This window comes from Sebastes umbrosus, chromosome 9 (genome assembly GCF_015220745.1).
Source record: "Sebastes umbrosus isolate fSebUmb1 chromosome 9, fSebUmb1.pri, whole genome shotgun sequence".
NCBI classification, from domain to species: Eukaryota; Metazoa; Chordata; class Actinopteri; order Perciformes; family Sebastidae; genus Sebastes; species Sebastes umbrosus.
Genome location: NC_051277.1, coordinates 23,282,494 through 23,411,033, shown reverse-complemented (window position 1 = coordinate 23,411,033; position 128,540 = coordinate 23,282,494). Strand labels below are relative to the sequence as shown.

General features: G+C 39.5%; 8 protein-coding genes across 14 annotated transcripts; 3 read left to right on the top strand and 5 right to left on the bottom strand.

The window, feature by feature from the left end:
- Positions 1-13,111: 13,111 nt before the first annotated feature.
- drd1a (dopamine receptor D1a) lies at positions 13,112-16,776 on the bottom strand. Its single transcript, XM_037780872.1, has 2 exons — positions 16,149-16,776; positions 13,112-15,839 (listed from the first exon to the last, which is right to left on the bottom strand). The coding sequence occupies exon 2, from the start codon at positions 15,477-15,479 to the stop codon at positions 14,370-14,372; it is 1,110 nt and encodes a 369-aa protein (XP_037636800.1). The 5' UTR covers positions 15,480-15,839; positions 16,149-16,776; the 3' UTR covers positions 13,112-14,369.
- A 16,698-nt stretch (positions 16,777-33,474) lies between these two features.
- nek12 (NIMA-related kinase 12) lies at positions 33,475-37,240 on the bottom strand. Its single transcript, XM_037780871.1, has 2 exons — positions 36,027-37,240; positions 33,475-33,760 (listed from the first exon to the last, which is right to left on the bottom strand). Exons 1-2 carry the CDS (start codon positions 37,114-37,116, stop codon positions 33,570-33,572), a joined length of 1,281 nt encoding a protein of 426 aa, XP_037636799.1. The 5' UTR covers positions 37,117-37,240; the 3' UTR covers positions 33,475-33,569.
- A 1,638-nt stretch (positions 37,241-38,878) lies between these two features.
- On the top strand, positions 38,879-41,930 carry pin4 (protein (peptidylprolyl cis/trans isomerase) NIMA-interacting, 4 (parvulin)). Its single transcript, XM_037781258.1, has 4 exons — positions 38,879-39,043; positions 39,245-39,315; positions 40,548-40,667; positions 41,438-41,930. The coding sequence occupies exons 1-4, from the start codon at positions 39,007-39,009 to the stop codon at positions 41,594-41,596; spliced, it is 387 nt and encodes a 128-aa protein (XP_037637186.1). The 5' UTR covers positions 38,879-39,006; the 3' UTR covers positions 41,597-41,930.
- A 1,445-nt stretch (positions 41,931-43,375) lies between these two features.
- On the top strand, positions 43,376-57,831 carry faf2 (Fas associated factor family member 2). The gene is made up of 11 exons (XM_037780536.1): positions 43,376-43,528; positions 45,633-45,701; positions 45,872-46,006; positions 47,149-47,225; positions 47,308-47,446; positions 47,556-47,641; positions 50,507-50,598; positions 51,723-51,900; positions 54,148-54,319; positions 56,149-56,292; positions 56,572-57,831. The coding sequence occupies exons 1-11, from the start codon at positions 43,466-43,468 to the stop codon at positions 56,752-56,754; spliced, it is 1,338 nt and encodes a 445-aa protein (XP_037636464.1). The 5' UTR covers positions 43,376-43,465; the 3' UTR covers positions 56,755-57,831.
- Positions 57,832-63,469: 5,638 nt separating this feature from the next.
- rnf44 (ring finger protein 44) lies at positions 63,470-79,063 on the bottom strand. 6 transcript variants are annotated; one of them, XR_005208231.1, is made up of 12 exons: positions 78,700-79,063; positions 73,816-74,008; positions 72,467-72,689; positions 72,076-72,243; positions 71,417-71,590; positions 71,109-71,270; positions 70,110-70,225; positions 69,678-69,765; positions 68,584-68,705; positions 68,386-68,485; positions 67,294-67,446; positions 63,470-66,648 (listed from the first exon to the last, which is right to left on the bottom strand). XR_005208231.1 is itself a non-coding variant. In XM_037780471.1 (12 exons), exons 3-12 carry the CDS (start codon positions 73,920-73,922, stop codon positions 67,384-67,386), a joined length of 1,323 nt encoding a protein of 440 aa, XP_037636399.1. In that variant the 5' UTR covers positions 73,923-74,008; positions 78,700-78,826; positions 78,913-79,060; the 3' UTR covers positions 63,470-67,383. The 6 variants fall into 6 exon arrangements, 4 of the variants coding, with proteins under 4 accessions (XP_037636399.1, XP_037636397.1, XP_037636400.1 ...); XR_005208232.1 differs by having other exon boundaries at positions 63,470-63,887; positions 66,176-67,446; positions 78,700-79,062; XM_037780471.1 differs by having other exon boundaries at positions 63,470-67,446; positions 78,700-78,826; positions 78,913-79,060.
- A 3,329-nt stretch (positions 79,064-82,392) lies between these two features.
- Positions 82,393-103,025, top strand: cdhr2 (cadherin related family member 2). Its single transcript, XM_037780551.1, has 31 exons — positions 82,393-82,707; positions 85,248-85,304; positions 85,883-85,942; positions 86,085-86,224; positions 86,323-86,373; positions 86,458-86,547; positions 86,729-86,818; positions 86,912-87,034; positions 89,286-89,432; positions 89,743-89,818; positions 89,904-90,013; positions 91,608-91,829; positions 91,936-92,085; positions 92,220-92,381; positions 92,483-92,544; positions 92,653-92,896; positions 95,004-95,243; positions 95,345-95,414; positions 95,498-96,085; positions 96,225-96,296; positions 96,550-96,599; positions 96,696-96,847; positions 97,846-97,942; positions 98,047-98,135; positions 98,259-98,327; positions 98,615-98,750; positions 99,659-99,780; positions 100,773-100,886; positions 100,977-101,060; positions 101,393-101,453; positions 101,533-103,025. The coding sequence occupies exons 1-31, from the start codon at positions 82,698-82,700 to the stop codon at positions 101,695-101,697; spliced, it is 3,903 nt and encodes a 1,300-aa protein (XP_037636479.1). The 5' UTR covers positions 82,393-82,697; the 3' UTR covers positions 101,698-103,025.
- LOC119494576 (G protein-regulated inducer of neurite outgrowth 1) lies at positions 102,617-106,855 on the bottom strand. 2 transcript variants are annotated; one of them, XM_037780553.1, is made up of 2 exons: positions 106,497-106,855; positions 102,617-106,042 (listed from the first exon to the last, which is right to left on the bottom strand). In XM_037780553.1, the coding sequence occupies exon 2, from the start codon at positions 105,980-105,982 to the stop codon at positions 103,850-103,852; it is 2,133 nt and encodes a 710-aa protein (XP_037636481.1). In that variant the 5' UTR covers positions 105,983-106,042; positions 106,497-106,855; the 3' UTR covers positions 102,617-103,849. The 2 variants fall into 2 exon arrangements, with proteins under 2 accessions (XP_037636481.1, XP_037636480.1); XM_037780552.1 differs by having other exon boundaries at positions 102,617-106,013; positions 106,497-106,854.
- A 2,882-nt stretch (positions 106,856-109,737) lies between these two features.
- sncb (synuclein, beta) lies at positions 109,738-123,886 on the bottom strand. The gene is made up of 6 exons (XM_037780554.1): positions 123,729-123,886; positions 122,561-122,694; positions 118,273-118,302; positions 117,899-117,984; positions 112,625-112,708; positions 109,738-110,557 (listed from the first exon to the last, which is right to left on the bottom strand). The coding sequence occupies exons 2-6, from the start codon at positions 122,679-122,681 to the stop codon at positions 110,528-110,530; spliced, it is 351 nt and encodes a 116-aa protein (XP_037636482.1). The 5' UTR covers positions 122,682-122,694; positions 123,729-123,886; the 3' UTR covers positions 109,738-110,527.
- Between the last annotated feature and the right edge of the window lie 4,654 nt (positions 123,887-128,540).

Genomic DNA, 128,540 nt, shown 5'->3' with positions numbered 1-128,540 from the left:
CAAAAAGTTGCGCTCGAATACACCTCAAAGACTTCAGCCGACGGCCAACTACCACATACGTTCTGCACCTGCGTAAGATGAAATAACTCTCCCTACCTGCAAGTGGCTGTAGTCTGTATTCATCATTCAAAAAGGGAAACCGTAAGTTATGTTGTTATGATACATACATGAAACAAAACCGCGTTTACCAACCATTTTCACACCACTCTCACTCACTACTTAGCTTCATTCCGGATGGCCATGTCGTTGTGAAAATATCTGTTTATTGGAATGATCAGATGAGATGTAGATGAAAAATCAGAAGAGCTGTCTGTGTGTGCCCTCTTGAATTTACTCCTTGGCTCGCTTTCCTTACTTCCATTTCTCTTCTCATGCACTGATTCGTTTAAGCTGAATCAGAGTGATTTCTCTTCAAAAAACTTCCAACATGAGCAGACTAGAGCCGACGGTGCGGGAAACACCGCAAAAACTAGGCCGACAGACGCTCACCGTTGGCCCCAAGTTGTCCGACGGCCGACCGTCGGCTCGGTGTGTCAGGGCCTTAAAACTGACAGTAGTTTGTCAATCTACTCAACCAGTTTTTAAGGCAGCACTCATTTTTCAGCCTGTTTGCACGAAAAGGCATATGAATAATAATACGCAAGGCATTTAGCGTGCAATAAGAACGCCTTTCTTGCTTTTGGCGTGTCATTTGTACGCCATCTAGTCTGTACTGACTGCAATGTAGATCAGATCTTCCACGTAAAAATGGTACGCACAGAGCTAGTGACGTAGAATAAAAATTGAGAAATGCCGCTTATGGCGGGCACTAGGGGATGTGGATGGGTCCAACAAACACATGACTTTTAACCAGGAGACCGTTTTTTTTTTTGTAAGTTACATTAGTGACGTTTGTGACTTGTTTTCCGTACTTATGTTACATAGTTTCCGTACGTATTTTACTCAGTTTACGTACTTAACTAAGTGTTTTTTCTGCCTCAACCTAACTGCGGCCGTTACCGTATTTTTTGTTGCCTGACGTGAAAAATTAAACGTGAAAAGTGGCGTAAAAATGACACTCGAAAAGGGAAAATGTGTCCTCATGACACACTAAATGTCTTTGTAATGTTGTGCTATTTATACGCCTTCCCGTAAGACCTGGTTGCATTTTTTTTTACCTTTTAAAAGAATGAAAATTGCAATTATGTATCATTGATGTTAATCTTTGCCTAAAGAAAATTAATCAAATTGGTATTTACAAATTCCAACCAAATGGTAAAATTACTCTGCAATCCACAGCCCTAATTGTTGTTATTTTAATTCAAACTTCAATTTTAAGCCTGACTGATCCTCCACTTAAAGTTAAAGAAAGAGCAGAATTTTAACATGATCTCTCCCCTCTATCTAGGCTATCTCTCGTACTTCTCTCATACTTATAGAGACAGCACAACAACAGCCCAAGTTTCAGTGTCTTTCTGAGTCTTAGTTCCTTCGAGTAGAGAGTGGACCGTAACTGCTTTAAAGCTGTTTTCTTATCGTGTTTTCTTGTCACATTCTGGTCACAGTTTCTTCCTAAACTCTCAAGCGGTCTCTCTATCCCGCTGTCCTTATCTCCCTCCCCTCTCGTCCTTCCTGCTCTTTCTGTCTCTCTGTTGGGGATGTTTGTGCAGCTTGTCACCGTGCCATCACTCGAGTGGGATGTCTGTCGCTGAGTGTTCTTCTGTACTACCCTCCCGCTCTGTTAATCCCCCCTCCCCCTCTTCAGATGCAAAGAGCAGAACCTAAAAAAATATGCCTGGCTTTTATATTCTCCTGAGAGTCGCTGCATGAATCTAGATGGTGTTTACACCACTCTGTCCTGTCTGTTTTTCTGTTCCTGACAGACATTTTACTATCAGTGATTTACTGTATCATTACAAAATATAAAAAAAAAAATCCACAACCCATGAGCAATAAATTAGTCTAATGTTTGTATACATTTACTTTAAGCAGAGAAAGACTGTGCCTGAATTATCTCCTTCAATTCCCTTTGTGCAATGCATTGTGGGAGTGTAGTGTCTACCAGCAGCACACTTAAAAGACAAGCATATTTAGTATGCATATTGACCATAGACTACATATAAGAAGTGGAAATAGTCTCCGTGACGTCACCCATTGGTTTGTGGACTGCCGTTTTGAAGCCTTTAGTTCGGCGTTTTGGTCGTCGCCGTCTTGGATTTTTGCAACCAGATGTAACACGAGAGGATGGAGCTAAGTACAACCGAACGCTGAATAAGACATTTTTACGACCACAATGTTACAATTAACTTTCATGAACTGAAAACACACTGTGAGAGGGTTAAAGTTTTAAGACGAAAACACGGACAACACCAACACCGGACAACGCTGTGGTAGCGACCTGCCAATCACAAGGTAGACACGCCTTAAAGCGTACCCTGCTTTATGGTCTAATTGACTCTAAATGGGACCATAATTTACCAAATGAACATCATGCTGTATTGAAGAAGACTTGAAACTAGCAAATGAGACCATAAACTCATGTTTACAATGTTTACTGAGGTAATATATCAAGTGAGAAGTAGGCTCATTATCTCATAGACTTCTATACAATCAGACTTCTTTTTGCAACCAGAGGAATCGCCCCCTGCTGGCTGTTAGAAAGAATACAATTTTAAGGCACTTCAGCATTGGCTTCACTTTTCAGACCCCGGAGGTAGCCCACTGATATGACATCTTTGAATTTACATAATTTACATAACTTTTCCAGTGTTAACACACTACATACTCAATGAATATGTAGTTTGGAATTGAGCCAAAACTCTGAGAAATGTAAAAGTTGGTTACAAATGGGCAGAGACACAGTGGGCTGTCATCGTGACTTCAAACTAATAAAAAATTGTACGGGAGATCTTGTTTTTACCTTAACAGAAAACTAAGCAAGAGTTGGCTACCAGATGTTTTCAAACTTTGTCAGAGATGGAGGTGCGTTGGCCATGTGACATTACAGGAACTTCAGCCAGCGAAAGATTTTGACACATTTTTATGAAATTGCATGAATCACCACCTCATGTGAGCGTTCCACTGAAAACAGAAACTGTGCAAGAGTAACACATTACCATTCCTATCTACGGTGCAAGTTGTCTCTCTAATGATGCATAGTGTTTCCTAAGCAGCCTTTGGCAAAGACGCATCATTTGTCACATGCTTTGTTTGTAATTTTGTGTTAAAAACCCAGCCATAGATTTAGAACTATAACATCTAACAATTCAGAGTGCCGCATTAACAATGGCACACATCATGGTATGGCGTCAGTTCCGATCTTCTCACGGACAGCACTGTTTACTACCATACTCAGGCCAGACAGACAGGCATCACCTATCTTAAGCCCAGGTGGAATCTTTCCCTGCATAGTTAGTAATCACCCTGTTGTTCTGTCTCTGTCACTTCCTGCTGCTGATGTTGTGCTCTTAAAGAGATAAGACACATCTGCTCTCCCCCACAAGCTAGCTGATTAGCATTTGCATCGTCACAATTCACCCATAGGGCATCCTACCAGCGTGAGCATTAACATTGGCTTCATTAATAGCATGGTCTCCACTCAGAGCTGCCTCCGCCAGACAGCACCTCTCTCCAGCTAAGCTGCGGAGTGTGGCTGGAGTGGACATCGCCTCCGTTGAACACATCAGCCAGCCTCATTTGCACCCGGCTTATTATTCGTTGTATAATTGGATCTGCTTTCACTGACTTGGCTTAGTACTTATTTAACATGCTTCAGTGATGGTTTCTACTCTGCCGCACTGACACTCTGGGATAGGCCAGAGATGAGGGTGATATGAGCAATTATGCGGCCAATACATCAAATATTTCTCTGGATTTGATCAGGGCTGAATTTAGCAAAAGACCCAGGTCAACTCATCTCCATTTCCGGCCGATCTCCAGTAGAGGTCACTCCATGACACAGTATGGAAACTGTATCCGTTTATGAGGGATTATATTCTCTAATATTTAGTTCAGATGATTTAGGCAGCAATACAAGTACTCTGGGGTTTGTGAGGGGAACAAAACCCCACAAACATAACAAAAAAACAGATGAAAGATGTAGCCAGATAAGTGAGGATGTTTTCTGAGCAGTTGCTATGTTCTTCTCATAAGGAAAGCCTGTTGCTTCGATTGTACCTCTACGTGCAACTAGCAGCTTCGTTTCTTGCTCTCACTCACTCTCACTTCCTGCCACTTACAGATGGGTGACAAATTAAAGGAAGAACCTGATTAAAATAGGTGAAGCAACATAATGGATGCAGATGCATCCATACGGAAAACACGAAGGGTCGCTGGATGATTAGATGAGGAGGAGAATGATGTGAATCATATGATCTGATCACAATCACAAGCACGAGTTAACCCCTATAGAACCTTTTTGTGTCGATGTCGTGATGACGTCACGGTGTTAGCTGGAGGCAAAACAAAGGAAAGACTGGAGGCTAACACTAGCAGTGGGCTTCATCGAAATGTCGCAATGTCATCTTGCTGTGTTGTTGAGTGCCAGAATCAATATTGCATACATTTGAGATGACAAACTGTGATTGAAGGCTCTAGCGAGCAACAATATCTGCGAAACTTTTCAGGGATGAGAGAAGATCTTGTTAATAGTTAGCCTACTGCTAATGCAACCGTGAGCCATTTGCTGCGGTTAGCAGAAGGCTAAACTATTAGCAACCCTTTCTCTCCGTCTCTGAAACACTTCGCCAATATTGTAGGTCTCTTTTTTTGACTGTCTTTGACTGTCTTTACTGAAGGATAGTTAACAACACAGAAAATGAGCCGAAGAAAGTGGCGATAGCACTGTGCTTTCCTACACTGTGACAAGAGTGTGTGGGTTAAGCATTAAGTTGGTAAATTTTAGTCATTTAGCATGTTTAGTAACAGAAAATAGGGATGCACTGATACCGCTACTTGATCGGGCCGATACTGACTCAAATAGCTGGATCAGGTATCGGTGACAACGGGGCCGATCTATTCGATTTAATTCTATGTTTATATACCAAATACATTATATACTGGAATTTTAATCCTGCTGCATTAACAAAGTTTACACTTGAATTTTAATTCCTGTTAATTTTGAAGATTTCTTACAAAGTTACTGGTATACGATTTATTTTAATAATAAATAACAATTTAGTAAATTTATATCTATGTATTTATTTCTTACGTTTTGTTTTGAAAAGTTAGGAAAGCAATGTTTACGTCAAGCCTGATGTTGACTTACACGTAAAGGAATGATCCCAGTCACTTCCACACAGTGAGGCATACGAATTATTAATTTAACACTAGTATTGGATTGGTACTCGGTATCGGCCGATACCCAAAAGCTCAAGTATGGCTATCGGTATCGGGACTGAAAAAGTCGGATCGGTGCATCCCTAACAGAAAAGAGGTCTATGGGAGATTTTGAAGCGTCATGAAAACACCACATATATTTTGGAGAATGGTGTTCAACCCTTCAGTAGAGTTTCAGAGACTTGCAGGGTGTGTTGGTTTTTCCTTTTATCTGCCGTGCATCTGTATATTCAAATGTATGTTTCGACTCATGGAAGAAGTGCTGAAAAGTCAGGAAGTCCCCGTTTGTTGCTCCCTTTCTCTCCGTTCCCTGTAATAATTCCTTTTCCCTCTGTGATTCTCCCCCTCCCCTCGTTCCCTTGCTCCTTTCCCAGTGGTGGGGTCAGAGGGCCTGTCCTCTCCACTGGAGCCAGTTGGAGTGACGAATGGCAACACGGCACTGCCAGCGGCCCGAAGCGCAAACAGTAAACAGAGCGAGGGTGGAGGAAGAGAGCGGAGGGGTGTTATAAGAAAGATAAATGAAGAGCAGGAGTAAACTAGGAAGAGAAATGGAAGGGGCTTGCCGCAAAGGACGAACACTAAAGGTCATAAGACGTGCAGGGCGATCTCATATCTATTTTTGTGTTGTGTTTACATACTTTTTAAATTTAGGCTATTCCGCGGTTTACAAAGATTAACTGATTTCCCCTAGATGAGCGAGTGTGTGTTGCAGTAGTGACCCGATGTGTGCTTGTTGATCTCTCCCTTCTCTACCAGTTAAAAATGAATGTTTGCCTCAAAGAAGAGACCAGATGTGGACAAACAGGGCGACAGCATTTTTCAACATGCAAAGTGCATCCATGTCTGTCAGCGTGTTACTGCGTTGACGCACTTTGGAAGGAGTCACCAACACGCTCGCTCTCAATTATGCTTATCTTGGTGTCGTGTGAGGTATTAAAAATGCATTAGGCTCCAGCGCAATTATGATAGCTCTTCCAGTTGTGAATAATACATATTTAATGGAGAGTAATGCAGATCATTGCAAACTGTTTAATTGCATTTTAATTCCGCGAGATCCCGAACTGAAGAGAGAGGGTGACGAGGAAATCACTTAAAAAATCCACTTTCACGTGGCACAGGTGTATAAGCAAACAGCTTGTGACCCCAGAGGATGCTTCATTATGGATGTGACAGCAGTCTGACTTTGGTGATACTTGTGGGTTATGTGATATTTACAGAGCATCCTTTGAGTCTCCTTTTTTTAAGTAGCCATTGCTTGATACTTACATAAGACTCTCTCTCTTTGCCCCTTCCTTTCTCTCTCCCTGTCTCAGTAAATCATTTCCCCAGGGCCAGTCATTAGCATCATCTGAAGTTGCCACGTCTAACATCGCTTCTCCGACGTGCCAATCTAACAAGACAGTACATCGCTTTGAGAATCTCCCGAGCTCCGCTGCAACAAAAGGATAGCGAAAGCAAACAAATTCTCTGTTGTTTGCAGAGTGCGGTTGACATTGCAGGGACTCCGGGTTGGGCGCTGGAGCAGGTGATAGCAGCTCCACACACATAGACACACATGGACACACACACACTGTCTTGTCGCCACCTCAGCCATCACTCTGAATGATGTCAGTCAAATTAATTGCTGCTCCCTTCCCGTGGCACGCTTGAGGAGGTTTCACAGAGGCAAGGACAGTCCGAGGCCCAGAGAAAGTGGGCTTTAAAGGACAACTGTATGTGTGTTTGTGTGCGAGACGGGGAATGAGTTATCATCACATTACACTTTTTCAGATTTCTAATGAGCACAAACTTAATTTGATTAAAAAATCTGTCCTCTAAATCTTTTGAGACTTGCTGTTTAATGAAAGCGGTTCATGACTCTGTGATCACTTTATTAAAGACGTAGCGAGACGCAGCGACTGTTTTACACTTAAATTCATCTCATTCAGAGTTTTATGATTATTGAAGACCGGTTACATCTACAGAGATATTCATTAGCTTCAGTAAACAAAAGCGTAATTCCAAATTGACTTCGATTTTTTTATTTAATTCATCATTTAAGAAATAGCAGATCTGGGAGGGAATGTTCAGCTGTTTGTCGCAAAAATAAAATCCATCACAAGACGTTGCTGCTCTGCTCTCCCTCCACACTTCATCTCCCTCTCACTCCCCTTCAAGCATCTGAATAAATTATAGCGTGTGACAGGTGCATCCTTGATAGCTACTGAAATTTACAATCACCTCTCCTCGTTTCAGATGTGACCTAAAATGTATATTTGGTTGTTAGGTATTGTTGCAAGATTTCATTCAATCATTTGAGGGTGAAAAAAGACTTAAGTGCAATGAATAATTGAAACAAAGCCAAAAGTTGGGATAAAGAAGTGCCAAAGTGGTTACTGCTTCATTATTCCAGGCTATTCACGACTCCAGATTGGGCCTTTCACTTTACTAATGACGGCGATACATCACCAGGTCGAACAGACACATGAACTCGGGTGAATTTTTGGATGCGAGACACAGCTGGTCCTGTTACGTTTTACCCTTTAGACTCTGGTGTGAAATACGCTTCAGGAGGTTTGATCTGTGGAGGTCAACGCTGTACAGACAATCACATACACACACCACACAGTGGATTTCACTGAAACTTTATTTAAGCTGTGCGTTGAGATATTTCCACATGGCTGAAGCAGACACTTCACAACTGTTTTTTTCTGATGGGTTATACTGATATGAATGTAACATAACAACATGTATTCATTCGTCAGACCTCCGAAACAACTGCGTATTCTTTTTTTAGCCGTTTTTAGCCAAGTAAAAACACCTGCAGCTTTTGTTTGTGTCATGAATGCTCACTGTAGCTAACTGATGGAGCAAGTTAGCACATAACAAAAATAAATACAGATCACCAGAATGGATGTAGCTGTAGATGATGGCAATGCATCCTTTTCATAGTCCACCAGGCAGTGCTTCAATTTATAGGACAATTCCTGGGTCTTGCTATAGATTTTGGCCATAATATGTAGCTGTCGTGATAATATTTTACTCACTGAGTTAAAGGATTGGTTTGACATTTTGGGAAATACACTTCTGTGCTTATTGGAGAATATCGATGCCACTGTCTCGTCATATCTGTCCGTTAAAGTGGCAATCCTTAAAATTTCAGTCCCGGTTGATTTTGATTCAGTTAAGTCGTGAGAACCCCGATGCTGAGCAACGTTACTGTCGGCGTCTAGAAGCCACAGAGACAATAACAATTTAGCAAGCTAGCAAGTGGGTAACATAATGGAGGAAATGCAAAGGCATAATGACAGAGGAAAAAATGGGAATATCAACAATTTCCTCAGACATGTATTATAAAATTACAAAGAAAAACAATATACGACTAAAATTGCAATATATTAACTTATTATGCGCCGAAAAATGAACTTTCATGGCCTTCGCCATTTCTGACAACGTCAACAAACACGTCACAAGTTGTGAACTCTGAGCTTTCAGAAACTTTCCAGTTACGAGGTTGTGCATACCACAAGAGGGGGGCGTTCATATGGACTCTTCTCGTGAACATGGTAAACACAACCCCATTTGAAGGCACCATATTTCCATGAGCTTCAAGTTTTCAGAGTTGTGTGCATAGTTCCATTTCTTGTGTGTATACAACAGCATTTTTTCCGGGAACGTCGCTACTGACTCCCATTGATAATACTGCAAATATATAAATATTGCAATAATTTCATCAGTGGGCCGTAGGCTCAATCACCAATGTGTTACCTCATTTGGCGATAGATAGTGAATTAACAGACATTTATTTAAATGAAAATCTTCGAGATTGCCACTTTAAATATGAAACTACTGCCAAGAGGTGGTTAGCTTAGCTCATCATAAAGACTGGATGTCTCTGTTCAAAGGTAAAACATAAAAAGTGCAATAGGTGTATTTCCCAAATTACTACTAGAACTATTTCTTTAAAGTGAAAATTCGCCTCCTTTTTATGTGGATGTCCAATCAGTGTTGATGGTAAATGTAGTCAATTGAAGCAATGAATTCCTCAGCGCGTGCTATATTGACAAGAAAGCTGAGCTCTCCTGCTCGCGGAGCCGTGCCGGCAGTGCCTACATTTACCAGGATGCATTTTTGCGTACAAGCTTCTGACACCCAGGGTCCCTGCCGGCCACATCCTCTTGTACGGTTAATGCAGTCGGAGCCTCAGCCTCTCTCCACTGCTTTTCTTCAGCCGTACACTCTGGCTCGAATAAATACAGCTGAATATCAGAGACAGCCAAAACACTGTCAAATGTATCCTCATCCATAATTACACTCATATTTTGGGATTCGTTGTTGGAAATGTAGCCAGTTTGCAATACAAGTGAAGAGAACAAGCAATTTCCTTTTTTGGCCTGGCCTGGCTACCCAGATACAAGCTGAAATAGCAGCCTGTAGTTCTTCCTCGCATCCAACTATGTGACGTCAAATACCTCCGCTGGATGCAGGAAGAACAACAGATTTTGCAGCTGCAAACTCGGCTTTCTCTCTCAAAATAGCACTCACTGATACGGAATGAAAGCTTACAATATGTTCATACTTGTTATATAAAGGCCAAACATTGCCTGATACAGTTTAGAGTGCTGCACAGGTTATACTATTATCTAAACTGAATAAAATAATCCCTAATGTTTCTCCTCTCTGAGACAAATGTCAGTTCCCAGAAGCCACTTTAACCCACAGTTTTGTACTCTACACCAAAATAGAAAAGATTTAGACCGAAATATTCAGCATCTTCTCCAGTGTACTGATAATCCCACTGATAATACTGGAATATCAGAGCCAGTTAGTAAATTAACTGCTTCTCAACAACACTTTGTCTCCTATTGGATTTATCCAATTAAACTGAAGCAATTTTTAAAAACATGGTCACCATTTATTTCTTTTCTCAAACACCACAAATTGAGCACAAACTCAAATCACAAGTAGTGATGGGTGGGTGGTTATTCCCCCTTTTTCCTTTCGCTCTCTGTCTTTTCTATGTTATTTAGTAAATAATGTAAAAATTGAAGCAGTTCTCTATTTTGCCAAAAGTTTTGCACAAATGCTTTCAATAAAAATATTTGAAACGAATATAGCACGCACTGAGGAATTTTCTTTGCTTAATCAACTACATTTACCATGAACACTGATCGGACATCCACATAAAAGGTGGTGAATTTTCCCTTTAATTTCTGAGATTTGAGAACACAGTGACATCCCTAAAAAGATGTCGGACGAGACAAGAGATACAGGCAGTCAGATGATCAGATCACAGGTTTCAAACAAACCCTCAGCTCAGTTTACAGACTGACTGTACATAATTAAGTTGTGTGGAAAAGCAACATGACCTCATTGCTACTCGTCATATATTGCTGCTTGGGCAGAAGCCCCCTTTAATGACACGGGGCAGCCTTATGTGTAGTATCTTGACGCTGAAGGTCACAGTTAACACATGACGTTAGCCTTGTGAAATGGTCGCGGTTAGGCAACAAAACCACTTAGTTAGAGTTAGAAAAATCACCACGGCTTTGGCATTAAAAAACTAATCATAAGGGCTCCCCGGTAGCTCACCTGGTAAAGAGGGCGCCCCATGTACCAAGGCTCAGTCCTTAACACAGCGGCCCAGGGTACGAATCCGACCTGCGGCCCGTTGCTGCATGTCATACCCTCTCTCTCGCCCTTTCACAACTCTCACTCTAACTATCTAACAAAGGCAAAATGGCCAAAAAATTATCTTTAAAAAACCCCCCAAAAAAACAATAATAATAACGTAAGCTATGGACGTAACGTCATGTGACTCTGTGTTGTAGCGTCACGTGACATAACGTTTTCCGTAAAATCAGTCAACTTTTAGTTTTTACACGGGACACGAACGCTGGCCCCCTTAGTAAAAGTCGGTTGTGTCTACAAGGTACCCCTCAAATTTCAAAAACTTGCAAAAAGCTCTCGCAAGATTGGTGCCCCACAACCTATCCTACCCTCAACCATTTGAGGTCAATGCTTAACCTTCACTATTCAAGGTCAATGCCTAACCTTCACTTTTAGAGGGCAATGCCTAACTTTAACTATTCAAGGTCAATGCCTAACTTTAACTATTCGAGGTCAATGCCTAACCTTAACCATCTTGTGAGAGTTTCGCAATTTGCTTGTTACCCTCTAGACATGACTGTAAAAGTCCTGTGTTTGTTCGTCCCATCCACCACCACTCTCACCCACCCTTAGAGGATTTCTCGCTATTAATACTGCGCCCGTTGCTTTGAGCGACTAATAATGACATGGATGGGTTTACATTGGTGGCAGTTGAAAGTCCAGTGCATCTCACACAGACACTAAGGGGTGCCTTGTGCGTCGGTACCAAGATGCTGAGGGCCACTGCCCAAGCGTCAGTATTTGACGGCCTGGGAGTGAGAGCAGGCTATGACTAGGGCTGACACTTTTTTTTTTTAATTCTAACTATCATCAAAAAATGGGAAATTATCAAAAATGTGATCTATAATTATTTGTTTGAAATCAAACAGTGTGTAAGTGCAACAGGCAGTACCTTGTCCTCCAATGGTGGGCTTTCATAAAATGCATGTCTGTCCAATCCATTGCAGGTCCTGTTGCCCTCAGTAAACACGGCTATGGCTAAAACATTTTGGATTTAAAAAAATCATGGATATGGGTAAAGCTGTTTTCTGATTTTGTAAAATGCAAATGCATTACAGTAGCGTTAGCTTGACGCTCAAGTGAGGCAGCAGAGGCATCGAATGAACGTAACATTTATTCTACAACATAGTTGAAGGGACTGTTTGTAAATTCTTACACGTATAAATCAATCCGGGTCGGTGTCTCATGCGCGCTCGCGTGTGGCTACGCTGTTCAGACACGACTCCAACACAAACAACACGGAAGCACCAAAACCGCAAAGTTATATCTGGTGAAGCCCGTCTGTTAAACAGTGTTGGCCGCGGTCGGAGGACGCGGGGGAGACCGTAGCTTTGGTCTCCAGGGCCGGAGTCTCTGCTTTACTCTGCTCCACTGCCTGCCTGCCTGCTTGCCTTCACTCACACGCCACGCTCGTTCTCGCTATTTCGCTCCACTCTCACGTTTATGTGCGCACACTACACACTGCAGAAGAGTTAGTTTAGCTCTGAGAATATCTAGTGAATGTTCAGTGGATGTTTGTGCAGAAATAAATGCTGCAGCTCCTCCAGACCAACAGAGGTTTCCCGTATCTTGTGAAGTGACGGGGCTCCGCAGCGAGAAACATTATCGTCTCCGACCAAAACTCCGGTGTCTCCCCTGTTCCTTCTGACCGCGGTCGGGAGGCTGAGGCAGGAAAAGCCAACACTAGGATCAGCATTGATTCATGGAGAGACCTTCGTCTGGTCAGCTAACATTACTGCCAAGCAGGTGAAATATAGAGTGATATTGTGGTTTTAGCTGACGTGTGTCGCCTCACTGTTTTAAACAATGCTCGTTCATGTCTATGTAGAGCGAGCACAAGCGCGAGCCCGGCGCTGACTTTCGTTGACTTAACAGCCACATGTGTCAATGTTAACAATCATTTCTGATTCTTACAAACAGTCCCTTTAAAGATTAGGTTGTGTTTTCGAATAAATTAAAACGAATTACATGTTAGTTCTAATTCTTTCCAACTTCATTTTTTTTTAAAGAGTGACAGACCTAGTGTGCGACATGACACAGTTTTCTTGCACTATTAAGGATTTTAGTGACATTTTATTCCGTGTGCTCACTTTGGGTTTTGTCTCCAAATGTATAGTGGCTTCAATAATCTGGTTAAACTGTGGGCTGATCGTCTGGCTGCTCCTGTTTCACTGATATCAGTGTTCCCAGATGTCAGCAATTACTTCAGTGAGTAAAATGTTATCAAACCGATAGGAATGACAGCCAAACCTATAAAATAAGACCCGTGTTGTTATAATCCGAGATTATCCTTTAATAATTCACTTTAATTAAAACGTATTTATCCAAACATAATTCAGTCAATTGCAGTTCTTTATCAGCTCCTAAATAAGCACAATAGTCAAAGACACCACAAGTCAAGCAACACCTTTGTTTAGGACTTCGCCATCTCCTTAAAAGAGGCCATCAGCTGTTGTTCATGAAAAATACAGAACACACAAAGTAATACGAGACACTCATCCATAAAACACTTTCAAGCAGTGAAACAAATAATTTATGAGGTTTCCGTTGAGTACATTTGGTTTAAAGTTATAATGATTTGATGTTTGGATGAGATATAAATTGTGAACCAGTTTGACAAGCTGCATTTTTCACGTCTGTCTACATTCACTTCCAAAAGAAATTCAGATCACATTGTGTCGACTCCTCCGAACTTTCTTTTAAAATCACAACATGAATGGATTAAGCCGGATGTAAAATCAAATCTGCTTTCATTCTTCTTGCTTCAATATTAAGTCACATGTGGATGTACTTTACCTACATGCTCATCTGTGTAGAAAACATGATTCGGTTTGATGCTCTACCGCTGGACTCCTTGCAGAGCACAGGATGTTAACGTAATGAGTAACAGTATTCCTGTGTGCTGTCATGTAATGTGTCGTAGAGTGCATGCTGGGTGCTGCATTTACACTGAATTCGGAGGAGCATGTTTTGACAGTGTTTGTGTTTGCGTACGCATGTGTGATGGTATTGAAGAGAGCAGTGTCTGACAGCATTAGGGTGTGTGCTGCCCAGTCATGGGATTATCTATCCCAGGGGGCGTGTCAGCACCGCTGCGCTCCCAGCTCCCTGGCACAACAGCGGAGGGTCTTAATTTCAATCCCCCAAATCCTCCTCTCCTCTTTCAGGAGCGTCTTTCGACGGTGCAGCGACCACGGCGAGCACGGCAAGCTCGCTCTGACAGTCTGCACGCGGACGGGCCTAATGCAAACACAGGAACATGTAGGGTCACCGTATCCTTCAGTCACACTAAGAGTCAGCACAGAGAGCAGCGTCCTCGTTTGAAGTCGATCAGACCGGCCTCTACAGGAAACGCTAGGACTCTTAGCATTAAGGATGAGTCAGTGCTGTGAGAGAGTCGTGAGTCATTTCTTGTTTAGACTGACCGTCTCTATGTTGTGGCCTCCTGGATACAGTCTGTGGCAGCCCAGCAGGATGGAGAAGGCCTTGCGGAAATCTGCGTTGAAGGCATAGATGATGGGGTTGAGGGAGGAATTAGCCCAGCCGAACCACACGAACACGTCAAACGTGGTGGGGCTGATGCAGGGGAAAGCCTGCCCTCCACTCGACTGCTCGCAGAAGGGCACCATGCAGTTGAGGATGAAGAACGGGAGCCAGCAGCACACAAACACCCCCATGATCACCGACAGCGTCTTCAGCACCTTGGTCTCCCTCTTGAACGTCATCCTGAAGGAGCTCTCGGACTCCGCGATGCTGGAGCCTCCGGTGATGCTGTCGTGCCTGTTCTTGGCGCTTTCGGCCGCTCGCTCCAGGGCGGAGATCCTCCTGATTTGTCGGTGGGCAATGCGGTATATCTGGGTGTAGGTGGCCACCATGATTGCCACGGGGATGTAAAAGCTTATGAGAGAGGTGGAGATGGCGTAGGTCCTGTTCAGGCTCGAGTCACAGTTCTCTGTGCTGCGGTAAGATGTAACATTGAGACGCGAAGAGCCAGTGAGAGGGGTGTAGGATTTAGTTTGGGCCTTGTGCCAGTTGAGCTGCACCGGGATGAAGGAAATCAGCACAGACAACGTCCAGGCCACGCTGATCATCACGTAGGCCACTCTGGGTGTCATCTTCCTCTCGTAACGAAAGGGGCTAGAGATGGCCCAGTAGCGGTCCAGGCTGATCACGCAAAGGTTCAAAATGGACGCAGTGGAGCACATGATGTCAAAAGCCACCCAGGTGTCACAGAAGGAGCCGAACGGCCAGAACCCGGCGATCTCCGTCACCGCCTTCCACGGCATCACCAAGATGGCGACCAAGAGGTCGGACACGGCCAGCGAGATCACGAAGAAGTTTGTCACTTTGGAGCGCAGGTGTCGAAACTTGGTGACGGCGGCGCAGACGAGCGTGTTCCCCAGCAGGGTGGTGAGGATGAGCAGCGAGAGGAAGCAGCCGGTCAGGACGCGGCTCGACGGAGCCTCGTCCATAAACCCACTGTCGATGACAGTCGTGATGTTCACGGGATCCATCCCTGAACATGTGCAGGTTCGGGGAGAGTTTGTTTTTAAGTCATGCTGAGGAAAGTCGTGCTACATTATATCCTTCAGAATCTAGGAGGCTCCTGTGCTTCGGCTTTGCAAGCGATCTCCATCATTGTGTCTTCTGATGGATGCTGAGGGGTGAGGTGTTTGAGGCAAACCCTCTCTGGGCACGACATTTGCCCCCTGACTTTGTCAAATAGATTTGACATCATTTGAGCTGAAGCGGCAGCGGTAACTTTATATTCCTCGGTGCGATGACGTGGTCATGAGCTCTTCTGTTCCAGTTTGTAGGTCACAAACTGCTGTAACGTTAGGAATCCTCTCTGCTTACTAAAGTCATCAGCAGTCCTGTGGATTAAAGACATGAATTATAGGCTACAACATTGGATTTAACTGTATAATTCCTGTCATAAAAAAATGCAAAATTAAAATACTTTATTTTGTTTTTCTTGTTTATGTAAGCTCTGATTATACATGTGTGACGCATAAAAAGCCATTATTTTGTGTGATGCCATGCTAAAATGATCCGATTTTATTTCCCATGAGCACAATATTATTATTATTATTATTAAAGCATGACTAATAATCAAGAATCACACACCTATTCCTACATGCATACCAAAAGAAAACTATTTTAATCCTAATAGTCATTCTCACCTCTTACTCACAGAGCAGCTGTGGCTTGATTTGATATTTCAAAATAAACGTCCCATCGCTTCCAATAAGAACTTAAGCTGCGTAAAGTCAATCCAAAAAGAGCACCCAGTCTCCATCCATGTCAGACAAAAAACAAAACCAGTCCCATTAGATCCTCGACGAGGCTCCACGTCGCTGACTGTTAAATAAATAACACACACACACACACACAACAGTACTCAAATGTCACTCAGCCGTCACCGCTCGTGCTGCGTCCTCGTGCAGCCTCTGCTCGCGTCTGCGGCCAAAATCCATCCCGAGGAGAGCGTGCGCTGCGCTCGTGCTCCTCATCCTCACACCGGCGCTCTGACGTTGTCCCATTCAAGAGAAAGTGAATGAGAGCATGTGATTTTGGCCCTTTGGCGACCAATCCAGCTCTACTGCCTATATAATATAATATAATATAATATAATATACAGCAACCATACAACACCTGAAACTTTTGAAAACACATTCTTTTATTCCTATAAGTAGAAGGGTATAAATATATGTATGTACACATCCGTTTCTGGACGCATGTGTACATTTATACACATTTATGTATATATACTGTATATTTGAACTGGTGCCATTATAGTGCATTGCATTAATCCACATCCTATTATACTGTAAGTGTAATGTCAAATAGTTTACAATAATATGGACTATTATGGACAATAATATGGACTCTAGGTGCAACTATTATGTCTCATTTGCCAACATTTAGTAAATAAAATAATGCTAGAACAAACTTTTTATTTGATCCTACTTTTGTCCTACCATTTGACCACTTGTATTATTATTTATATGTTCTGTGATGTTCTGTTTTAGCAGTTACCATGTTTGATTTACTCTATCTGCTTTTATTGTCTGATGTTCTGTTTTAACAGTTACCATATCTTTTACTTTATTTATCTGATTTAATTGTCTTGTGAAGCACTTTGTAACATCTGTTTTGAGAAGTGCTATATAAATAAATGTATTATTATTATTATTATTATTATTATTATTGTAATGAGTGGCCTCTTGTGAGAGGTTTTATAAAGCATCATAGTGCACGAGCAAAATCCACCTGTTATCAGCTGTGCTTTCTCTTAATTTGACCCAGTTGAATCTGCCCTGTGGTGGAGTTTAATTAGATGAAGATGCAGGTTATAAAACTGAATGAGGACAAAGGGGCCAAACGTGCATGGCCAAGTGGGTTGCTGAGGCCACCTAATGGAGAGGGACAACAATTGCGTCTGTAATCAAGCTGCAGGGACATAAACCCCCTCTGTGACAGATTTGACTTCTGTTGCAGGATTATAATGAGTGAAAAGGATTTTTTTTTTTATTAAAGACTTTAGATTTATGTCCAGACAGGAGATTAGATCAGAAACTCTCATTCTTCTTCGTTGCAGAGTTTTCATGTGCAGAGACCAATGTCACCTTCAGCAGCAGTCATCATTTTTCTCTCATGCTCTGACCGATAAATCGTGCACTGCTTGTAAAAAAAAAAAAAAAAGAAAGAATCCTGGCAATGTCCTGTCAGCATGCCCATAGTTGTTTTATTCAGCTCAAGCTGGTATCTTGCATGCAGAGCATCATGGGATGCAGAGACAATCGTGACATGCCAGCTGTCACCTTACAGTGATGTAAGTAGTTCTGACAGGAGGAAAAGAAACAGCTTTTACCCTTTTTCCTTCACCAGCACCCACAGTATGAGACGTTTAATAGAAGGGTTCAAGCCATAGGACTCGAGGAATGATAATAAAATAAGAAAGAACATATAGGCTACTGTATTTTGCCCAAAAATAATTTTCCTTTTGCCATTTCACTTATCATATCTCAATCTGTTCTGTAATCCTTAATCCAAATTGTACAGCAATAAATAACTCTGACTGTAAAGTCTACATTTGTAATATGATGATATGGATTTTTTAAATTAAATTATGACAAAGAACTAATGCCTAAATGTTTTTTATTCAATATTTAAGATGTAAATTGAGCTTTTCATTGATCCCAAAGAAATAGAGGACACAATTTGTCGATTATGTCAAATTAATCTTTTTGTAAACCACATGTTATTGATTTAACTATAATAAAAAAAACTTTAGTAAAAGATATACATTGGAAATTATCAAAAAAATTACATAATTCAAAACAAAACATAAATTGAAAATGTTTTGAATAATAATGTTATGTAATATACAATGTAATATATATATATATATATATATATACTGTTTATATATATATATAAAATAATGATAAATAAATAATTATAAATAAATAAAATAAAAACAATAAAAAATATATTATTTTTAATCAATAACAATTTTGACAATCAGCTGATATTTGATCAATAAGGGATTTTTGTCATTTGTGATAGTAAACTGAATATCTTTGCATCTTAGTGTGACATCACCATGGTTTCTTATGAATTATATTGTACATCTCGTATTATTTTTGACCTTTCATAGACGAAACAATGAATTGATATATCCAGAAAAGTCGATGACAATATCATTTAATGCTTTTTCCTGAAAAAAAGTGTATTGAGCAGAACAGTAAAAACTGAGCAGAAGACCGAACCCCTCGAGCATTAACAGGAAAGACGGGGACAGATGGGTAGTCTGCTGAGAGAGCCACAGACAGGAAACCTTTACAGGAATAGCTCGACATTTTAGGAAATGCACTTTCTTGCCAAGAGTTACATGAAGCAGATTGATACCACTTTCCATATTTGTCCATTCAGTTTGAGGCTACAGCCAGATAGCTTAACTTAGCACAGCACTAAGGCTGGAAACAGAGGGAAAACAGTTAGTCTGGCTTTGTCTAAAGCCCACAAATTAACACATTATTTCTTCAGAATAATTTCACATATCAGTAAGAAGAACAATTTGTGTTTTTAAGAGGGTTCATGTGCCAGTCAGACTATTTCTTGGCCATCATTTTTTTGGACTCACTTGATTAGTGAGCTTTAGAGGTGCTGGTAGGTGGATGTTGTCACCTTCGGACAGAGCCAGGCTAGTTGTTTCCCCACGTTTTCAGTCTTTATGCTAAGCTGAGCTAACAGGCTGCTGCCTGTAGCCTTGCATTGCACAGAGGAACATCGCGAGTGGTATCAATCTTCTCATCTAATTCTCGGCAAGAAAGCGAACAAACACATTTCCCAACATGTTGTCACAAAGTGCTGCTTGCTCTGAGGACATCAAAAGCACTGCAGTTGGACAGGGTTGAGGGTTCAAAGGTCAGAGATGAGACCAGGTATAGACAGGCAAGCTGAGGTGCATTGTGGGGCCTACTTCAGAGCATCTCTCTCCAACTGACTTCTGCTCTGCTTCTTCTCTGTGTTCAAAGGTGCAGCTGCTGCTCCTCTAACATGTGTCATGTGCAGTTCAAAGGCTCTCATGCCCACAGAGGCTGCTGCTGTGTATACTGTGAGTTAAGGTTTTTCAAACAATGCAGTGAGCCACAGAGTAATCTGCTCACTTCCGACAGTAAGATTTGACTAAGAAGACTTATTTGTTAATAAAAGTGTAAAATGTAGTGAAATTGACTAAACACTTTTAATCCAACAATATCCGGGACCAATTGTTTATTTATAATATAATAAATAGTAATTAATGAAAATAGAAATCTTAATTTTTGTCTTAAAAACATTGTGATGCTTGATGTGTGTTGCAGTTTATGGGGCTAGGGTTAGGGTTCTCGGGGGTAGAACCCTAGAGGGGGCCCCAAATCCAAATTTCGCCTAGGGCACCAAAAGGGCTTGAGCCGGCCCTGCGGAGAGGCAATTGTTTGTTTCATTGCAACATCAGCGCCCAGCCGCAAAGCTCCACTTTCGCCATTTTTGACTGAAAGCGACTACCAGTAAAATGTCCGCTAAAAAAGTGCTATACAAAAGTAAAGCACAATTATTTCTATTCTATTTAGATATTCTAACAAAATGGCCTGTGTTGAACAATACAATATTATAAATATAATAAGCGTTTTCAGTCCAAATTGGCGGCAGCGGCTGTTTGTTTTGACTTCATGCATCACTCAGCAACTCTTATAGGAATGAATGGGGGGCCTGCTTGTGCATCTTTAAGATCTCCCGTGCAGCCGTTCAAGTCATGACAAAACTCCTGAGTGTTTTTTGTCTGATGTGGGATGACAGGTAACCAGCCACCCGCGAGACACACACGAGCTATGAGTAAGACAGCTGAGAGCAAAACGGGCTGTTTTAGGAACCAAAATATTAGAAAACCTCAGCCCTCTCTCTACTGCTGCGTGTTTGTGCGTGCATGTGTGAGTACATAACCCTGCATATTTATCAGTCATGCATATCTCTGCAGGTTCATGTGAGTCCATGTGTGTTTTTGTGTGCGGGCGTGCAAACGTGTCAAATCTTACTGCTTTCCAGATGGGGAGAATAGATAAAAGAGACAGTGATTCACTTTAGCTCTCTTTATTGCGTAAGAATTTATACTGGGTGAATTAAATCTTACTGGCTTTGCCTTTTTTTCTTTTGGCATCCAAATAGTGTAACATTGGCTCTTTAAACAGCAGTGACGGATTTACAAATACTCCGTGAGAATGAATTATGAAATATTTAATTTATTTGACAACAGCAGCACAATATTTCTGAACTGAAATAAGGTTTTTCACATTGTGAATATTACATTGCCTCATCCAAATGGCTGAATACATCAAGTCTGAGGGAATCAATCGTTGTATGTAAATAAATAAATAGATAAATAAATACATTTTGAAATAAATAGACATAAATAATACTGATAAATACATAAATACCATTTTTTTTTAAATTCTGAATTTGAAACTGCATAAAAAATTATATCTAATACATTCATGTAAAATAGCCCTTATCAGTAACAACTATAGCAGCCCTCTCATGAAACAGACAGCCGTAGTCTTCATCTTTTCTTTGAGTTGTTTAGTTTCATGAGGAAATTCACGTAGGAGTTAAAAGGCTTAAGACTCTTTGTGCCTTGCATCATTCGGCATTTGTGGTCAATCTGGAAGAGAAACAGAGAGGTTTCGGGATTACCACTACTGTTGCAGCAGTCACAAAATGGACAGTAAAAACATCATATTTTTGTTGGTTCAACCTTTTGATCCAGGTCCAGAACCTGCAGGTTTGCCTGAAGTTCTTGAAGAATGTGCTCGCTTGCTTCGGGTACCGTCACATTGTCGAGAAGGTGCTTCAACTCCCTGACAAAGACACTCACGCAGGGAGACTGCAATGGAAAAAAGACTAGTTAGGGAAACACGTCAAATAAAAGGTGCATTGCATTGTGAACTGAGCTCAACGTAACAAGAAGAGCAACGAAGCTTGCTCTAGACCAGTGAGTGACTCACAAAGACTGGGTCGGGACCCACTGGTGGGTCGCAGGAGATTTTATTACGGTTGCGTAATAAATTTGCAGAATTTCAGCGAACAGACACACGGCTTTCATCCAAGAGACCGCTGTTACAATCAGCTGTTTGTTTGTGTCCCCTGTTCACAACATTCAGTCTCATTTTCACTGTACAAACATAGCAGTTTTAAACCCAACCATGTTGTTTTTTCCTAAACCTAACTATAGTGGTTTTATTGCCTGACCCTAAGCAAGTGTTTTTGTTCACTTCACAACATTAAACACGTGTTTACTGCGACCGAAAAGTGACGCCAAGGGGTCCTAGAAAGCGTCAGTATATAACGAGTTAGGATGAGAACACGATGAGAATTTCTTCCATAGTCTTTTAAGATTAATATCTGCTGTACACCTTTGAACCACATGAGGGAGCCTAAATATTGATATTGTTCTGATAATTGATGCCTGCTTATTTGGTCTCATTTATAAAGTATTTAACATTCATAAAACAAAGTTGTGATTTATCAAATGTATATCTCTTCAAAATGGCTGGTTTACCTATTGGAGATAATATAAGGTGATGCAGAATGAAATGGCAGTAGAAATGGTCAGGAATGTTTATTTACGCACAAATTTGCTCTAGGTCTATTGAGAATTGGGTCACAATAGTTTGCCATTTTTAAAAAGTGGGTCCCCAGAAAAATAGTTGGGGAAAAACTGGTCTAGACCAATCAGAGTGCAGTCTTGAAAAGAAGCAATACTTACCCGATGTTTGATCATTTCCTGCGTTGGCACACGTATCGGGTATGGCTATAAGGAGAGAAAATGAATGTAATAAGCACTGGATGAGTATGACATTAATAGTCATTGAGAGACATGAGAGCAATGCCACTAAGCTACATGTTTGATAATATATAACGCATTATACTTACTATTGTGATATTGGCTTTGTTGATTTCGTTGAGTGTCCTCAGTCTTTGCATGATCTCCTTGTTCAAAGTTATGTTCAGTTTATAACTGTAGCAGAGGTGCAACAGGACAACAAGTGCAAACACGAACTTCATCATACTGCAGCGCTTTCTCTCTCTCTTCCTCAACAGCTTCTCTTCGTTGTCTGAAGTGTGACTTCTGATGTGATCGGTATCTGCCCATTCTTGTTATATACAGAGGTCAGAGAGGAAAAGGAAGTCGCTGATGTCATCGTACACACCAACCTGGAAATTTCTTTTTTTCTTCTTCTCTATAACGTAATGTGCAAGCTGCACATTTTAAACATTAACACAAATTGGGCCAAAAGAAAAAATAAACAAATTCTAATCTTATGGCAAAAGATTAACGAACCACTGCTGACTGTCTTCAACCAGAACAAGAAGAATCCTTTCCTCACCTCTGTTATGAGTGAGTGGCAACAATCTGGTTTCACTGCATTCTGTAAGAAGACAATCTTGTTGAGATAATAAGACTCTAGATTAAGTACTTAGTTACCTTGCATTACCTTGCAAACTTCTTTGCTCGTCTAAAGAGCACACTATTTAGGAACGGTGTGTACCAATCTTAAAGTGGCAGTAGGCAACAATATGTTGGCATAATTTGGCAAAAATTCCATAATAACCTTTCAGCATATTGTAATTCAAGTAATCTGAGAGAAAACTACACCTCTGCACCTCCTCATGGCTCTGTTTACAGGCTTTAGAAAATCTAGCCCGTGACGGCAGACTTTGACCAATCACAGGGCATTTCAGAGAGAGCATTCCTATTGGCTGTTCCACAAAAGGAGATGCGCGTTCACGTCTGGTCTCTGCAGATAGTGAAAGCCTCGGTCAATGGCGGAACAACCTACTGGAAAGCTTGCTATTCCAGCATTGGCAGCAACTGCCTACACCTCAAAACAACCCAAAAAAAGAAAGACAGACTTTCAAAAAGACAGTCCAAACTGTTGATGTCGTTAGAAGGTAATGTGTTGCTCGCTGCGGTAGCCTCCTCAGATGTAGCGAGCACGTATGAAGCGCGTGCATATGCCCGTTCTCGTGTGGGGGGAGGGGCTTCGGACAGAGAGGGGAGAGCGGAGAGAGGAGAGAGAGGAGAGAGCAGCTCGAGGGGATGCAGGATTTTGCGTTTTCCGGATTTCTACGCACTGCAGCTTTAAACTGTGTATAAGAAGTGGACGTAGTCACCATGACATCCCCTATTGGTTTGTGGATCGCGTTTTGAAGCCTCGAGTTCGGCATTTTGGTCGTCACCAACTTGTTTTTTGGCTGTTGCCATGTTGCTTTTCTGCGTCTCTCCGTTTCTCGACTGAAACAGAAATAGGCCTTAAGGGCAATGAGTGTCACAGGTCATGACCTTAGTAATGTGCAGCATGTTTGTATTTTTCCAACACAAAGGGTTAAAGTTGTAAGAAAAGAAAACACGGACAACACCCAGATCGGACAGCGCCGTGTTAGCGACCTGTCAATCACAATGAAGCCATGCCCTAAAGCATACTCTGCTTTATGGTCTATTTGACTCTAAATGGGACCATAATTTACTAAATGAACATCATGCTGTATTGAAGAAGACTTGAAACTAGCGATTAAGAACATAAACTTATATTTACAATGTTTACTGAGGTAATAAATCAAGTGAGAAGTAGCGTAATTTTCTCATAGACTTCTATACAGTCTGACTTCTTTTTGCAACCAGAGGAGTCGCCCCCTGCTGGCTATTAGAAAGAATGCAAATTTAAGGAACTTCTGCATTAGCTTCACTTTTCAGACCCGGGGGTAATTTTTTTACAAATGCGAATAGAAGAGGCCTCCAATATTCTGTTATGAGATATTCAATTCAAATGTAGGATACAATAGCCACAGATTTTGAAGCTTACAATATTTAATTGTGAGGTTAGGTTTAGCAGTACCCTACTGTGTTATATTGTATGGTACATTGAATTCCTGTGAATATATAAAACACAATATAACATGGTTCCCTTTGTTGCATTATTCTGTAAGAAAGTCCTGTCATTTTGGTCAATGTACAACTTTGTCCTCACAGCACCCCTGTAGTTTATGAGGGTCCAAAAGTGATGCAGTTTATCTATTAATATTCAACAATAGGTTGCACTCTTTGTTGTCAGCTGGAATCCCCCAGTCAGGCTCAAGGAATGGTGAGTGACCTCATTAGTCAAATGGCTGCTATACTCCAAACATCCTTTCTCTCATTTAGTGCTGGAGGTGATACAGATCTTATGGATAATATCTACACAGTGAGCAGAAACTGATCGTGAATGGTTCCTGCCCCCTACTACAACTGTTAGAAATGTACTCGGGTGAACTGGTGCGTCTTTGACCAGAGGAAGCGCGATCAAGACCAAAATATAGCACATTCTTAGAGTAAAAGGAAGTATGCTCTTGAGGAGTAAACTGACAACCCTCTGCTTTTTTTGTCTCAACTACTCACACATCAGTTTCTGTTTAGAAAAAATATTGCTACTAATGTTTCACACTACCATGTAATTATGAACAATGGGTGATTTCATAGTTTCTGTTGTTCGTCCCTCATGACCAGTGGATTAGCAACGCTGATGACTCATGCCAGCAAGTGGAGCTTTCTTGCTTATCTTTACAATATCTCTGTTAAAGAAGGGGTGGGCGAGGGTGTAGGGTGGGGACTTCCCCGCACCGAGTGTCACTGATGATATGTACAATGTTGTTGTACATATCATGTTAATGTTAGTTTCACTGGGAAATGACTATGACACTCTATTCTTCACTATATGTGATCAGTATTAAGTATATAAAGTTAATATATTTATGAAGATTAATTTGCTTTTCAACATGTGTAAACACGTCTGGTGTTCGTAAATATGTCAATGTGAGCATATACAGTATAGTATAAATTTGCAGATCTCGTGCATAATCACAGATAAGCATCCAGATAAATGTAGGGGTGAAAAAGATAACTGTAATATTTAATATACTGTACAGTTCTGGTAAATAGACTTGCATTTAAATAGCGCCTTTCTAGTCTTCCAACCACTCAAAACACTTTACACTACATGACAGCATTCACCCACACATTCATACACTGATGCCAGAAGCTACCATACAAGGTGTCAACCCGTTCTTATTCCCACGATGTAAAATACAGACGTTGTGTCATGCCCCTGGCATGTGATTCCGACACACAAGGCACCCTTTAGCGCCTGTATGAGATGCAGCAATATTAAACGCTCAGAGAAAGTGGTCAGGAAGTGTGGTGATGTAGATCAAAGAGCGAAAAAAAAACCCACATAGGGTGGGTGAGAGTGGTGGTGGATGGGTCCAACAAACACCGGGCTTTCATCCAGGTGACCGCTGTTCATATCCTGCGCGTCAAGTTTCACTTTTAAGTCAAACCATGATGTTTTTTCCTAAACCTAACTAAGTGGTTTTATTTGAATTCACAACGTTACCCACGTGTTTACTGCGACAGTAAAGTGACGCCAAGGGGTCTGACAAAGCGCCAGTATGTGACGAGTTGGGATGAGAATGTGTTTCTCTCATCGGGATGTATAAACTAATGCTCACACACACACACACACACACACAGATAGCACAGCCTTTGAGAGCAATTTGGGGTTCAGTATCTTGCCCAAGGACACTTCGACATGCAGACTGGAGGCCACTGGAGGAGCCACAGTATATGCAGTGTACAGTATGTACTTTCACAGCGCATAGTACTGATATTTTGTTATGTCTAGAGTAATCAACGCCAAACCATGAGACTATACCAGCTACTCACAGTTCTACTCGCTATCTAAAACGACTTACAATTCAACCATGTGGGTACAACCCCAAAAATTGCAAGAATCATGCAAGTACTTCAACTTCATCAAATATGCTGATCTACTTCAAGAGCTACATTTACAATAAGCAATAGAGAAGGTTTTTTTTTTATTATTGTTTTTTAAATTGTTATTATTTTATTTTGTGGACCAAGGTGTGGTGTGAACAGGTGAGTTTTCAGTCTGCGAGTGAAGATGAGTAGAGTCATGACTTCTTTGAGCGGTAACCGGGCCCCTTACGTTGTGTTTTATGGAAGTTATCATAGACATCCTGAAACAGTATGGGGTAATCATCAATCTAATCACATATACTGTATCCGGCCTCTGGCCTTCCTGCAAACAATCAAGATTTGCTGCTCTAGCTTGAGTATTGCACTGCAATATCTGAGATAGAACACCCAAAATCAACATACTGCAAACCAGTTTATAAAAAAAAAGAAATGACAACCATGTGACCGTGATAGTATAATATTCCATAGAATATCAGTCTTTCTATGTTTATATATATTTTGTATCAGGCTGAATTGTAACATCTTTGGTTCCCATCATCAGGTTAAATTTTTTTTATTTTATGTGTTTTATGACTAAATACTAGCTAATGACATTCCCATCAACATCAGCTGTACTTTGCTAACCTAAGATGCTGAACATGGTAAACATTAGGCTATACTTGCTAAACGGCAGGATGTTCGTATTGTCATTGTGAGCATGTTAGTATATTGATGTTAGAATTAGTTTAAAGCTCCACTGTGCTTAAGTTTGGTGGCAAGTTTTGTTGTCACCATGTCACAGTTTACACAGGTGTTGCAATGTTGCATATGGTCCTAATAGAGTGGTGCAGGGATGACGTATTTTTGTAGGCCAACCCAGAAGTAAGAATTGTACAGGATTTTTCCATTGAGTTTTGGATTATTGCAGAAAATAAGGTCTGTTAAAACAAATATTTATGATACTTAAACGTTTTGTTCATCAAGACAATCTTCACGAATGACCACCACTTTTATGATTTTTGGCAGAAGTAAAAATCTAACATTAGTTTATAAACAAACTACACAATGATCGCATGACTTCATGTCACCACCACTAAGCTAAAGTTGGACTAGTGTTCGGCATGATGATGTATAGTAGTCTCATTTAACCACTTGTTTGCAACCGCCTTTTTGAAGAAACGTAAAGGCTTCCAAATTCATGAGTGTGGTATTTGTTGATGTATTTTATGTCATAGAAGAAAACTTTAAAATCTGTTCAGCTTGTGTTAACCACAGACCTTATTACAGGCATCTAAAAAAAAACATTGACTTACAGTCTAGGGAACCAGAACTGTTAAGATGCTAACTCATTTCTGGGTTTAAGACTCATTCCTGTACATTCTATTACTGTATATTGTTAGAAACAAGGCTAAACAAGTTCTAGCTTATAAAGAGAAACAAAATAAAATGTTGGCACTGGTGAGAGATACATTTATCAACCTGAATAATTTGTCATTGACAGGTGAAAGACAATTTTAGCAATTTTAATAGTTTACATTTTCACAAATTAGGGTCCAGACCCTCAAGAAAACATTCCACAATTTACCCAGAAGAATGGATATTTGTTTACCTTAGTATTTATTTATTTATATGAGGATGACTGAAACTTAAGGAACACTTGTCTAAGGGAAAGTCCAAAGGTCAATCTCTGAGTCACACTCAGCTATACAGTCATTTACAAACTTCCAAAGTGCTGTAAACTGACCACAGTTTGGTCTCACTTAGTTTGAACTACTTACCATTCTGCTCTCTTTTTTTAGAGGGGTATTGGTGAGGGACAGCTCAGCCCCAAGCTATTCTAGTCATAAATAAGAAATAAAAATGAATTAATAAATTACTTAATTAATTTGAATAAATTGTCAAAGTGTATAAGGGTTAAGAACATTATAATAGAAGTATATGATGGTCATCCCCATGCTCTACTATGTCTCATAAGTTGTTGCATAATTTTTTGGGTTGATACCATTTGTTACACAGATTTGGTGCTAAATTAAACCCTTTTTTTTTACCCCTTGAAAATTGATAAAAATGATCAATAATCCCTCCAAAATACCACATTAAGACACCAAGACCTTGAGGAACACCATAGAAAAGGCCATGCTGTGATCTGGTATCAAAAACTTTTGACAATTGGAGATTTTTGCAAGAATTCCATTTTTTGGCAATTGGATGGCGAGCACTTCTGTTCTGGAAACTACTCAGAAACTCCCTTACTGTCAATCTACCTAGGAAAGCCATCCATCCTCTGAATGCCCTAGGTCTCTAGTTTGTGGTTTCAGTTTCATGAGGCTGTGATTATCCTAGAGGTCACCACAGGTGACCACTACAATGAAATGGCTACTATGGGGACCAACATCATTACACGTAAATACAATTGGGCTCATTGGATCCTCAGCTTTACAGTGATACCCAACGTATTCCAAGACTAGTTAGGAACCCCAGTACGCAGAAATATTCAAATACACCATTTTAAAATAGGCATAAATAACACATTTATACTGCATTCAAAAAACTGCATGTTTTTTGCCTCAAACTGCATGTGATTATCATATAGTGGGCATGTCTGTAAAGGTGAGACTCGTGGGTACCCATAGAACCCATTTTCATTCACATATCTGGAGGTCAGAGGTCAAGGGACCCCTTTGAAAAATCGCCATGCCAGTTTTTCCTCGCCAAAATTTAGCATAACTTTGTAGCGTTATTTAGCGTTCTTCCCAACAACCTAGCATGACATGGTACCAATAGTTTCTTTAGGCTTTCTAGTTTTATATGATATCAGTACCTTCACTCTAGCTTGAAAACAGCCTGTGATAACCTCTGAAAGACAGAATAGCGGCCGGGCCTGCCGGCGGGCCGTCAGAGTGGGTTAAACAAGTCTTTATGGGTGAATAGTATTTCACTTGACTGAAAATGAAGTCAGTTTATTTGAGTGCTGCTGTGGGGAACATAATGATAATGCAAGATATGAAAATGTCAAAGGTGTAACCTGTAGTGCCTATTTTGATCTGTGTGGTGCTGCCACTTCATGACTCATACTGTGTCTAATGTGGGGATGCTGTTGCAATGTTTTGCAGCTGTCATCATGCAAGTTAGTTGTGGTGCTTTTGTCTTTGACACCATCAGTAGATGAACACACAGATAAGTGTGCAGGTGTCAATCTCAGGAGGATTGAGGGGAACATCAGTGTTCTTCCACGCACGAGAAGGGAATCTTTGCTCAGAGGGAAAGTAGTGACAAAAAATGACAGAAAAGACCTACAGTCACAATTCCCAGAACAATTTCCACAACTTATTCTTAAATTAAACCGTGAACATCTAAATGCTGTTTGCTTTGATGGTGATTTTGAGTTTACAAGTGTTGATTAGAGGGTTGTTAGTCCACTCACAGACCTGATAAAGCTTGGAGCAGGCTGCTCAAGCAGGATGTTATGAGGTAATGGGTCCCTGGGCACCGATGCCTCATAGGCCCCCTCTTGGGCCTGTTCAGTCATCCACTGATGGCTGTGGACGGATGCTTGCACAGTGTTTGTTATAACACTGACCAGTGACCTCACCATCACAAACGTATCACTGGGGATGCACATGGTTGGACTTTCTGCTCATATGGGAAATATTTCACCCAGTTTGCCCCTGTGAGTGGGAGATATTTACAAAGGAAGAGTTAGTTACCTTTGCAGTGATGTGTGCAGTCATGGAAAGATTTGTTTTCTAAGAGTGGGACTTGCAGATTGCTTTGTAAATGTAAGTGGGTGAACATGAGACTGCTGACTACGAGCGCGGAAAAACTTTGGTCAACTCATGAGAGATCGTGTGTAGATAAAATGTGATTTGAACATTTCCGTTGAGACAACATTTTGCCTTGAGCTTGGCACGTTCAAAGCTGAAATTGTCCCCATCGTTACTTTTAAAGATTTAACAGATAGGTACTTGAAAGCGTAGGTCTGTAAACGTGTTAATGGAACATGATTCTTATGAAGTCGGCTTCACACCTTACCTGTCTGCTGTGTCACAGTGTCTATGCGAGTAAGCTTATACTTGCTGGCAATGACGAGCGACAACCTGAGTGTGTGCACATGTACGCCGTCAGCGAGTACTTTAAAAATGAGCTTTAAAGCCTAATATTTGTATTCATTATAATGTCACTACAAGGTCATTTTAAGGATAAGAACGTTAAAGGATACCTTTGATACTGAAGGGAAGGAAGTCTTGATACACAGCGAGGTGCAAAAGGAGGTTGGAAGCTGCGTGGCTTTTCAGCTGATAAGTTATTTTTTTCTATGACAAGACACCTTGGGGTGTATTATTGCACTAACATGATTGCCCCCTGACATATAGACTAAAGCTGCGATCAAATGAACCATTATCTAAAGGTTGCGTGTTTGTTTGTTCAGTAGTTTCACTATTGAAAGTCATGGTAGCCTGAATGAAAGCTACTTAAAGGAACAGTGTGTAACATTTCAGGGGATCCATTGGCAGAGATGGAATATAATATTCATTACTATATTTTCATCAATGTATGAAACAAGGGATGCACCGATCCAACTTTTTCAGTTCCGATATACCGATACCTGGGCTTTGGGTATCGGCTGATACCGACTACCGATCTGATACCAGTGTTTGATTAATAAGCTGTATGCCTCTCTGTGTGGAAGTCATTCTTTATGTGTAAGGCAACATCAGACTTGACTTAAACATTACTTTCCTGACAACTAAATACATAGATATGAATTTATTGAATTGTTATTTATTATTAAAATAATAAATCGCAGACCAGCAACTTGGTAAAAAAATCTTCAAAATGAACAGGAATTACAGCTTAAGTGTAAAACTTTTTAATGCAGTAACAACTTGGTCAAAACTTAAATGGGAATTCAAATTCCAGTCTATAATGTATATAATATATATAGAATTGAATTGAATAGAATGGCCCCATTGCCACCGATACCTGATCAAGATATTTGAGTCAGTATCGGCCCGATATCGGATCTGGTATCGGTGCATCCCTACAAGAAACTAAGAATTGTTGTGCTTTCATTAGCTTAGAATGAGCCCTTCATATCTACATAGTCCATGTTTCTACAGTAGCCCAGAACGGACAAACCAAACACTGGCTCTAGAGAGAACCTTTTGCATTTTTATATTACCTGAAGGCCACGTAGTTCTCTTAACACGCTTGTGAAACTGTGGTAACGTGAACCGCAGAGTGCAAAATCGTGGCAATATTGCTTCTAAAGTAGTGTTATTGTGGTAAGGATGGCGAGGCGAACTGGGACAAAAAAAAAATAGGTAAATGAAACAAACAAACATAAAAGAAACCCCTTTGTGTTACTGATGCTCATAGAACGGAGGCTAGCTGGGAAACAAGGCACAATATTAGTTAGTTACATCTCTATAACTTATTTTGATGAAACACTTCCAAGTTGTTTCTTTGAGTCAACAAATAGCTCCAGTAAATACATACAGGTTACACATTAAACCTTAATAAATGGAGAAACATAACTAATGCCAGTGCTTCTATACAGAGCAGAAGGGGTCACTGAATGGTGTCATACGATTTTGTGAATCAGTCACCAGATCTCAGGAGCATCTAAGCTGTTCTGGCGGCTCATACTAAGACACTTTATGTTGTTTTTTCCTTTAATTTGTCACTCATTTGTATTTCCAGACAACAGGACTGAGGCATTCACGTCATTACAGGGAGAGACAGGAGCATCGGGTACCTGGTTTGATCACAGTGTGTCCCAATATCTAAATGCACAAAATAGATATGAAAATGTGGCGTTTCATATTCATTTTATTTTGTTCATTGTAGACAAACCTGTGTTAGGCTGGGCTCAGACTTCAGGGGAAATCCGGTCCGGGACGTTGGTTGGTACTGATGTTCGGCCCGGATAATCTGGTAATGTGAGGGGTTTACAGATCCAGTCTGAAGGTAGGTGTATTTTTAATTTAGAGTCCAATATATTTGTATTTCAATTTCTAAATATGTTTCTTATTCGTTGTTTTTATCTTAATATTAGTTGTATTTCAGATGTTATCGTAACATCTTTGTGGCAAGCTGCACATTCATACTTCCTTTGAAGGCATTGCTGCATGCAAAATTTAGCGTTTATCTCATTTTGAGGTAAAGATAAACCCTGGGGGTTAATTTTTATTTCAGATGTTGTGTAATAACATAACACAGAACACTGAAAGATAAAGATGAAAGAATATGATACACACAGTATGAAGCATTGGGATATGTAAAATATATGTCAACTGTCTTAGACATAGGTCTTAGACCTCCTACTGGTGCTTTGATATGTTTTTGATGAAGTCATGTTGTGATATGTTATATCTAGTTTACAATAGAGGTCGACCAATAGTGGAATTTTAAAGGCCGATATAATAACAATAGTTTGGAGCAGGAAAGAGACGATGCATCAGACAATATCGTCCTTACTTCTGCAGCAGCCTCGTCGGCTACTTTTGCATCGCCTTTTTTAATAAATCAGGTTGTCATTCAGAATTTAATCATTTGTAAGAGAATATCCTGATGTGTAATTTGGTGGATTACATTGTTGAAATATGTTCTATTTATGTACAATAGGCGATGCACTGTTCTGTTGCTTACAGTAAAGTATACTGTAACACTTCAGTGTAAAGAAACATCAGGCTTGACTTCAATATCGCTTTCCTAACTTTGTAAAACAAAATGTAACAAATAAGTACATGAATATAAATGTATTGAATGGTTATTTATTATTAAAATAATAAATCGTAGACCAGCAACTTGGTAAAAAACCTTCAAAATTAACAGGAAATTGGTTGAAAACTTAAACAGGAATTAAAATTCCAGTAAATAAAGAAAGAAATTCCTATTTTGAGAAAAATCCAGTCGCTTCATTCATTCATCGTTACTACCACTCCATACGACGCTAATCAGAAACATCATTCAGGAATATTCACCGTCACTGAACAGCCGCATTACAGCACACACTGAGCAGGACTTCATTCATTCTCTCTAGCTCCACCAAGTGTTTTCATCTAGCCGTAAAACTACATCTTATTTCAGCCCTGTGGTGTCTCTCAAACATAGAAGGCCTGGTGTCCTTTTTAACAGCAATTGCATAAAACACTTAACGAACAAGGCACTTGTCACTTGTCAGATATTTCACTGTTCCAGCTGCTATGGTCCCTTTATTTCACATTGCTGTCCATTGCAATGCAATGTATGTTTTTTCTTGTCGTTTTTAGCCCTTTTCCTTCAATGCTTTCAGTGTGATGGTCAGTCCTCCTGCATCACAGAGCTGAACCTCCACTGCATCATCATGTAGCTGCTGAGGAGCAGCGGTGAAGGAAGCTTCATCCTCATATTCTTCTTCAACCTCTGCTTCCTCAAAGTCATCTGGATACTCAACTTGCTCTGAGACATCTGGAGCCTCTGTAAGAGAGAAAGAGGGGTTGAAGGCTTTTGTTTTGATAATTCCTGTGTATATACATCATAAAACAACTTAAGAACATTGATTTCTCTCTATATAGTCATATAGTTTTGGAGGTTGTAGGAAATGTGGAATCTCAGATTCGCAATTGTGAGCACGATATTGGCAAGTGTATTGAAATTTGGCAATTAAGTGTGTCTGTCAATTGAATAAAATGTTTGATCGCGAGATTTGTCAAGTATTTAATACTCACATCAACATGGGAGTGGGCAAATATGCCTGCTTTATGCAAATGTATGTATATATTTGTTATTGGAAATCAATTAACAACACAAAACAATGACAAATTTTGTCCAGAAACCCTCACAGGTACTACATTTAGTATAAAAATATGCTCAAATCATAATATGGCAAACTCAAGCCCAACAGGCAACAACAGCTGCCAGTGTGTCAGTGTGCTGACATGACTATGACTTGCCCCAAACTGCATGTGATTATCATAAAGTGGGCATGTCTGTAAAGGGAAGACTCGTGGGTACCCACAGAACCCATTTTCATTCACATACCTTGAGGTCAGAGGTCAAGGGACCCGTTTGAAATTGGCCATGCCAGTTTTTCCTCACCAACATCTAGCTTCAGTTTGGACATGGTTGGTACCAATAGATATCTTAGGTTTCTCTAGTTTCATATGATGCCAGCATCTTCACTCTAGCTTTAAAACAGAGCCTGCAATGTTGCGTTAATGTATTAAAGAAATTAGTGGCGTTAAAACGAATTTGCGTTAACACTAATTATGGTGTCAACTTTGACAGCCCTACTAAAAAGCAAAAATTACTTTCTAGGTAAAACAGTTTGAGGCATCCAATATTTGAATTCTGCAAGGCCATTTTTCAGAGTATCACAGCCAGCTGTTTTTCATCAGCAATGACCTGAAATAATCTCTGAGAAAGAGTTGTATATAGCGACTAAATCGTTTAAAGATATATTGTAAAATGTACAGTGTCGGTAGTTAAGACTAGCTCCATCTCGACCTGTTACAACAGTAAAATGATGCTTATGCATTGATGCATTAGTCATCAATAATAATGTAAAAGGCTTTATAATAAAATAACACGCTATTGTTCTGCAGAATGAGTCATTTATACACTGATAATACTTTTACTTAAGTAGGATTTTGAATGCAGGACTTAAGTATTTTTACACTACATTATGATTATTAGGGATGCACCGATTAGACTTTTTCAGTCCCGAAACAGATACTGATACCTGGGATTTGGCCAAATCCGAGTACCAATCCGATACCAGTGTTTAATTAATAAGATGTAGGCCTCACTGTGTGGAAGTGACTGGGATCATTCTTTTATGTGTAAGGCAACATCAGACTTTATTTCAATATTGCTGTAAACAAAATGTGACAAATATAATTTTACTGAATTGTTATTTATCATTAAAATAATAAATCATACACTAGCTACTTGATAAAAAATCTTCTAAATTAACAGGAATTATAATTGAAGTGTAAACCTTTTTAATGCAGCAAAAAATTGGTCAAAGCTTGAACAGGAATAAAGGATAAAATTTCAGTATATAATGTATATATAAACATAGAATTGAATTGAATAGATCGGCCTCATTGTCACCGATACCCGATGCAGCTATCTGTGCATCTTACTAATGAGTATTTCATGTAAGTTAAAGATCTGAGTGCTTCTTCCATCAAGGTGTAAGGTGTTTCACTTAAAGGTTCCATATCATGCTCATTTTCAGGTTCATACTTGTATTTTGTGTTTCTACTAGAACACGTTTACATGCTTTAATGTTCAAAAAAACCTTTAATTTCCTCATGCAGTCTGTCACTATATACCTGTATTTACCCTCTGCCTGAAACCCTCCGTTTTAGTGCATTTCAACGGATTGCAACGTAATTGCGTTGCTAGCCAACGGTGTGGGTCCATGTTTACTTCCTGTCAGCTGCTGTTATTTACATACGCTGCAACAGGAAATAAACTGGGACACATTTATAATGTTTACTTTTATAACCGTGTAATGGTCTAAATATTGTAGATTTGTGACATCACAAATGGACAGAAATCCTAACGGCTTGTTTCAAACGCACAGTTTCTGAATAGGGACTGTGTGTATTTCTCCATATATTGAGCGTTTTGATAGTTTAACAGTATTTTTATAGCACTTAAACCTGCTTTATAACATAAAAGACCTGAAAATCTCACTTTTTACAATATGGGATCTTTAAAATTTCTACATTACCAATAGGCTCAGCAAAGTCACTCCTCATTGGGGACCCCGAGTGCTCGCTGCACTCCTCAAGAGAGGACGAACTTTCATCTTCATCAAAGTCCTCAGGATAGTGGTAGTCACAGTGGTTTTGTCCTCCAACACACAAAGCATCATGATGTTCCTCCTCCACATCACTGGAGCCAGCCTCCACCTTGTGCTCTTTTTCTCCCCGTGGGTGGGACTGACTGAGAACATCTGGCTGTAGTGTGTTGTTTATGCAGCTCTTCACAGGAACACAGCTGGTCTCTGTGTGTTTGATAGACTCTAGGTGGTGTTGCACATAGGCACTGCTGAGTACGCAGGCAGCAGTTGGCCTGTTTTCTGGGTTGAGGCTGAGCATCATCTGGATCAATGAGGAGATGTTGTCAGAGTACATTTTGGGCACAGGATCATACTCTCCTTTGGTGATCTTGTAGAACAGACTCAGGAGGTTTGTGGCTGCAAACGGAGGTCTGAGAGCACAGATCTCATACAGCAGGCAGCCAAGAGCCCAGATGTCAGACTTGGAGCTGTACGGGACGTCCCGGCACAGCTCAGGACTAAGGTAGCTCGGTGTCCCAACACATGTGGAGGCCATGTCAGCCGTGTTGGTCATCACTTTGGATATCCCAAAGTCCCCTAACTTCACCATGCCTTGCTTTGTCAGCAGCACATTGGATGTTTTGATATCCCTGTGTAGTATTTTAGCCGTGTGTATGTAATGTAAAGCCACAGAGACCTGCACAAACCAGCCCATCACAGTAGCTTCAGTGAAAAACTCCTCTGGTTTCCTCTCTTTCACTCTGTCATCCAACGTGCCACCATCACAGTAGTTCATCACGATGTAGATGAATCCATCAGAGGTCACAAAGGCATCCGTGCATGTCACTACGTGAGGGTGCTCCAGCCTCCTGATGATCTCAGCCTCCTGGAGGATTGCTCTCTGTGTCTTTGCTGCTCTGGTGTCCTCTACTTTTATCCTCTTCACAGCGTGCAGGCTCTTTTGCTCAACGTGCCTCATCAGGAACACGTCCGCAGCTCCTCCTCTTCCCAAACACAACACCTTCTCGTACTTCTCCATGTTTCTAATGTTAAATCATTAGAAAACGTGCGTCGAGGTTGGGAGTACTCGACAACAAGACAGCTGTCAACACATACGTCACGGAGTGGTTTGTGTGCAGTCTCGTTGCCGTGGTAACCACCTCGCTGTGACGTCGTGAAATTGGAGAAGGAAGGAAATAATATGAGTTCCATTCTTTTCTCTTAAATATGTTTTATTGTTTATTTCTTTATTAGGGTTACTATAACATTTGCATTAAATAACATGTTCCTGTTAAATAAGTCAATAAATAAATACAATTAATGCCATGAAAAAAGATAGTAAATGTTCAATACTTTTCTCTTACTATTCTTTCCTTTTATTATTATTATTATTATAAGTATTATTATTATTATTATTATTATTATTATTATTATTATTATTATTATTATTTATTTTCTTAATAATATTTTAATTTTGAATGTTGAAGTTGTTTTCTCTAGTATACTTAATGAGTTTGTCTATAAGCTCATCTACTTTTGAAAATTGGTTTATAAGCTATTGTAGTTACGAACTGTAAATTGCATATATGAAAACAACCTTGAAACAAGGGAAAAATAAAGTATATAAAAAAATCAATACTTTTCTCTTAAATATTTTTTTATTGTTTATTTCAATAACAGTTTTAATTTGACTTTCTTTATTAGGGTTACTATAACATTTGTCCAGGAACTACAGATAAAAAAAAATACATTTATTTAACCGGCGTATTTACAGCAATACTTATAACATGTTATAGCTGCTAAATAAATAACATGTTCCTGTTAAATAAGTCAATAAATAAATACAATTAATGCCATGAAAAAAAGATAGTAAATGCCTAGAATATATGTTATAGAATAATTATAGACTATACCAGGGGTCAGCAACCTGCAGCTCAGGAGCCACATGTGGCTCTTTAGCTCCTCTCCAGTGGCTCCCCATGGATATTTAAAAAATTAGAGGAAATGAATAACTGTTTTTTTGTTTACATTTTCATTTGTATTTATCTTTGTTGTAGGTCTAATGTACAACTGTACGACGGAGTATTAGGGCCACATTGAGAAAAAAAAAATCGGAGATTTCGAGAATAAAGTCATAATATTACGAGAAAAAAGTAGTAGTATTATGAGAATAAAGTCATAATATTATAAATAATAATTTTACGTGTTATTTAGTTTTTTCTCGTAAAGTTATGACTTTATTCTCGTAATATTACGACTTTTTTCTCGTAATATTATGACTTTATTCTCTTAATATTACACATTTTTTCTCATAAAGTTATGACTTTATTTCCTCAATGTGGCCCTAATACTCCGTAGTACAATTTGCTCTTTGGCCCTCACTGCATTAGACTTTTATACTATATACTTAAGATTATAAACTGTGTTACCTTCATCACAATGCTCAAATGTTTTGCGGCTCCAGACGGATTTTTCTTTTTTTTTTTTTTTTGCCTAAAGTGGCTCTTTTGATAGTAAAGGTTGCTGACCCCTGGACTAGACCTTAGATTTAATTTAAAAATGCCAGTAAAAGGAACAAAAGCGAAAATTAAAAAAAAAAAAAATCTAAAAATAAAAATGTATATGATAAAAGTAAAGGCCCATTTTTCCTTCTGTAAAAAACAAACATATTTAGATTAAGATACATACCCTGTTTTATGAACTGCGGTGCTGTATCAGAGACTGCCCTCTCTGGTACATTGCACTAGGGGGCGGTAGTGACGTCAAGCGGCTGCAATCTGCCAATAATTACTTAGAGAAGAAGAAACACTTTGCTGTCTGCGCAGTAAGTCACTGCGCATGTTCACCACAACACAGCATGAGCATAGCATGCTATTGCTCATTTGATCTTCTTCACTATTAACTGAATTTCAGTAAACTTTGATCTAAAATGCCACCAAAGGGAAAAGGTGGTAAGGGTGGTAAAGGTTAGTGGTTCATTAGCTATCTATATAGTTTGTTATGAAGTTACAGCTTAAAGTCAGCCACATTAACTGTTAGCATGTAGCAAAACAACTGTAATACACACTCCCATGTGATGATGTAGCCAGTTCACTAGATTTAACATAATGCCATTGTATGTTGTGGTTATTAATTGGTTTGTTGTCTTGAACCTGGTTACTGTGTAGGAGCAGCTTCAGGAAGTGCAGGGGAAGCTGACAAGAAAGATAAAGCACCAAAGGGAGGAACTGCTGTGAAGGTGAATTTAATCACACTTTTTTTATACAAAGCTGCAGAAGTCGGATGTGACATAACAGGGGGATTTTTACAAAATGATGACTATCTTCTTCTCTTCCTCCTACTACAAAGCCACTTTTGTATGAGTAGGCTGTAAGGAAATGAGTGGATCAGATTATGCACTTATAGGCATCATTGATGAGAAGTAAAACATGGGGTGAATCAATGACGACCATGTACAACTCGCTGCGTTCTGCAATAGACAATATACAACCTGTTGTCATCTTTGAAGTGATTTAATGTTAGAGATTTTCCATCTTTGGCACTTGATACCTTTAACAGTTGTTGCCTTTTTTCTTTTTGATGGTCAGCAACCTTTACTATCAAAAGAGACATTTTAGGCAAAAGAACAAAACAAAAATCTGTCTGGAGCCACAAAACATTTGAGTGATGTGATGAAGGTAACACAATTTATAATCTTAAGTATGTAATATATAAGTCTAATGCAGTGAGGGCCAAAGTGCAAATGTACTACGGAGTATTAGGGCCACGTTGAGGGGGAAAAATCTGATATTTCCAGAATAAAGTCATAATATTACGAGAAAAAAGTCATAACATTACGAGAATAAAGTCATAACATTACGAGAATAAAGTCATGACTTTACGAGAAAATATTTCCTAATATTACGAGAATAAAGTCATAACTTAACGAGAAAAAAATAATAATTTACGAGAATAAAGTCATAACTTAACGAGAAAAAAAATTGGCATATTACTCCGTCGTACCATAGACCTACAACCATGATAAATAAAAATTAAAATGGAAACAAAAAACAGTTATTCATTTCCATTTTTAAAAATCCACAGGGAGCCACTGGAGAGGGGCTAAAGAGCCACATGTGGCTCCGGAGCCGCAGGTTGCAGACCCCTGGTCTAACGTTAGTCCTGGCATGAATATTTCAGCTGGCAATATGGGAATAAGTAAAATATGAATTTTGTCAAATTCAGAACTACAGATTGTTCTAAGGAAATATTTCAAGCATCTTGTTTTCTCTCTAGACAATTACTGGAAAAATGAGCATTATGGCTGAGTGCTAGTGCCTGAAAGCTGCATACATAATACCACTGGGATGCTTTATCTATGTTTGCTAATCACAATGTCTACGGTGATTTAAAGTAGTTATAGGTTGCCTCCCAACCACTGTTTATTCCTTGACGTTTAACTGTGCCTTTATGATCTGTGTTTTTCCCCAGGTTCGACACATCCTCTGTGAAAAACATGGAAAATGCATGGAGGCAATGGAGAAACTGAAGGCTGGAGTCCGTTTCAGTGAAGTAGCATCACAATACAGTGAAGACAAAGCGAGACAAGGAGTAAGAACATGCACTCATAATCAGTTGTGCAGTTTTGGTCCCTTTTTTAACTGACTGCTTTTATAGCTTGATTCAAATTATCCATTAATATTTACTGTAACTGCGATGGTCTTCTTTATTGCTTCCTGTCTGTTTATGGCTGCGCAGCACATTATTATGACTGCATTGTGTTTAGTAGGTAAAATCCGCATCCAAATTCAGACACTGTCTTCTTTGAAGTGTGCTTTTCTAGACTGAATACATCCTTACTGATGGTGATGAATATGGAAGATTATAAATATAATAAACAGACCTTAACCTCATTATGAGTTTTCATGGGTGATGACGTTCAGGCTGGTGATTAGTCATTATTTACTCTTCCATTACTCGTTACAGAAATTAGGCTGAGCACATGTTATTTTTCACCACTCTGTACATCTTTTCCTGCTTATTCACACCTGCACCCCACCAGAACACCTACACTGGTTTACTCCGAGATACGGGGAAATTTCAGTGGAGACGAGGCTGTTACTCAGGGACACCATGTACATATTTGATTTGTTGGAATCATCACTGTACAACAAGGCTTTGATCTCACTTCCTTATCTGTGACCTAATTGTGCCTGGTAACTGAAGTCATAACAATAAGTGTTTCAATTTCCTGCATTGCTCAGAGTTGTAAAAATCTCCCTTTGCCTTTGTTGCGCATGTTCACTCACTTCTGTCCTGGCTTGGTACTCATATTAGGTGCATACTATGTGTTTTCTTCATGATTGCTCTGTTCATGACAGGGTGATCTGGGGTGGATGACGCGAGGATCAATGGTTGGACCTTTCCAGGAAGCAGCATTCGCCCAACCTGTCAGTTCCATGGATAAACCAGTCTACACAGACCCTCCTATCAAGACAAAGTTTGGGTACCACATCATTATGGTAGAGGGGAAAAAGTGACATGGGACGGCTCAGCGCTTGAAATTCAGACACAAATTCTACAGTGTGCTATATTGTGAAATTGGTTTTCCTGATCTTACCGTTACAATACGTTGCAATATTTGCTTTGTATTTTACAGAGTGTTTAAGAATAAGAAAATTAAGTGATCCTTGGGTGTCAGCTTTTGACTTTGTCAAATGTACACTACCTTATTCCCTCATTCAACCTGAGGGAATATTCTTACTATCTTAACTTTTACATTCACATAATTTACTGGATTTTTTTTCAGTTTGATAAAGTTGATGGAAATCAAGCCACAAATGGTCAAATAAATGCATTTTCACTCAAGTAGTACAAAATGCGTGAGGTTCGTTTGTGTGTGTGTGTGTATGTATATGAGACAGTGACAGAGAGAGATGTGATAGAAGAATTGTCAGAGGGAGGAGGTGCCCTTTCAGTGATATTTTGTTTTGTTTCTTCTAATTCTAAAATATAAAACATTTCTGATCAGCAAAACCAAAACTGGTGTAAATATTAATTAAATCGGTGGTAACTTCTGGAGATAAGTTACAGTCAGCTGTTGGTGCTAACTAAAGAAGTAGAAAGTTTTATAGTTGGTAAATATTAGATAAAACACAAATAATATGGAAAAACACTTGCGTTTACCAAAGAAAGTAACAATTGTTACAATATCTGAGTAGGGCTGCTGCAAAACTATAATTTTCATTATCAATTAATCTGCTGATTGTTTTCTCAATTAATTGTTTGGTTTATTAAATGTCATAGCCCAAGGTGATGTCATAAAATTGCTTGTTTGACCAGTTCATTGACCGGTTGATCAGTTAATTTTATTTATAGTCAGATTGTACAAAATCTCCTGATACAGACTTCACTAATCTGGATCAATGTTGTGTTCACATCCCTTATTACAGTTACTGATTAAGGACGATCCAAGCAAGTATTCCGGTTCAAAGTCTTTTTATTGGTATTCTGTACAAAATCCAATAAATCACAGAAATAATTGTATAAACAAATTATACCCCCTCACCCATCCCTATAACAATATTACTGCACCATTAAATAAGCAGAACATAAACAATTACATTTATACATATAAATTAATTAAATCCCATAGAAACATAAACGAAACATATACAGAAAAAGGAAAGGACCAAAAAAAATAATAATAAAAAAGGAAAGAACCAAAAATAAAGGAAAGGACCAAAAAAAAATAAAACAAGGAAAGGACCAAAAAATAAAAAAGGAAAGGACCAAAAAGAAAATAATAATAAAAAAGGGAAGAACCAAAAAAAAAGGAAAAGACCAAAAAAAAAAAAATTAAAAAAAGGAAAGGACCAAAAAAAAGAATAAAAAAAGGAAAGAACCAAAAAAAAGGAAAGTACCAAAAAAAAGGAAAGGACCAAAAAAAAAATAAAAAATAAAAAAAAGGGAAGGACCAAAAAAAAATAAATAAAAAATATAAAAAGGAAAGGACCAAAAACTAAAAAAATAAATTAAAAAAAGGAAAGGACCAAAAAAAAGAATAAAAAAGGAAAGAACCAAGAAAAAGGGAAAGGACCAAAAAAAAGGAGAGGACCAAAAAAAAGAATAAAAAAAGGAAAGAACCAGAAAAAAAAAAATGTGCTAACTTACTTAATTTAATTTACTTATCTTTTTGTGTTTTTTTTGGTCCAAGCAAGTATTCCGATCACTTGGATCGATTATCAGTATTGTTATAGAGCCCAGAGCGGTGGGGTGATCCTATACTGGTTACATCCGGGCCACTAGGCGGCAGCAGCACGCAGAGGTTACGCAGAGCGCCGCACAGCATCACAAAAAGACCGTTGACGTCGTTACGCAGCTCGCTGGTAGATGATTGGCGAGGTAAGATGGCGGCGCCAGAGGAGCCAGAGTTATCTCAGGCGCAGACTGAGAAACTGCTTCAATTTCAGGTAAAACAGAATAAATACACCTCCAACACGTGTCCACTAGAAACCTCACATGTTAACACGCTATCGTCGGCACCGAGGCACTGCAAACCGGCGGAACAGTGCGTGTTTAAAGGCTTTTTACACAGTCAACTAGCTACCCGTCAACATGAGCCAGAGCTAACGTTAGCATGGAGCTAGCTAGCATTAGCTAAGCTAGTTAGCAGACTTTAAGGGCCATGAGGACTTAAAACAGCTTAATGTGTGTTATATTTTACTCACAGACTTATACCAAATCACACTTTGTTAGCTAACATCACTTGTGTTGCGTTTTTAATGTGATTCATGTGACTTTATGTTAACTTGTGCTAACAGTAGCTGATCACTGACGCTGAGTTATCATTAGCTCAGCAGCAGTCATGGTGGAGCTGTCACTTCACTGAGCTGTTACTCACCCAGATCACTGTTTTAGGTATTAATTAGTTTAGATAGCTGCCCAGCTTAAAGAGTAGTTAATCATCTGTATTAATCATTTCATTTTAAGTCTTGGACAATCCAATCAGTTTAGTTTTGGATGATTAATTGATGATGAATGATATTAATTACTGATATCAGTACTTAACAGAGCTGTAACTCACCCAGATCACTGTTTTAGGTGTGCCTCATGACATTTGTGGGTTTGTAATAATAGGAGTGATGCAATTTAACTTCCCCCCTTTTAATCTGTAGCCTGTTCTAGCTATCTTTTGTCTACATTGGTGTTAAAAACACTTTTATTTTGGAGAGCTAGTTAACCTCTAACATCATCCTGCTTGGGTTAAACCATTATTTTCACAGTGCATGTTTAGATAGCTGCCCAGCTTAAGAAGTAGTTAATCATCTGTATTAATCATTTCATTTTAAATATTGGACAATCCAATCAGTTTAGTTTTTGATGATTAATTGATGATGAATGATATTACTTACTGATATCAGTACTTAACAGAGCTGTAACTCACCCAGATAACTGTTTTAGTGATGCTTCATGACATGTGTGGGTTTGTGAATAGAATAGAATAGAAAGCTTTATTGTCATTGTCATACAACGAGATTCACAGTTGCCACTTCTGGTCAGTGCTTTAAAACAAATACTTAACAAGACTAAACGAGGCAGATAATATCCCCATATAAGAACTTTAAACATGCACTATCTGCAACCATCTTGGACTCTAACCACTGGCACACTTTACACTATACATCCTATATACCACTGTATAGACAGCCCATATGTACATATTACATTTATTTATTGCACATACTACATTTATTTATTGACGAACTGTACACACTATGTTCACCCATTCACTCTGTATCTTTTATATCTCTATTATTGTTTTTATAATTTTTGTATACCTTTACCTCTACTGTGTTTCACTCTGTTTGCTGATGTTTGCTGCTTTGACACCTGAATTTCCCTCCAGGGATTAATAAAGGTTCATCTTATCTTATCTTAAAAAACATATAACAGGTAAAACACACACATAGTTATAAAGCAAATAAAACAGGTAAAGTAGATGTAATAAATAAATATAAACATAAGTGTTACACTAGAAGTATAAAATATAAAAATAGATGTAATGTAAACAGAGGTAATTGCACTTGTAAAATAGGTAGGGTAGATGTAATAAATAAGATGTAAACAAAGGTAGTTGCACTTGAGGTGTATATTGCATCAAGGATATACACAATAGGAGTGATGCATCTTTCCTCCCCCCTTTTAATCTGTAGCCTGTTTTTGTCTACATTGGTAAGATTGCCGTAAAAAAAACACTTTATTTTGGAGAGCTAGTTAACCTCTAACGTCATCCTGCTTGGATTAAACGATTATTTTTCTCAGTGCATGTTGACGTTAATTTCGAGTTTAGATAGCTGTCCAGCTTAAGAGTAGTTAATCATCTGTATTAATCATTTCATTTTAAGCCTTGGACAACTGAATCAGTTTAGTTTTGGATGATTCTTGCTCACTTTTTAATGAGGACACAGCAAACCAGTAGCCTACAAGCTACTGATGGAAGCCCTGTCTATAGACAAATGTGCTTTTCTGAGCAACTTGAGGCCTTCACACTGACTATCTTTTCATGTCTAACAGGACCTAACTGGGTTGGAATCAATGGACCAATGTCGTCGAACATTAGAGCAGCATAATTGGAACATAGAGGTAAGTCACATGGAAAAAAGACTGGATTTCCATGGCTCTGTATACATTTTTATTCCTATACAGATTATGCAAACTGTGCTGGCTTGCTTTGATTAATCTGCCTTTTCTTTTCTTTTGGTTTATTGAAGGCCTTGACTCTAATATGATGGGCTTAACTGTATGTGTTTCAGGCTGCAGTACAAGACAGACTTAACGAGCAGGAAGGAGTGCCCAGTGTGTTTAACCCTCCACCATCCAGACCATTACAGGTCAATACAGCAGACCATAGAGTATATAGTTACATCGTCTCAAGGCCACAACCCAGGGTATGTCTGCACGTTCTGATGTTACATATTTTCACACAAAAGATACTGGATTTCTCTTTATCAATATTATGAAATACTATTGTTAATGCTTGACACACACAGCCACATTCTAGCATGACTGCATGTTAATTTTAAACCAATCATTTAAGATCGTTCAATCTAAGTAGTTCATATCTTTCAAAGTGATTTCGCAGTAGTGCTGAGATCGAAAAGTGGCTGATGGTGTGCCACTGTGGTTCAGCAGCATAAGCCAGTCCCTGGAGTGGGATGCAGCTGGTGTTCACCGGTATATACCGTTTGCTTGGGTCTTCAGGAGTTGTAGCATTTATTCACCGACACTGCTACTGCTAAGTTCACACACTGCTACTGCTATGTACAGCTATAACGCCACCGACAACCCCCCACTCGCCGCCGCCACACAGACACGGTCTGTCGGACACTCGCTAATATTACGCCGGGTTGACAAGAGTACCCCGTCGTCACACACACACACACGTTCTGTCTCTCGACCGGACACTAGCTAAAGTTACGCCGTGCTCACTGAGTACGCCAGGCAGACAAACAGCTAACAACCTCGCAGCTAAACTAAATGATGCGGTGGAGACTTACTGGGGCAATACACGCAGCGTCATGGCTGCCACAGTAACTCTGTCAGGTGAACTGGGGACTCAATTGTCTTTTTTGCGCATACACTGCAGCTGGCAATAAATTATGGATTTGTGCATTGGCTTTTCGTTGCAGCAGGGTGGCTTGTTAGGCACTAAAAATAGCACAGTTGCATGAAATGCACTAAGCTTGTCGGTTAACGGTTAATAATCGGTTAATGAGGGTTGGTTATCAGTTAAAAAAAAATTCAAAATTAGCATCCCTAGTACTGATACTTATGAAGACATGCTATTGTATATTCTTTCTGGCATGTGTAGGCCTATTGCAACTGTAGGCCGCATGGGCTTATGCCGCTGAACCACAGTCGCACACCATCAGTCACTTTTCGATCTCGCTGTCACTCTGGTTTTGATATGTCCAATTGTATTTTAATGGCACAAAACATAGAAAAGCCCTCATATCTTGGAATTTTTTTTTTTTTTAAAACTATTTTCTACTGTTTAAATGTAATAGACTGCTTTGGTTCCTTTTTTCAGGGTTTACTAGGATGGAGTTACTACTTGATAATGCTACCTTTCAGATTTACATATTACACACTTCTGGACATATTCAGGTAATTCAAGCACATTGATGTAAACTTGGAGCTGCTGGATAGAGGGAGGTAATTGATCATCACAATGTGCTCTTTGTTCTAGGTTTGCCCTGCGGTTCGTCAGGCCAGATCCTCGTGGTCGTGTGACAGACCCTGTTGGAGATGTTGTGTCCTTCATTCATAGTTTTGAGGAGAAGTATGGTCGGTCACACCCTGTATTTTACCAGGGAACATACAGCCAGGTGAGTTCAGAGAGCACCTGCACAATAACAAACACAATTTTTGCTCTCAATCAATTTCAGTTGGTTGACGAGGTGAAATTTTAATATGTTGTCACCCTGAAACATGTAGGCACTGAATGATGCCAAACGGGAGCTCCGCTACTTATTAGTGTACCTTCACGGGGAGGATCATCAAGACACTGACGAGTTTTGCCGGTATGATACTTATTACCTTACTTACCTACACCAGCCATCAGAATTTGTTACATAGCGCATGTTGCTGCTCGGGACTCTCTAAAAAGTTGGTATTTCACCCGCTTGGGCGTGGTTTTGCAGGACGTAGCAGTGCACACTTTGGCAAGCTCTGTGACCGTCTCAGCCCATGCTCTGAGTGCACACTAATGAGAAGTTGGACTGAGTTGCAAAGTATGGGCTAGTTTTATTTCTAAAGCTTGGAAAATTAGGCAAACTAGCTGAATAGGCAAACAAGCATACAATCTCAAATCAGTTTATTTGTTGAAAAACATACAGAATATACTAGGGGTGGGACAAAATATGGATACGGGAATATATTGTGTATATATATATATATTGTATTACCCCCCCGAAAAACAGTCTTCTCTGATTGGTCAGCTTGGCCCTCGGTTTCACAAAAAAACAAAATAACACACTAAAGGAACGGGTAAAAGCACAAAAGCATAATAGGTCCTCTTTAAAACATGTACTGTAGGTGCTCTAAACGGCCGTGTTGGGACGTATGAAAAGAAACTAGTTGGCTATGCTAGCGTCTTAAACACTTAAGTCGAGTGGCTGCTCCAAGCCACAAACCTCATGGTTTGAGGAGAATCGGACTCTAAGTCCCATAAACAGCGCATTACTACCATTTGTAGTTTCGCAGTGACGGTCCTCCAGCTTTCAACCGGGCAAATGTTTTATCACAGTGACAGTCACTGTGAAGTTCACTCGCAGTGCTCTCAAGAGAGATTCATTCAAAAGCTTACCTAGTGAAACTGACTGAATTTAATATAAATTGACGCTGCCTACCATTTGTTTTATCACAGTGACGGTCTTTTGGCTCTTTAAATGGACGGTGAAAGTCACACGTTGCTCTAAAACCATTATTTTAACGTTACTTCCAGTGGGTATATCTAACCTGTCGTGTGTTTATTAATGCCGATCTTCCGGCTTTGAGCGGACGATAAAGGGGAGCGTGGGTATTGCTCTCACTAGATCTACAGACATTCAGACTGATTTCTAACTCTACATGGTAACCATAGCAACCGCTCACCACTTCCTCTAATCAAAGTCCTACACAAACAAACCTCTTGCCTTGCCATTTATTACTTGATCAAAATTAATTTGTGTGTATAAAAACATCTGGTTTGTCTTCGGGTCTCACACCAAAGCATTTTGTAACAAAGCAGAAAAAAAGCCACGCACATTGTTGTTTTCACTTTGAAGACTTTATGAAGAAAAGGCCAATTTAGATTAGAACGATTTTAGTGAGGCATAGTTGTATCCTTCCTTTAAATAATTTAAGCCGAGAACTTTTATGCTTTCTGGCAGTTCGACCTTTTGCCAGTTTATGGTTATTTTACATTAGAATGATGGCACAAATGGACAAGTTACAGTTAGTGTGTGCGTGTATTAAAGAGGCACTAAGCTAAGACTCTAATCACGTTGTTGCATATTGTTTCATCTCAATTGTCAAATTCTGCGAAACTGACACTGCAATGCAATAAATAAATACACAATTCCTGCTTTTTGCATTTTTAGGGGTATTTTACTTCTTCGGCTACACAGATATCGTAATGTATCGCTGTATGCTGATACCATCATTATCATGATCGTATCATATATCGAGTTACTCTGATTCCCACCCCTAGAATATACTTTTTTTTTTAAATAATATTTTTATTGAAAATAGAATATACTTTTCATTTTTTCTTAAAATAAGTGGTAAATGGTCTCTCACACCTGTGTATATGGAAATTGATGGTCTGCCGTGTAAGCCCTTTTGTGCTGGGCATCTGTTGATGCAAGATACTACAACACTGATATCGAATACAGACCCCCCAGTTAGATTAGAGCATTTAGAGAGATACGAGTACATTTTTGTTGTTGGACATAATTTAGTCCATCTAAATGTCAATATATTTTAGCACTATTTAGTTATTCATACTTTCCAGTATAATGTTATGATAGTCAGATAAAAGTCATTTAAAAATCTGCAGGGAATTGTGTTGTTGCGGTTGTAGTGTGAGTGTATCTTCATTAATCGATACGAAAAAACTGTTTTTGCTGTGCCCCTTTTCTATACACATGTGCTAGCTTGGTTTTTGACTCGGCCCGTCAGCCCAACACGGCAGGAATTTACATCTTCATTACAAAAGGGCTACCGGCTTGAGGGTGTGTGTAACCATGGCTGTGACTAGTGGTCAAAGGAGTGGCTGTTAAAAGGTGGATAAATGCGTATCATTTCCTAAGTCTTAAGTCCCCCGTTATTTTGTCATTTAAAAGCTTTTATTATGAAACATCAGGAAATGTTGGGTTTTCATCTGCAGCAACTTAACATGACTCCTATACATCTGAAAGTGAAACGGTAAAATAAAGCAGGTATCTGAAAATACAAACAGGAACACAGGAGAGAAACTAAACTTCAAACCACAGAGATTCAGTTATAAGCTACAAAAGTACTGAGCTGAACACACGTCTTTCTCTGTGGTCTCCTGCACAGACATGAGCTGGGTCTCACAACACATGCTTGTTTTAGGGGGAGAATGGGGGGGGGTTGTCACGGGTTGGCCGCGGTCGGCAAAACGTCACCGTAAGGCACTGCCCCCAAGTTTTTAGGGAGTCCCATTGTTGCTCTGTCATGTTGTTGTTGAGTCATACAGTTGCCTGAGTTTATTGTTACTCAAGGTGCAGTCTAATTGGTTTTTGCCACATGTTATGAAGACACATAAGCTCTAATTTGATATTAGTATATTTATAAATAACCCGTGTTTTTATATTCATGTGCACATGAAAAAGGTGTTCCCTTTCTAAATGGTTTTGTCCTACTGATCTGTTACTTCCTAGCTCCACGTTATGTACAGAAGAGGTCGTAACCTTCCTCAACACACGGATGCTCTTTTGGGCATGCTCAACCAGCAAACCTGAGGGCTACAGAGGTATGCAAACTTATTGTTATTTAACCCACCCTTTTTTGTGTCAGCTGTTAATGAACATATAACATGGGCTGCTCTGATCATAAAAAATAATATCATGACGATATCTGTGAATAGCACTCACATGTAGGCACACTTCATATGTGCGTCTCCTGTATGAAAGAGATATGAGACAAACAAGATTTTCAGTTATTGTGTATATAATCCCAGGTTTTGAGTTCTTCACTGAGACTTCTGTAACCACCGTGATACAAGGAATTTGAAAGATATTTGTTTTTGTTGTGAAGATCATCAAAAAAATTAAATGGACAACGAGTCCTGTGGATTATCCTGTAACTGAGAGATACCGATACCTGGGCTTTGGGTATCGGCCGATACCGAGTACCGATCCGATACCGGTATTTAATTGATAAGCTGTATGCCTCACTGTGTGGAAGTAACTGGGATCATTCTTTTATGTGTAAGGCAACATCAGGCTGGACTTAAACATTGATTTCCTAACTCTATGTATATATAAATCTACTGATTTGTGAATGTTCTTTAATAATAAAGAATATTATTTAAATAAATAATACACCAGCACCTTGGTAAAAAACACCTCAAAATATACAGGAATTACAATTCAAGTGTAAACCTTTTTAATGCAACAGTTAGGTCAAAACTTAAACGGGAATTAAAATTCCATTATATTATGTATATAAATTAAGAATTTAATTGAATAGATCGGCCCCATTTTCACAGATACCCGATCCAGCTATTTGAGTCAGTATCGGCTCAATATCTGGTGCATCCGTAGGAGATTGCTTCTGGAGAGTTGTGCATGTTGAGTTTCGTGAATGTTATTTTGTTTATGTTTTTGATGCTTTGAATGCCACAAACAAAATGCCATTCATATCTACTGTGTTGCCGTAGCTACTGGGAGGCAAGTGAAGTCTTGGTGGAGAACTCAAAACCTAAGACGGAAGCTATTTGCATGCTAGCTACCTCAAGGATCAAGCAGGATATGGTGTGTTTTGTGTGTTTGGATGAGTTGCCCATCTAATAATATTAATAATAATTCTATTAATATATTATTTTTAGTATTTAGTCGCAGCACTGTTTGACTATAATATTTGGGTGTGTTTCAGTGTCCCAAGCATTGCGAGAGAACACCTACCCATTCCTGGCCATGATAATGCTGAAGGACCGCAAGATGACAGTGGTGGGCAGGCTCGAAGGTCTCATTCAGCCAGAGGACCTCATCAATCAACTCACCTTCATCATGGATGCCAACCAAACACATCTGATGTCAGAGCGCCTCGAAAGGTACTGGAAATCAATATTCACACTAGGGCTGGGGTTGAAAAGTATTTTTTGCTTAGGAAAGTTCCTAACCGAGTGAAATGACCCGTAAGTTTCTAATTGGCTGCCATCTTGCATTTAAAACTGAGCAGTTTCAGCAAAAATTCCATTTAACCTTTCAGCATATTGTAATTTAAGTGGTACCCCAGGGTGGGCAGTTTTCTGGATAAGGCAAAAAAAACCACCAGAATTAAAAAATACAGCCCTCATTCTGCAGCTCTCCTTTTTCCCCTCTCTGTCCTAAGCCCCACCCAACAAACGAGCATGGGCATATGCACACGCTTCATATAGTAACCTGTAGGAGTACTAGTCATTCATTTTAAACATCATTGTGATCTTGATGCTGTTATATCACGGCAGACCTATGAGAACTACCGTCCTGTTTTTTTTACAAACTTGTGGGCCCGTAAATCCCTTTTGAGATGACATACTGTGATTCAAGGCTCTAGGGAGCTGCAATATCAGCAAAATGTTTCAGAGATGGAGAGAAAGTGTTGCTAATAGTTTAGCCTTCTGCTAACCATTGCCATCACGGCTGTGCTGCAGCTCACGCACAAGTCCTACACTAGCTGGCTAGCTCACAGCGCTAGCCGCCCACAGCCGTGAGCAGAAGGTTAAACTATTAGCAACCTTTTCTCTACATCTCTGAAATGCTTCGCTGATATTGTCAGACTCTCTTTTTGATAAGTCCATCTTCCTTTTCTGGGTTGCTTTGCACTCTAGGCAGCTGTTTTCAATGCTTGAATAGCAACATTTCCTGCAAGATATTCCACTGTTGAATCAGGATTTCACCATCTGAAGGGAACGGCACGCGCATCTGCATTTGCAGAACAGCCAATAGCAATGCTCTCTCTCTGACATGAGCTGTGATTGACCAAAGTCTCCCTTCACGGGCTAGAGTTTCTAAAACTGAAAACGGAGCCAAGAAGGGGTACAGAAGTCTGAGTTTTCTCTCGGACCACTTGAATTACAATATGCTGAAAGGTTATCATGGATTTTTGCCCAATGATGCCAAAAATAAATAGCCTACCCAGCTTTAACAATTATTTTCATACATTCATATACTAATCAGGATTCATACTGATAAATATGAGTGGAGAGTGACAACCATTTTGTTTCGCTTTTATTTGTTTATTTCAAACATGTAACAAACAAAGTAGGTAGTAAAAAAACAAGAATAGCAAATAAAATGAACACTAAACATATAGCAAATTCTCACAAACAACAAATAATCAACATAAATAAATATTCCATATTTGAAAAGGAGATGATGTTACAGTTTTTGTGTATTAGGATTGATGCTCAAAATGTTACAGTTGGTGATCAATCTTCAGTCTCACAGTTGCTGTCCAAAACATGCAAAGATATATCACTGATGTTCGATTTAAAAGGTTGACTTGTTATTTTAATGTTGCTTTACTTTGAATTACCACCTCACCATTGTAGGTCTATGCTAGACTTGGGCTGGTGTTAAAATGTATTATTTATTTTTTTTAAAACGGTTTGATATTAAGCCACAACACCAGACTGGACCAGTGTACTGAATTTTACCACTAGGTGTCACACTTGACCCAGCAGCCGCTTGTCACACAATGAGAATACTTGGTTGACCTTAACAGCCCACCTTATTAAGTGAGCCTGGGCCGTTGTTGTTGCTAGCTTTGGGGCTAACCCCCTTCACTTTGATCTGCAGGTAGCAAGCAAGACACAGGAACTTGGCTTGGGTCTTGATGAGTTGTAGTATTTATTCACTGACAGTCTAAACTGTACACACACTGCACTGTTAAGTTATAATAACATTATGGTTTGAACCTAATTCACCGTCACACGCACACTTGCTCTCTCTCTCTCTCTCTCTCTCTTTCTCTCTCTCTCTCTCTCTCTCTCTCTCTCTCTCTCTCTCTCTCTCTCTCTCTCTCTCTCTCTCTCTCTCTCTCTCTCTCTGCACTCTCACTAACGTTACAGGCCGCCGGCTTGCAATACACTGACTGATGGAAGCCTGTCTTATTATTATATATTATACGTATTACATCCTCACTGTAATACAATGATTACGATGACACTTCCAAAAACCCAGGCATACTATGGTGCATGTAAACAAACTCAGCCAAAGCACAAATGACAGTAAATCTTTCTCGGTTTAATTCCACACTCTGCTATTATACCAGAACAGTTTCACAGTTTCTAAGTAAAGAACATTTTTTGTTTCAGGGAGGAGAGGAACCAGACCCAAGTGCTGAGGCAGCAGCAGGATGAGGCCTATCTGGCCTCCCTCCGTGCTGACCAGGAGAAGGACCGAAAGAAAAGGGAGGAGGAGGAGCAAGTGAGGCAAGAGGAGGAGAAGGTCATCCAGAGTGCTCTTGATGAGGAGCGGAGACGACGAGTGAGTCTTACTTTCCATTCAATTTATTTTGTGCATGCCTATCTATACAAGGAAACCTTAAAGTGTCAATCCGTAAGATTTCAGTCCTGGGCTGCGGTTGAAAAGTCTTTTTTGCTAAGGGAGGTGCCATTACTGAGTGAAATGACCCAGAAGTATCTAAGTAGCAGCCATGATAAGAGCTGTTGGAATTCTCTAAATGCTAAGGAAAGGTGCTTCAATGCTTCCTTTCTTATCTCCTTTAGCATAGGATACACTGGACCATCCATTACCAAAGGAAAGGAGATAATACTGTCCCACAATTCCTTGCGGCCGTAACATTTAAGGCGACGCACCATTCGTCCGTTCATGAAAACAAGCAATATGCCCATCTTGCATAGATTTAACAATTATTTTCACACCGTCACATACTAATTGGGATTCATGTTGATTAATGAGTGGACATTGATAACCATTTTGTTTCAATTTATTTATTCCGAACAAGTAACAAATAAGTAAAAAACAAAACAAGAATAACAAAAAAAATGAACAGTAAACATTTAGCAAACTGTCTATAAACAAATAATCAACTTAAAGCTGAAGTAGATTGGAGCAAATAGGATTTAAAAAAGAGTAATTTTTTATAAAACGGTCACTATATCGTGGCAGTAGTACATGAAACGGGTAACCTGAAAAAAATTATGTGCCTCTGTGTCCTCCGGTGCTCCTAACGGCATCTGCAAGATTTCCCAGACCAGATGAAAACAAGCAGTAAGAGCTGATCTGAGGTCTGTTGTCCAGCTGCTGTCTATGAGAGCCGGCTGTCAATCACTCGCGAACTCCAACCAAAAGATCAAACTAGGCAGCTCTAATCAAATATGAATCAATATTATGTTATGCTAGTGCCTATTTCTCACCTCAAATGTTTTCAGAATCATCTTGTAGTGCACAGTTTAGCTGTAAAATGAGAAAGTTTGTGACGCGGCTGCCATTGTAAAATCTGTTGAAGGAACGCAAAGTTCTGGTCACATGACCGGAGCACAGACAATAGGAACAATTCTATATGATCATCGCTGCCTAGTTTGATCGAAGTTTGCGAGTGATTGACAGCTGCCTCTGTTGAATGAACAGCCAATAGGAACGCTGTCTCTCTGAAATGACCTGTGATTGGCCAAAGTCTCCCGTCACGGGCTAGATTTTTTAAACCCTGAAAACAGAGCCAAGAGGAGGTGCAGAAGTCTAGTTTTCTCTCAGAACACTTGAATTGCAATACGCTGAAAGGTTATTATGTAATTTTTGCCCAATGAGGCCAAAAAATGTTCAGCCTATTGCCACTTTGAATGAATCTTTGACATGATTACTTTAAACCTTCAGTAGGCAGAATGTTTTTGGTATCATTGGGCAAAAATTTCATAATGACCTTTCATTCAGAGACATCTTGTAGTGTACTGTTTAGCTGTAAAATGAGTTTGCTCGGTATTTCCTCAACTGATCTCAACATGGCTGCCAGGTCAAAAACTCTGAAAACATTTTACATGAGGGATAGGCATTACAGTAACAGAATATTGGTTCATATTTGATCAGCGTTGCCTAGTTTAACCGTTTGATCGGAGTTTGCGAGTGATTGACATCCGCTCAGAGACGGCAGACTCCAGATCAGCTCTGATTGGTTGTTTTCCTCCGGTCTGAGAAATCTTGCAGATAGGCGCACCAGAGGAAACAGAGGCAAATTATTTTTTTCAGATTACCTGTTGCCGTTTTATAAAAATAACTTTTTTCAATGAATTATTTAAACACGGTGGTCGTCTCTTAACATACATTAACTATGATGTACATTTTTGTTGTGATTCCAGACACTCGAAGAGGAGAAGGAGAGGAAGTCAGAATGTCTTCCCCCAGAGCCACCTGCAGATGATCCAGAAAGTGTCAAAATAGTGTTTAAGCTGCCCAACGATACACGAGTAGAGCGACGATTCCTCTTTGGGCAGTCTCTGACTGTGAGTACCACTGTTAATCAAGACCCTGTGTACACACCTGGTTGCTTCATCTTATCCAGTATTTTTCAGGAGATTTGACAAAGCTATCTGCTAGTTTGTTCAAGTAAATTTGGAGCTGCCTCTAATAATAAGTTTGTTCATGTGATGCAGACCTGGTCTACATATGAACAAACACTGTAGCACATTAAAATATCACATTATTATAAAGCATTTCTTCTCTATATCTACTACCACTTGTGGTTATTTGCCAATTCACTAGACTATTTTTTTCTTTCACAGGTAATATACGACTTCCTCTTCTCTTTGAAAGAAAGCCCAGAGAAGTTTCAGATAATTACAAACTTCCCTCGCCGAGTCTTGCCCTGCCTCCCGACTGAAGAGCAGCCAAACCCTCCCACACTGAAAGAGGCGGGACTCAGCCGCTCCGAGGTCCTTTTTGTTCAGGACCTTACAGACGATTAATAGATGACATACCTCCTGTACAATGGAAACACATTTTCCTCCAATGCCCACCCACCTTTTCTTTTTTTTTTTCGTATTTTGTTAAATGGCCATTATGCACAAGGGATCATTGAGATAAAATCATAACCTGGAAAAATTTAACCACCCTGCATCCAGTCCTTGGTTGTGTCTAAAGGGTTCCCAATAGCCTGGAAAGTATGGAATTTTATCGAATAAATATTTCTTGAAGTCCTTCCTTGAACTAATCTTTGTATCCGCGGGGACAAGTTAGTCTGTTTCCATCGTCTGTACTAGCTACCAGATAATTCTTGACCTTCCTCACCAGTAACTGTTGCAGCAAAGGATTAATCATCTGAAATGTACTGAAACGGTAGCATAGCTTTGTGCAAAAACCAGAACCATATCCCAAATTACTTTAATGTCTGGTCAACTGAGGAAGTCAGGTTGTATTAATGCCTACTGACACACAGGATGCATCATGGAGAGGTATGGATTTCTATGATGGTGTGAATGCTTTGGCTATTTTTATGTCAGACTTGATGTTTGATCCATTTGTCCTAATTCAACATCCTTTAAGTCCTGAAGTTTGCACGTTTCCTCCACAGTGAATGCCGAGCACAGAACCGGTTTAAATTGGGGTTGGCATTGCTATGATTGATCTATGGTGTGTGGAGAGCAAACGTACTACTTCAGGGAGCAGGTTGGTGGATTAGGACATAAAGGAAATATGGGAACCCTGTTTTAAATGAGCCATGACCTGTACATAAGTTAGATATTTAAAATCCCCAATTTTACCTTCCATTTTTTTGTTTTTGTTTTTTGACTCATCTGTGTCATAAAATGACCAAATGCAGGTTGGTTACTATGTGAAGCAGACTGCCTCAAGCTCATGAAGTTTAAAAATACAATATTTAACAGAGGCCACAGCTTTTCCATGTGGCTTTATCTAGTATAGTACGAGTCTGCCCATAGTGTGCCTGTGGTTACTCATAGATGCCTGTTTTGCCTGTAACATCTAAATGGGCTCATGTAAAGATGTAATTTTCCAACTATAAATTAAAAACATTTTAAAAATGGGGTTGGGTTTATTGAGAATGTACGACGCTTGTTTGTGGTATATATATGGCCACATTCTTTCAGCAGTGTGAACGCGAATGTGTCCTGGGCCACATTGAAGGACGGCCTACTCAACTGACCTCCCGCTGGGATTAGCGGGTCTCTGCACTCCTCGTGAATAGACAGGTAAACGCGAGCGCTTGTCTGCCTTGCAGCATGGAAACGGCCTGTGTTCCACTGTATTCTGTTGGTACAACTGTATTTTATTAAAATATATCTATAGGCTAAATAGTCTACAGACAGACTAGGCACGCAAAGTGCTTTATTATCACACTGTCAGAGATGTGTCTGTGTTTTGGTTCCGGTGCTTTCCACAGTGCTGACACTCGCCTGCCCGTACAATAACCTTTTATTTTTATGTTATTAAAATGTACAACTGACATACCAGTCAGTATGTTGTAACATCTGCTGTATTAGCCATGTGTTTACTACGTGTTTATTTGCATATAAAGCCATTCAATTATGCCACGCATTCTAATGCCAGGTGTGAATAGACATATTTCAAGCAGCGATTATTGCTTAAATATCGAGATTCTAATTAACTGGAGACAAAACTTTTTTTCCGTGTAGATCATAAACCACTGATTATAAAAATGACCCACTGAAATCTGTTGAGAAATGTAAACCTATTGCTTTTTGTCCAGAAAGACTGCACATCCCCCGTTTACAGGCCAGTCTTGCTCGGTCCACTGGGTGCTGCCACCAACTGGTAGTATACAGGCTGTATTGCTACTGAGGCACAGTGGTACGGACAATATAGGCCAGTTATAACTGATGACTTGTCTGTCCAAAGTGGAGTAAATCCTTAATGAATTGAAATAAATGGGATATAGTTTTGCTGTTGTTAAACCTGGACCCCATTTACTCCAATTCATTAACTGAACACATGGTAATTCAAATATAAAACAGTCATTTTGTGGGTGAGGTATTTTTTTAAATGTAGGCTATTGAAAATGAGACTATTAAATGGACTGCAGATGATTAATATATAATGCATGCATTTCATGTCACATTCAGGGGCTGTTCAAGATCTTTCTGAGAACCGCCATTGGACCACAGGCTGTTGTTTGAGGAAATGTGTACTATACTATGATTTTTTTTTTTACTTACTATAGTATGAATTTTTTTTGACAAACTATACTATGACTTTTTTTTCCGACATACTCTATGACTTTTTTTTCAATGTACTATACTATGACTTTTCTACAAACTATAATTTATTTTGGACATACTACACTGTTTTACACACTATACTGTGACTTTTTTTTCCGACATAGTGTACTATGACTTTTTTTTTTAACATATACTATGACTTTTTAATTTTTTCTACATACTATTGTACGACCTTTTTTATTTGTTCGACATACTATACTATGGCTTTTTTTTTTTTACATACTATACTATACTATGACTATGGCTGCATGGTGGTGCAGTGGTTAGCACTGGTGCCTCACAGCTAGAGGGTTGCAGGTTCGAATCCGGCTTGGGACCCTTCTGTGTGGAGTTTGCATGTTCTCCCCGTGTTAGCGTGGGTTTTCTCCGGGTACTCCGGTTTCCTCCCACAGTCCAAAGACATGCAGGTTAGGTTAATTGTGGACTCTAAATTGCCCGTAGGTGTGAATGTGAGCGTGAATGGTTGTCTGTCTATATGTGTCAGCCCTGCGATGGACTGGCGACCTGTCCAGGGTGTACCCTGCCTTCGCCCAATGTCGGCTGGGATCGGCTCCAGCCCCCCGCGACCCCTAACGGGATAAGCGGTTGCAGATGGATGGATGGATGGATACTATGACTTTTTTTTATTTTTATTTTATATACTATGGCTTTTTTTTGTCATACTATACTATGACATTTTTTTTTTTTCCGACATACTATACTATGGCTTTTTTTCGACATACTATACTATGACTTTTCGGACATAATATACTATGACGTTTTTTTCGAAATTTTATTCTATGACTTTTTTTCGACAAACTATAATATTACTTTTTTTTTTTTCTCGAGACACTATACAATGACTTTTTTTCCCGACATATTATACTATGGCTTTTTTTCAACATACTATACTATGACTTTTTTTAAACATTTATTGCGACTTTTTTCATTTTTTCGACATACTATACTATGACTTTGTACTTTTTTAACATACTATACTATGAATTTTTTTCGACATACTATGACTTTTTTTGACATACTATACTATGACTTTTAAAAAGAAAATTCGACATACCATACTAAAAAATAAAGTCATAGTATAGTATGTCAAAAAAAATAGTCATAGTATAGTATGTAAAAAAAACCCTCATATTATATTTTGTTGAGAAAAAGTAAAAAGTCGTAGTATAGTATGTCAAAAAAAGTCATAGTATAGTCAGTCGAAAAAAAAGCCATGGTATAGTATGTCGAAAAAATAAAAAAGCCATATTATAGTATGTTGAAAAAATAAAAAAGCCATATTATAGTATGTTGAAAAAATAAAAAAGTCATAGTATAGTATGTCGAAAAAAACCCAGAAGTAAAGTATGTCGATTTTTTTTTTTTAAAAAGTCATAGTATAGTATGTCAAAAAAATAGTCATACTGTAATATGTAAAAAAAAAAAGCCATATTATAGTTTGTTGAAAAAAAGTAAAAAGTCGTAGTATAGTATGTCAAAAAAAAGTCATAGTATAGAATGTCGAAAAAAAAGCCATGGTATGACGAAACTTTTTCTTAAAAAGTCATAGTATAGTATGGTAGGCTGAAAAAAATTCATAGTATAATATGTTGAAAAAAAAACATAGTATAGTATGTCGAATTTTTTTTTTTTTTAAAGTCATAGTATAGTCTGTCAAAAAAAAATAAAGTCATAGTATAGTATGTAAAAAAAAAAAAAAGCCATATTATAGTATGTCAAAAAAATAAAAAAGTCATAGTATAGAACGTTGGAAAAAAAATGTCATAATAGTATGCCGAAAAAAAGCCATAATATAGTATATCGGGAAAAAAAACAGTAAAGTATGTCGGGGAAAAAAATAATTCATAGTATAGTATGTCAAAAAAAAGTCATAATATAGTATGTCAAAAAAATAAGAAAAAGTCATAGTATAATATGTCTAAAAACCACACAAGGACTGCTTTTCATTCAAACATGTACAACAAAATAGGCATTGTAAACTTACTTTCTGTGTGTAGATCTTTTAACGTAATTGTCAATGTGAACTTTAAACACCAATGCATTGGAATTTCTTGCTTATTTTGTGTGCACACATTTGTAATAATGGCCATGTACTTTACGGTAGTGCTACCAGTACCTACCTCTTTTCACTTGGTCTTGGTCCTAAAGAGACTTTCCTCCCCTGTCCGACGTTGTGTTGTTGCACTGGAGTGTCCAATGTCCTTCCACACCGCGTCCAGACGCACACTCTCCAATGCGTGCGTCTCTCCGTTCCCTATATGGACAACGTACAACAGATCCGTATAAACACTGCTGTAACATATATAGCTCCTAGAGAGGAAGGTGTTTGACTTACTGTTGAAGCACAGTGTGTTTTGGTCAGTAGGCCTGGCTGCTGTACTCATGGTTGAGGTGTAGATGGCTTATTGCTTCCAATGCCTGGCTCTTTGCACTCCGTCGTCACCAAAAAACTTTTTCAAAACTTACAGTTGGATATGCAAATCCTTTTATTTTCAAACTAGCTACAACAAAAGTACAAAAACACCGCAGCCAGCATTATTACCCTGACTCACCGTCAGAAAGCACAGCCCTGGCTGAATGTGCGCCACACCTGAATCCAATCAGTCTCCACCTGAGTAGAGCACTATGCCTACCCACAGCGCCACTCAGTGGTCACCACTGAAATGGCTCCAACAGTCACAGTATAGTTAGTATGTCACAAAAAAATCATAGATAAGTAGTATGCCATAATATTTTTTTTCATAAAATATGTCATGGTATAGGATGTCACACAAAAGTCATAGTGTTGTGTTATACAAACCAAATGTAATTGTAAAGTATGTAAAAAAAAAAAAAGTCACAGTATAGTAAAGTAGCCTGTCATGAAAAAAATTCAGTCATAGTACAGTGTCAAAAAAAGTCATAGTATATTATTCCATTAAATAAGTCATAGTATAGTATGTCACAAAAATGTCACCAAATATGTCATCATACAGTATGTCACAAAAAGTCATAGCATAATATATCATTAAAAAAAGTTATAAAAATGTCATGGCTGTTGTTTCCTGTTTTTTCCAAATGTTGCACTTTAGAGGTACACAAATCAAAAGCTATTCTTTTGTTCCACATTATATCTTCCGAGTCACAGGGATCTATACAGTGTCTCAACATCTGCTACTATACACAAGAGAACAGCTACAGTGAAATCTAATTTGTACTAAAAATTGGTACCACAAAACTTCTCAAGACAACTTATAAATATAGAATAGTCCCATGGGTTTATAAATAAAAGAACAATATTGAAATCTACAGAAATTATTCATGATTGATTTGGCTGACACCTTTTAGTATACGGAGTGAGGTATAAATAAATGTCAGAACAACAAGTAGGATTTTAATCAGTCTGGCTGGACACCAACATAAGATTTGAAAACTTTTTTTTTTTTTACAAATTTGTATGCCATGCTATACAATGACTTTTTCATGACATTATATGTGATTTTTTTTTAATGGCATACCATACTATGACTTTTTATGACATACTAGGGATTCTCAAAGTTGTACATACACCTGCATCCTTTTCATGGTTTTTGTTATGATGTCAAGCACAGGCCAATAGGTCAAAGCTTGAATATTGGGGGTTGTGGCTGCATAATTATGAATTCCACTACTTTTCTTGTCAAGACCCGCCCTTCGTAGCAGGTCGAGGTCAGTGCCATTGGTTGAGGTTGGTCTCAGGGCACAGGACCTGAATAAATCGGGTTGGACACCTGGCCAATCCTAGTGCCTGAATGCTACTCAGGGCGGGTCTTGCCAAGAAAAGCATTGGGAGTACAATTTGTATCCCCCAAAGTGTATTGTGGTTACGCCCCAGAACAGAGGGATTAGCCTCGTAATTATTTTAATAACCTTTTTATTATCCTTTTCTATTTAAAGCTGCAGTTGGTAACTTTGAGCAAATATGATAAAAAGTTATTTTTATAAGCTTTGGCTGGTGGGTGGTGCTTGGTTTTGGATCGACTGTTTTCAACATGGCGGCCGGGTCACAAACTTTATCATTTTACAGCTAACCAGTACACGATACAGATACAGTACAAGAAAAACATGTGAGGCGAGAAATAGGTATTACAGTAACAAAATATTGACTCATATTTGATCAGCGCTGCCTAGTTTGATCGGAGTTTACAAGTTCTGCAAGCAGTGATTGACAGCTGCTTTAGAGACTGCTCGGCTCCGATTGGGTGCGGCGAAATCTTGCAAATGCATTTGGATCAGAGGAGGACACAGAGGAACATGATTTTTTTCACAGATTATCCGTCTCATGCACTACTAAGGGCATAGTGACAGTTTTATTTATTTTCTAAAAATAACTTTTTAAAAAATGTGCTCAAAGTTACCAACTGCAGCTTTAACCTTTAACAGCTTAAGTCTAAGAAGACAAGTGTGATATTGGTATACATCATACATTTATTAGTGAACAACCCTTTCAAATCAGCCACAACAATTAAAAAAAAATATGATTGCACTACTTGGTAAAGCATAACTAGCAACTTTCATTTAAAAAAAGTACAAATCTTAAAAATTTCAAACAGTATACAGATGTATATATAATACACTAACTAGTTATGTTAAATGCTACAAACAATATGATTCCAATGGAATGAAAAATTATAACATTAATAAGAACCATTTCCTATATATAATATATATTAGTTGTTTTTCTCCCCCCACCCCCCCAATACAAACATGGAAAAAATGAGGTAACTGTAAATGTGCAAGTACCAAAGCAAAATATCTGCCTAACACAGAACACATGCCCCTGGCTCTGTTGGCGGGTGGGTAGTCTGGTGTTCAGGCAAGGACCCCTATAGGCCAGGGAGAGTAAGAACAGTAAACCACTATCCCACCACAGCAAAAGTCATTGGTAAACAATAAATGGCATCTACGGAGCAATCAATCACAAATCCTAAATCAATTTTAGCTGCTTATTGGAACACATTTTTCCACCACACAAGCTGTGAGATTATTCAATAACTCTTAACAGAAAGACTACAAGACTCTATTCTCAGTTGTCATTAAAAGTTACCTCATTACCTAGGCCTTAATGGGTTCTCTTTTTATTTAGTAGGGTAGCTGGATATTGTCAATTAAATATTTACTCCAAAATAAGAGTGCTAACATTAACATGAATTAAGGTATCTATATGTGAACAATACATTTTAAGATATTGATACACTGAGAGCAAGAGCCTGATAGGCAGGTAACAGTACTACACTGAAATAAGTATGACAACACTTTATTCTTTTTTTAAAATCCCTTAAACTATATTGATTTTCACTGACATTGTTTCGGGGTATTAGTATAACATGCTTTAAGAATACATGGGATCCATGACAAACTATTGCATTCACGCAAGTGAGTTTCATACCTAAAAGCAGAACATCTAGCACCTTTTCACTATGGCTTTTGATAAACTACAGTAGTTTCAGAGCATGTAATCTTCAGTCGTTAGGGCAATAACAGTAACACAATGTATGTAAGAATTCTGGATTCAAGACCAGTTTTTTTTTTTCCTCTATAAAATGAAGTTAGCGCAATAAAATCTTGTAGTCATTCAGTTCTATTACAAATGTGTGCAGTACAATGCATGGCAGTTATCAGCTGAGCGTTAAGATCCAAACCCCCAGAACCCAAAGCCAACTAGAGCTAAAAATCAGTTGGGATCTGGTTGACAAGCATGCATATTGTGCACCATTAAATAGGTCCCCACCAGATTTTGAGATATCCTCCACTATAACACACTTGTTTAAACTCTTTTTTTTTTTTTTTTTAAGTCATGCAAAACACCTCTGAAGTAGATTTTTGGGAGTGAATTAGGTAGGATAGTGTGCACCGCGGCACATTTAGAAATGGGATCACAACCGCTATGTCGAACATATATGGTTTTAGTAAAAGAACAAAAGTCAAACAGGTTTGAATAATACACTTGTAATGCGTTGCAGTGTACATTGCCTCTTTTCAGTGAATATTAATAACATATTTACTGATCTTTTTTTCTTGCATGCCTGTCTTTAAATGATGTAATATCTACTATTTCCGACAAAACAGAATATTATAATTGATTACATTAAATTATTTGTGGTCTGAGGAAAACGACCACACTAAATTCAGATATACCCTTTTTCATGGCATCCTTTCCATCTGAAATGGACTGTTCTCCTTTATTTTTTATATACCGAGAGGCCCTGAGTGATTTTTTTAACTTACAATATACTGTATGCCAGCGAATAGATATGTACACATAGGTTAATTCTCAAAGCTGTGGGTTTAACTTATTAAATGGCTTCTTTTTTTTCTCTTGAAGGTGGCACACACATCAAAGACTCACATTCACTTAAGAAATAAAAGTAAAGAAAAAGGCAAGATCCCTTTACACATAAAAGCAAAGGTTACAACTGCCTGTTAGTGCTTACTGGGGCAGTTAAGAGACAAGAGTGAATCCAAAGCAAAAGTCCATTTGTTGCTCTTTTTCCCCTCCCGCCACAAATGTATCCTGTTTTTTTAGTGTGAACACAAGCAGGGAACTAGAAGTCTAACAGTGTTTCTACACTACTGAACACTCCAGCTCGGTGTCATTTGAACCCCGTCCTGATCACTGTGGGATACACAGTTGGCGTAACGTGGAGCGTCACCAGTGACTTCTACAAGGGTTGTCAACATTCTTCTGTCTTCAAACGTTTATCTAAAAAGCATTCACACTGAAGCTATACATACAGTTGCTCTTTTACAACACCATTACCATGGCCTAAGACAATGACCTGACCAAAGTTACCAGATTATAACACATACATTACACAAACATGTTAGTGCTCCAACTGTTTCCTTCAATCTATTTTCTCTAGAAGATAAAACCAATAAATAAACCTTTTTTTTTTTTTTTTTAAAAACGGCATACTTTTTAAAACAAGTGGAAATGACAAAGTATTTTCAGGATTAGTAATAGGTTTGTGCTTGTCAAGGTCATAAGAAGGCAGATCTGAAATCTTGAACAGTAGGCTATATCTGTATATTGGATTTGGCTCACAAACAATGAAATAAAAAGCCCAGTCTTCCTAAAAAGGGGAAGAAAGTTCATTTAAAACTCGCCACTCACTGCACATATTGCTTTCTGCACAGGCCTCCAGAGCTTTATGGCATCAGCACAGCCTTCAGACGAGGACTCCCGTCCTTAAATGTAGTCAGGGTGGAACCACATGCTAGTCTTCCTTCATGGCGCTTTCTGAATAAGCAAGCAGTTCTTTTAGTATGCTTCTTTGTCTCTTCTTTTTCTTAAAATTCAATTTTGGTGGCAATGCTTGATTAAAATATTGCTAGTCTGAATCAACAGTTCATGCAAATCCTAGCATGCTGCCCTGTATCCAGTGGTTACACAATGCATTGGCTCTGTGAACAGGACAAACATACACACACACAATATGTACACACGCATACACACTTGCCAGAGGAACAATGCTGACGTGGAGGGTGGATGTAGCACTTGTGCAGTTATGCCAGATGACCTCAAAAAGATGCAGTCCATTAATCCATGACTGCTTTTGTACAGATCTGTGTTCCAGAGTGGATAATCTGGGGTAGATGAAACCCCACAGTTGCATGTCCCATCACTTGCAGTCCATAACCTCAGGCTTAACAGAATCTGCATTTAACCACAGCAAGTCACACTTTCACAATAGAATTGGCAAATCTAAAAACAAAAAAGGGGTAAAACTGTTGAAATGATCAATACATTATTGCAGAACATACATTATTAACAAGTCACTTTGCCCAACACCTACACAAACATGCATCTATGATGGTCAGGCATTGCCTCCAAACACAGATAACCATGTTGAAGCATTCCTATTATTTTTCTGCTAATTGCACAAGGTGTCCAGCCTATCATCCTCCAGGCTACCGACTCACCTCTTCCAATGCAGTACTCGCGCTACTCATGAACACCACAACCAAATCCACTAAATAAAAATGAAACCCTGTAAACAAAAGCAGCAAATAATGCATTGTAGGGGAAATCTTTGGAATCTGCAACGAGGGGGCAGAGAAAGAACTGGCTGGCGATCCCAGAACTCTGGCTATAGGCTGCGATAGGCAGTGGGTTTCATGAGACTTGGACAATGAAGCACAGCAGAGGTACAACAGGCTCCCGAAAAACAATCCTGGATTGCTCATCATTTAGGAAGGGGCAGGAGTGGTGGGTTGGTAAGCTATATTTACTGGAGGACGCAGGTTAGGTGGCAGGTGTCCCCAGTTTCGGGACAGACTCTGGTGTGTGCAGCTTTCCAGTTCAGCACTCAGAGACAGTTCTCACTCCACCTCCCGGTGTACGTCCGAGGCATCGGCTCGGCAGATAGGACAAGTGCGATTGGTCTGAAAGTGAGTAACATTAAGCATAAAGATGTTAAGCAAAGCATATCAAAACTATGAGAACACTGAAATGGTTTAATTGTTAAAGGGTAACTTTGGTATTTTTCAATTTGGACCCTATATTCCCATGTTTTTATGTCCAAGTGACTAATGAGGACTTTTTGAAATTGGTCCAGTATTGATGGAAAACGCTGTAACCGGCAGCTGCAAAACCAGCTGTGAGGGCAAGTGAGCAGCGCCAATGTAACGTTACGTTCAATAAAAGTGCTTGTTTTTGCCAGCGACAGGCTCAGATTGTTATCAAAGTGTCTGACAACATCATGGAAAGGACACTACAGAGAAATAAAACATGTTTCTTACCTTTGGCTAGATCCGCTCTGCTTGTTATTGTGTCCAAGTCCCGCTCAAGGAGAAGTCTCGTTGTTAAATGGCTCAAATAAATAAGGGCGGCCATCGAGTTCAAAGACCTCATCCACATTGCCGAAATCGTTTAAATCTTCAGCCATGACATTGAAAATCTTTTAGATAACACTAAGCTACGCTTTCTGTACTCCAACACAACAAACTCTGCCTGGCTGGCACTCACGTTTCCACCATGGATGTATTCCACTATTCCACAGCTATCTTCTGGCAACACGTCATCTTGCGATATTTCAAAATAAGACTTGACAAGACTCTCTCCATAATGTCAGATAATAACAATCGGAGCCTGTCAGCGGCAAAAAAAAGTACTTTTAGTGGACGTAAATGATGGTGCAAGCTTGCCCTGATAGGATAACATTGCAGCCTGTGAGCGGCTGCCATCTACAGCGCACTCAATCAATACTGGACCAATTTCAGAAATTGTTGTCCCCATTAGTCACTTAGAAACAAAAAACATGGGAAAATAGGGTCCAGGTTGAAAAACACCAAAGTTACCCTTTAAAACTGGCATCAACTTACCTTCAACCATTTATCCACACACTTTGCATGGAATTCGTGGTTACAAGGTAATACCCGAAGTAGCTGCCTACACTCAAAGTCACTAAAGCACACAACACACCTGAGGAAAAGAAAAGGAAAAAGGATTGAGTTACCAGGATATAGATACATACTGTATATAAGTGGTTTGTTTTATGAAAAGGTGAGGAAAGGGCTTACAGCGTTTGTTCAGATAGATGATTCTCTGAGTTGAATCTGTAGGACGGAAGTTGCTCTATATCAGCTTTAGTGAGTCCACGTGGTTTCGCTTCACCCAACCTCTCCGCCAAATTCAGTAATGCCTAGGGAGAGAGAGAGAGAGAGAGAGAGAGAGAGAGAGAGAGAGAGAGAGAGAGAGAGAGAGAGAGAGAGAGAGAGAGAGAGAGAAAGAGAGAGAGAGAGAGAGAGAGAGAAAATTACTTGACGCTTTAGCAATATTGTCCAATAAAACATAATGAACTTAACTTTTTCTCTTAATTGAGAGAGAAAAAGAGAGGGGACAATGCTGATGATGTTTTTACGTAGATTGTAAAATACCATACAGCCCAAATTTTTTGTCACACCTATAACTAGGGATGTACCGATGCCAGTATCAATTGGGACATACTATTTTGTCATAATCCTCTTGCCTGTATATCCGCTGCGTAGAGGATTGTGGGTCAGAATAACCACAAAAGCATGCTGGCTTGCATACTGCAAAATGCGACCGCATGTCGTAGGACATCCTGGTATTTCTGGCATTCTGCATTTGACATACTTTGTATTGGAACATACTAAATATCTTTCTGGCATACTAAAGTGTATGTTAGTATGGGTACTGGAATGCATAGATAATACAGTGAAAAAAGGAGAGGTAACCTTTCATTAAAAGATATCTTGAGCTTTTTCTAGCTTTTAGAATTTATGGCCACATATAAGAAATTTGAACTCTATTGTACATTACACCACACACACACACAGAGGGAGAGTGACTTCATTTTCTGCTCAGGTAGACATTACTCCTCTATATCTTTACATAGCAAATAGTTGTTTGCTGCTATATTAATGATCTGTATATTGTATATAGTACCTTTCAAGTTTATTTCAAATTAAGTAAAACCATCAGCACCTTTATGTGAAATTAATTGTCATTTCCAGTGAACTTCGATGAATTGAACACTCATGACCAAACTAATAGAAACAAGCTTTAACCCTTCGGTATATACTGTATATTCAATGTGCGAAAAAAGATTCCATGTGGCCTAATTTGCTTTTCCACGAACTATCACACTAACCTCATAGTTCTCCATCTCCACATCATCCACATCCAGGTCTAAACTGATGGCTGGGCCCACTGCTGTTGGAGGCACAGGAAGCATTGACCTGTGCATAGAGAGAAACACATCTGAGCGAGCATCAACAAAATCACTGCAACTTCACTGTGATTGTAAGCAGCACCTGCTCTGCAAACACCAGCACTGAGTGGTAACTAGAGGTAAACATCATTTCTGTCTTGCTTCTTCACTTCATTCATTTTTGGGAAAGCAGAGATGCAAAAGCCAGAATGCAGCATATTATAATCACTAACTCAGCTGCAGTGTTGACACACATAGAAGAGGAGTCAATCGCTGAGGCTAGTAACTTAGTAGAATCAATTTTACATTCTAATTACCAGATGATTAAAACTGCTTTACTTCATAAACAGGGAATTTACTGCAGGTACTCACAGGAAGTAAGGGAGGAAGCCTGGGTAGTAAGATGGAGGGGGAGGAGGAGGGGGGAGAGGTTGCTGCAACCGGTATCTCTGTCCACTCACTCGCCTGGGCAGCATGTGGGGATATGGCTGAGGAGAAACACACAGAGATGTGTAAAACAAAAGTCTGTGATAACAATAAACATTTAATAATGATAGCAAGTTTAAGAAAAGTCTGATTGCATTAGAAGGAACAGCACATATAAGAACAGTTTTACAGTAATGACACAAAGCAGTTTGTATGGGATTACATTACAACTGTTAAATACAGAAGATGCAACATGCGGCGGCTTTAGAGCTGTTGGAAGGCACCTCTGACGTAGCTGTGCCATGAGTAATGTAAGTAATATTATTATTTACTATTTTCAATGAGCAATAAATGCCTTGTCTGGTTAAAGGGTAACTTTGGTATTTTTCAACCTGAACCTTATTTCCCATGTTTTTTGTGTCTAAGTGAAAGTCACTAAGTCACTATTGGGGGACAACAATTTCTGAAATTGGTCCAGTATTGAGGGAGATTGCTACAAACGGCAGCCGCTCACGTTCTGCAATGTAATCCTATCAGGGCAACCTGGCACCGCCATTTACGTGCTCTAAAAGTGCTTGTTTTTGCCATGACAGGTTCTGATTGTTATTCTAAGTGTCTGACATTATGGAAAGAGTCTCGCTCATGGAGAAGTCTCGTTCTGAAATCTTGCAAGGAGATGTGTTGCCGAAAGACAGGAAAAACACAAGTGGAACTAATAATATCAATGATCAATTAAAGCAATTAGGTATTAAGGAAACAAAGTTCAATGTTATTGAAGACTTTTCAAGACCTGCAGATGCCCTGTGTGCTGGACAGCCTCCAGCTGTAAATATGTTGATCTGAACAGGTGTTAAGCAGGTCATGCTAAAAATAAAATAAGTCATAAGTGCACTGTTAATTTCCCTAGAACATAATAGTCTGAAAATGTCTGAAAGGCCGTCTTACCACTCCAAAGGGAAGCTCCTGATGCAGAGGCTCTTGAGGAAGATACTGTAGGGGCAGAGAAGGAGGCAGCGCTGGTGGGTGATGAGAGGGAGGGTAGGAGAAGGTCCCTAATGGGTGCTGGTCCCCTCTTAGGTCAACTTCATTGTCTACCCTCTGTAGAGGCTGGGAGGAGAGACAGATGTACAGGAAAGGGTTGCAGTTAGACTTGACATACAGTACGTATGCAAATCAACAAACTAGTGATTACATTCTACACCCACTGTGATGTGTTTTCATTAATGAACACGTGTATGCTGTGGACTACTCACCATGCGTGGGTGCTGAGGCTGTAAAGGGACAAACTGGCTCAAAGGAGTAAGGTGCGGCGGCTGGTGGGGGGGTACAGATGGGGTTGGGTGCAATACAAAATGTTCGCTGGAGATCAGGGGTGGAAAGGCTTGATAAGACACTGGCATATGCTGCATGGTACATGCCTGTATGAGCTGAGGAGAGAGAAGAAGAAAAAACACAAAAGAGCGGACATAAATTTATGTAAGTGAATTTTCTTTCCTAATTTTATTTATGTCAACAATCAAACAACCCTTTGAAGCAGCCTCTGCCTAACCAAAGCAAATTTGCTCCTTATATTCACAGTAAGGCAATTATAATGAAAGCATGTGGAAGGCGTGTAATAAACAGAAGCGACATAAAACATAAAGAAAAACACAGCACTGACAGTATTGGCACCTCCCTTATTATCTTTCTAGAGTCTGTTTGTTTCCACACATAAACTAAATATACAACAGAATCATATTTGATGTTGCTTAACTGTTTCTAATACTTGTGCTAACATCGAGATTAAACCACAGATCCTGCACAGTAACAGCAGCAGCTTATTTGTTAGTCATGAACAGTGACAGATTGCATGGCTGGTATGGTGTGCTACATGGATGCCACTGACATTTGGGCTCTTCCTTTTCAAACTCACAGGAGGAGGAAGGCAGCAGAGCAGAGAGAGCTGTCCGCTGAACATTACCGAGCATGCTGGGAGCTGCTGAGTGTTGCACCCCGGAAGGGGCTGCCCGGTGTGGATGGGAAATCCATGGGTCGTCACCGTCGTAACAGTGTATGATATTGGAACGGATCCCTGGTGCATCTTTCAAGAAAAAAGAAATGTGGGGGAGAAATTGGGTGACTCACAATCTGCCTGAAACAAAAGTGTGACTGCAAGAGCTCATCGTATACTACTACACAACACCCTGCATGCTTCATATTAAATCTGCACATTTCTGAGGAATATGTTTGGTCAGACAACAAATAACAGCAAATCATGTTTGATTAAACTTCTTTACCCATCGGGGTTGTTCTCGTTCGGTTACCTGGTCATGTAGATCCACCATGATGGGGCTCTGCTGGGGCAGGTGAGCAGCAGGGTGAAGCATGCGTGGTGGTGTGCTGGTATGGCTGTAGTGTCTGGACTCATCTAAAGGAACCTGTTGGTGATGTTGGGAGAAAAGCAGATGATGGAAGTTCTCATCCTGGATCAGAGAAGTGTGCAGTACAGGCCGGTCTCGTCTCCCCCACTGGCGTCTCACTGGTGGGCTGTAACATCACACAGAAAAAAAAAAATAGACACAGATAGCTCAATATATTGTACATCCAAATTAAACAAGTTGCATATTTCTTATATTATTGGCATAATAATACACCAATGTTAGGTAATTGTAGCATATGTCATTGATATGCTGTGGGGCTGCTCAGAAGGTAGAGCAGCCATCTACTAATCAAAAGGTCGGGGGGGTTCGATCCCTTGCCCCTGCAGTCTACATGTTGAAGTGTCCTAGGGCAAGATACTGCACCCCAAATTGCTCCTTATGGCTGTGCCATCGGCTAGAGTGTGCGTGTGAATGTTTATCGCTCCTGATGAGCATGTGGCACCTTGTATGGTAGCTTCACTCTGCCACCAGTGTATGAAAACGTGTGTGAATGTTGGCTTGTGTTGTAAAGCGCTTTGAGTGGTTGCTAAGACTTGAAAAGTGCCTTATAAATACAGTCTATACACCATTTATTTACTATCATACTCTTGATACACACAATGTAGCAATATTTTTTGTCCTTTGAAAATTTAAATATATTGTGGGGAAACAAGCATGTCATACTTTCGAGTTTTTGTTTAGTGTATATTGACATGGGCTTTTGCTGGATAGAGGCAGGGAAACATGTTGAATGTAACAATATAATGTTTTTTTACATTAAGGAAAAATAAAGGTGTATTTGTGTTTTTTTTTTTTTTTACACGAGTTACACACAAAACTGACATTTGCTGCTGAAATTATCCCAATCTTATTACCTCCGCCAAGGCCAAAGGCCTAGGAAGGAGGTTATGTTTTCACCGTGTTGGTTTGTTGGTTTGTCCGTTTGGAAGATTACTCCAAAAGTCCGCGATGGATTTAAATTTAAATGGTGGGGGTGTGGCACAATGAATAATCCATTCGATTTTGGTGGCGATCCGGATCATGATCCGGCTTTGGAAATTGTTTTTAATAGCTCCGGTTAGCTTTTGCATTAATACCACAGGCTTTAGGACATGCGCAGTGTAACCGATGACGCTTTCATGAGTCTCCCTGCATCTTTCCTTCTGCCTACAGAGGGACAGAGAGAGAGCTGGGGGTGGACACCTGTAGATTATTATTGTAGAAAAATGTCTGAAGGAAAGACAAGTTCTTACCTTCTCCTGAGATGCACTGGGGCGTTGCAGGGCTCTACAAGGAACCGCCTCGTGTTTAAGGGGGCTGTTGGTGGCAGCCTATTTACTGCTATTTCCCATGGTCGCATTGGTGACGTCGTGCAGACGAGTCACGCTCTGGGAAAGGGAACTGTACAGTGGAGGCACTCGTATGTTGCCTCTGATTGTCTTAACCCTGCAAAAACACACCAATTGATAAAATCAGAACCCTGCTTCTTATGCTGTGGGACAGAGCTTATTATATCCTTTGTAAATGGTCATTACAGAAAAGTCATGAGGTAAAACATACTAATGGTAGCTAGTTTTACTCTTTCCAACAGGAACATACCAGCTATCAAGTTAAATGTGTACAGTGCCAGTCACATTTAAACCCCATTTATCAAAAAATCACAAAGACTTTCAGATCTGTTACACCACGCACCCCAGTGGTATTAGATATGATGTTGTAAAACTAAATTATACAATTGCAAGCTAATAAAATAGGGGTTTAAATAATAGTGAATTTAAATTGTTAATTTCTCTGAGGACCACTCAAGGTATCCGGACCCTATGTTCCTCTACTTTGCAGTTCAGGTTAAATCTCAAACAATCCAATTTTAAGTTAACTGTGCTGTAAATCCCCTAAAATTAGAACTGTAAGAAGTAGGTATGAATGATTTCAGAAAATGTTTGTGACTTCATATTTTACTGAAGCACATTGAAGCACATGGGCATGTGTGGGAATTGCTTATCTCCATGCATTTCTTATATTTTATTGGAAATGGCCTAGATTACAGTAACTGTATAGGCACATTTAAGTCTTCTGGTTATATATATATGGATACTATTTAATTCAACATTGCCTTTTTCTCTCTCATTGATAAATGATACATATATTTTTAAATAAAATACATATTCACTTGCTCCAATATCTCAGAAGCACTTTCAATTACTGCTTTATAAATGTAAAATACCCTTGAAAACGTTCATACATGTTTAAAAGACATAAAACCCTTAACCCATTGCCTTTGGTCGTGTCATAAATTACAGAAGTACTGGTCTGAAATATTATGTGAAATGGAAAAGATATTTGATAAGGATTTAGAAATGAATCCAATGTCTTTGATTTTAGGAATCCCACGTACAAATATAACTACTGCAGCCAACAAAAGGTTATATAACATTCTTACATTTGCTGCTAGAAAAAAATATATTACTACAGTGGATTAGTGATAAGAAACCCTCTGTCCAAGGCTGGCATAAAGTCATTTTTGAGATATCGTACAAATATTCTACATGCCAAAGTAGATCAGTTCCACAATATTTGGCAGCACCTATCTGAATTATATTGGACCTGAACTCTCCTCCATTATCTCACAAGGAGTCTCTTGAACATGAATTCATATATCCTGTGACTTCCCTGCACTATGGACTATTTCCTATGCCCTCTTATATACATTTTTTGATCTAAGATGTACCAGTGTTTGTTGTTGTTGTTTTGTCATTCTTATTGTTTTGTTTGTGAAAATAAGAAAACCCAACAAACATATTATAAAAAAATAAAATAAAGACATAAATCACTGCAATCACACATTTTAAGACAAATAACAGTATGATGTCTGCTACAGGTGACAGGTGCCTAATTAGACTGATCAAAACCTATAGGCCATTTGTAACCAAATGCATGCCTTTGTCTAATAAACAAACAGTTCAGTTATACATATCCCATGGTTAGGGAATTACAAAAGACTTAACATGAGTTGAACCAAAATGCTAGAATATAGTGGTAGTGTAATTAATGCGGTATGATATCGTGGGACAGAATAAATAGGGGTCGCTGTAGGCTGCCTGAACAAAAACATGGAAAGCCATGTGCTCAAAAGACAAAGCAACAACAAAAGATGTGAAAGGCAAGCAGGCTACCACACAATCTAGGAGGCCATTGCATCCTTACACCATTTCCTACAAGTATTATGCAAAGCCAGGCACACATCACTGCGAAAATGACAAACATTAAGCTTGTGGCAACCTTATTGTCAGGAGCTAATATCGACGTCCCTCTGTTTGAAGGAGAGCAGCTAACTTTAGCCCATCTAGGCTAAGGCTTTGTCCCCCACATAGCAGGACACACAACAGCTGCACTGGTTAAAGCCAGCATGCTAATACATGTTGTGCTTCATCAGTGCATAATCTCCCCATGTAAACACACAGACAGCAGCATTAATATGAACAGGTTTAGCTGTGTGAGTTGGGCAAACAACACAGATCTTACTTTCTTTGCTAGTTTGCTCTGCTCGGTGAGATGGCAGGTGTTTTCAGTCTCCCAAATGTCGTGTCCCATCAAGTTATCCTTGCACGTAAACCTGTAGAAACTATGGTTACCTGACTATCATCCACTGTCTCAGACTGATTTATGTGACAATGTCGGATGCTATTAGCTTGCTAGCTCTTGTTAGCTATAACACGCTTCCCAGCTGCTGCATAGAGATTCAGGTTGTCTCCAGAAACCCCTCAAAATGTCCCTGTTTCGTTACCGGCAGCGTGTGTTTCACCTGAGCAGGTAAACACCGTTAAACCGTGTAATAATGATGAACCTTAGCTACCATAACGACAGGAAACAACAGTCCTTGGCGCGTGTATGTTCCTTGAAATGCATTGTTGTGACGAAACCACGCCCCCTCCGGTGAGCAGCCAATCAGAGCGCAGCAAAGCACAGACAGCAGACAGCCAGACAGTCTCTGCTACAATGTATCAAAACAAGCAGCTTCCTGTTGTCACTTTGTAGCTTATAAACAAAATGCTCTCCAGGGATATTTATTTAACTAAATATATCCCTAACCCTAATAGTGAGCTCAGTGTCAGACCGAAGAAATACCCTGACATTATTTTTTCTCCCCCTTTCTTACTGTATCTTGCCACCTATATAGCACAGACACAGCTATTTTTTTAAAGTCCTACCAGTGCTGGAAAGTAACCAGGTTTAGTATGATTTTGAGGTGCTTGTACATTATTTCCATTTGCAAAACATTGATGTATTGTTAAAAATTCAACTACCCAGCCGTATATAAAGCAATTCATATTGTAGCTGCTCCTTAACATATATACAGTACATTAAAGTACTGCTTACATAGTAATGCATTAGTAATAATGATCCAGTAATATTTAGCAACACTGACAGGTGCCATTCTGCATAATAAGTGATAATAATAAGTACTTTTCTTCTGTTAGGGATATTTAGTTAAATAAATATCAACATATATACATTAAAGTACTGCTTACATAGTAAAGCATTAGTAATAATGATCCAGTAATATTTAGCAACACTGACAGGTGCCATTCTGCATAATAAGTGATAATAATAAGTATTTTTCTTCTGTTAGGGATATTTAGTTAAATAAATATCCCTAACCCTAATAGTGAGCCCAGTGTCAGACCGAATAAATACCCTGACCTTATTTCTTATGATATTTGTCTGTATCTCTTTTAAAAACCCATTTTTATAAACAGGCTTTTTTAACTCAGTAAGGCAACAGCTTGGTGAACCTTTTTCCACACCTTATATTGTCCTCCTTTGGCTTATGTGTAGTAACTTATTGATTTGATACCACTGGTTACGGATTTTAGTTTTCTCATTATTTGGTCTTTATGTTTTGTTCTTTAATTGTTGTTTTTATTTTGTCTGTATTTCATTGTATCTGTGCAAGCACTTTGAAACTATGTTTAGAAAGGTGCTATACAAATAAAGATTATTATTATTATTATTATTATTACCCAGCTGTATATAAAGCAATTCATATTGTAGCTGCTCCTCAACATAATATACATTAAAGTACTGCTTACATAGTAATGCATTAGTAATATTGATCCAGTAATATTTAGCAACACTGAAAGGGGGCCATTCTGCATAATAAGTGATAATAATAAGTACTTTCTTCTGTACATTTGCTCAAGTAAAATTTTGAATGCAGGACTTTAGCTTGATGTAGCATTTGTTATAAGTGTGGTATGCTAAATGATCTAATAGCCAACTTATTCCACCACTGACAGTCACTATACAAGTACTAAACAATCAGAAAAGGTTTCCACAGGTCGTACTCTTTCCAAATGAGGAACCTGGTCTAATATTTAACCATTTGAACATTCATGACCTGAAAAGTTTGGGGATTTCTCCAACTAAAGCAACTCTCTTGTGACAACCTGTCTCACTTCAAGAACAAAAACATGAAGTAATTAAATAATAATATTGCATTTTAATTAATTAATTTTAGCCCAATGAAAACAAGTGTTAATGTGGTAGAAGACTCTGCATTTAGGTCTAAAAAACTCTACTGTGGCCCACAGTCTGTTTTGACTCTCACTGGAGGCCACAGTGTCCTGTACTCTACTTAGCCGGTTATATAATATTGCACTTGCATGATCAAGACCCTTCATCAGCTATTGTACAGCATTTCTCAGCTATGTTTTTGTAAAGGCCAGCGAATGGAACTGCAAAACTCTACATGTGATGCAGCACTTGAGGATTATCAAGCTTTTATTAGGCCTTATAAGCTACCTATCAGGCCCACTTTGTCCAGCAGGAGTTCATAAATAATGTCTTCCCTCTGTTTTGAATGCTCCATTGCAAAGCATTGGAGCATGTCGTCGCGTTGAATGCATTCAAAAGTATGCACCTAAAGAAGAGCTGAGTAAGGAGAGCAGTGGTATGCAACATGGACTAAATGTAAACATTACAACATCGCACTCGGTAGCAGCAAAACAAGGAGGGGCTGGAGGTTGAGCAGGATGACAGCCCTAATAACCCGTCTAACCATCTCCCGTAAACACGCACCGCAAATCTCCAAAAATCAACCGAGACTAAAGCGAGAAGAAGAGGAGCAGTGTAGTTACCTGATTGTTAATATGCAAACATCTGATCACTGGTATTTCCCTTGTAATGTTCACATCTCGTTAGGCTAAGTGCGGCATCCTACGGTCAGCTGTTCCCGTGTGGAACATTCCGTGGATTTCACCACTGCTGTAAAAAAAGGTGCTAAACATTAGTCTCTCGTATTAATCACCGCATCCTGTCTGTGTGTTGTGCGGGTTTATGCTTTTGCAAACCCTTGAGATTATGTCCGCAATCGCCACTTTTTGGTTTTGGAAATGGTTGTCCAGCCCCACGGTTGCTTTGAGTTTGTGCAGTTCCCTGTTACACCCCCATTTCTGCGTATTTCCAGAGCAGGGAGCACACGCCATGCTGCCATTTTTACCGTAATGGACAGAGAAAAGTGTGTCAGTCTGACTCGAAGGTTCAGGGTCGCCTATGAAAAGCGTTCATTTGTAATCTGGTGAGGGAAAGAAGGGAGAAGAAAAAAAAATTAAAATCCTCAGAACCTTTATTGAATAAAAATAGTAATGCCAAAGTAAAGATCATGCATTAAAACAGCTTACTTAAGGGAAAGTACAGAACCTATTACCAGCAACATTTACTTAAAGTATCAAATAAAATAAAAATAAATAAATTAAATAAATAAGTATCAATTAAAGTATTTTTTGTTTATAGCTTACATTGTATATTGTACATAGGTATAATTTTTTTATTCTTATTCTTATTCTATTCTAACGTTTTTATCTATTCTTTTGTTATTTTACTGCTCATTTGCACCAACAAAACCAAAGCAAATTCATAGTGTATACCTCATCCACCTGGAATAAACTCGATTCTGATTCTGATTCTGATTCTGATTCAAAAAGAAAAAGGAAAAGTAAACATTATGGAGAATGCCTCCTTCCTGGGTGTTATATCATTATATATACTATATAATTGCTTATTATTATACAAGCTGTGAAATAAACATCATTATAATGTTGTAGATGGTGGAGGTAGATATAAGTTTACTTACTTTATTGGGAAGTTTAAAGCAGCAGTGGGTAGAATTGGAGCAAATATGATTATAAAAAGTTGTTTTTATATCACTATATCCTGACAGTAGTGCATGAGACAGGTAATCTGGAAAAAAAAAGTATGTGCCTCTGTGTCCTGGGGTGCTCCTAATAGCATCTGCAATATTTAGTGTAGTGTACTGTTTAGCTGTAAAATGAGAAAGTTTGTGACCCGACTTCCTTTATTTTTCATACCTGCTCAAAAACATAGAGCCAACAGTGAGCATCATTCACTCGGTAGTTAACGTTTAAGGTATTATTTACAGTGATTTTTCTGTATTTCTCTTCTTTTGACTTTTGTGAGCAGTTATTTATCACATTTTGGCATTAACACAATTAAGTAAAAAAAAAAAAGTAATGAAGTCAGAGAGACAAATGTTCAAAATCCTAAGAAAGTGCATAATATGGCAAAATGGATAATGATTTCTGTATGATATACTAGTTCCTCCACTAGGAAAACAAGGATACTCTGTGTACTAAAAGGAGAAAATGAAAAGAAAAAAGATACAGACAAAAAAAGTGTAGAAAACACAGGAACTCCAACTCATCCTAACCCTAAAAAGAAAGGCAATAAAAGAGAATATAAATTATATCAGACACAGTAACTATACAACCTGTGTGAGACCTTCCAACATCCATATGTATTGGCACAAGTTAACTGTTGTTATTATTATTTATTGCATTTTAATTATATTCTTATCCTGTGACTCTCATCACTAAATTATGTTTCTTAATTCCTGAGTCAGAGTGCGTCATTACTTATCAGGACTTATTTCATCATCTTGATACGTGCAAAGACAACACCCTGACTGAACCTCGGATCAACCAGTCATTCATTCCAGTTAGATATTTTTTTTTACTTCTGTTTCTGTTTACTGGAATTGCTTTGGTGATGTTCCCCTATTTGTATATCTTTATTGCAGGGTCAGGAGTGGCAGGGTTGTGTGTTCAATACTGCAAATCATAAACCAAAGTCTAATTGGCTTAGATTGTAGGAACACATTTCTGGAATGTCTGTCATCAATACCCAGATGGATTTTTGCTTCCGAGTATGTGAATGATAATATTCCTGTGGTTTATAAGCACATACTTTTGGGGTTGTTTACCTCTTTATAAAAGGTCACATAAGTGAATTCAGCTAAATGAATGTTTTTCATCATAGACACTGAACTTCATCTCCTGAAGCCAATTTGACCCACTTCTAGCCATGCTAGCTGTATTGGTACAGACACTCATTTCACCCTTAAAATGAATTGTAATAACTTTGATAATCCCTTGACATCACCTCTAGCAGTCAACAGTCATGTCAAAATTGCATTTTGTCCAATACTATGGTTTAAGACATTCCCATTAGCCTCAGCTGTACTTTGTGTTTAGTTCTAATTAGCAAATGCTAGGATGCTAACATATTACAATAAGACGGTGAACATGGTGAACACCACATACCTGTTAAGAATCAGCATATTAGCATTGCCATTGTCACTATATTAGCATGCTGACATTAGCATTTAGTTCAAAGCACTGCTATTTCTAAGCCTCACAGGGCTGCTGGCAATGTTGCCAGATGAGATTGCCGGTTTCGAGTCCATTCACAACCCACCCAATTCAATAAAAAACAGCCCAAATCATAACCTTGTCAGAAACCCGTGTAAAACCATAAAACCATTACACATGCAATAGAAAAAACATCATAAGCATACAAAGCTTCAAATCTGCATCAAATAACCAAAGATAAATAAAAAGGGTATTGCAACCCGCAAAGAGTGCAGTCAGACAACCAAACACACAAATTGTCATGTCAATGTCAATGATGATGACGTCAAGGTAGGTAGGTCCTCCTGCGATATCCAAATTAAATGAGTCAATAATATGAGTGAGTGGACACAATGAAGTTTACTGAATTTTGAGTAAGTGTTTTTGACCATAAAATGATAGCTTGTTTGGTAACAATGTTTCCACAAAATTTTCAAAACCCCCGCCAAATGTTGACAAAAGCAGTCCAAATTTCATCTACCAGCCCAACGCTATTTTTCTCAGCCCAAGTTAAAACATGTATAGAGAGTCCCAAGAAGACCCAAGAGTTGGGAAACTCTCGCGAGATGGTTAAGGTTAGGCATTGACCTTGAACAGTTAAGGTTTGGATAGGTCATTGGGCAGTGAGTCTCGCGAGAGTTTTTGCAAATTTTTGCCAGATTTACCTTCTAGACACGACTCAGTTACTGTAGTATAACAGCTGAATATTTTACTATGAGTAGCAAATACCTTTACAAACACAACACACTGTTGAATGTTTTCCGCCGGAGTAAAGAGGAGTTGGGGGCAGTGCTTTTGTTTTGAGACAAATGTCTGATAATGAGTGAATCCAGTGGGTAGGAGAGAAGATAATCCTTTGTGTAATGGCCTTTAATTGAGAGGGCAGGCCAAGAGGGAGGGCTTACTGGGAAGAGCTCATTAGGGAGGTACATGGATCTGAGCTTTCTGAAAAAAGGCATTCGTCCACTGATTGGTTCTGATGAGATGGGTTTTAGAAAGGCATTGGGTTTTCTCAATGGAAGCTGCTGTTGTTGCCATGACAACAGAAGCACCCATTCAAACAAAAGAGCTCCAGGGTTCTGGTATGGACACCGGTGACCCAGTATGGCACAATGCCATGTGTTACTGGTGACGGGGCTGGCCAGCCAATGATGGGGTGAGGAGGTGCCTGGTTCTGCCTCCCGTTACTAGCCAGGCTCAAACAGCCATCATGTAGCCATGGCTATTTGATCTATTTCACTTCACTACAATGCTTTTGGGTGTTTGTTTTTTAACAAACATAGACGGGGAGGAGTTTTACTGCTGTGTTATTGGCTGTGCGTTTCTTGTTCGTGTTAATCATTTATATTTTACAACTCCAAGACCATAATCACTTGGACGAACAAGAGGCAAAGGTCTCATCCATACATAAAGGCGAAGCTCCTCTGTGAATGTCATCCGGTAAGTCTGACTGCTGCATTTTAAATGCTATTTTGAAGTGTTTGCGGGATGTTTTTAGCTACCATATAGCATGGTGAATGGTGGTCAAATATATGTCTACTTAAATGTGCTGATAATGAATTGATTTTCGGAATTCGAAATTCGTGCTGCTCTCTTCAATCTGACTTACTAAAACATATTGTACTATACACGTAGGGTACATTTTATAGCCTATACTCGTCTTTTTATAGATACATATCTAAATTAATCAATTCTCAGAAGCATGGGGATATCAAAGTGATTCATCCTCTGAAGTCTCAGATATGAGTTTATTCTTATATTTATTATGAATTGATCATTGCTCATAACATCCGAAACATACCAAAAGTACAGATTCAAATAATTTTCTGTCTTTACATGAAGCAGAAACAGTGAAACTAGTGGTAAAACGCTAAAAAAGCTTAACCGAGGGGCGTACTGTAAAATATCATACTTGTTGACTCATTGTCTCGAAGATTAACTTTAACTCGATGAGATTAAGGGGTTCTGTTCACTAGTGTTGATCATGTTTTATTCAAATGTTTCATATTCTCCTGTGCAAGTTCTTGAGTACATTGGGAAACATGATGTAACCATGTTTTCCAAATTAATATCATTTCACATAAAGCAGGAAATCACGCAGGGCAGAAAGCTGACGCAGCTCTGCTCGCTGTATAATGAAACTCTCCAGCATGTTATGACACCCTGTTCGCTGATGTCACAGCAGGTGGTAAAAATACCCGCTGTGATATTGCTAATTTGGGTGTAGCCATATGCAATACTGTACGCTGTTAAATTTCAACCCTTAGAAATCAGGGCAAGTGCAGTCTTCTGCCCTTTTGTCCAGCTGCACAACTGAATACATCTGGTAATACAAATGTTTTGCTTTTAAAATTAATGGCTATATCTTTCACCACAAATTGTCTAGATAAGTGATATGGATGAATGAATGAAAGGTCTGAATTTTCTTTAAAGGTTTTATTAAAATGGCTTCTTTTGTTAGTAGGACTGCAAGTTATGATTATTTGCATTATTGATTAATCTATCGATTATTGTTCCAATTCATCAATCAATCATTTAGTCAGAAAATAGTGAAAAATGCCGATCACAATGGGACATCTTCAGATTGATTGGTTTGTTTTGCAATGTTGGTCTGTTGGTCAAGGCTGGTCCACCACTTTAGGCCAGACTGAAATATCTTTTGTCTTATGTCACTCAACTATTGAATGGATTCAACAACTATTCAATGTTTCAATTCAATTTGCACATTCCTGCCTAGCACTTGCATTTTAAACAGTTACATTGTACATGTGTTTCAAATAGGGTTGTCAAACGATTCCAATATTTAATCGCAATTAATTGCATGATTGTCCATAGTAAATCAATATTAATCGCAAATTAATCACACATTTTTTATCTGTTCAAAATGTACCTTAAAGGGAGATTTGTCAAATATTAAATACTCTTATCAACATGGGACTGGAGAAATATGCTTGCTTCATGCAAACATATGTATATATTTATTATTGGAGATCAATTAACAACACAAAACAATGACAAATATTGTCCAGAAACCCTCACAGGTACTGCATTTAGCCTAAAAAATATGCTCAAATCATAACATGGCAAACTGCAGCCCAACAGGCAACAACAGCTGTCAGTGTGTCAGTGTGCTGACCTGAATATGACTTTTGCCAAACTACATGTGATTATCATAAAGTGGGCATGTCTGTAAATGGGAGACTCGTGGGTACCCATAGAACCCATTTTCATTCACCTATGGATTCCTTAGGTTTTCTAGTTTCATCTGATACCAGTATCTTCTCTCTAGCTTTAAAACTGAGCCAGCTACAACCTCCGAATGATTGACTCAATAATGCGATAAAGGACTTAGTGGCGTTGAAACATATTAGCATTAAGCCATTATCGCATTGACTTGGACAGCTCTAGTTTCAAATTTTAAGTTTCAAACTTACAAAGATATTTTTTATATTTTTGTATCTTTTTCTATTCTATATTTATCTTTCTTGTCTGTGCACCAATACACCAAATCAAATTCCTTGTATGTGAAAATCTATTTGGCAATAAACCGGATTCTGATTCTGATTATTGAATGAGGCTTGAAAATTTGCTCAGACATTAATGGTTGCCAGAGGATGAATCCTAGGTGAGCCCTTGACTTTTCCTTTAGCACCACCATGAGGTTGACATATTTGTCTTTTAGTGAAATGTCTTGACAACCATTAGACGAATTGACATGAAATTTGGTACCGACATTCCCTGATCCCCTTATCTTTCATCGAGCGCTTCAGGTCAAATTTTAAATTTGTCCAATACTTTGGTTTGTGACCAAATACCTGTTAAACTAATGACATTCCCATCATCCTCAGCAATACTTTGTGTTCAGTGCTAATTAGCAAATGATAGCATTCTAACACACTAAAGTAAGATGGTGAACATGGTAAACATTATGCCTAATAATCAGCTCTACTTATTAGATTGCTCTTCCTTTTCATTTGCAGACATGGAGGGGATCACAGGAAGTATGTTACTGTTGTGCCTTATCGGCTTAACTAATGGTGAGTATTCTGTTAATTCTATTGCAATTTTGTCATTATATCTTTACATCACTACCATAGACTGCATATAAAGATGGACGACGTGTCTCCACATCCTCCGTACAGAAGTGAGCCAAAATATCCCGGATGCGGGAGCTGCCATCCTGAGATTTTGACGTCATTAGGGGCCAGAGTCTGGGCAGCAGTGATCGGGCGTTGGAGCCGCGGTATAGACTCAGTCGCGAGCCGAGCACGGCCGCAGCTTGTCAGCTCGAGAGACTCGCAGCTGGCAATCATGATGTCTCACCCCCTTTTTGTAGCATCAAATAACTAATTAAAACCAAACATATCAGAAAAACACTTGAACATACACCAGCGTGAAGAACTACCTAAAATGAAAAAATATATTTGACGTGTTCCTTTACTTTTTACTGGAGGACAATGGAGGAGGTGGGCATTATGACCTATGCTGCAGCCAGCCACCAGGGGGCGATCGAGATGTTTTGGCTTCACTTTTGGGGAGCTGTCATGTCGTCCATCTTTATATACAGTCTATGATCACTACTAAACATTCTACTTATACTGTGTTTTTTCTACAGCAAATACCAGTCCTACAATCAACACTGTCGTTTATCCTGTGTGTGAAGACACACCCAGAGGTATGTATGTATGTATGTATGTATGTGTGTGTGTGTGTGTGTTTGTGTGAAATATTGCAAATTTTTCTCATTTCTCTTCTGTGACATTATACCTCAACAAATAGTGCACACATTTATATATGTTCCACTGTTGTTTTCATAGGTGCCTACGCGTTTACTATAAACGCAACAGACGCAGAAAATAACCCAATGACTTTTTCACTCATTGAGCCCAATGACGGATTCTTCACAGTTGACCGTAACACTGGGGATGTATCAGTCAGTAGGGAACTAGATAGAGAGGTATGGTGTGATGGAAATAGAGACCCTTCAGTATTTAACAGTTTCGTTTTGATCCTGTATGTGTTTTATCAATTTATCTTTATTTTTTTTTATTCTAGGCTAGTACTACAATGCAGCTTACAGTTCTTGTCTCTGATGGTCCCAATGATGTAAGTGATATTTCAGTTAGTGTTAATCATCCATTTCATATCAGTTTGTTCATTATATTCATAGAGCCATGCAATATCTTTCAGACACGAGGAACATTAACTATAATATTATCAGAGGCCAATGACAACCAACCCTTTTTCGTGGAGTCTTCATATGATATTAAGATCCCAGAAGTAAGTCAAACATATAAGTTAACGATTCTCTCTCATCAGCTTCTCTACTCCAGCATCAATTAGCCAATCCATCATGATGTCAAAATTTGCTTACACAGTTGTTGACGCTGAGAAACATTTGTGTGTTTAATTGTTCTGTTATTTTTTCTGTCTTTGTTTTTATCTCCATCCAATTCATCAGAATACCCCCGTAGGTACGCTTCTGTTTAGGGCGCGGGCCACTGATTTGGACACTTCAAACGCTGGTGTTATTAAATACAGCATTGACGAAGTAAGCTTCTTTTGTAAATCATGTAACTGATTAATATCATATTCTGATGTTCCATAAACATTATTGGAGCATAATTTACACTGTATTTCCTAGGTTACTCCGAATGATGGATTCAGTCTTTTTAACATTTCATCCACAACTGGTGAAGTCAGGTTAAGTGGACGTCTGAATTTTACTGAGTTGAGCACTTACTATCGGCTGAAGATTAACGCAACTGTAAGTACTACGCAATAGCAAAGCAATAGCAAAGCAATAGCTTATTTGCTCTCTTGCTGAGAGTTATGTGAGAATATTGATACAACTCTCATGCCCTGTCTCACTTTCTTTTTAAGGTTGTAAATCACTGTATCCCCCCAAATACCCCTTTATTGCAACACGGTAAAAAACGATTTTTCAATCATTCCCGTCCACCCTGTGCATGTCTAGACTTCATCTGTATAGCAGCTGTCTGCACGGCTCCATCTTAGCTGTGTCTCACGTAATCACAACCTGAACTGAAGCGTTTATTTACGCTTCAAGTCTATTTTTTTCGACGATGCATGCATAAATGCAAAGTTGATGCTCGATGAAAAAGCACAGCATGATATATGTATCCACATTTTGCAATCGGCGGAGCAGAGTGTGCTGCGGATCTTTATCCAATCTTATTACACGTCTGTGTTGAATACTCAATTCTGATTGGTCAATCACGGCGTTCTGCGGCCTGTAATTTCTGTATAACAGACTGTTGCTATGTATAACAGACCGTTGCTATGGGCGCAGTTCAGATATCGGACTCTGGCGGACTGTTTTTCTGTCAAAATATTGATTTCTTCAGTAAGTAGCCGTGTAATAAGCGGGATAATGTACAGCTAGCGGGTCATTGTTGTGAAAGAAACCCCTTCAGGGCGTTGAGAGACCTCCGCTGCGCGTCGTTGTCCCCTGTCAGGGATTCTTTCACAACAACGACCGGCTCGCTGTACATTATCCCTTACATAATCAATTATTGTTTAACCTAATTCAAATGAAATCAAAGTGACCTGACATCCAGCCCGCTACAGTTTCATAATGAACCAAAATATTTTTAAACTTCTCAACCGGTGGGCTGGCCTTAACCGTACTCGTAGCCCGGTGCGCTGCAACCGAGGTCTGCTTTGAAAGGCCCGAGTTTTACAGCATCCCTCGCCCTGACCTGCTGCCGCCCGGGGCCGTTGAGTTCTCGCTAAGCAGTGCACCCTCTCTCCCTGTGGGGAGGGATGGGATTCCCGGGGCAACTGCCGGGTCGTACTGCCCTCAGTGCTCAGGTCTGCGGCGATGTCGGCTGCCCCGTCTTGTTTACCTTTACCAACCTTTATGACTAAACTGTTTACGAGAGAACCAAGTTCTTCATTGATCTAGCCTCGTAATTTTGCTTTCAAAGTGCACCAGACTGATGCATTTAACTTTAAAGTGTTCAAAATCTTCCCGGACCCCCCTAGAGGGTCCAAGATCACCAACCACAGTCTCTAAAAATCCTGTGGGAGACACTATATTAGCCTACGTCATCCAAAAAGTGGCCCCCCACCCACTTCAAAACTCATTCCGGCGCCGCTGCCCTCATGTGTGTACACTAAATATGAGGCTACAGCCAGCAACCTCTTAGCTTATTTTAGCAGATTAGAAACAGAGGGAAACAGCTGGCCTGGCTATTTCCAAAGCCTAGTCGTCACTGCGAGGTTGCCAGGAAACCAGTGGAGACTCCAGGAAGTCACTGCTCTCGGCCAAGAAATAGACCCCCATAAAACCCCATTGGGTTTTGTATGAATTAAACAAATTAGAAATACCGTATTAATAAGTGAGTTTCAGAGGTTGCTGGTTGGCGGAATTTGTTACCTTTAGACAGAGCCAGGCTAGCTGTTTCCCTCTGCTTCCAGTCTTTACGCTAAGCTGAGCTAACCGTCTCCTAGCTTCACACTAAACAGGCAAATATAAGAGTGATGTCAATTTTCTCATCTAACTCTGGGCAAGAAATAGAATTAGCATATTTCCCAAAATGTCGCAATAGTCCATTTTTTATGGGACAGTTCACTTAAATAAACTTACATGCATGTAATAAAACATCAGACTGAGGGGCATACTGTAACATTTACAGCTTGATTTCTGTGTGCTAAGCATTGGATTCAGTTGTTTTTAGCTACTACATGTATTTATTATATGTATATTTACCTTAACCGTGACATGAAAAGGTCATGGTATAAAAAGGGGTTCAGTTACTTCCCTGAAGTGATTAATTTGATATTCCGTATGCAATTGATACAGTAAAAAAATTATATTTGGACAAGCCAAATAACATTTTCATTATACACAATGGTTATACCACTATATATGTAGATACATTTCCCTGATGATTTTTAAATATCACTTTACTAATCTAGAATTATTATTGTGATAAAAAAAGGTGGCATAAAATGTTTGAATTTTTGAAATATCCCTGTATGTCCCGTAACAGGATGGTGGAGGCCGGTGTTATTATGATGAAATCAATTACTTCTCAAACGCTGTTTTTTCCATCGTTACGGTTGAAGACGTCGCAGATCTCGACCCACAGTTCATTAGTACTCCCTACTTCGGGATAGTTGAAGAGAATTCTCCTTTGGTGAGTGCTGGTGCATTTTATTCAGGGTGTTGCATTAGAAAATGTGCTTAATGATGTTAATTAAAGAGAGAGAATGACAAGGAAATCAGTGCATTCCACCATTTCTTTGTGTGACATGTGCTGCACATGTAGCTACGTGTCCTTGTGTGAGCCCAGGCTTTAATGCATATTTTTGGCCATTTTATGCAACAAAGCTGCTGCAAATTTTGGTGTAATATATATACAAATCTACAGGCAGTATATGCCTGCTTTGATTTGCGTGTAAATGCTGCTTCTGGTTTCACAAAATCTTTTGTTTTTTCTTTACCAGGACCAATCTGTATTGAAAGTGACCGCCATAGACCAGGACAAAGGAGTCAACGATGACATCATCTTCAGCATTGAAAGTGAGCTTCATCAACTTAGCTAGAACAAGTTTTTTTGTTTGCACTGAGTGAATGAGAAACGTTTTTGTTTTTCCCACATCAACAGACTCCACAGCAGAGGGCCTGTTTAAAATCTCACCAACCGACGGCGTCATATCTGTGTTGTCAAATATTGACAGAGAAGTTATTGGTGACACTGTTACCCTGATTGTAAAGGTACAGTTTGTTTTTGAGTAATACATCAATTTCCTCCTCTGTATGTAACTTTTATTTGTGTCTGTCTTGTATACATTTCCATGGCAATACTCATTTTCCATCCCTTTAATTTTAGTTTTAACATTTACCATGATTCAATGGACTACTGTTGAACATTTTGCTGAGAGTGAGATAAGAAGACTGATACCACTGTATGCTAAACATAAAGCCAGCAAATGATTAACTTAGCTAAGCATAAATACTGGACTCATGGGCTAACAGCTAGTCTGGCTCTCTCCAAGGTTTAACAAATCCACATACCGCAAGCCTGTGCTGGTTGCCTGGCAATCTCGTTGTGTCAAGATGCCAGTAGCCACTGTACCCGGCCAAGACAGTGTTCCAGCACATAACTCCCCGTAAAACCACAAATAGTAACAAACAAATCAGATGTAACATATTAATAAGGTAGCGTTATAGATGCTGGTAGGCAGATCTTCTCATTTAACTCTCTGCAAGAAAGCCACAAAGCATATTTCCCAAAATGTTGAGCTATTCCTGCAAAATGTTAAAATTCTGTTTTGCCAATCCTTTCGTCGTTCTTTGAGCCGATTCAGTTCCATGCAGCAAAGAGAAAAAAATCTAAAGCTAATACATCAACAGCTGTGTTTTGCATCAAAATGAGTAGTAGAAATATTTCAAAAGAGTTTTCTGTCACCTTGAGGAACATGACGGACAGTTGCCAGTTATCTGCTTCTCTGATGAAAAAGTGGTTGAGCGCAGGGATGAGGGTTCATAGCTTCATGTGGCTCCTGTAATGAGAGACAAGGAGGAGAGGAAGCAGACAAGTGAGCGATGGATTGTCAGAACAAGGTTAGACACCCCTGTAACAGGTACATGGGCACAGGAAATAGGATTAGAACTAGGCGTGATCTTTGTTCCTGAACATAACTTATAATAACTTCATTTATGTTAGAACCAGCCTTCTCTCAATCACAACCCATGAGCACCAAACCAAAGAAAGCCAACTTCTGCAGTCTGTGAAATATTACAGAAAATAAAACCATTTGAGTCTTGAAAACCTTATTTAAAGCAGCAGTAGGTAGAAATGGAGCAAATGTGATTAAAAAAAGTTATTTTTATAAAACGGTCACTACACCCTTACAGTAGTGCATGAGACGGGTAATCTGAAAAAAATCACGTGCCTCTGTGTCCTTCGATGTCCTCCGGTGTCCTCCGGTGCTCCTAATAGCATCTGCAAGATTTCACAGACCGGAGGAAAACAACCAATCAGAGCCGAGCTGGAGCTTGCCGTCTCCGAGCAGCTGTCAATCACTTGCCAACTCCGATCAAACGGTCAAACTAGGCAGCGCTGATCAAATATGAATCAATATTCTGTTACTGTAATGCCTATTTCTCGCATCATATGTTTTCAGAAACATCTTGTAGTGTACTGTTTAGCTGTAAAATAAGAAAGTTTGTGACCCAGCAGCCATGTTGAGATCAGTTGAGGAAATACCAAGCACCGCCCACCAGCCGGAGCAAGCTTTCTCATTTTACAGCATTTATTTTTGCAATTGTTGAGACAGTGAAATTATTATATTTTGTTCTATTTTAGGCTACTGAGTCTAAGGAAAACATCCACGGGGTCTATGCCAGCGCCACAGCAGAAGTGAATATCAACATTATCGACGTCAATGACAACAGGCCGGAGTTTTACAAGTGTGGAGGCTCGGTAGACGAGCCCTCCTGTGTGAAGGAGAGTCACTTCACAGGAGACGTCATTGAGCACTGGGTGGGCTCCATTTCCATCAACATGTCAGTCAAAGATCTGGATAAGGTGAGAAAAAAAACAAGAGGACATTCTTCAACTAAAAGATGCATTTTTCCTGCATAATATGTGTATTAATGATCAAGCATGAATAATCTTTCTTGGCTTTTCACAGATTGCCAGAACTAAACTAACTCTGGAGGGAGAGTTCAAGGACGTGTTTTCTGTGATACTTCAACCTACCATGGCGTACAGCATCGTTCAGCTTCTGGTCCTGCAACCCGAAAAACTGGATTTTGAAAAAATAGAGCAAATGGTTCTACAAGTAAGAACAATTAAAAACAGCCCACGAGTTTGTGATAATAATAATACTAGTGACATCTTTCATCTTTTGGTTATAATATTTGTGATTCTTAAAGCACTTTGTCAGGTGTTTCCTATGCTTGTGCTATGGTGCAGGTCATTGCCATAGATGAAGAAGAACCCAACTTCAGCTCCACTGCTACAGTTACTATTAACATCAAGGACGACAATGACAACAGCCCCACGTTCCTCCAGGACACGTACAAGTTGAATGTGTCTGAACACTCTGCTGTTGGGACACAATTGGGGACCATTACTGTAAGTCCTTTATTATCTGGATTCTTACTCAGACAGTTTGAGCTTGCATGTAAGAAACACTTGAATAGCACTTGAGGAGCACACTTTTTTCCCCCCTCCAGGCAGACGACCCAGACACGATGGATCAAGGCAACATCACCTACAGACTTCTTCCAGACAGCATGTATGCCAAACTAGTTATTCTGCTCATTTGAATGCAGCCACTGTGCACCTTTTGGTGTCACGCTAACTGAGACAACACCACTGAACAGTCTGCATCTGTGTGTTTCAGACTACTGTATTTTGACGTGGAGCCACGTACGGGCACAGTGTACGTGAAAAATGAAACTGAGTTGGATCGCGAGGTGAGGTCTCTGTATTCAGCCACTCTGCAGGCCAAAGACACAGACGGAAAGCCCGGCAGCACAGTACTGGAGATCACATTGACTGACATCAATGACAACGCTCCAGTCATTAACAGAGACTCTTACCGGGAGTTTGTTAAAGAGGGCGCAGAGCTTGAAGTTCAGATAGAGGTAAGTGTGGGAGAACGATAAGAGAACAGTAAATATTTCCATCTCATAGGTGTTGGTGCTATATTTAGCAGGATTTCTGATTTCTTTAATTCTCTCTATTAATAAATAGTTATAAACCTAAATCCCACAGAGTTTGTGTTAATGGAAAATGAAAAATATTTGATTGTGTGTCTTTACCTTAGGAGAAAGGAATTTGAAAGCCAAAATGTGGACTCATTTTCAACATTTTAGGGATGGAAGATGTGGACACATGTTTGTTTTCTTTGAGTCTGAGGGTGTTCTTCACAGTTTGGACTATAGGCCCCTATTTCCGATTAAGAGATGTATTTAAAAAAGCACTCCACCAATGTAGCACTTTACACTATAACTGTCAAACTCATGATGGACCCCAGTGAGCATTTTTCCGTTGAAAAGATCCTGAAAAAACGACTATAACCACCGGTGAAAAGATGTATAAAATTGGTTCAAAAGTGAAAGTTTTTTTATCAGATTATTTGAAGACGTTGATTGAAACGTTCACATTTAGACCACATTTCGCCAACCAGTGAAATATTACTTCGGAGAAATATCTTCACAATAATCATATTGTCTCTCTCTCTCAACCAACAAATGAACAAATGAACTAAATAACTATGTTAAATTAACTACATTTTCAAACAAAAGTGTGTTTTGTGACACGTTGACGTTGTGACTGCATCTTAGCTGGTTGAAATGAGGGTGAAAACGATCAGACCAAATATCACCCTGTTTTCAACCATAAATCAATGTTGAAATCACGGTTGGTGCTCACTGGGACAGTTTACAAAAAAAGAAATTAAAAATCTAAATCGATGCAGCAGAACCAGAGATATTGTCTTTTTAATTCCAAGCCTTCTTCTTTGACAAAACCTGGAGCCTATATTACCCACAATGCAACTCGATCTGCAACAGTTTGGTTGAAGATTCGGTTGTGGTATGTTAGTAGCGGCTAATGTAGCCTCGAGCAGAGATAAGGAGCGGGCTACAGAGGTCTTGTAAGCTCACTTCTTTCTTCAAACTTGTAGTCTTCAGCCCCAACCGACGTTGACTCACGTGACATCATTTGATCATTTGCAATTTAATAGATTTTGCACTGTTCCCTCTGGAGCCACAAAAAGCTTGATACACTTTTTTTTCCCACATATGCAGTCGTACTCCACAACACCTTTAAATAGACTCATGGTACATGTCCACAGCCTCCGTCCTTTCCATGCTTCCCATTCATTGTCTATGTAAGCAGCCGTGCAATGCATTCCGGTAGCGTGGAGGCACGATTCGAGAGATGGACCGTCATGTTTCCTGCTCCTCATTTGCATAAAGTTGAGGCAGCCGACGCGACTCACCGGCTCTAGAAAAGGAAAATTGGAAACTCTGGAAATTTTTAAACTAAGCGTTGCCGATCCAAAGTAAAGACAGATTCAGCAACTGCATGGCTTATTTCTCGCATAAAATGTTTTCAGAAACACATTTCGGGGAACTATTTACGTGAAAGAAGAGAAGAAAGTTTTCAAACGAGCCGCCATGTTGGTTCCGGTTTGAAAGCTGGGAGCAGCAGCCCACGAGGGAAAGCGTTCGTCCAATCTGGTGCCGGGTGCTTTGTGTCTAGTGGCAGCCAATCAAACGTCCAATGCTAGGAAGCGAGGCAGGTACCATGACTGTGGATGTGTAAAATCGGTGTAGTTCCCCTTTAAAGCTACAACGCGCAAAGCCAGGTCCATAAAGAAATGGTTTTCCCAGTTTGGCGTGGAAGAACTTGATCGGCCTGCACAGAGCCTGAACCCTGTATAACACCTTTGGGATGAACTAGATTAGTGAGCAAGTGAACATCAGGGCCTCACTAATGCTCCTGTGGCTAAATGGCAGCAAACCCCTTCAGCCAGTTTCCAAAATCCTGTCGAAAGCTTTCCCAGAAGAGAGGAAGCTGTTTTTAATGACCAAAGCTTTGGACTGAGATGTTCAACAGTCACATATAGGTGTCCACATGTCTTTTTCGGGTGTTCACATACTTTTGGCAATGCAGTGCATTTGCAATATTAAGTAAGAAATGCAGCTTCTCCACCATTTCTTCTAATGTTTCTCATTTCGACAGGCGACTGATGCAGATGACTCTGATACGTTAAACAACCAAATAGTGTATGGGATCGTACCGAGCAGGTACAGTGATAACTTCACCATCGACCCTGACACCGGCGTGTTAAGAAATATGGGTGAGCTTGATCGTGAGGCCCTGGACCCAGATCTGAACGGGAGGATCGAGCTCAATGTAACCGCTACTGACAAGGGTACTCCTCCCCTGTCATCCATGGTCACAGTTATCATCATTGTAGAGGTACATCTTCAGCAGTTTGTAGCAAAGTATTGGTGCTGTGTTGAAGCTGCCACTCCTGGTGAGGATGATAACTATCAATGTTTTCTTTGAATGAATCCCAGGATATCGAAGACAACACACCACAATTTAAAGCCCCCTCTTACAAATTCCAAGTCAAAGAAGGAGAAAAAGGTAAGTATTTAACTTTGCTAAACACTTTTTTAGTGTTCATAACTGTGTGCCTGGATTTTAATTATATTTTCCCATCCAATCAGGTGCCGTTGTGGGTTTTGTTCAGGCTGAGGATTTGGACCAAACGACAGAGTTTAACCGCATTTCTTTCAGCATCATTGAAGGAAGCTTTGGCAGCTTCATCATTCGCACCTTCGCAGAAGAGCAGGGTTACAGGGGAAACATCACCGTGGACCCCGACATTGAGCTGGACTACGAGAGCGGTAGCAAGCAATTCAAACTGCTGGTAGAGGCAGCAGATCTGGAACAGAACAAAGCTGTGGTGATCGTGGAGGTGAACGTGGTGGACGTGAATGACGAGAGGCCCGAGTTCAAGCCAACAAAATTGACAGTGGAAGTGAAAGAGAACACCACCATCATCGGGCCTGTTGGGAGGTTTACAGCGCAGGACAAAGATGGAAACCACTCACTGGTCTACGAGCTGGAATCCATGGAATGCAGATGCAACGGCTCTGAGACATCCTGCAACTGGTTCCTCCTGGATCCGACGGGGGAAGTCAGAGTCAACCCGGAGCACACAGTGGATTATGAAAAATGTCACCAGGCGGTGATAATGGCTCAGGTGGTGGACGAGTTCACAGAGAAAGGAGAGAACAACAGTGTTGCAACAGGTGAGCACTTTTATACTTTTGTATAGATAAAAAAAGTATAAAAGTATCAAGTAAAGCATGAAATCATAGGTCAAAAACAGACCTACAAACACATGTTACATTACTTCACTTCATTTTCCTTTCTTTTGAATTATTTCAGGAGAAATGGTGATTGACATTAAAGACATCAATGACAACGTTCCAGAATTCATTTTCTCGAATGAAGTATTTGGTGAGTGTATATTTGAGATTGTATGACTAAGTAAAGTTTATCTAAAGCAGTTTTTTTTTTTATTTCTGACCCCTTAAACTGAACTTCATGCTGTCCTACTCAACAAAAAATAGTCATTGGAACAAGTCATTTAAAACATTAAACTTTTTTACTTTTAAACAAAGCAAAAAGTGCAAATATACAAGTTTTGGTCTCAGTTTTATAATTTTTTTTTTTTTTTGCAAGTTTCATACTGATTTTCTTTGGATTTTAGTTGTGGTGTCAGAAAGTGCAAATAAAGGGACTTCGGTAGGACAAGTCACTGTGAGTATGAATAAAAAACAAATAACTGACATGATTTCAGCTTCTAATGAGATATGTGACATGATGTCTAGACATTCTTGCTTGTATCTCTCTCAGGCTACAGACCGTGACTCTGTAAATAATAGGGAGATTGACTTTGAAGTAACAGAAGTCCAATTTAGAGATACCAACAATCTCACAAGTGACATGAGGATGCTGTTCAAGGCCGTCAACGCACAGGAAAAAGAATTTTATGTTGGAATTATTCAGTGAGTACAAAGTCATTCATCAGCATCATACTGCCATATCTCATTCTGTTCTAAATATGTGTTTAAGTTTTCTCACAAGTTTCGGTGTTTACTGCTGCACTCATTTTCGATTTTTGAACGGAATCTGGACCAGAGCCTCTCTTTAATATTTCTTGCTGGAAAGTAAATCAAATTACTGGAGATGCAAAATGACCATAAAGAAACTCAAAACGACCACAAATAGACGCACAACGACTACATAGACTCAAAATGAGTACAAAGTGGCGCAAAACGACCACAAAGAGACGCACAATGACTACAAAGAGGCGCACAGCAACTACATAGAGACTCAAAATGACTACAAAGAGGCGCATAACAACCACAAAGAGATGCAAAATGACTTCATAGAGACTCAAAATGACTACAGAGAGGGGCAAAACAGCCACAAAGAGACACACGACTACATAGAGATTCAAAATGACTACAAAGAGGCGCATAACAACCACAGATGCAAAACAACCACAGAGACTCTAAACTACTAGAAATAGTACAAAATGGCTAGAGACGCAAAATGACCACAATGAGACGCACAATGACTAAATAGACACAAAACAACTACAAAGACATGTAAAGTGAACAAAAAGACACAAAAGAACAACAGAGAAACAAAAAAACTAAAAAGAGACACATAGCGATAACAGAAATGCAAAACAACCACAAAAGACAAACATTACTACAAGAGACACATAACGACTACGAAGAGACACAAAACTACCACAAAGACACGTAAGACAACCACAAAGACAACTACAAAGAGACACAAAATGACTAGAAAGACAACTACAATGGAAAACAACAAAAAAAGAGACAAAATAACCACAATGTGTCTCTTTCAATAAGGGTGTCCTGGCCCTATGTAGGATAGGTGGGGTGGGTGCTTATACATATCTGTGCCAAGGGGCCCATTGACTCATAATCTGTCCATGGCTGCACTCATGATTTCCCCCCTCTTTCCACAGAACTAGTGAGGCGCTTGATATCTCACTGAAAGGGAGGTATTTGGTAACAGTAAGTGCAAATGACCCCGGCGACCTCTCCACCAGCACCGTACTGGAGGTGAGTGACTCAAATCATGCAGCTGGATTTGAATTCATGAAAACACCAGACAGACAGAATGGTGTCAGCCTGTGCTGATACTCCTGTTTATTTTTATTTTGCAGATTCTTGCAGTTGATGAAACATTTCAAGTGGAACTTGAATTTGAAAAACCCAAAACTGTCGTCGAAGAAAACCTCAATGCAATCCAAAAGTACATTTCTCCATGCTATACTATGTTTCAGTAAAATCTGATGACAGTGAATTGACGAATTTTTCAAGGTTTTATTTAGTTATCACATATAGATATCATTTTCTCTGATCTCAACATTTCCAGTGCGCTTCAGGCTGCCACCAAGGCTGAAGTTAAAATTGCTGCAATCAGGGAAGTCACTGAAGCATCCAGGCAAGTTCCCATTTCCCATCACCACTATATTTAAATCATCATACCTCAAAATAAATTATGCAGATAAAGATGGTAAATTATTGCCTGGTGTCGACAGAAACTCCCAAATAATCTTCAGTTTTTCACTTGCATGCATATGCTGTCCACAAGGTGGTGTCAGCGTCCCTGTAAACAACAATAATATTGTTGAGAACAACATAATATTTGCTGATAATTGTAGATTTTGATTTTAGATTTAAAACAGCTTACATTATTTGAAGTGTAAGTGAGTTGTATTCCTCTCTCAGGGTTTCAGGGAACACTATTATAGTGGCATATTTTGTCTACTCCAACGGGACTGCTCTTATCTCTACTGAAGTGGAAAAGATGATCTCTGATCCAGAATACTATCTTGCACTTATACAGCTGGGCCTCGCGGACATTGTGAGTATGAGCAGTTTTAGTTTTTTCTGAAACGGTCTCTTTTCTGTCATGTTATAGCTGCAGATTTCCATAAATTCTTCTCCCGCTGCTGTTGATGCATAACGTTCCACTGTACTGGAAGAGATTTTCTTTTATATGGGACAGTGAGTCCCTAAAAAAGAAATCATAGCCACAAGCACATCAGAACTGTTGACTGCAGAAGTTTTTTTGTGTCTTGTTGTATTTGATTTATAACGCAGAGGAAACAAACTTCCATATGTCGTAATCCCTGATCCAAGTGAATTGAAAAAATGATTCCCATTAAAAATATTTGCTGTAGGACACTAATGAGGAAATCTGTTTCTTTGACAGATTATTGCAAATGTCTAAAACATTAAGCAAAACTACTAGATACTGAACCACATTGGAATAATGGCAATTTCTTTAAATGTTTCTGCGTAGTGATACATTAATTGTTTCCGAGAACAGTAAGATTATTATTTTTATCATCACAGTACAGTATTATTATTGCACATTATGTTGCATCTGAGATTTGTTTAACTGAACCGCATCTTAATCGGGAGCAAAGGTGCAGCCAGGGTGATGGATTTTGAGTATGAAACCCAAAATAATTACTACAATTGAATTAATCATTACTATAATTTACTATATTTTACTATAATGTACAAAAAATAATGAACAGAACTTAATGACAGAGGGGTTTATTGCAGAACAGCAAGATGTTAGTGAACCGTCAGTTGTTATCCGTGTTCCATTATCATGTGTTTTTATATTATTTACATTTTAGTGTAATTTATAAATGAATGTGTCAGAACCATAATTTGATCTGACAACAACAAGTGTAAAAGAAACCTCACAGGTCAACAGACAATAATATATTAAAGATAGAGTTCTTACTTGTGTTTCAGGGGAAGGCTCCTGTAGTGGAAACAGTGACTGACCCTGTGGACTACATCCTGCCGGTGATGATGGGAGGCCTCGTCATCGTGCTGGCTGTCCTCATCACTTCACTGATGTGCACTCGCAGAAAGTAAGAAAAGGGATCTGGAATAAAGTTAGGGACAGGTTTGAACAGGACAATCAACTATTAATCACAGCTTATCCCAGTAAAGGTTTCTTAAAGGCAGGGTTGGTGATCTTGAGAAACTAGCAAGAATAGGGTACACTAGATTTATTTAAAAAAAAGAACCAACCTAAAAACACAGTCCAGTGTTGCCAACTCTTTTCTAATGATAGTAGCTAGCAGCACAAACTCCAAAAGTCCCTAAATCTAGCAAGAAAGTCGCCAAGTCGACAACACTGACACTGACACTGTCCCTTCAGGCCTCCCTCCAAAGCCACTCCCCCAAAATTATCATTAGGAACATAAACATAGGCTATCATAATGAATGTAAACAATGAACATGGCTATTGTTAGTACTCACAGCACTGTACTGGGAGACTGCGGTGATGCGCAATGAGTGCACAGGCAGAGTGCGCGCAGGTAGACAGATAGGTACAGTAGGTAGGTAGGTAGCCCATCCAATCATTACATTCGCTTTGGCTTATTACCCTCCTATAGATACCTTTTTTTGTCAGAGCATTTCATTTATTGATCGCTGTCGGGATGTAATGAGAATTTCAACAAATACAAGAAAACATGTTTTTAAACATACCTACCTAGTAGGCTACCATTGATCTAAAAACATCCATGATAAGTACTGGGTCTGTTTTAGGGCTGTAACTAACAATTATTTTCATTGTCGATGAATCTGACGATTATTTTCTCGATTAATCGATTACTTGTTTGATCTATAAAATGTCAGAAAATGGTGAAACATGTCAGAATCAGTGTTTCCCAAAGCCCAAGACGACGTCCTCTAATGCCTTGTTTTGTCCAAAACTCAAAGATATTCTGTTTACTGTCATAGAGGAGTAAAGAAACCAGAAAGTATTCACATTTAAGAAGCTGACAGTTGACAACTAATCAATTAATCTTTGCAGCTCTAGTCTGTTTACTAATCAACTCACTTCACACTACAGCTACAGGAGGAAGCTGAAGGCAGCTAAAGCCATGAACTCTGCGTCCATGATGACTTCTGACAACCAGAAAAGTGGTCCTGTGGTGCCTGGAACCAACAAGTACACCATGGAGGGGTGAGGAGACAACGGCGCTAACAAGATAAATGAATGAACAAATGGCATGAAATATAACATGTTTGTTTCTATGTATGTATTCACTAACAGGGCTAATCCTGTTCTCAACCTCAACATCGACGGAGCCATAGTCCTGGACATGGACGAGGACAGCTCAGATGTGGACAAAGTCAGGTAAAGGAGACTGTCTCTGTGACTGTCTCGACCATCTGTTGATAGCTCGGTCACAAGGTGGTGGCTCACAGTGACACACGACCTCACTCGCCACTCTGTAGCAGTGCTGGTTGATAAACTGGGAATGTTTCCAGGTGAACATTTTGTCACAGTGTGCCCACGACAGCAGGTTGTGACAGAGGACTGGCTTTCGGCTTTCCAACGTTGGCATGTGACCTTTATTTAAATCAAAAACACCGATTTGAGAAAAGAAACAAAAGGTCTTTCTGAAATTATTAATTGTACATTTGGAGATTACTTTGATCCCTTTGTTTTTTCTTTTTCCACTACAGCCTCAACTCCCTGGACTACAGCGATGATATGACCATTCCTGGAAAGGAGAACCCCCTCATGGTGAATTTACATTTTAAAATCCATCTTCATTTGTACTTTTTAGAATACGATCTAATTTCAAAACTCTGCTCTCCATTAGAAGATGATCCAGGAGGAGGAGGAGGAGGAGGAGGAGGAAGATAGCGGGCCACCGGAGTACATCGAGCCTCTGGGTGCAGCGCTGGCCCAGCGGGGCCAGAAGAAGGGCTCCGACAATCCTCACATGGGTTTCACTAACCCCGCGTTCAGCACCACAGACCTGTGATGGAAATAATGGAGGGAGAGACACTGATCAGAGGTCTCAGATGGACATTACGTTGTTTCTCTGTAATCTGGCTGGCTGACCAAATTTCCAGTCAAACACATTGATGGTGTTGGATAAAGTGCTCGTGTCTTCAAGTAGCCAGGCCTTCTGTTGTGACCAATAGTAATGTATTATTGATATTATGCACAAGATTCATGGCATCTAAAGTGATGAATTTGCTTCATCTTAACATTCAATTCAAGGAAAAAAAAGAAAGGAAAAACCAAAATGGGAGATCCATGAAAACAATACACCGATACCACATAGTGTAACAATCCTGTGGAATTTGGTTTGGTTATTGAATCGACTCTGTTTTTTGTCCAAGGAATAGTTTGACATTTTGGGAAATAGATTTATTTGCTCTCTTGCAGAGAGTTAGATGAGAAGATTGATGCCACTACAGCCAGGAGACGGTTAGCTTAGCATAAAGATTGGAAACAAGGCTTTTTGAAAGAGACTGGGACACGGGCATTGAGCTACTGAGTATGACACATGCACAGTGGAACTGGAGCTGCTGTCGTGCGTTGCTATTGGCTAAATGTCGGCGAGTGCAGACCAGATTTTTACTGCGCGTGTGTTGTACCCCAATAATATGACGCGATGATGACGCGTGACATTTCCTCTTTTCACCCTCCTTGATTGGAAACAGGAAAAACAGCTGCAGCCTGACTCTGTTCAAAATCTTAAAAACCTCTGCAGCTCAGCTGGCGGTTTCCCTCTGTTTCCAGTCTTTATGTTAAAGTAAGCTAATTGCCTGCTGGCTGTGGCTTCACATTTAGAGCAGAGACAAATAAGCACATTTCCCCAAATGTTGAACTCCGTCTTCACATGAACCTTATCTAGACAAAGAAAAATTGGACATAAGCAAACAAAACAATTGTTTGTTGCACATGGAAATCACTTTATTTTTGTTAATATATTCAGCGACGGTTTAAAAACTGTTTGGTTTGCTTTGAAATAAACTGTATTATACGTTATGTCAACACACAATGTCAATTTTTGTTGCAGCTGATGCTACTAAAAAGAAAATCCAAAAAAAGGTAAAATATTGCATAATGTCAATGTATGAATAAATTCCTTATTTATGACGGCATGTCAGCCAAAAGGTTTAAAACTTTTGTCTGCTTCACTTGTCAGTGTATGCTTTGGGTTTGAGATACTTAATAAAAACCTCATGCAGAGTGACTTCCTACAAGCAGCGGATTGAAAAGATTATTTCACTGTTCACTGACATCTAAATGAATGTATCACAAAGTGCAATCTGAATAAAATCAATTTCTCCAAATGTGGATTTGATCCCACGTTCATGAATTTAACGTATGAACACCAACATCACTGTAACACTGTAACAACCTCTGAATTAAAACACATTTAAAATAAGTTTCACTGAATCACTAATCATGGCGTTAAAATACATTAAGTCAGTAAGTAAGGACTAAAAATACCCTCATATCAGGTGTCGATTGTGCTCGTCATTTGTACATTTTTATGCCTTTCACAATACAAACAAAGTCAAAACATAGTGCCAAATCTAAAAGCAGAATATAAGACATACAAAAGCCTGTGCTAATGGTAGGGACTCTTCTCACACACCCCAAGGTAACATTTAGATCAATTTGAACTTCCGTACATTCGAAACAAAAATGATCTCCAGGTTGTAGAGACTGAACACGAGTTCATAAATCACAATCAAAACTGTCACTGTTCCTCTACTATCTTCTCTCTCAGCTTGTAAGCAACCAGGAGAAGGATTGTCATGTCTTCATATTGTCTGAGGTGTATTAAAAAAAACAACATCAACAGCTAAAATGACTCAGTGGACAATTGAGTGAAAAACATTAAAGAAGAAAAACCCTCATTTTTCCAAACATGGAGCTCCAAGAAAAAAAGGAAACTCCATCTTGTATGGCTGATTCTCAATATGCTCCATGATAGAAGTTTATTTATTAAATGCTTTTGTGCTTTTTTTGTCTCGCGCGAGGGGGTGATTTGCTGCTCACACTTTCAAGACAATGTGACGTAAATCAGCGTATATCACAGACACATATATATCATGTGATGTTTTTTTTCCCTCCAACCAGCAGTTGTTTTCTCCACAGGATGGATCCTTGTGTCACTCAGCGGTGTGAGCTCTGGAGCAACAATGTGGCTGCTGCATGTTCTCCATCAGCAGACGGAAGGGGTTTCTCCTGCGTCGGCTCACCTCCCCGTCCCGATCTCCCCTCTTCCCCGCACGACCCTTACCCGAACCCGAACCAGAACCTGAACCCGAACCCGAGCCAGAGCCCCCTTGGATGGACTCTGAAGAGAGGGGCATGGCTGAGGGGTTGAGCGGAGGAGGAGGAGGCATGGAGGGCTTCTGCTTCTTCACCTGTTTCTCCAGGTGCTTCTGGATTGCCGAGCCCAGCACGGCCACTTCCACCACCGCACCGTACACCTCCCACGTCATCCCCTTATCATCCCAGCTCACCTCCTGCACCGGCTCCTCAGCTTTCTCCTTACAATTTATTGCATCCCCTTCATCTGCCTCCACCTTTTTCTCTTCGGTCACTTTCTCCTCCTCTTTGTCCTCCACCGCCTGCTCCTTTTTATCCTCTTCCTCCTCCTCCACTATCTTCTCCTCTATGCTCACATCCTTCATGACCTCTGGGAAAGTCATGACGGTGGGCGTTCTCGGGGTCATGGGTGCTGTGGCGACGGAGCGATACTCCACTTGCTGACCCAACTGCAGCTCAGTAACTTTAGTCTCCGTGCCCACGCTGCCACATTTCCCCAAAGAGCTGGGGAAGTAGAAGGCCTGGTCGCCCTCAGGAGGGGTCATGGGGCTGGTGGCCACAGACTCACACTGCACCACCTCCAGGCTCACCTGCGTGCGGATGTTGTGGCAGCCGAAGGGAGCTGGAGATTCAGGGACAGGGGGCTTAGTCACGTCTCTCAACTCTCCGCATGCACCTTTGTTTCCTTTCTCTGAATTTTCAGCCTTCACATCTGCTTTTGGTTCGTTGCGAGCAGAAACAGAGGACTCTTCTGTTTTGTTTGGTGGAAGGTTTGTGTTCGAGGTGTCCTGTACATCAGGGGCAACAGTTTCTGTGGAGATATTTTCCTTTGAATCATCGTCGTTCTCCTCGTATTCATCTATTTTGATCATCTCTGTCTCAACGGGATAAGAAGATGTCTCCTCGTCTTCCTCCTCATCGTCGCCATGGAGGGTCACCAGGATTGTTATGTCTTGATCCATACTTCCCATCCTCTGCTGCTTACACTGCTGGTGACTATCCTCCAGAGTTGAAACTATTAACCCGGCGGCGGTGCAGCTGGCGGAGCTCCCTGGAGATGCATTTGAGCTGAAGTCCTCACTCGGCTCCTTTGATGTGGTCAATTTCAAAGCTCCAGTTCTCTCTGACTCAGCCTCTTCTAGACTTTCTGTCGCAGGGGAACCCTCTTGTTGGCCACTCTCCCTCTGTGCCTCACTGTTTTTCACTCCTTCCCCCTTCTGCACCGTCTCTATGCCGATGAGCTCTGGGAAAGCTGTGGTCGAGGGCGTCTTCGGGGTCATGGGGGATGTGGCCACAGAGCAGAACTCCACCTGCTGAATCACCTGTAGCTCAGCTTCTTTAGCTCCGAACTTCCCAAAAGAGCTCGGGAAGAAGAAGGAATGGCCACCCTCAGGAGGCGTCATGGGGCTGGTGGCTGCAGATTGACACTGAACCACCTCCAGGCTCACCTGTGTGCGCATGTGATGCTGGCCAGGAGGAGCTGGGGAACGTGGGTCTGAGGGGCCTGGAGTTGCTGGCACAGACACCAATATATTCTCAATTAAATTCTCTTTTTCTCTGTCATGAGAAACCACGTTTTTATCCTTAGGCATCTTCTCCTGAATTTCACCATCTCCAGCTTCACTCAGGAACTTATTAGAGATTGTCTTGTCGTTATGTGCTGCTGTTGTTTTGTCATCTTCAGGCTGTTGTGTCAGAGGGATGGCGTTAGTCTGCGTACAATCTTTAACAAAACCCCCTCCTGAAAGCGCTTGATCTTTGGATTTTGCATTCTCGTCTCCCTCTCCAACGTGGCTGGCGTTCATGTGAAGTTTTGGCTGATGAGCTGTTGACTCTTGACTCGTGTTTATCTGAGGTCCCTCCGGCACAGCGCTGCCATCTGAGCCGCTTGGACGCTCTCCATCATCTGTCTTCTCACAAGGCTTGTGGTCCTCTCTGAGACCTCTCATCTCGTCCTTCAGACTTCCCATTTTTGTCTCTGCATGAAAGTGGTGGAAGTACCTGCGGGGGCACAACACAGCACTGACACACTGGTTGTGCAAATTGTAATCAGTAACTATGATAACAGGAGTGGAGGTTAGAACGAAGGGTTTGTTTTTGCGATGTAAATATTCAGTCGTGCGATATCGATGTCAAATTCAATATGCAAACACTGGCATGTAATCAAGATACATCACTGTTACTATTTGATGGATTATTCACATGCATATTTTGTATTATAAGACTGTAATATGGGATATTTACTATTACTAACCACATGATTAAACTGCATTTTGAATGGCAGATTATGTGAACATTTTACTCTTAGATTATATATCAGATTGCACCTTTCTACCCTAAAAATGTATCCACATAATTCATATTCAAATTCTGCTTTAATCTATTATCACGTAAAAGCAAAGTCATGCAGTCATGCAAAGCACTTGTCGAATTTAAATATGAAAACAAACAGGGTGAAAGAAATTGCAGGAAAAACAGACATACCTCAGCAGTCCAAGTCAGACTGAAGTCTCTCCATAACTCTCTCTCACATTTGGGTCAAACATCGCAAAATCTCAGCGTTGATCGAGACCCACATCTGTCCGTGTATCTCCCCCGTTCTGATGATTGATAGTGATTGCAGTGGCTCCAGGTTTGTCTCTAGAAGAATCTATCTTAGGCAATCCTCGCTCTTTAAGCTGTGGCTGTGTGTCTATTGAAAAGCTTCACATTTTCCAGTTTCCCTGGAAACCACGGTCGGGTTCTGGCAGCGAGTGGTAATGTAATGACAAAATCTCTGTTCAGCTCTCTAATCATCAGTAAATCATAGTAATTAACTCCAGGTTCTCATAGCAACACAATGTCAAACTGTGTGCAGAGAGATAAACCTGTGAATTAGTGAACTGGCTTTGGGGAGACTTTTTTTTTTTTTTTTTTTAGAGGAGGCAAAAATTGGAGATAAAAGCTTTCATGTCATTACAGATGAGGGCTTTGAGAGGGAGGGTGAAGTATGCAGAAGAGGAGTTCCTCTTCTCGATAATGAATCACTACTTTTAGGTTAAGACAGCAATCTGTGAAGGCCACATGTTTGACCACTCTTGGTGTAAATAATGCAGTAAAAAGTGAGCTGAAAAGATAAAAAAGGCACTCCCTCTAAACCACAATTGTTCTGTGGAGGCAGATCATCACAGCACTTATTAGAGGACCAGAAAAAGCAATGCAAACTCTGGTCTTGTGCAGGGCATTTTTAATATTTCACAAATCGCAAATGTTAGTGTTTCTGCTGCAACATTGAAGGCGCATGAAAGACAGCGGGGGATATCAGCTGAAGGACCCTGGAGGAAGAAGAGCTCGCCTCCCACACAAACACACACTTGTAAACCACCACGTCTTTCATACTCCTTCCTCCCTCCTCTCTGCCTTGCGACACGTATTTCTTGCTAATTCTGCTCGCTTGTAGTAATTGTGTGGGATCGAGGATGTTTACATATCCTCTCATTTTTTAAGAATCTTTCCTATTTTGATTTTTACTGTAACCGGTGGGCTGCAGCTCGACCAGAACACTATGTACCGACAGAAGTAGTCTCTCCATCAATTCAAAGGCCTCCACCAATCCCCGGCCGCCACAGAGTGCTGTTGCCTAGCAACCACGTAGTGTGATGCTGAGGGGGCCAAGGTAGACAACCCTGATCATACTCTCATCAGGAGCCATCAGCCTGCCAAAGGCCATATCCTCAGCAGTGTGTGTGTGTGTGTGTGTGTGTGTGTGTGTGTGTGTGTGTGTGGTAATAATGACCGTGGTGATTCGTTATAGTGAGAGAGAAACAGGATGCAGCAGACAGACAGACACAGCGCCTCTGACAGTGTTATCTCCACTGTATGTGGCAGGATATCACATTTTTTTAAAAACCTGACAAACAGCTTGGAATCTGTTTTTATTTCCCAAAATAGTCACATATAATGAAAACTATAATAAACATAAATGGAAAAAGGTAAGAGGAGAATAAAAAGACAATTAATAAAGATTTCCTTTGGAATGTTAGCTGTGTGGAGATATATATATATATACTGCATACTGTATATATATTTTTTTTCAGGTTTTCTGATGCCAACATACTTCCATCCCAACTCGTCTAAAATGGATGATGAGACAAGTTGACTGGTGATTTCAGCTAGAATTGTCCTTTTTTTTTTTTTTTAAGTGATCATTTGGTCTCCAATTTCTGTCCAAACTCCTTGATGGTGTCGGTGGCCTTATCCGCAGCTTTCCCTATGGCTGCCTGAGTGTGTCTGCCGGCTTCTTGAGCAGCTTCAAAGAGTCAGAGTGAAGCAGAGGAAAAACAGTCAGGAAGTTAAACAACAAATCATCACCATTGTATTGTATCAAACTTTTGTTATCAACTCACATGCAAACTTATGACTGTAAGCATATATAGTGTATTTATGTGTGTATATACAAAGCTCATATTTAAACAAATTTAGTTTATCATTTTTTGTTAAAGGAGGTTGCACTTCAACAATGGGATTCACGGTGGAGTGCAAGACACAAAGTCCAATAAGCATACAAATGTGAAAAGGTAGCACATCATGGAGGAGAAAATACAAGCATTTCACTGGTTTAATCCTCCTTGATTTTGAAATCTGGGATGATTTCCATTATTCCTGTAACATTTGGAGGATTCGGTCTCTAAAACCACTTTCAACCAAGTTAAAATTTGTATTTCTATAGTCCTGTATTACACACAGTGTTACACAAGTCAAATAATAGGTCATTTCAGGAGCTCATCTTTCATCGACGATTAAACATTTAATTTGGGAGCAGAGTTTTTTCATCCTTTGACAGCTTGTGACTCTAACTCCTGCCTGCTCAGAGTCATATATATCCATTGTCACATCATAAAGCTTCAAAGACAGAAAAGTGTGCACTTTACCTGTGTTGGCTGTTTCTTTGGAGGAGTCTGCCACCTGCTGCACAGCTCCTTGAGCTGCCTGCACTGGAAAATACATGACAGTCAGGGATGTACAGTGACTGACCTCAGGAGGAAAAAACTATTGCAGTTAACACTTTTGCTTTTTAATAATTATTCTACTCTGGTAAACTAATTAAAAGTCCTTTACATGTGACAGACAATTTTAAACAGTTGTGAAAAAAAAAAGATTTACTGGAATGTTTTATCTATGAAGTTGCATTTTTCAACCAATACCATTGTGAAAAGAAAAGCCTTAACCAGACCAAGCCATCTTACAGCTGTAGCTCTACCTGCAGTGTCTGTGACTCCCTTCGCGGCCGAGTGGCTCGTGCCTTTCAGGCTCTCAAAGGACTTCTTGAACGAGGCCATGGCTCCTGTTTTTGTCTCCCGTGGCGTCCACACGACCGTCTGAGCCGACAGCAGCGGGGGTGGCTGTTTAATACCCTCTGTTTGAGCCCGACACCACCGAGCCTGCACGTTCCAGCCGGATTAACCCAAACAAAACCCACCCAAAGAGGCCCGATCAGACTGGCATCCCAACTATGGCAAAGTCCTGCCAAGGGCCATAGCCCGCTCAGCAGATTTCACACATCCTGTAGTCAAACCCCCCCAGACAAGAGTGAGCAAAAAAAGGGAAACATGCGAGGACGACGCATAATAGATCCTCATTTAGACCAACAGGCAGAACAAAAACAGAATTGGTTACAAGAGGTTTAAAATCAAATGAGTGATCAACGCCAAAAGTGAGTTTGATATCAAACAACACTAACAAATGGTTTCTTTTTTTACTTTTTATTTACAGAGGAATGTATGTCTGGCTTAACACATAAACCTTTATATTGACAAGTCCTGCAATTTAAAGCACATATTGATATGACAACCATTATGATTTTCAAGACATAATATATTGACTTTAACTCGTTAAAATCTTCAGTAACACACACAAACACACGCACACACAAACATGTATACTCTGCCAATTTCAGAGATTACAGATTTACTGGAATGATTTCACAAGCAACTATAAAGATACAATGTAAAAAACTCTTACTTCAAAAAAGTTCAAAGAAATTCCCAAAGAAATGCAAAAAAATAGAAAGAACCCACAAACAGGCATTGTCGACACTTAGGAGGATATTATTGTTTTTCATATCTGCTTGCAACCGGACATATTTATTTTTTCCCACTCCCAATGAATGTCTCATTGGAAGATGACGAACATCTATTGCACGTTTCTAAATACAGATACACACAAAGTACAAAGTCACAAGCCCTGAATCTGGTCTCATTTCATTGGGAGGGAGTCAAGGAAATGAGACAGAGAGGACAAATCCTACATCTCAATAAATACCTACACCCAACACATTACATTAATAACATGACATTTACAATATATAATAATAAAAGATTTGTCTTGAAGGAAGAACATTTTTCAGTGGGAATGCTTGTCTTTTTTGTTGTTTTTTTTGCAACGGGAGTATAATTGTAATAGATTCAGCGTTTGTCCTTTTTATTATTAGAAATATTATTGTGCTGCTGGTTGGTTGGTGGCTTGGAATGGTGCTTTTACGCTTCTGGCTCGTAGTCCTGGCTCCCCTGGGGAAAGAATTTAAGAGACAGGTCAAATCCGTAGCACAGAGAAGCTCCAGGTTAAAATTCAACAGTAAGCAACATGTTCTCACCTTTACCACCTTGTTGGCGGCAACTTCTTGTTTTTAAATAGAAATGTTCTACCTCCGACTCACAATAGGTGGGTGAAAGATACGTTACTGTCCATTGGTTTGGAGAAACTTAGATTTTCCCTTAAGGATTCCCTTAATTCTGTTGAAAAGACTTAGAAACCTCTCCTAAACCATACTGAATCTCTGACCTCCTTGCCTGCCTGGTTGTGACGATTGAGCCTCCTTATTTGTTTTATTGGATTGGTGTTGTTGTTTTTGAATTTCCAATTTTTTATTTACTTTATTATGTTATCATTATTATTATTATATTATTTCAGGTGCGTAGTGTTTCACTAATTTTGGTGTCACTGTTGCTTTAAGTCTTGTTGTAACTGTAAGTGTAATAGAAGACTACTCATTTGCTCTGTGATTTATATGCCTTGCAAAGTTCAAATAATTCAACAGTAAGACTTTGATTAATACTTAATCGCATGAAATTCGTCTTAAATCGGTTTAAGAAGAATATATCTAACAGAGGGCTTATGGTCACACATGATCGTGGTCTGCTGAAGGTAATGATGTCACTCTATCACAGCTGTGAGCTCCTCTGCTGGTGCCCGTCTCTGGCCTGCAGAGGGCAGCACGAGCCTACACCAGCTTCAAGGACGTGTCGTGAGCACAATCCAAGCATCCTTGTAACCCTGCACACGCCTCCTCCACGCACATGATCATACAAAAAAAAAAAAAGAAAAAAGAAAAACACAGCCTCCAGGAATGTGCAGTAGTCTTATGTCATCTATGTGCTCACAAAACCAAGAGTGATACTGGATGAGAATTTTTTTTTATTTTTATCTCTAAATCCTCCCTAAGAGGGCTTGGTTCACTCTGCAGCACTCCATATTCACAGCAATGCAGGGAGACCCTGACATTACCCACAATGCACGAAGGCAGAGAGCGTCATCACCACACCCATTCAGACAGAGCTCGCACATAGCTGGTGTAGCAGAGGATGGGGGAGGGGAAGGCGATGCGGAGGAGAGGAGTAGGAGGGAGAGACGGAGGAGGACATGGATGACACAAGCTGCTGCCTCTGAGAAATTCACTTTTAATTTGCATCTCAGGGAATATCGCAGTTTCATTCCTGTAGCTGATGAACGCAATAATTCACTGATAGAGGCTGCGAGTGGAAATTAAAAGAAAATCCGACTAAATGCACTGAATAAAATGAACATTATTAGCAAAAATCTCCTATTAAATCTTCATCCAACTGAAGCTGATTCTGAATATTTTAATATTCTCTGAGGATATAATTGTTTTCTGGCTAAAAACATACCTGATGCAGCACTTTAAACCATTAGATATACTATACTATATATTATGCTTTCAACATTATATGCATTGTGTGATATTTGTATTTACTTAGCTATTTAAAATCTGGTTTCAAAGCGATAGTTTCTGCACAGTTCGTCTCGCCCCTGACAGCCAAATTCCAAAAATAACCATCTGTGTCAGACTCGCATCCTTCCTCCACGCACGCACACACACGCACGCACACACACACACACACACACGCATAGACACTGACACACACCCAAAGCTCAGTGTAGGTAGGTGGTGCTATATTCACTGTACTCGCTATGTGGCAATTGGCTTGTTAAGCAGTCCGTTTTCATTTCCAGAGAAAAGAAGAATTACCTCAGCGTGAGTGAGCTGTAGTGTTTGTGTGGGACAGAAGTGGGGGGCAAGTGTGGAGTGCTATTGAAATGCAATACAGCTAAAATGTGTAACCATGCAGAGCTGGTGAATACTGATGAGCATCTATCTACTGTAAAGTGAGGCTGCACTCCAACGTTTTACAGTTTTTAACAGGCTTGTGACATAACATACTGAAAGCTATTTACAATGAAATCATAGTTCAATTTGAACACAGAGACATGAGATGCTATGTTGTAGGGCAGAGACATGTACTGTATGTGCTTGGTGTGTCGTGTTGGCTGATTACCTGCTGGGTCTCATCATATGTCCCTTCTGGCTCCAGCATTGCCTCTCCCTGGCCCTCCATGGCCTCCTGCCCGTACTCCTCAGGCTGCAGAGACACAGACAGGAAGACAGAGATGATGAAGACAGAAAAGATCTACAGTAATAGAAGCAACTACACATATTTGTAGTTTTTACATATTTGTAGTACATCATCATTACATTCGAATCGCACAGCTCAGCATCTGATTTTCCAAAATATAAATACCCATTGATCTTTGAAAAACCCAGAAGGTGGTTTAACAAACACTTCAACGCTTTTCAGAATCCCAGAATCCAAAAAGACTCTTTCTTAACACAATACAAAATATTTCTAACACATTTCTTAAAGCTTTGATAGCTAACATTGGAGAGTATGCTATATTTAAAAAACTTATCTAACCGAAAAACCCAGCCCAGTGTTGCCAACTCTTTTCCAATGAAAGTAGTTGTCGCAACACTGACAGCCTGTCGCTTCAGGTCTCCCTCCAAAGCCACTCCCCCAGAATGATCATTATGAAGGTAAACAATGCACAGGGCTATCGTTAATACTCACAGCTATCTAGCTAGACAGGCAGGTTGCCCGTCCAATGCTTATTACAGTCCTGGGACAGCCAAAGATACCAGATATTTTTTCCCTTTTTTTGTCAGAGCATTGGATATATTGATTGCTGTTGTGATGTAAAGAGAATTTCAAGATATATAACAACAATGCTTCTAAAATACGTTTCACACCCTAGCTTTAAATTGCAATGGTATAGTTCCTAATCCAGGTAGCCTGTAATATGTCATTGCTCTTTTTGTATAACACAAAAAAAAATAGGAATTGTGCTTTATTTTGTATGAAAATATGAAATAATAGAAGTTAACATAAATATCCACAAATATGATACCTTACCTACCTATGATACCCTTTTCCCACCAAAATAAGCATGTATATGCAGTGTTTTTAAACATGGGAAAATATGCTAAAAATAGGCGATAGACTCCGTTCCCATTGCAAGTATGCCGTGCCGATGCAATGGCCTTTCTGTTTAGTTTTTTCTGATGTGTCATGGTTGACGTCATGGCCGGCCAGGAGCATAAGCAGGTTAGTAAACAGTGGAAATGTTACGGTGGTTACTTCTTTTTTTAATATCTGTTACTTATTCAGTGTCTCTTTCAAACTCTCAAAACAGAGTTGGTGATTGTTGTAAAAGTGGAAAGACTAATAAAGACGGTTTTGATGAGTTTTATTTTGTTTCTGTCGAGTTTGACTGAAGTGTGTTTTAAAATGAGTTTTAAAGGTAAAATTTCTGTTGTCTGACTGGAGTCTGGTGGCTTTGAGGAGAGCATATTAATTGTATGTTTTGTATGTTAATGAATTATAATAATTTTCCAAATCCCTGGTTATTTTATTTATTATATTCACTTCAACGAGCGTCATAGAATCGCATCGGAAAAGGGTTGAAAAAGAGCACCTCGTGTTTATTCGCACTGTGCGCCTTGCGTTTTTACAGGACTGCCCTGAACACCCCGAATTGAAAAAAAAACGAAATTCAACTCAAAGCAGAAAAAGTGCCCGACGTCTGTAGCGTTTTTACTCATTATGGTGACCTTAGCTGGAAGTTATTTTCATGAATTTAAACTGTACTATTAACTATTTGGGCTGCGAACAGTTCATGATTTGTAATAACGTTAGCACTCATTTGTTGGTGGCCTAGCAACATATAAAATAAAAAGACTCAGCAAACAGCAATAAAATGCTCTGATCGGGCAACAAAAAGGCAGTGCAGTGCACCTCATGTTTTCCACCAGCAAAACGTGTTCTGTCTGATCGGGCCATTAGTCTCGTACTTCTCTCACTCGTCCAGTCTGTGGCACTCAGCCCAAAGCACACTGGTTTTAACTGAAGACATAAATCTTTAAAAATAGCTAACAAATACATAATTTCATTTTCCAAAAAGGATAAATAACTTCCTAAAACAGCTGGACACTGTGGTTTTCAGCAAACGTTACTCAAACAGGAGGAAATTGTGCATATATTGGGGACTATTTTCAGCTATGGACTTATACATATCTGGTGCTCCCAGAGAATATTTACAACAGCCGGACAACGTGGGCTGATTTAAAGTAAAATATAGTAGCCTGTGTTAATTATATTAAGGGTCACCAAATGCAACGATGTGGCTAAAAGATGTGTTATTAATCATTTTTGGGCAACAATGGAGGCACAGAGGAGTAAGAAATATCAGGCTCTGGATAAAAACATACTTGTTAGTACGATCAATTCATTGTTAGTTTTGGTCTTTTTATAGGTTTCATTGACAAAAAGAAAAATATAGAACACCCCCAGCCTTATCTTTTGATATTCAAAGTGACGCTGACATTGATTGATATCGACACTGACACGGCTCTCTTTCTTAGAGCTTCCCGAAGCAGACAGCGCTCCATCTTTGCTGCACCTCCTACTACAAGCCCTTAAAACAAAGCTAGTGGGTCAGCACACATTTATTTTTAAACCCAGCACTAATCAAGTCAATTAGGTCAGAGAAGAACAGACCATAATCCTATATACTGTATCAAGCTGGTGTTATTGCTGTAAGCCCACCAACAAGATTAGCATGGCCTTAAACGCTGAACAATGGGAAACCACCATAAAGACATAACTAATCAGACGGATCATCGCCTGAGAAAAAGTGAACATGAAAAAGGCTGTTTATGTGATAACAACAGTAGAGAAAGATATGTTTTTTTTGTCTGATTGAATTCAGTCGAGACTCAAGCACAAGAGAAGCCTTATGTGCAGACCATTTAGCACAGGTTTCTCTTAAAAAACATTATTTGAAGTATTCAAAGTTAAATATTGTGTATAGTGTACGAGCAATTTTAGAGGGCAGAATACAGTTACAGAGTGGATATACAGCACAGCATATAACTGAACAGTAGTGGCTGCACATGTAATACGAATGTCAACAGTTTAACAATCTGTTGTCAGGGTGTTGAAATGAGTAGTTTTATCACTCAGATAGTGCCTCTGAGAAGCCTATTAGAGCAGGCTGTCAGATTTACTAGATTAGCGAGCGAGTGGAGAGGGTCCAACTCTGAGGGATGAAGGCTTCGGACAGCACGAGGACCTTTCTGTTTCACTGACAGTCTGACAGCAAAAGATGAAATGTCAGCATGCCGATGACGCACAACCAGGTCATTTAACAAGCAAAAAAACAACGAGTAAAATGTATACCACTCAAATTTCCAAGCTTGGCTATAAGTAGATTTTTCCAATACTGTTCCAGGAGACATTAGCAGAGGTCTTCAGGGGGTCAGGGTACTATAATGGAAAAGCTGTGTGTTGAAGAAAGCTGATAGTCCCACAGAGAGACTGTTTGGGGTCATTCAAAGCACCTGAACAGTGAAACAGGCTCTGAACTGAAGCTATATGTGTAAAACAAAGCCTTAGTGCAACTGCATTACTTTCTATTTCAACTGTATAAAAGCTGTCAATCAGCAGTACATTTTGCAGCATGAAAGCAGAATCATGCTGTGGAGCATACTGTTTTTATCTTGTCAACGTTGAGAAACATGTTTTTGACTTAAATACACAAGTGAACTTTATCGCAAAAAAACATGACCGCGTTTCCTCTGGTAGGACAGCAAATGTCGGTGCTGACAGCAGAGGAATAAAACCGATGCGGACCAGTAACTCTATGTTGAAGTGACACGCAAATTCATCAGCCCGTGTTTATTCCTGCTGTCTAAATCTGGCTCTGCTACAACCACAGTCCTGTCCAGACTTTAATGAACACAACTTGCAGCAAGTTGCCAACTGTAAGTGAGGCTCGGATCTGGAACGGAGGTTTCTTTTCCTCTGTCACTTGTTCTCAGGCACGTGTACACAAACATATGTAGGCTCAATCAAGAATAGCGTAAGCTGCTGTATTGTTAACATGCATACACAAGGCAGTCTGTAGTCATGTCATTATATGCATGCAATGCGCAAAAGCGCTTCACACTACATGTCAACATTCACCCATTCACACATACAGACAAACACATACACTGACGGCAGAGGCTGCATCAGTATCTAATCTAAATATTCATTCACTCACACATCAATGGCACAGCCTGCAAGAGTTCAGAATCTTGCTCAAGGACACTTTAACATGTGGACTGGAGGAGCCGGGGATCGAATCCGCAACAACCCCCTCTACCTCTAAGCCACAGTCTTCTGTGTCATAGGAGGAAGTTTTGCAAAGTTTAAAAAAAATAACCCTGATGATATCATCGAGGACGCTATTGGTGTTGCATTATGGGAAATGTAGGATCCAGTGTTTTAAGGATTAAAAGTCAGGATATATCAGCTGCCGTCGCTTTGATTATGACCGTTCTTTTTTTAAATCTGTGTCTTGTGAGTCCAAAAACTTTGTGGAAGTGAAATATTAAATCGATTGAATACCCTTTTAAAGAACCATTTTTTTCAATTTTGAAGCATAAAGGATGTCTTTCAATGCGTTTTGAAGTTGTATTTAGTATATTTGCAGCTCTTTACATTGTGTAAGAAGGGCCAGGGGGTTTGGTAAAGTTTTGTAAGTCTTATTGTACTGTGCAATAATCCTACCATCTGAGAGATTTAAAAAATATTCAAAATATTGATTAAACTACACAACTTATTGATTAGTTGATGAACAAAAATTGAAAACAATTTGAGTGGTGAGTTTTATCGAGCAGAACTGCCAAATATTGACTGGTTCCATTTTCTTAAATGAGAGGATTTGCTGTTTTTCTGTTACTATATACTGTATATATCTTTAGGTTTTGGACTGTTGGACGGCATAACAAGCTATTTGAAGACGGCATATTGGGCTCTGGAAACGTATGATATACTGTATATACTTAAAATAATCACTATTTTTGAAAAATGATTTATAGACTAAAACAACATTGAGAGATTCATTTTATAGATTAGAAATCATAGGTGTTTGCAGCCCTGGTTGTATATACTGTATACCCAAAAATAACATCAAACAAATGCAATACTGACCACAGATATATATTACATAAAGCTTTTGAATATGCTTTGCTAAAGGAGCTGGAGATTTTAAATATGCAGTGCCGTTCATCACCTCTGATCGGTTCACAGTTAAGGGCCAACTGATATCCTGTGAACGCACTGCAATACTGTGTCGGCTAACAGGAACACACTGCAGAAACTAGAACAGCGAGTTACACTTCACTGTGTGTGCAAGCAGGGAGCTGATGGCGAGTGTAATGGCGTACATACATTCATGTCAGCAGGGAACTCGTCCTTTTTCCCCAGGCCGGTGGCAGCGACGATGTTCCCGTAGGCTCCAGTGGTCTTCTCAGCCACTGCAGAGACACACAAACATCATGTAAACACACACAGACGTAACATTATCTCAACAGATTCAGCAGACAGATTAAAAGCATGCGCATGATGCCTGCCCTCTTTTGTTTCTCAATTGATTATTGCACATAATGACCACTTACAGATGCCCCTACTATACACAAACGCTCCCCCATAACCATAATGAATTTGCCATTTCCCAGTTAGGAAGTGTCTTCACTGTAATGAAACTGAGCTTGTTATTGCTGCAGCAGTGATGTTTAGGTTTGACTGACAGAGGGAAAACTCACCTGTGCTCGCGCTGTCTTTGGCCTTGTTACCTGAATTAACAAAAAGAGAAATTTGTTAGAATAGTTCCTTCAAGTCTCATTTGACATTTTGCCTTTCAAGATGAATTATCTTTTGTAAGTGTGTGTAGATACGGGAACTTTACACTTGTCTAACACTAACCACTGAAGCACTACTGCCATTCATTCAGAGTTTTAGCTTGTCGTGTACTTTCTTAAAATGAACCTTCATAGGTCAAATATTATCTACCTGACTGCATGATTCATGACATACTGATGCTACTGAAGCCCGACATGAAAAGCAGTATTAATTCAAAGATACAGCACTGCGGCGTCCTGCTAATCACTGTGGAATGTAACTAGCATGATTCACTTTTCACAATTGTCACTACCAACCAATCAGTTTTCATATAAGTGATGCAGTAACACTTTTGTTTATTCACAGTTTGCCACAGCTCCAGAGGCAATAGAGAACAATCATGGCTGAAGCACTTGGGTTTCTTGGTACTTTCATAGGGAGGAGTTATTAAACTTTGTGGCCGACTTAAAACCCAAACCACTAATCAATCCTCTGACCTTTGGCTGATCTCATCCATCTACACTGTACTCCATCACGCTATTTGGTCAATCAACTGTGTGCCCACTGGCCACTCAAGCATTGTCCTCCTCTCTACTGTGCAGAAGTCACATGTCTTATTGGTCCCTGAGGGCCTTTAAAAGCCAACTGAGAAAGAGAAATGAAATGATGATGACGATGAAGTACAGAGCCGTCGCTACAAAAGGCGAGCCTCAAAGCAAAATGTACATCTAAGATGTACATCCATTTAAGCATCTGCTCTGGTGAAGTGCAGCTACCGCACTACAGCTACACTAAACACAAATGGATGGTAGCTGTGGGTACATTAATATATATATATATTAATGTATATATCTATATATACACACATTAATATATATATTAATGTATATATATATAGATATATACATTAATATACATATATACATACATATAAATATATATATACATACATACAGTATACATATATATATATATATATATATATACATACATACATATATATATATATTTTTTTTTTTATTTATTCACTTCATTATATTTTCATAGTAAATACAGTATATATCCTTTTTAATTTTATGTTTAGCTATTTACTTTCAAGTAATTTGTATCATTATTATTATTTTATACACTGACAAATGTTCAGTTTGGGGGAAGGTTCTGTGTTATATGTATAATCTGTTAAATGCATAAAATCAATAAATGTTTTGTTTTTTAAATTCTCCCATAAATATATTGAATATATTGAAACAGATTACTGAGTGTTATTATTTTGCAATGCAATTCCAGGCTGTAGCTATGGTTTAGCAAATGTTAGTATCAGAGATAACTGTTTAAATGAAAGTGCGGAAAAGAGCTGCCATATACTGAGACTGTCATAATAGGGTACATGGATGCTCTATGAATGAGGCTGTTAGTTGTGACATTAAATGGCATCTAGTACAGCAGGCTTTTCTCATTTTCGCCTCTCCTCGCCTTACTCAGGCTGTCTGCTCAGCTCAGCTGGGTGGGCGGTCTGCAGCAGCTGTCAAAAGGTGGGCCACAGGCCTATCAGATCACTCTTACCCCTCCTCCAAGGGGGCCTTCAAGCGAATCATACGCAGCTTTCTAGGGCATCGCTACGCTCAACAAGCAGCATGCAGAAGCACAGAGATGCCACAGAAAATGCTCCTTTCCCTTTCTGTGTGCCACAGGCAAGAGGCGGGATGAGACGCAGACGAAAATGAGCCTGCACGTGTTTTGACTGCAGATTGACATGTTTGGTTCTGGTGATGAGTGACAGGGACACGGTGCTAAGTATGTAGGGTAATTGGATTCTATCTAAAACGCAGACACATCGGACAACTTCTCCTGGAATACCCGATGTCTCTTGAACGCACCCGAGACATACTGTCACCGAATCAATGGCACGGGCACCGGCCCGTAGCTGTAGCACTACCAGCAGGGGTGTCACTGGAAATTTGGGCCGTCTGACAACAGCTCAACAACTGGCAAAATAAATATATGTAATGGCTGGCAGGCTCCAGGGCCCGCGTTCATCTCTGAGTCACCTGAGTCATCTGGCCCTTCCCCCCTTCACCCCTACCGGACCAACTGTAAGATGACAAGCAGAGCTGGCCAATATGGAAGACATCATTCATCACAAATGACATGGGCTTTGTCACTATAGACATACAGTTGGTGAAATCACTATAATAAAACAAGTGATGTTCATTACGCTCAATATAATGAAACATGAAAATCCAAACATTATCTACTTCCAGCCTCTGAAAATGTTCTGTTTTTCTTTCTCTTATGTAACTGTAAACAGTAAGTCTTTGGGTTTTGGACTGTTGGTTGGACAAACAAGCAGTTTGAAGTAGAGCTGCAACGATTAATCGATTAGTTGTCAACTATTAAATTAATCGCCAACTATTTTGATAATTGATGAGTCATTTTTTAAGATTTTTTTTTTTAAATTCTGATTCCAGCTTCTTAAATGTGAATATTTTCTGGTCTCTTGACTCCTCTATGACAGTAAACTGAATATCTTTGAGTTGTGGATGAAACAAGACACACTGATCATTATTTTTCCTAATTTTCTGACATGTTATAGACCTAATCGATTAATCGAGAAAATAATCGACAGATTAATCAACAATGAAAATAATCGTTAGTTGCGGCCTTAGTCTGAAGATGTCACCATGGACTCCTAGGAAATTGTGATGAGCATTTTCACCATTTCCTGACATTTTATAAACCAAATGATTTATTGAGTAACCAAGAAAATAATATATCAGATTAATTGCTAATGGAAATAATTGTTAGTTGCAGCCCTAGACATATTAAAACCAAAATACACAACTCAAATTAGGTTCTCTAAAATATGATTCAACATGATTTTCTTCAACATTGAATACACTGAGCTTGCTATTAATTATTTAGACAATAGGACTGGTTAGCATTGGCTATTGTGACATTAAAATTTCATTATTTCAGAATGATTTGACACCATTAAAGAATACCCCTGAATTATTGCCCGGCAACACAGCTAATTAAATTATGCATAGCACTGCCTTTACAAGTCAGGGAGCTGGAATATGATGACTGTGAAAGTTGTCATTTTTTAATGTTGATGATCAAAGAGATGATACAATGGTTTTGTCAGTTTCTATTGTTCTTTCGCCCAGCTGCTCGCTAACCTTTTCCAGGTGTCCATCCGCCTCCGTATCACATCTAAAGCAAGTGAAATAGATTGGGGCCAATAATCTAAAGGCACATATTTGGCAGTTGCACTTTAGAATCATGCAACAGAGACACTGATCTGTGCAGATCGCTCTGCTGTTATGGTGTCCATTACAAATTAAGCTGCTCTGTAAAGGACAAAAGGAGCAGAGGCCTTTAGTCTGTTCGTCTCCAGGAGGTGACCGCGGGCTGAGACTGTTTTACAATCTGCTGCTGTCCAATGCACTGACATGTGGCAAGAGCAGCTCCCACCATCCTGCTGCCCCACCCCCACCCCCACCACCACGACCCCCACCCGTTCCCATCTCCCGCCTGTAGCCCAGTCAAGTCAGGCGAGAGGGCACCGAGGACGTTCAAAGCCTCGTATCACATCACGCACGTCAAAAATAACTCCAGTGCATCCTTTTTTTTTTTTAAAACCTCTGGATAGTTAGATAATACAACAGGTAAAATTGCTGATTATTTTGATATTGCATCAGCCTAATAAAGTAAAACAAATATATTGATCAACTGTCAGGCTGATTTATTTATTAAATTACAGCATACTAAACCACTCTGAATTTTAAGGAGTGCACTCAGCTGTACTTATCGTGCCGTACACTGTAACACATCAGTCATTTTAACTTGCACCACACATTGAGTCCAATAAAACAACTGCCGTTACAGAGAGGAAATCATGGAGGTGTAATAATGTCACCTAACTGTATTATAATGACACTGAACAAAGAGGTTAAGCAACACACACACACAGTCTGCTGGTTGCTTACATGTCAGAGAGAAGCAGGATTCTGCTATTTATTGTGCCAATAAAAGGAAGCCATTGTATAATTCAACCATTTGTTTCAGGGCGTAATGAGGATGCTGCAGGAACTAAATTATAAAATACTCCCTGCTGATTTGTTGCCTGCTCATCCATATAGGAGGAACAACTCAATGTGCCTGGTTTGCATGTAAAATAACCCCCTGCAAGCAGATTTGTGATCATCTTACCTACAAACATTACTCCTTCTTTAGTCTTTTCAGCCGCAACCGCAACTCCTTCCTTGGTCTTCTCTGCGGCCACAGCCATCCCCTCTTTCGCTTTAGACAAACCCTTCATAAACACATCCATCTTGGCCGAGTAACTGTGGAGAGACACCTGCTGTCAGTCACCATCACTGCTGTCACTGTGTGTACACATCATATTTTACATGCATGTGGCATTAAATAGCTCATATTAATAACCAGTTTTTAAGCATATTCATTTCTATCTATTTCTACAAGCCTCTATGGATGTCTAGTCTATTATAAGAGCACAGTAAATGAAGGCAGCACTGCCTCCTGTGGTAGATCCTGGCAGCTGCAGCAGCCCCAGCCATCAGGCTGTAGTAAAAAACCCCTCTCTGTTCACTCATGCATTCAACACCCTTTTTTTTCACATCCTCGTCAAAGCATGAAATATTCAAAAGGCAAAAAAAAAATTCAATGAAATGGTTAATTGTGGAGGCGCTCATTAATTATTGCTCGCCTGTAATGCTACTCTCTGTGGCAGAGAGATGGCAGGGCTGCTCCTGGGAATAAAAAAGAGCAGGCCCCCTTTTTAAGGAGACTGTACATCATCATCTCATTCTACATGTATTGCAAGATCCTACACAACGTTGCTGCTGGGGGGGGGGATGGGAAGCACGATCTATACTATCACATCTACACTATCACATCCATACTATCATATATCTACACGCAGCACGGTTTTTGTGGATATGTAATCTGAGCTCGTCCGATCACACGAGGGGAAACATTTAAATAAAACAGACGAGGCTGCAGACTAACAGCTCGGATTATATTCTTACATTACACACCAATAATTCAGAGTCTCATCCTATCTGATTCAGGTCAAGCCTTTTAATTGTCACATGCATATATTCACGGTGTCGACCAATGCATTATATTCCACACACTAAATTGATAATCTGACACGAAAAAGCATTATAATTTATATATCTATATATATATAGATATATACGTTGGATTAGAGTTGTAATGTGTTTTACGCACGGTGCCATCCAATGACGACGCACACACATGCACGGTCCCCACAAATGGTGGTGACCTCTATATGATTAAAAACTCTTAATACCAATAAAATGAATGCAAGAAAAAAAAAAAAAGGAGTACTTACCTATTTACAAATAGCCGTCGACTTGTCCCCTTATGATTGATTCGCACAGTCGAGTCACACTATCGTCTAAATGGGAGATATTTTCAAATGATCACTAGGTGGGCCTTCCTCGGGCTGATCTTCCACCAACAGGGACAGCCCCCTTCACGGCGTGGTTGAGACTATCACGTCGTCACCCCTCCTCTTCCTCCTCCTCCTCCCTCTCTCTCCACCTCCATCACTGGTTAACTCCACTATTGATCACCCCACATGTCAACTGGTACAGCGAGGAGAGTGACTTTAACAGCTCATCTTGACCCTTTTCTATTACAGAAGTTAGATCATGTAATATGGCTGTAAAGGAATATTTGACACTATATTTATTCTAACGTGTTTATCTATTCTTTTGTTGTTATACTGTTTAACTTGCACCAACAAAACCACCTCTTACCTCTTACACCTGGCAATAAACACGATTCTGATTCTGATAATATTGACATTGAGTAAAATAATATGGACTCTGGGTGCAAGTATTATCTCGCATTTGTCAACATTGTAATAAATAAAATAATGCTAGAACAAACTTTTTTGTCCCTTTTCTATTACAGAATTTAGACCCGGTGACCATCACGAACAATCATGTAATATATGGCTGTAAAGGAATATTTGACACTATAAATATTGACATTGAGTACAATAATATGGACTCTGGGTGCAATTAGTATCTCGCATTTGTCAACATTTTAATAAATAAAATAATGTTGAACAAACTTTTTTATTTAGACTACTTGACCTACTTTTAATGGATTCTCTTGGACTCTATTTTTAATTTGATTTATTTACTGTATTGTTATTGTTATTATATATATCTTGTCCTAATTGTTTATTATCACTATTATGTAGTCATATTATTTCTTTATATTAATCTTGTCTCTAGGTGGAGGCTTCAGATAAGCCCAGTGGGTTTTTTGCCTCTTCCTGCACTGTATATTATTATTTTTTGTTATGTTGTATAGTCTTAAATTGTGCAAAACAAATAAACAAATAAACAATTGACAATTTAACTTTGCTACCGCCACCCCCATGTTACACTAAAAACTGGTGCCATTATATTGTCTTTCATTAATCCACATCCTATTACACTGTTAGTGTAATGTCAAAACAGTTTACAATAATATGGACTATATGGACAATAATATGGACTCTAGGTGCAACTATTATGTCTCATTTGTCAACATTTTAATAAATAAAATAATGCCAGAACAAACTTTTTATTTAGACTACTTGACCTACTTTTAATGGTTTCTGATGGGACTCCATTTTGGATTTAACTTTGCCACCTTCCCCCCCAATATTGCACTACAAACTGGTGCCATTTTATTGCCTTTCATTAATCCACATCCTATATAAGTGTTATGTCAAATAGTTTATTGCATATTTATTTTTTAACTGCCCCAAGTAGGCAATTAACAGTGAGGTGGAAGACGTTTAAAACCAATTATCCCACTCCACTACTGACATGCGCAGAACAGGAGAGTGCTCTGAGGGCGATACCATTCTGTCTAAGAGATGGGGGTGGACTGATTCAATATGAAACATTGAGGCTGTGCTGTATATATAGATTTTTTTTTTTTTTAAGGTAATTGACGCTTGGAAAAGAAAAACAGTCGATATAATTATCTCTTAACCAGAAGTAATTCAACAACACCAGAAAGATTATTTCATGTTAGTAGCCTGTATGTTTTCTACACCGAGTATTAGTCCTTAAAAAGGTCACGAGGGGATTTCTGCCGTTCATATTTAATTGAATCACGAGCTCGTGAGTTTCTCGTGCAGTGAACGTGCCTCAGCCAATCAGAGCAGAGGACGACCTCATATAGAACCATGGTGGTGATATAGAATCTAAGCATCACCTAAGCATCACGACCTGATGGGATGTTCTATATTATAGAACATCCCATCAGGTCGTGATGCTTTTTAATGGACAAAACTACAACCAGAATAAAAAAACACAATATTTCCCTGGTTTCCAACATCTATTTCTAATAATGTAACAATGCTCAGAGGGACAGTGTTGGTGCCGTCTGCCTGTGCAGTATTTCAGTTTTTAAAGGAAGGTGTGTGATAAATAGGCAAGATTTTAGTCCTTATTGTAAGCTGTCACCTTGAAAAATAAGCCTGTATAAAAATAAAATGTAAGGCCAGTGAGGTCTGTTTACAATGTGTGTAGATTGCGTTAATACTGCTGGAGCTGGATTCTGCACGTTTCACTGAGCTGAATCACAGCCTTGACGTACCACCCCCTCCTTTTTCTGACGTACATGCAGTGACGACATTGTAGTGGGCGAGAGGGATTGCGAAATCCTCCTTCCTCTCCCCAACTCCCCCCTTCCACAGTCTGAGGAAATCCCAGATAGCAACCTCTCCTTGAAATCCCCTTGTCCCTGTCTCATCTGGTCTCGGTGAGCATGAGTAGGCACTGCCTGGGTTGTGGTTTTTAGCCCGGCATGGACCTGGCCATTGTGTGCCATTATGTCCTGTGAATTGTAACATTCACCTTCCATGTATTGGTTTTGTCAGGATAGGTAATAAACTTTGTGTTGTGGGTTTGTAGGGCAACAAAGAGTAAACAATCACCATGACCTCATTTTTTCCACCTCCCATTAATAACATATTAGTGTGATTTGTGTGCTACCACAATCTCTGCTTTGAACCGTGAGTAGAAAGCTTCATCCTTACAGTGAGTCCCAGTCAGGCGCTGTCCAGGGTCCTGAACATGAAGTGCATCTCTGTCCATGGTGCTGAACCGCTTCAGCCTAAACCACACAGCCCTGCAGGATAGGGTGCAAGATATAAAAAGGGGGTTATTATTAATGTCTTCCATTAAAACACTGCAAGAAAACTTAACATACAGTTAATCCACATACAGTTAAAGCTGCTTCCAGCCCAGAGGTGCAGCAGATACATTGAGCATCTTGGTTTCCTCACTGACTGTTTGCACTTGTGAGCCGCATCTGCCCTCTTGTGGTGTTTTGTGATAATAGCAGGCTAATCATTTTGCATTTACAGAATCCTTTACTGAAATTGCATATGGATATTAAATGCAAGAGCTGTTTATGAGACCACATCGTTATGTTCTCATAATAACAGAGACACAATTTAATTTATTGCTAGCAAACATCTTAGCATCTTTTGTTAAAAATATTCAAAGCAGCATTACCAAATGCATTTCATTAATTAGAACAACAACAACAACATTAATTTAAATGAAACCCAATTCAGGTAGAATTCCTGGTCAAATGAGTGGGTGGATGTTTGCACATGCATTTTAATGTAAAGCACATAGAACAGAATATAATAGAATATATCTTTATTGTCCACCTGGGTGGTAATTTATCTTTGACTCACCAAACACAATAAATAACAACATAAAAAGCAAACAAGCAGTTACTAAACATAACACATAGACAAGGTCATATTACAAATTAAAACAGATTATGTCAACGCCGGTGGCTTAAATCTTCTCAGTCACTTTGATGAGTTAAAGGTCTTGTTGATAACATTTTTATGTAGACAAATATAAAAAAAAAAAAAAATAGTATATCCACAGAGCTTTTAGAAAGGTGCCGAATAAAAGCATGGCTTTTCCTTAAAAAATAAATAAATTATGATTATAATTATTAATCATTTTAAAAGTTATGGCGGGTCCAAAATTAATGTTTTGTCTATCTCTGTGGAAGATATCTGACGTTTGGTTTCCGCTTCTAACGGCTTGTGAGTCAATAGTGAAACAATGTTGGTATCCGTGGTATCTCTGGGTTGTCAGTTAGGCATGGCCACTATTGTAAATAAGAATTTGTTCTTAATTGATTTGCCTGGTTAAATAAAGTTTAAATAAAAATAAAATAACAATTTGGAAAAAATGGATAAATGGCTGAGATTGACAGTAAGTGCCTGGCAACAGCTTATTGTCAAGGCAATGCGATGGAACGGGGGAGGGAGAATGCGACATCTAGTGGCTGAATGTTATCAATGTTATCAATAGCACCTTTAAGAATATCGATGGCATTTGGGATGAAGGACTTCTTAAATACATTTGCAGTTGCCAGAGGGACTCTATGGACTCCATGGCGCCTCCCGGAGCTCAAGAGCTCAAACTGGTTGAGGAGAGGATGGGAGCTATCTGCCAGGATGCTCCTTGCTTTCTTCCTCGTCTTTTCTGTAAAGAATTGAACTATTTTGCTTACCATTGACACAGTCCTCGAAAGTTTATTCTTAGATCTAGAGTATAAGTGGCCGTACCAGGCAGGAAGGTGAAAAGTTGAAAACTAGTTCTAAAATCTGCTGACAAACACCGAGGCCACTAAGAAGATAAACTCGCTGTGAGCATCTCTTGAAAATATGCTCTGTATTTTCAGAGAAGCTCACCAGGGTGTCCAGAACTGTATTTAAAGTTTTCTACAGTTTCAACATCAAGTGAAACTGGCTCTGTTTTCAGATATGGTTTTGTGCAGATAATTTATTCTTTTGCCTTGGCCACAGTGATTTCAAGCTGGCTACGGCAACACCATGTTTGAAGGGTCTCAGTGTGGGACAGATGAGGCAGCTTCGCCGAATGGGTCTGTTTTCAGTAGAAGGCCAAATAAAGCCATGCCATCAGCATACTTATAACAATCTAAATCATTTCTTATTGATTATAAATTGGTTGGTAAAGAGAGAGAATAGCAGCTCAGGGGAAAGAGCAGCCTTTGTGGGCAGCCTGAGCTCACAGTGAGCGCGTCGACATGCTCCTCCTGACACAGTCCCTCTGTGGGTGGCAGGAAAGAAAGGCTC

What these genes read in the sequence shown, in the direction of transcription:
- LOC119494576 (XM_037780553.1), bottom strand. Translation starts at nt 105,982, where the DNA reads ATGGGAAGTCTGAAGGACGAGATGAGAGGTCTCAGAGAGGACCACAAG.
- pin4 (XM_037781258.1), top strand. Translation starts at nt 39,007, where the DNA reads ATGCCACCAAAGGGAAAAGGTGGTAAGGGTGGTAAAG. An exon ending in AGGTGGTAAGGGTGGTAAAG is followed by an intron (nt 39,044 to 39,244) that starts GTTAGTGGTTCA and finishes GTTACTGTGTAG; the next exon opens with GAGCAGCTTCAGGAAGTGCA. An exon ending in AAGACAAAGCGAGACAAGGA is followed by an intron (nt 40,668 to 41,437) that starts GTAAGAACATGC and finishes TGTTCATGACAG; the next exon opens with GGTGATCTGGGGTGGATGAC.
- cdhr2 (XM_037780551.1), top strand. An exon ending in TTGAAGAGAATTCTCCTTTG is followed by an intron (nt 89,433 to 89,742) that starts GTGAGTGCTGGT and finishes TTTCTTTACCAG; the next exon opens with GACCAATCTGTATTGAAAGT. An exon ending in AGACTTCTTCCAGACAGCAT is followed by an intron (nt 92,545 to 92,652) that starts GTATGCCAAACT and finishes TGTGTGTTTCAG; the next exon opens with ACTACTGTATTTTGACGTGG.
- rnf44 (XM_037780469.1), bottom strand. Translation starts at nt 73,922, where the DNA reads ATGCGACCATGGGAAATAGCAGTAAATAGGCTGCCACCAACAGCCCCC. An exon ending in AGGAGCTTCCCTTTGGAGTG is followed by an intron (nt 70,226 to 71,108) that starts GTAAGACGGCCT and finishes GTTTCTCCTCAG; the next exon opens with CCATATCCCCACATGCTGCC. An exon ending in GTGTGGATAAATGGTTGAAG is followed by an intron (nt 67,447 to 68,385) that starts GTAAGTTGATGC and finishes ACTCACTTTCAG; the next exon opens with ACCAATCGCACTTGTCCTAT.
- sncb (XM_037780554.1), bottom strand. Translation starts at nt 122,681, where the DNA reads ATGGATGTGTTTATGAAGGGTTTGTCTAAAGCGAAAGAGGGGATGGCT. An exon ending in AGAAGGAGTAATGTTTGTAG is followed by an intron (nt 118,303 to 122,560) that starts GTAAGATGATCA and finishes TTGTTAATTCAG; the next exon opens with GTAACAAGGCCAAAGACAGC. An exon ending in CATATGATGAGACCCAGCAG is followed by an intron (nt 110,558 to 112,624) that starts GTAATCAGCCAA and finishes TTCTTTCCCCAG; the next exon opens with GGGAGCCAGGACTACGAGCC.
- drd1a (XM_037780872.1), bottom strand. Translation starts at nt 15,479, where the DNA reads ATGGATCCCGTGAACATCACGACTGTCATCGACAGTGGGTTTATGGAC.
- faf2 (XM_037780536.1), top strand. Translation starts at nt 43,466, where the DNA reads ATGGCGGCGCCAGAGGAGCCAGAGTTATCTCAGGCGCAGACTGAGAAA. An exon ending in AGAAACTGCTTCAATTTCAG is followed by an intron (nt 43,529 to 45,632) that starts GTAAAACAGAAT and finishes CATGTCTAACAG; the next exon opens with GACCTAACTGGGTTGGAATC. An exon ending in ATGTCAGAGCGCCTCGAAAG is followed by an intron (nt 51,901 to 54,147) that starts GTACTGGAAATC and finishes TTTTTGTTTCAG; the next exon opens with GGAGGAGAGGAACCAGACCC.
- nek12 (XM_037780871.1), bottom strand. Translation starts at nt 37,116, where the DNA reads ATGGAGAAGTACGAGAAGGTGTTGTGTTTGGGAAGAGGAGGAGCTGCG. An exon ending in TGACTTTGCTGAGCCTATTG is followed by an intron (nt 33,761 to 36,026) that starts GTAATGTAGAAA and finishes TCTCTCTTACAG; the next exon opens with AGGCTCCAGATGTCTCAGAG.